General features: G+C 41.3%; 3 protein-coding genes across 8 annotated transcripts; 1 reads left to right on the forward strand and 2 right to left on the reverse strand.

Annotated features, from left to right (window-relative positions):
• Window positions 1–13,983: 13,983 nt before the first annotated feature.
• Window positions 13,984–17,723, forward strand: f9a (coagulation factor IXa). The gene is made up of 8 exons (XM_030062713.1): window positions 13,984–14,050; window positions 14,260–14,441; window positions 14,525–14,549; window positions 15,095–15,208; window positions 15,759–15,893; window positions 16,006–16,319; window positions 16,469–16,592; window positions 17,134–17,723. Exons 1-8 carry the CDS (start codon window positions 13,984–13,986, stop codon window positions 17,721–17,723), a joined length of 1,551 nt encoding a protein of 516 aa, XP_029918573.1.
• A 1,377-nt stretch (window positions 17,724–19,100) lies between these two features.
• On the reverse strand, window positions 19,101–46,517 carry mcf2a (MCF.2 cell line derived transforming sequence a). Its single transcript, XM_030062549.1, has 30 exons — window positions 46,403–46,517; window positions 40,214–40,282; window positions 39,877–39,991; window positions 39,360–39,450; window positions 37,595–37,714; window positions 37,216–37,332; window positions 35,915–36,064; window positions 35,626–35,741; window positions 34,972–35,086; window positions 34,775–34,894; window positions 34,122–34,313; window positions 33,502–33,693; window positions 32,328–32,499; window positions 30,880–30,956; window positions 30,594–30,679; window positions 30,378–30,444; window positions 30,089–30,204; window positions 29,478–29,547; window positions 29,269–29,361; window positions 28,861–28,953; window positions 28,333–28,458; window positions 27,655–27,876; window positions 26,386–26,478; window positions 26,012–26,090; window positions 25,339–25,402; window positions 23,278–23,378; window positions 22,711–22,823; window positions 21,888–22,000; window positions 21,550–21,653; window positions 19,101–21,168 (listed from the first exon to the last, which is right to left on the reverse strand). The coding sequence occupies exons 1-30, from the start codon at window positions 46,515–46,517 to the stop codon at window positions 21,128–21,130; spliced, it is 3,342 nt and encodes a 1,113-aa protein (XP_029918409.1). The 3' UTR covers window positions 19,101–21,127.
• Window positions 46,518–48,007: 1,490 nt separating this feature from the next.
• On the reverse strand, window positions 48,008–106,451 carry atp11c (ATPase phospholipid transporting 11C (ATP11C blood group)). 6 transcript variants are annotated; one of them, XM_030061746.1, is made up of 31 exons: window positions 105,926–106,451; window positions 86,283–86,402; window positions 83,904–83,993; window positions 73,045–73,125; window positions 71,047–71,154; window positions 69,879–70,007; window positions 69,204–69,292; window positions 68,411–68,461; window positions 67,900–67,964; window positions 67,709–67,790; window positions 67,461–67,611; window positions 66,542–66,739; window positions 65,844–66,014; window positions 64,711–64,919; window positions 64,451–64,522; window positions 64,255–64,328; window positions 64,042–64,145; window positions 63,664–63,845; window positions 62,428–62,694; window positions 62,122–62,299; window positions 61,869–61,971; window positions 61,618–61,763; window positions 60,987–61,046; window positions 59,780–59,907; window positions 58,882–59,017; window positions 58,725–58,790; window positions 58,411–58,514; window positions 57,280–57,436; window positions 54,942–55,047; window positions 51,202–51,233; window positions 48,008–50,894 (listed from the first exon to the last, which is right to left on the reverse strand). In XM_030061746.1, exons 1-29 carry the CDS (start codon window positions 105,950–105,952, stop codon window positions 54,946–54,948), a joined length of 3,450 nt encoding a protein of 1,149 aa, XP_029917606.1. In that variant the 5' UTR covers window positions 105,953–106,451; the 3' UTR covers window positions 48,008–50,894; window positions 51,202–51,233; window positions 54,942–54,945. The 6 variants fall into 6 exon arrangements, with proteins under 6 accessions (XP_029917606.1, XP_029917604.1, XP_029917607.1 ...); XM_030061744.1 differs by having other exon boundaries at window positions 54,942–55,050; XM_030061745.1 differs by having other exon boundaries at window positions 50,845–50,897; window positions 51,206–51,233; window positions 54,942–55,050.
• Between the last annotated feature and the right edge of the window lie 16,194 nt (window positions 106,452–122,645).

Raw genomic sequence — 122,645 nt, forward strand, 5'->3', positions numbered from 1 at the left:
CATGAGACCAAGTGGTAGAACCTGACTCCCGGTCCTGGGCCTCAGGAACTGTCACACTTGATTCAGCCTTATGGGATCACCCCTTCCCTCCCGTCACTAGTTGCATTACACCAGATTTATATTCTAAAACAAGTGGAAGGCAATTAGTGGAGTATAAAATAATACAGTTTCTGCTTTCTTAGTTAAAAGCAACAAGTGGATATCTGCAGATATCCACTAAGAAAGCAGACCAGTGATAAAATGCTGGCTACACACAGGAACATCAGCCAGGATCCCCCAGTTTCAAGTTGTATTTTTCACATCCAGGTTTATTGTTCACATACAGGTTTCTCTTGTTGAGGGCTCATTTTTTAGTGTTTGTTATCTTATAAAAAAAAAATGATTCTGAATTTGTGACCTTGTTTTTTACAGTGTATCTGACCACAAATCAGCTGTTGGGGATTTTTCCTGCTTGTTAAAAAAAAAAAAAAAAATCAAGGAGACAAGGTCACACAATATAAAGTCAATGAAGGGTATTGGAATGTTTTGCACCCTCAGGTGGGTGGGACTTTGGCCTATTTGTGCACTGTATCTAGCTTAAACTGACCACAGCATGCCTGAACTGACCAATCAGAATCAAGTGGTCAAGCCAGCCGTGTAATACAAGGTTTTTATTCGATAGCTGTGAATGAACATCAGCGCTGAATGTTAGTAACACATTAGAGTTTGCATTCTGTGCATAACAGACCCAACTACTTTTGTGCCATCTATTGTTGTAGATTAGCAGACTGGTGTTTGAATAATGGCTGTTACCTTTTGGAATAAAAATCCATTATTGTGCCCTTTTTGTGGGTCATGAGATTTGACAGCTCATTAGTATTCATGGGGAGTGAGAAGGTGCATGGTTATTATTCTATGATAGTGGCTATCTTAGCACCAACACACAGCTGAACAGACTGGGAATCAATAGGAGCTGACCACACTTGGGAGCTGGGGGTCAGTGAGGTTATATTGGCCCAGATCAGTCACAAAGGGTGTGGGGGATGGTGGATGTCAATGGCTGGATGTGTTCATGAGAGATGCTGTCATGCACTGATGCCCTCATTGTTACATATCCATATCACAAACACAATGCACTCATGCTCAAGCACAGAATGATGAGCACTAATACAAAGTTATAAGTCCTAGTGTACATGCCATTCTGATCAGCCAAGTGATCCTGTTCCAAGATGAGAGTTGGTGCAGGAGTTGATGAATAAAACAATAGTGAATGAGATATTTAAGTATTGTTTACTTTCTCCATGAAATCATACCTGAGGTCACAGCTATCAGTCTATAGGATCCTAATGTTATCCAGATATTTTATATTGTGCACTTTTAAGGGCTACAATTACTATTGTGCTGTGTGTGTGTGTGTGTGTGTGTGTGTGTGCGTGCGTGCGTGTGCGTGCATGCATGGTTGAGTTAGGATATGTTTTTAATTATGCAAACAAGCCCCCACATGTAAATCTATATTAAAGCATTTCCCAATGGAGTGCATATTTCTCTCTGGACTAATTAGTTCCTGTACATGAAACCTTATATGTTCAGGTGACTGAAGTAATAGTTTATTGACCAATTTGTCATTTGTGATGTAACTGTAGGATCTACTGTTTTGTTATCTACTACAGTACTGTAAAACTATTTTTAAAATACTCTGTTATTACCAATACCAGTACCAATCAGTGTCTTACACATTTGTACAGGCAGTTGACAAATTAAAGAAAAAAACAACATAATGCATCTTAGTAAGGTGTTGGGCAACCACAAGCTGCCAGTACTGCCTCAGTGCTCTTTAGCAAAATTCTCCAAGTCACTGGAATTGCGCTAGAGGGATGGAATGCTATTCTCCCAATAGATATACCCTCATTTGTTGTTTTGATGATGGTGGTGGAGAACGCTGTCTAACATGACAGTCCAAAATCTCCCATACTCCCACTGAATCAAGATCTGGCGAGAGCTATGTGATAGATCCCTATAATGATTCCTATAATGGAGCTGTTGCATGCTGGGATCCGAGTTATTCCTTAGGTTGGACATATCCAACGAACATGCATGTATGTTGGGGGATGGCAGCAAGGGAAAGAGAGTAAATGTCAATGGTTGGCGTTCCCACTGTGCCCATGGCCTGTAGCCCCCTTTGACCTTTTCAACAAGGCACCACTACAGTGCTACGTTCACCCCCAGTCTGTTTAAAGCAGTGCCCTGCAGCCTTTTTGGTACAGCACACCCAAGCCCCTGACTCAGTGTTAGTACACTCTGTCACCTCTGATGCCACATCACAGGCTGCGATGCCACAGTATAAAAGCTTTTACTTACTTGGTGAACAGAGGATGTTTGCTAGAAACTGAATCACCCAGGTTCAGAGTTATACTGCGTCTGACCGCCTGCATAGCCTACATACACATGCACACTTATACAGACACATACACACACATGCACGCATACCCAGCTTGAACTCAACTAAATATTGAAAACTGATCTATTTCTCAACTTGTGTCATACAGTACATACCATTTTGTTTTGCAATACCAGTTGTCACTCCAATATAGTTATCCATGAACTGAGTAGGGACAATCTACTCAGACATGAATATCTTGATATGAGCATAATGTGTTATATTAATCTTTTATGATTTATGATAATGAGCTTTTTATATAGAGAGAGGCTAGTGGGTTTTAATTATACATTTTCTGACTTATATAGCCATGCAAAAAGCTGAAATGATACTGCTTTGGTTATATTATTCTTCTTAAATATAACGATTTATATAATCATGAATAGGAAATACTCTCAAAGAAATTTGCAATTATAAACCTGTGATCTTGGACAGTTCACATAAGTGCTGGTGGTAAAGAACAGGAGAGAGATTTTTTTGTGCAGTCGAAAAGAAAATTGATTTTAATATCCCAGTATTAATGAAAACATTGTAATTATATTATTATATATGTATGTACATTTTACAAAATATATTACAAATCCTGAGGGCTGAACCTGTCTTCCAGCTAAGTGTCCTGGGACGGCTCTGCTTGCCAAGATGATGGAGAGATGGTATTCCAGGGAACAACAATTACCCAAGGCAGCAGGGTGATGCGTGGTGTGGAGTTTGCATGTTCTCCCTGGGTCTGTGTGGGTTTTTCGCTGAGTGCTACAGTTTCCTCCCACACTCCAAAAACACGCAAAATGTGTGGACTGCAGAATCCAAATTGCATACATATGCATGAGTGTGTCAGTTGTTGTTTGCCTATCTCTGTTAATACAGAGTGTCCAACATTTTCAGTCTTCCCCCATCACATCCCGGCCCTCTGTTACCTTACACTAAACTGTATGTGCACACTTGAAGCATCGGTCTGTCAATGTTTTCGCCATGATCTGACCTGATCTGACCTGATCTGGATCTGGATCTGGTTTTTATGCAAGCACCAGTCATTTCTATAAACCATGCATTTTTCCATGTAATATCAGTCCAAATTTGTATTAGTAGGCTAATGAATGGGCAATACTGGCTTTTTGACAAAATTTTTAATTTTGGATTCAGAAAGTAATGTTATCTGAAGCATCGCATACAGCAGTCACTTTGACTTTTTAAAGCATGGCTTTTATCAGTTTTTTTCCAAACAGACTCTTTGTATGATTCAAATATTAGAGCAGATTATGGCAAATGGCTAGGAGGTGTCGTAACCCCAATCCCTGGCTAAACAGCGCTTATTCACCATGCCGATCAATTCAAAATCAATTTCTCATCGTATGGGCAACAGCCACACACCTCATCAGTACGCATAGCTGAGTTATAAATCAGTTGGATAGGATAACACAAGGCAGCAGTGGACCAGCCGCGAAGGAGCTGCTAGATTTGCAACTTGGCTGGAGTAAAAATCACCCAAGGTGTTGATTGTGTGGGGAAACAGTATGGGTGCAGGGAGGGATCAGTCTTAAAATAATTTTCTGGGACAGGCAGAGAGGCGGTGGAGAGTGATTAATGCTCCAATATTGTGCTGGGGGTTTAGTCCTTTACCTTTGACTGTAGTTGTTAGCTTGAGTCTAGCTGTGGTAGGGGCTGATAAGGTAGCCAGGCCGGTTCTATAAAAGGAGCATTGATGACAATGGATGCAGGTGGCAATTCTGTGTGTGCTTATTGCATTTGGGGTGCATACTGCACAGTTTGAGTGGGATTTATCACAAAACACTGCACACATTCTCATTCGTCTCACACTCAAAATGTACCAGATATTACACCAATTAATGATTACATCTAGTGACATTTACTATACCAGTTTATTGTCAGTGTAGACATATTTGAACATACTTGGGATGCTGTACAATAGTCAAAGGGCAAAACAAAGCATCATGCAGAAGAAATCCGTTGCATAGATTTCAGAATTCATCTTAAAGCAAATCAAATAAATTAAGAGGGCTTAGAAATTTGACAAAGGAGTAGCAAGTAAGGGCATACAATATGTGTTTGTATGTGTGTATGTGTGTGTGTGTGTGTGTGTGTGTGTGAGTGTTTGTTGGCCATCATGACACTTATTATCAAAGACTTCTCTTAGGACAGTTGGACCTGCCTTTTCAGCCCTAAGCCTGCAGAGCTCAAGCTGACCTCAGCTCCAAAGGTCAGTGCACGGTCACTCAGTTATTTCTATACTGGAGGAGTCAGGGTCAAAGGTTGTGACATGACGTTGTATTTCTGTCACTTCAGCCTGTAACACACCGCATAATTGACTTGGCAGGTTCCTCAGATTGCATTTTCATATCTCTGATGTCACAGAGTCAGGGTAAATTTTAGCTGTGGGATAGATGATCTACAGGCAGTTGGTCACAGCAGCTGACACTCTCCCATTTACCTCTGGTGATGAAGTCTTCATCAGTCCACTGGCAGCTGAGTTATGGTCACCTGAGGCATATATTTTTCTGCAGATATTACTGGCTTAGTTAGATCTGTTATAAGAACACTCACTGCAGTGTTGAGATTTTGAGATGAGATTTTCAGTGTGACCTTAGTCATATAACCACCTTGACCTAGAAAATGAGAACAAAGGGGGTCTGTAAATCACTACATAACTGTGTTGCTACAGTAGTTGTTACATTAGGGACAATGATCAGTTTTTACATTTTCATAGTCTTTTCAAAACCTTTGACAGGAATATTTCACTGCAACACAGACCAGACAACAGATTGGCAAAGTCTGAATTGGTCTGCTACACTGAAGAAAACATATTACCCACCTCCTCTTCATCCTCTATGTCCAAGGCAGCTTTAAATCAGCTTGTTTTTGACATTCAGCAGGCAAACTGTGGGCTTTGCGGGCACTTCTGTCCAGGAGGGATGGGAGCTCCACTTTTCCTTAACGGTGGCTGAACATCCCCAAGCCGGCAGCATCTGTCAGTTCAGCTGCATCACAGCTCACAGCACCAGGAACAAGGGTTTGTAGCTCTTTATTAGCACCAACACACACTTGAACAGCTCTTTATTTATTTATTAGCGGCTTATGATAGTACTGTGTTTCTGGGTCACCCTTGACAGCAGTAAGTACATTTACTCAAGTACCACACTTTACTTGCATCAACCATAGGGAGCTTTCCTTTTTTTTCTGAATTTAGTATTAAAGCAACAGTTCTTCTTTTCTCTCCAATTCTTTCATGTGACACCTGCAGTTTATTGTTACTTTTAAGAAAACCATTTTGCATGGAAAACGTGCAACCAGTTCATAATAATTAGGATGACTTTTAGCGAGGGCCAGGTTACTTGTTAAGATATCAGACTAAGCATGACAGAAGTTCATTCAAAGCAGCTTACCTTGTCACTGAAAGTCTGCAGCTTCACCACATTTTCCAGTTGGAAGGTCAGAGACAAAATAATCCAAGTATTCCATCAAAAGCCATGTGAGAGTCAAATGTTTTTCTCATTAATTCTTTTACTTTTAAATAAACAGGAATATGAGTGGGAGACTTACAGTGCTCAGTAATGCTATTTATCCTTACAGTTTTTCGACAATGCCACATGGAATTTAAACATGCTCTGTCTTACATGCTTTCACTGGCTGGATTTCATCTGAATGGTGTCCAAAAGAGTCTGTTCAGTACCACTCGACTGAGACTGATGTTGAGAGCCTGTTAGAATTGTTGAAATGTCACAGAGTTTGGTTTGGTGGGGATGCATGTGGGCAAGCAGGGGAGTGGGTGCGAAACTTCAGGCTTTCAGATTACAGGAATGACTGTACTAATTAACAGCACTAGACTCTCAAATATCACATTAATGTCAATGACTATATCAAGGGGATGGAGTGTTGGAGGGGGGTAGTGCTTTGAGGCCTCCAGTGTTTCTTTTTAGAGCTCACATCATAGGAGATCCCTGTGGATATTACAGGCTCACACGACTGTGGAGTGAGAAGTGCGAAGTTGCAGAGGGCTGGTTTCAGTCTTCATGAAGGGAAAACATAATGTACCAGACATATTTCATAATTCAACCACCTCTTTATTTACCACAACATCACAGCTCCCCGCCCAAGGTTTAAATTCTGCTAAAACAGACTGATAATGTTAGCCATAGTGTCAGAGAGGAACATCCCCAAGCAGGCAGCCTGATAAAAATGTCCCATCCTTTCTTCACAGCGACCTCCCAACACCTGAGAAACATTAAATATCCTTGAGTCAATATTGCTCTGAACCTACTTGGTATTCTTCATGAGTTCATTTGCCTCTGGTTTACATATTCTCATGATCCCCCCCATGAAATAGCAATTTTTCACAGTGAGTGAACATAATGATAGCATCTTTCCATAATATCTATTTACTCTTGTTTGCAAGCAAATGGTGCAGTTTTCTAGTGGATGACATTTTCTTTCTGCATCTCTTGAGGACAATTATTTTGCTTGTACCTGATGAATAGATATGCTCTTTTCACTTCAGAGACACCACGTACATGCATGCATGCACAAACACACACACACACACACACACACACACACACACACGTGCGCGTGCACATAGTCTATGATGAATAGAGAAGCCTAACTCTGCTGTCTCAGTCTTCAGTTCCTGTAATGTGCAGTGACAGCACCTCATCATCCTCAGACTACCAGCGAGCTGATTATGCAATGACTGGCTCAGAGGGACAAAGGTGATCAAAAACTAACCTAGAAAGGCAGAGTGCTCACAATATATCACCTGAGGGATGTACAAATAACTTAATTTTTTTCTTCTTTGCTTGCTTGTAGCTGTATATAAACTGTATATAAGCAGCCACTGCTTTGATGATTAATTTGCCACCAAGGCATCTATCATTCCCTATAGAAATAAATTATGTGACTGCGGATAAGTGCATGATGATATCTATATGTATAGGATGTTTTTGTGTTATGTTTTGTTGTTGATATGATGGTTTGTGAACCATGTGGACTGAAAATTACGCTCTGGGAGCATAAATTTAGTGTGTGAACATTTTTACTTTCTCCTCAGAAACAGACCTATACCTGAGAATATTATTGTTTGCCAGGAGAACTTATAGTCTTGCTCAAAGAAATCATTGATCTAAATATACACTTCCATCACTGACCATCTGCTTCCAGATCTTCTCTGATCAGAAACATTGCATCACTCGATGTGAATGCAGGAACACACTGTTTACATTTGTTGTCAAATAAAAAGCAGAATCAACCCAAGAATCATTCATTTTCCAAGTGACAGACCCTAGACAGCTAGCTCAGTTTGATTATGATGTAATATAAGATAAAACAAATGCAGTCACGACAGTCACGACAGTCAGTGGCTGCGTGTCAGTGGCTCTTGTCCCAGAGGAACATTGTCATAGTCACTGAGACAGAGCCTTAGGAAGTTTACAGAGATGTGAGGTCAAAGTCAAGAAAGGGAAAACAAGTGAGAGATTATGAATATCCTCCCTCCTCAGGTTAAAGTTAGAGAGATAGCCACAACAGAGATCAGCCTCGACTGCCAGGCATCCACATCTCCAAGACATCCTCGAGAAAGGCAGCTGTGGCTCTAGGACCCCCCCAAGTGGCGACAACATACTTTGTCTGATTCTGCTGTATTATCTGGCATCATACACCACCTCAGGCTGTGGTTCACAAGATTAAACTACAGGTTAACTACTACAGTTATAGACTAGCATCCTAATAAATAAGACTTTTACCTGTCCATTAAAAAAGCCAATTGTGCTATTGAATTTGTTCTTTTCCTTTGCCTCTCTCTGAGATCTTCCCACTGAGTAAGGGTAGCACTGATATTTATTCTTGCACTGCTTGACACTCTTTCTATCAGCTTTAAGACTTTCAAAATACCTAATTCACTTTTTTCTGGATGGCTAAAAGCAAACCAAGGTAAACGTGATCCCTGTAGAGTTGTTTCAGCAAAGCTAAACCCCACTTGCTACCATCCGAAACAGTCTGAAAAATTCAGTATTATTATCTTCTCTATTTACCTGATAGCTAAAATCCATCACTTCCTGTGTACAGCAAACTAAGCTAATTCATGTAGCACAGATGGGTGGATTTTCTCTTGGTGAGCCCAAACCCAGAACCTTGTCCCCTTGGAGAGATGCACAGAGTCTGAATGTCCCCTCTTGGGACCCAGAAACAGAATTTTCCCACTGATCAACTTTTGAAAGTCTCAGAGTCAAAACAAAGTCAATACCCACCAAAATTTTGTGAGGCGGAGCTGCAACTAATTTCAGGATATTTTTTATCTTCAGTGATGCAGTGGTAATGTAATAGGCTACACAATAGGTTATTTTTTTTTTTCTATATAACTATTTATGACATAGAACTTAGATTAATTTAATACTTCCACTGCACTGTGCATTTTAACACAAACATCAGGTCAAAGTGTAACTTCACGCTTCAGACAGGTCATATCAATCATTACTACGATCTACTATAATTCACTAAAGTGCTGTTGACTGACAATAGTTCTGTAAATAATGAGCATTATAAATGTCATTAACGTAATTGTACTGACACATCCCAGTAAACACACAGAGAACTATCACAGAATACATACATTTGGTCTTAAAGCAGCTATAAATACTGTATGTTGCCATCATAGATTGTTCTAGCTGTCTTGATTCTAGATCTGGGAAATGGTTGCTCATGTGCACAAATGTGAATGGACCTCCTCAAAAGCACAAGGGAAATGTATGCAGTTCCTGCTTTAGGACATATTGTCCCTTATAGGCAAGGTAAGCAACCATTTCACAATGAAATTATGGATATATGTAGGTTACGTGAGTGTACATTCCCATATATCCCTCTATTATCATCAGAGGATCTGCTCAAACATGCCAATACTGATTGGAAAGCATTGTTCTTCTTATGGATTTTGGTCTTGTTTGAGCTCTACAAATGTTTGGTTCCACAGTAAAAAATGTAAACCCTCCACAAATACCACTGTGTCCCTGGTGAAAGACTTGCACTGTGAAAAGGCCACATAAAGTGTATGTTTGGAATCTATTCTGTAAAGGTTTCAGCATTCTGATCTCCCCCACAGGCCCAGGAGATAGTGTACAGTAACAATCAATAACACTGAGCAAGCATCAGAGTTTTTATTATCTCCCATGCCCTGGCTTGATCTCTTCTTGTAGTGACTAATCTAATTGTAGCTGACACAGATTCCCAGTTGTGTGGTGCTGCCAAAGTAAGAGGAGAGTGAGATGTCAAGGAAATCTACAGAAATCAATAGGCACAGTCACAGACTACTCTATTTTATCCATTCAACCATCCATGCATCCATGCTGTCCATCTTACAGTCTTGTTAGTATGCTCCACTCACCGCTCTTCACCTGAGTGCTGAGGTCAGGCACAATGTGCCAATATTGTTTTCTGTTAATACGGAAGCAAATCTGATCAGTGGCATTTATCTGTTAAACCAAGATAAGTGCCAGTGTGGATTGGCTTTGATGTCAAAGGAAAGGGGTGATGAGTGCATATATCATTGGGGTTATCAAGCCTTCAACCTCTCAAGGACACAGAGAGTCTAAGATTCAGAAATTTGATTCCTGAGCGATGACAACAGTGTTCAGTGTAGCATGTGAAGATTTGGGATGAAATTTGACCAGAATAACTGTGAAAATGTTTACTCCAGAACACAGTCATGAAAAGTTCTGTCACTCTTGATTACCAAGGATGCAAAATGAAATGGATGATGGCCTAAATTACAGCACAAAACCAAGTAACACAACAAAATAGTTTCATCACTGAAATATCTTTGGTCACCAAACAAAACGATGATCATGAAAATTAAGTCAACTATTGAACAAGTTCATTGCTCTGATATTCATCCAGGGAGACAGGGGGTGACAGAAAAGCTCTTATATTGAGCAGGCAGTGTTAATTACTCAAGTATAAATTATTCAGTGCTTTAATGGCTCAATGAAATATAAATGCCTCCGGTCAATAGTTGCCAACATCCGAGTAGACTTGGTTCTCCCTCGAGGGGGATTCCAATGCCAGGGAAGGGGTGCATCCATTGGCTCAGACCACAAAGTGACAAAGGAGTGGAACCACAGAACGTGATCTTCAGTTGGCATGCTGAATCAGCACAAGCTATAAATCACACTGAAGCATTGCGTCATCCTGGCTATTAACTGACTATATTATTAAAAGGCAGGGGGACATGAGGTAGAAAAATAATTGGCTAAATTTGAGTTAGGGTGGCTTCTTAATCATACAGATTCAAAACACTGAAACAAAATAATATATATATATATATATATATATATATATATATATATGTGTGTGTGTGTTTTGTAGAATTTTGTTTGCATCTTTAGAAGCAGCACATGTGTTCAATAATAAAATGTGATTTTGCATGAATATTTCTAAAAAGATAAACTCAAGGTCAGAAATCCAAAGGGTGAATCATACAAAAGCATACCTGATAAACTAGTTGTGTTTGTTATTAGTAGTGCCAAAACTAGGAGCCCCAAATAGCATCACGTATACAGGAAGAATTCATAAGGAATAAGGTATATCACAGGAGTATCAGATTCCAAAATTTGTCAGTTGAATCCAAATAGAGCAATACCCAGGGGGCCTCTGCTGTTGACACACACATACAAAGACGGATATCACAAGGAGAAAAATAATACATACAGATTATGGATTGATATGTATTTTAAGCAAACACTGAGCTGAATGGACACTCATAAAGGTGGAGGGCATATCCTCTTCTGTGCAGCCTGTATAACCTAAATTATGTATAATAGAGTGAAGATCAAGTTCCTCGCTGAAACAGACTTGAACTTGTAAATCCAAAAAGAAAGTTTTATGTGAAAGTTGTGAAATTAGACTCTACGAACTGTGAAAGTTCTAAGTCATTGTGAGGGCAAGAAAGGAAGACTCTCTAAGCCTATGTAATTTGATTCAATGAGGTGCTTCCCCAGTTTATATCAAGATGCCTTATTGCAGATTTCTATTCAAAAAAGTAATGGTCATTTATCTATAAATGTCCATTGATATAAATAGGTGTAAGCACAAGAACAAAACACTGCAATATACAGTGACATGGACAATAGCAATGAGATACAAAAAAGATGAGACAGAGAAAAGCATGATGCTGTGGAGAGAGAGGGGACAAGGCCCAGTGCCAACATCCACAGAGGCCAGGCCAGTGCCCATGTCCGCTGCCAGGTAGAAACACGGCATCAGAGATAGGACTGCAGCCAGCGCCAACAGGTGCTGCCAATGTATATCAAAGGACATTGGCAGTGTAATAAATAGATAACATTATTTGAATGGCACTTTATCCTGTGGTTTCTGATTTGAGCAAGGGAACTGATCTCCCAGAAAGGTACACTACAAAAAAAAAATCTCCATTTTAACAAGTCATTTCGTCTTGGAGTCAGCCTTCAATTCTGTGTCATTTGGTGGGTGCATCCGTTTATGAATCCATCGGCCCATCTGTCCACTGCAACCATTCAGCATATTACTTCAAGGCAACATATACTGAAATCTAATGTATAGATTGTAATGAAATTTCATCAGTACATTAAGGCTCCTCAAAGAATGAATGCTGCCCATTTTTTGACGTCATGACCTTTCCTCTTATGCCACCGTTAGGCCAAAATGTCAAAAAGACGGTGGTGTGCATTGACACAGTGACTCTTGGCTCTCTGACTCGGTGCTTATTGCAGGCACAGAGTGGACCTTGCCACACTCTACATCAACGGTGAATGTGTAAAGACGGTGTCCACCTTCAAATTCCTGGGAATGCACATCTCAGAGGACCTCTCCTGGTCTGCCAGCACATCAGCAGTGGTAAAAAAAAAAAAAAAAAAAAAAAGGCCCAACAGCGTCTGCACTTTCCAAGAGTCCTCTGTAAGAACAGACTGAAGAAGAAACTTCTGGTGGCCCTCTACTGCTCCACCACAGAAAATGTGCTGGCGTACTGCGTCACATTGTGGTACGCCAGCTGCTCAGTGAAACACAGGGGAGCTCTGCAGAGGGTCATAAAAACAGCTCAAAAAATCATTGACTGCTCTCTGCCCTCCCTGGAAGACATGGTCATGGTATCTCTGCAGAGCCAGGAAAATCATCCAAGACCATTCGAACCCCAGACACCAGCTGTTCAACCTGCTGCCCTCTGGGAGGCGCTACAGGTGCATCAAACGCCGGACAAACAGGTTTTAAGACAGTTTCTTTCCCTGGGACATCACAACTCTTAACTCTAAAAACACATACAAGCCATAGAGAATTACTATCATCTGCTGAGCACGTAAACCTTTATCTCTCAACATTTAAATGCAATATACTATATTCTTATACTATATGTTATAAGTGCAGAATCCATCCTTTTTATGCATATCCATCCATTTTATAGTATTTAATTTAGTTTTATATTTATTGAATGAGTACTTGTTGTCTGTCCTTAATTTTTCTCATTAATCGCTTTAATTGCACTGAACAGGAGTAGCACTCTTAATTTTGTTGTACTTGTCCAATGACAATAAAGGCTTTCTATTCTAGTCTATTCTATTTTCACTCAAGGTATCAATAAATGTGATTGGTGGATTGCCGTGATCTTTGCATTCATACTCCCCAAAAGAAGATTCTTCTTGAATGTGTGGTTTACCCTACGACTTTTCCTGTAGTGTCACCCTCAGGCAAAACATTTGATTTGTAGACAACATATTTTTAAATGTACTAGACAGATCCCCAAGTATTTTGTTGAACTACCTCATGCTTTCCAGGTAATTTCCTAACCCTAACCCAGTTTTGGTGTCATCATCACCTTTGCTGTAGTGTCACCCTTCAGGCAAAATGTCAAATTGTATAACTAGCAATCTATCAGACAGATTGTCATTATATTTGGTGAGCCCATCCATACTCCCAAGAGAATAATCCTTGTTAATATTGGCCACCTCATGTCCTTTCCCATAGTGCCACTTGTGCACCAAAATGTCAAATCTGAATGCAATGTCATTAAATCTGGTTAGCACATTACCATGGTCTTTGGTAAGTGCATTTGTACTCCCCCAAAGAAGGTTCTCTGCCCATCACTATTCTGTGTGCTTATTCAGTCATTTCTGCTTTGCTACCTGAAACAACCCCTGACAGTGTCGCACTTCCTAGACTACCAGTGTTCATACTGCGTTATACATTCTATCAATTAAGCTGAATAACTTTGAGGTTTAGGTATAGTATGCCATCTTGTGGTGAAGTGTCTACACTGCACGTCTTTATGTTTTCTTGGCCTTACCTCCACACTTTACTGTTTGTTTAGCTGCAGTTCACCTAGAATATCCTAGAATGACAAACTAAAGAAATTCCACTGTTTGATTTGTTCACGTGGGTGCTGTTGACACACCAACTTCAAAAAGACAAAATGTCATAGTATTTTTTCTGGACAAATAAACAGCTGATGCTGTGCATGTGTGATTCAGGGCAAACAGAGTGCTGTACTTTGGAGTGGTGGCTCAGTGTGTGTGGGCATGTTAGTATCAGAGTAGAGAGTAATGGCTTCAGTATTTCTGTGTATCCTGTGGTGTGTGCTGCTGTTGGACAGTCGGCCAGCCTCTGGAGGTATGATAAAGCTCTTCTTTATAATGCTCTTGCTTGATTTCTCGCAGGCTGAAATTTTCTTCTAGCTGTTGAGTCTCCTATCCAGTCCTGAATTTACAGTGTTGTCAATACACAAGGCAGGTTTCTTTACATATTGTTTATAACAATGATGAGAAATTTAAACAATTGTGCAGTGACTATATTTTCCCTTTGGCTTCCTCTAAATCCAGCTCCGGCCACAAGCCAAGTATTCCTGTCTGACCAGGCAGCAACTGGTGTGCTTCGGAGACACAAACGCTATAACACCGGGGTGTTTGAAGAGTTTCTGGAGGGTGATTTGAACAGAGAGTGCATTGAGGAAAAATGTGACCTGGAGGAAGCCAGGGAGATCTTTGAGAATGATGAGAGGACAGTGAGTGTTTACTTTAATATAAGCACATATTATAACCACTGCTGATTGCATTCATCAAAGGGTCTTTACTGTTTGCATTTCAGATGGAGTTCTGGGTGGGATATGTAGGTAAGATTGTGTTTAATAATTGACTTCTACAAAAACAAACAGAAAACAGGACAAATGACTCAGAGGCGACTGTGTCTGTGCTGTGCATGACACACATTTCTTACCATAAGTCAGGTGACCTATTTACCCCGTAGGCTATGAACTTGTGCACAACCTTATACCACTTATAAAGGTATTTCTGCTCATTCCTAAACTTATACTTAATAATAAACTAGGTGAGGCCTCCACTGCCAGGGTACTGACTCCACTGAAAGATAACTAACCTCACACTCAGGTGTCCAAGCTGACAGCATTACTGTTGTGTAAATCAGACCTATTTCTACAGACATGCTGTTATATGATGATGTTTCTCTTTCCACCATTATTTTTGCCGGTGTCCTCTTGTTGCTGGTGGCCCTGATTGTGTGGCACTTTCTAAACCTTGTTTTAGAAAAGCTATACAAACTATTTAGAAATGCTATACAATCAGCAATATTCAATTGCTGATTGTATATTGTTGTGTTGTGTTTAGATGATGATGTGTTTCTGTGTCTGGACTCCCTTAGATGGTGACCAGTGCAAATCAGGCCCATGTCAGAACCAAGGGACATGTAAAGACCACCTTGGCTCTTACACCTGCTTGTGTCTGCCTGGCTTCACTGGCAGGAACTGTGAGATTGGTAAGCAAAAGTCTTGTAATTCAATTTAAAAGTGTGATGAAAAGAAATCTGATGTTACATATCCCAAATCTGCTGAGAAGATCAGATCCAATAATATCTCAGTCTCAGGAGACTAAATGTCAGAAGGCTTTTTTCTCTTTTGCAAACTGAATCAGTGGCACACATCCAACACAAGTTGGGTCTTAGGTCCCAAAATTAGACTGTTTGCATTTTTGGATATTCTAAATAGAGCACTCAAAGTGCCCTCTCTGTGCTGACTAAATATATCAAAATCATAGTCAATTGGATTTCCAAGGGCAATACATACACAAGCAATTTGTCTTTGTAAATGGTGCTGTCACATTATAAGACAGTTACATAACACAGGTGTGACAAACTCAGAGGTCAAATATAACAGGACCTTACTTACAGTGAAGATAAGACAAATGCACTATATGACAGATGGCAAAACATGAACATACTGTCACCATGTTTGGGAAAGATATATGTCATTTTTACCTGTAATAAGATGATGGGTTTGCTGGGGTTGATGTTGGTGTGTTCTACTCAGTAACAGCTAGAAGGTGTGACTTCAACAATGGAGACTGCATGCACTTCTGTCAGTCGATGGGCAACTTTGGAGCAAAATGCTCCTGTGCGGATGGATATGTGCTGATGCCTGATGGGATGAATTGCCAGCCAGAAGGTATCAGATTTTCTCTATGAAGCCGCTCTTAAATATTGTAGTGATGACTCTTATTTCCACAGAGTTTTTCTAACAAGGATCAAATGCTACTCTGCATCTTTTACACTCCCAGCTGAATTCCCCTGTGGAAGAACTGTCCTGACAGTGATAAGTGCAATCTCCACCAGGTCTCTAGTCATAAACGAGACATCAAGCCTGCAAAACATCACCTCACTGAAAAACAGCGCTACCACTACTTCCCATCCCACAACTTCAGCCAGTACCACAGTGCCTGACTCTGCATTAAACCTGTCTCGAAGCAAGCTGCCCCTGTGGGTGCACAATGATGATCCCATCCCCACAGAGACAGTCACAGCTCAAGGCATTGAAACTCTCAAACGCATTGTTGGTGGCAAAGAGGTAGTTCCAGGAGAGATACCATGGCAGGTATAGTATGAATGCAGACACACTGTTGTTAAGTGCTGGGTAAGGTGGGCTTCTTACAGGAATGAGACAGCAATCATTGTGGGAAAGAAAGATAAGTTATGAAACTTCCTTGTGGCTGCTCACAGTATCCCTCTTCCTCTTCTGGCCAGGTGGCCTTAATAGCCCGTCCCAGTGGTCAATTGTTCTGTGGGGGCTCGATTCTCAGCGAGCTGTGGGTTATCACTGCTGCACACTGCCTGGTGGAGGGTCAGGGCTCCTTCTTCATCAGAGTTGGTAAGAAACAATACAGTTTTATTGCCAGTGGTTTAATGCTGTGTTTTGTTCTGTCTGGTCATCGTATCCACATTATTGGAAATTGTTTATCAGAAATGTCTGGTGTCTAAATAGTCATCCCTACGATAATGTAATAATATCAATATCGACGTATCTGGTCAAATATATTGTGATACTTTTGTCCATATTGCCCCAATTGGAGTTAGATTTTTTTTCTTGCATAATTTATTACATGTCACAGGGCAAAAATCCTTTGCCCTATACCTGGGGTGCCAGTTAGTGCAGTGTCACTGGAGTAGCATTTCACTGAAGGACACTTCAGCAGTTACGGCCATATAGGGGACTGAACCCAGGTTACTCAATTGGGCAGCTATCTCAGTAAGCGATAAGCAATTTTACTGCCCTAATATGCATTTACATACAGTTAAATGAGAGGTGTAGAAATTTTCGCTTGGTTGTGGTGCAGTTCTGCATCACAGGTTTCGTCACAGTGTAAATCTATAAAGTGGATCAATGATATCTGTGTCCTGTCCTTGTCCAGGGGAGCATAACATCTATAACAACGAGGGCAGTGAGCAGGATTATGAAGTGTTGGTGGAGCATGTACACCCCCGCTACGATGCCAGTGTGAGCATGTACAACCATGACGTCGCACTGCTGCGTCTCCAAAGTCCCATCAATTTCTCCACCACAGCGCGTCCCATTTGCTTAGGGCCTAAAGCCTTCACAGAGGCTCTCATGAAGGAGGCGTCTCCTGCTACTGTCAGCGGCTGGGGCCGAACACGTTTCCTGGGTTCCACAGCAACCGCGCTGCAGAAAGTTGAGGTCCCCTTCACGGATCGTACAGAGTGCAAGGACAGCAGCAGTGCCCGGATCACACGCTACATGTTTTGTGCAGGATATTATGATGAGGCCAAAGACTCCTGCCAGGGGGACAGCGGAGGCCCTCATGCCAACCGGTATCATGACACCTGGTTCCTGACGGGCATTGTGAGCTGGGGGGAGGAATGTGCAAAAGAAGGGAAATATGGTGTGTACACTCGGGTGTCTCACTACTACCGCTGGATACAGCACATTATAGGACTGACTGAACACAGACTTGCTGTTGATGTAGAAGAACCTGACCCTTGAAATACAAGACTTTAACTTTAAATGTTCAAAAAACAATCACTGTGTTGGGAATGTGTTGCATTTCAAATAAAATGTCTTCCTTGCTTGATGCTCTTTGACAGTCACAGTCTTACTAACGGTTTTAAAAAAAAAATTGGGCATTTCTGCTTTATTTGACAGTCACAGCAGAGAGACCTGAGAGTGGTACGCACTCTTACACAGTGAGCTACCTGACCCCTTTCTAGCAGTTATAGCTTTAATGGTAACTGGATGGTCAGTATGGGTCTGGTGGTTACTGAGATACATCACATCACATGCAGCAGCCAGTTTGTGGCTGTCAGTGTCCTTAGAAACCCCTATCTATTGATGGGGTGCAACCTCTAAATGCCACCACTCTCTGACCTCAGTCTTGGAACCCATCTGCTATTGCCTCTGGGGACAGTGAGTTTGTGTTTCCTAGTCTAATTTTTTCATTCTCTACTGCCTTTCCCTAATGTTAGCCATAACCAACTTAAGTTTTACCCTAACCTTAAGCCTAACCTTAACCAAAAAGCTCAACGTAAAAAAATTCTGTCGCTGTTTTAGCAAATACAAATCAGCTTCCAGTGTAGCTGCTGGCTGCCCACTTCTGTTTCTGTTGTGCATTTTTGTTTGCACTAACCTTAACCTCAGTGGGGTGGGCTTTTCTTCTACAGCCATAAATGGGCATTTCTTTATCTGCATGGGAGTTTTGTGCACTGAAGTGGGCGTGTATTGCACTGTTGCGGTGTGTTTTGTAGTAGCTGGCTACAGCTAGATCTACTTGTCTTTTAGCCTAAGACACAAGTCAAATGTTTCTCTACACAATACTTGATACCTCTGTTTACCTTCATAAAATCACTTGGACTTTGAACGGCAACCAAAATGCTAATATCAAAATCTTGTCCCTTGCCTAGAGAATCCTATTCTATTCTATTCTATTCTATTCTATTCTATTCTATTCTATTCTATTCTATTCTATGTTATACAAATAATGAGTATGAAAGATTATGTAACATCAGATTTATGTCCTTCCTCAGATGCACTGTATTAAATGACATCAAAACATATCACTCACATCTGCTGGGAAATTATTTGTTTTAAAAGTAATTATTGTATAAAAACAAAAAGGCAATCCACACCCAAGTCTCAAATAATGAGCAAATAGAAAAAGCCATAAAGAATATACACACCAAAACGGAAAAAAATCTTCAACTTCAGCTTTCCATTTGTGATTATCAAGAGAAACCTTAGTGTCCAGTCAAATATATCATCATGTTGAAATATTACATTAAATAGACATGTATAGAATAATTTCTTGCATGAAAAACAGATCTCATAATTATTGCAATAAATATTTTATTTATTTTCTTATTTTTCTACAGTACTGAGGCTGTACAAAAAGGAGCCAGTTAAGAACATTGACTGTCTAACAATGCAAACCCCTTCATTGCTCAGTTGCCATGCATTTTTTGCCTCAAGAAACATTCAGCAACAAGCATACTAGGCTTGTCAGGATACACAATATTTCAAGCAATTATTTTTTTTCTTTCCATGTGGGAAAATCTGTGCAAAATCTGCAGCATTTTGGATTGAAGTTACAAAGAAACCATCTAATCTTGTCATATAAACAAAATGAAAAAAAAAGGGGGTGTTTTTGTGCAGTCAAGCATAGCTCCTGTAAGTGTACAGAGACATAATTTCATTTGGGGCTGCACTGATACCCCACAATGTGAGGGAACAACTTGACAGCAAAATAAATAAATAAACAACATAGGAAGTGTGTAGTGCGGAGCAACCCCCGCTGCTTTTCCAAACTCATTTCCACATCAAACGCAGCATATCAAAGGCAGCCCTCCGACTGGGGCCTTGATTTGATGTGGTAAATTCATATAAGTCTGCAATCAATATTTAATTAAGCGGTCGACACAGTGGGTATATTTCATGTTTGCTGTATGATCCCTTTTCTTGGGGAACCCAAGATTAATTGTGCCGTAATAGAGAGAAGGAAACAATCTGCCTCTGTGATGGAGGGGCACAGAAAGCATAATATCTCTCTCTCTTTTACTTTGCCTCTTTCCCCTCTGTAATCTGTGACTGACAGTCGGTTCCCAGCAGACACAGAGTGAGATCATGAGGAAAATGACAGCGTTTGGTGCTGCGCTATGCACCTCCCATAACTCCGCAGCACTACCCACACTGAGGAATACAATCCTATCAATCTTCATCATCTCCACCTGTGTCTTAGATTACCATACCTGACATGTCAACTGCTGCCTGCATGCAGGGGGCATGTCTCGCCTGTCTTCACTACTAACGCATAACATATTCATAAATAAACAACAAATAACAGCATGACAAAGGGAAAATATACAGTATGAGATATAGCGCCAAGCAAAAAGCAACCTGCCATTCAATATTTTTGTTGTTTTGCTCTTTTGTCCTTCCACCTTACTAAAGTGCCTGTTGAACATTTGTGAGGTCAGGTAGAAGCAAGAACAGAGTATATTTGATGTTGCCTAGCAAACAGTACTTACAAGAGAGGAAATACTCCAAAAGCGAGACTAAAAAGGCATTATGGCACGGCACATTTTGGCATTTTAACTCCTAGAGAGTACAGAGGAAAGGTGCCTTAAGGAATGAAATGTAAGAAAAATACAATGAGCTAGTCAAAAAGAAAACATAAACCAATTACACAAACAAACATTGATGTACACGTTAAAAATGAATGAGACTGCATATGTACAAAATTCTCTGTTTTTAAGAAATGTTTTCAGGCAAATCCTGGATTAGCATCCATTCTACACACGCTCAGACAGACATACACCAACGTACCACCACACACTCACAAATACACACTTGGAGATACTTAAATCTCAACTATTAGCTGGATTGAGGAAGGACTGGAAAATGTTTCACTTTAGAGTCCATATGATGTGAAGTGCCCCACTCAAGCTGATAAAAAATTGTGTAGCTTCACATTTCCAACTGCATTTCTGTTGCAGGGGGAGTGCCAGGATGAGATATTTATCACCAACTGGAGAAATGGAAGACCAAGCAGAATCAGGGATGGGCTATTGATTATTCAAGAGGGCTAACAGTTCCTGTGCCTTTACGCTGGTGCCCCCTTTTGTCGCCTGTCTGTAATACCTTCAACAGCAACAGCGTCCATTCATGGAGACAGAAGAGCGGAGAAAAAAAAAAAAAAGCACTGGCCCAGGAGATTGTCAACAAAAAGCTGGGGAAAAATCAGTTCTGTAGTCTTCCATCTATTTATGTTGTTTTTTCCACTGACTGGACTGTGCCAACAGCAGCAGGGAGTGAAGAGTGGGTGGCTGATAGTGCATCAGTTATGAGACAGCTATGGCTCAGTCGGTTAATATTAGATTCACACTGTGCTTTCTTCTCTATGGAGAGCTGAGCTTCCTCGCCTTCAGATTCCCTGGGTCTATGAGAAAATATAAAGATGCTTAGAAAAAACCTGACTGAAGACATAATGTGCTCTAAACTACACTGTCATGTTGAATGTAGGGCTGAACAGTGTGGTAAAAAAAAAAAAAGTCTTATATTGTAACGTTTGGAAACGTTTGGAAAGATGTTATAATTGTGATATGATTCACGATTTTAGTGGGAAGCATCATTTATGGATTATAATTTTCATACAGTTTGTAGGCCACTGCATGCCTGTGGCACCACTATTTTGTCACACAGTTTACCTTGGGCAAAAAATTGCATCTCGATTTGCATATTGCACTTATCCATATTATGATTTTGCTAATATTTGAATTAATTGTTCAGCCATAATCAGAAGGCCATGTCTTTTTTATACCTCCTAGTCTTGAGGAGTGTCCTCGACTGCTGTCTCCTAGAATCAGCAGCAGGCTGGCCACTGGAATGAGGCCCTCCTGTCGCCGACTCAGATTTTTCACCAACCTGAAGGATGGGAAATAGTGGGGGGAAGGGTTAAGAATTGGGAAGAGGAGAGAAATGGGGCAAACCATCAGTGGATTATGACAAATTCCAGCATAGGTTGTAGTATGCAGTTTACTTTTCATTTTAGGCATTTAGATATGCAGAGGTTCAGTATCTCCCGCACTGTCAGTTGTGATGACTGAACTTGGGCTCTTCTCTTTAGGAAACAGCTTGACAGACAGGCCCAAAACTCACCAGAGTCCCCGGTTGTTTTCATGCTGCAGTTGGATGACATCTCCACATTTGATAGTGATGCTGTCCGGTCCGTTCTTAAGACAATCTGCCAAAGCCCTGTATCTGCCTGGAGACTGGCACATAGTGAGAACTGTCAAGCAAGTGACAAACGCTTCCAAAAACCCGCTGTTACTGCCACTCATGGAAAAAGACCAGTCCTGTAGAGCGGTGGTTGTTCATATTTGCACATACTAGCCTACAAGGATTGTCACTGTTTGATATTTACGTATAGATACATAGATACATACATACTCAACATACATAGATTGAGGTCCTAAAGTCCATTACCACAAACTCTTATGTTTCATCATTTATCAAAAACAAATGCATTTTTTAGACAAATATTTCTCTAACAACATTCCATTTTCACTAAAATGAATAAAAGAGGTATTATTATTGTATATTTTAATTGTATTTATTGAAAGTCAAAGTGAATTCTTGAATAAGCAGTATCAACTGGATTTTAAAAAAATGTATACGTTTTTGATGAATAATGAAAACAAAGTGCTCTTGGTGGTAAACACAGATGAAGCCCATTGTAGATAGAAACTTTTTTTTAATCACAGACAGACATTCACTTAATGCCACAACAGCAACACACACTTGAGAAACAAAAAGCACAATAACAAAATACTATCATGCAGGTATCAAGTGAGAGAATAAAATGCTGTATTACACACACGTGCGCACAAACAGAAAGCTTAAAGACAAAAAAAAATTCTCATCTACTCATCTAAGTATCTGCAGATTGTGTATGTTGAGTTAAAGTGTAACCTTGCCTCACCAGTTGCGCCACCACCTCCTCCTCAGTGTCAGAAAGGTGGGAGGTGTCCCGACCTCCAGGCCACTCCTCCAGCCCCTCGCAGATGTCTACTGAGTGAGGTGCTCCGGGCCAGCCTGGGGAGCACACACACAGACACACACGCACATAGACACACACAAGTCCATTACTTGGGCTGTTACAGCTATTGATAAATGCATTGTTTAAAACACTACCCCTGAAAAATACCATGTAGATACTTGGTAACTATATCAGCATTATAATGTCCCTTGTCACTTACTGGGCAATTAACAAGAATGTAGAATCAAAAGCTAATCTCAGTAGCTGGGCCTTTTTCCCCAAATTTCCTTGGTGCACCCAGAACTGCTTCAGGTCAATATACACCTGAACTGCTGAGGGAGAAGGAGTCAAATATCTACATCAGCTTGGGTTTAAGAACAGAAAAAGCAACAGCAACGTAAAGTCAAAAAAGATATGCATCCAATAATTTGCCCTCTTTCAGTACTTCAGTTACCAAATATCTACTTGAGTATCAAATGGTGAGAATGTGTGTGGATGAGTTTTACTCACTCCTGCGGTTGCGCCGATGTTGAGGGGAGTGGGACTGGGGGTCTGGACTGCTCCGCCCTGACTCAGTGTCCTCTGAACTCACTGACGCCCTCTGCTGCTTGCTGGGAAAACAATGCAACGCAACACATGGCTCACCACACACTGCAAAGAGTCACAAAACACATTCAGGATAGATGTTATCCTCAGCCACACAATCTAGGGTCAGCTATCACTTCTTGAATCCAATCCATACCTATAACAGGAGGGAACAATAAAGCTAGCCCCAGATAAGTGTCTGGGAATAACTCTGTCCTGCTGTATCTCACACAGTCATTGACCGTTCAGGCACCAGCCAGACAGCAGGGAGCAGCACAGAGCAACCATGTGCAAGCTTCACATAGAGAGGGTGGGAGGTAGGACTCAAAAACCACTGAGTTACATAGTGTTCACACAGGATAGGCATGTGTCAACACCAGGAAAGATCTGGCCTCGGTTCATCAAGATCCAATTTCATATTTTGTCAATAGAAGTTGAGCAAGAGTGCTTCTCTGAATTCAAGTTCTAGTTTGGTTAGATCTCAAAAAACGAGCCCCATCTTAAAAAGCAGTTCTCATGAAAAATCAAGAAAATTCATGGAAAACCAAAACTCATAACTCCTTTTTGTTTACTTTTGTATTACATGCAAATCAGAGATGTAGAGATGAGTGCTGTTACTTTCAAAACAATGTTAGAAATACCATGGAGGAGCTGCTGAGAGACGCAGGCCTCTTAATGCAGACTTGGTGACCAGCAAAGGGGGGAGTGGTTGAGTTATGAGCTAGAATGGAGGCTATAAAAGGATGACGGTCAGTATGCAAACACAGCAGCCCTGGGTTTTGGTCCCCAAGCCGGGCCGGGCGGGTCATGCCAAGGCGAGGCGAGGTGAGCCAGGCCGGGTCAGGCTGAGTTTACCACTGAGCGTTAGGGCGGGTCAGTGGCGCTGAGGGCGGTGGCGGGGGCGTGGCCGGGGCCGTTGCCGGGGGCTTCGGGGACGGGGGCTCCGGGAACGCAGACACAGAAACACATCAGCTGACAGCGAGACAAAGTCCAGCCCCGGCAGACAGCCCCTGGGAACCCCTCTGGACGGCCGCACGCCCCTGTAGGTAGGGGATGGGAGGAGTGGGGATAGGCAACCAAACACCAGCGGACAGAGTGGGGCCTGCGCCCTCTCTCACACACCATTACACACACAGCCCTGTACCAAGGCTCACTTAAGGCGTGAAGATTAGCTATGAAAACTCTACAGACTGTAGTGCTGTAACTGTGTGTATCTCAGTTAGAGCTTGAGATGGCAGCCCAGACCCGGTCAGGTTCAGACAAGAGAGGAATTTCAAGTATATGGGCTGGTTTGGGTCAGACACACTTGCAGAAATGTCAGTCCAATCAATGATGCCACAGTGAGGACATTGCCATTGACACTTGATGACAAATCCTCACTGTGACATCTCTAATTTGGCATGGCCAGAGGTGCAGCGGGTCTGAAAGTTTCAACCTTTAAAGGGCATTGCAGCAGAACTTTTCAGCCATACGGAGTGTATATGATTTATATTCTTTAAGTTAGTTATGTTAGTGTATGGCAAAGAAGGCCACTGAGCCAAGCTGAAACAATGCATGGTAGGCAAAGTTAACTAAGACAAAAAAAAAACATTGTCTTAAGGCATGGATTGATTAAAGAATTTCTTGAAGTTGTGTACAAACTTAATATTTGATAGGGTTTTTGGATACATCTGACTGATATAGCCTGATGTTAAATTTAGATTTTCAGTCCATTCATTTATTTTATTTTGAATGTGGATGGTGTTATGCAGAATACAGCAGCATACAGATACATTTCTATAACATGAATGTCAGATGTTATTGGGAATCTGACTAGCGATGATCAGGTCTGGTTGGGTTCAAATTATCAGGCCCAATTCAAGCTCTAATGTCAAAGTGCTTAGCTTTTGAATGTGTGTAGGCTTGAGCACTTATTCTATACCGCCATGCTCTGATTACAGTAAATATAAAAACACACTCTTTCCATGAGTAACCATAAGCACTGACCTCTCAGAGAGCGGTGGGGAAAGCTGCATGTGTTCAACCATTTGGCCATGGTGGTATACTTCATCTATAGGAGAAAAAAAAAAAAAAAAGGAAAGAGGAGAGAATGAGGAGTTTCACCTTCAGGGTAGCATTCCAGTCAATTCTAAACTCTGCAAGTCCCATCAGTCCATTTACTATTACAAATACTGACATACCTAAGCAGACCAAACTCTGATGAATATCATGATAGTATAATGTAAAACTACTCCACTGTTGAAAATATCAAGGTATGTGCAACACCCACTTTTAGCCTTTTCTAAAATCCTTCTTAATTAATTTCAGTGAACATCCCAAGGTTTCCAAAGATGCCATATATGCCTTATTAAATTCCAGGGAAATGTGTTCAAAATGATGCACAAGACATCTAGATATCCTGTCTGATGTAATGGTGCAGACATAACACAATGGCATCTTGGGTATGAATATTTCACTCCATATAAATGTGATGTAGCTTCAGTGAAATGTTGCAACCAGCAGATCCCGAATATGCATGTGATATTATGGGGGAAAAAAGTGTTTCTTTGGTTTTTTGTTTTGTTTTGTTTTGTTTTGTTTTTGTTTTTTTTTACTTTACATCAGGGGAAATTTAAGGTACAATCGGAGTTCAAGGAGTCACCATGAGACCTGCACAGACCTCTGAGCAGTTTCTGCTGGTTTGTGAGGATTCTGCGCAGTTCATTGAGCCAGGCCATCTTCACCTCCACTGTAGGGGCCTGGAAGAGGACAGAAGCAAGGATAACAATAAATCAAGTAAATAAGGTTTATGGATGCCATAAACCATTTTATGTAACAGACCATGACATGATATAGCCCAGTGTGAGCAAAACTAAAGTGGTGGCAAAATTACAGTAGCCTAGGCGAAATATACGATCAAAGTATTATAAAAAGGGTTTGACTTGCTTGAGCAACTGAGTGAAAATCTTGAATTTCTGGCAACGTAGTAAACGTGCTGTGAAAACTGGCAGTAAACGTCACAACACTTGAAAAATAAAGCATGAACATCTTTACCTGAACCACGTACACCTCCTCCCTGCCACTGTACCAGATCTCAAACTTTTTCACATCTCCCTTGACGTTCTCTGTAATCCCCACAGCAGTCATCTGCCAAGAGATGTACACTGTTTACAAACACACACACCCAGCATTAAGAGGACAAGATGCACACGCAGCACATCATACATCAAACTTACATCATGTAACACATCTGTTCTGTCACAGCGCAAATATTCACACACACCTCCGCTGTGTGACTGCTTCCTCCCCACTCTCTCAATAATAAATCAAGAGCAGCAGCAGCAGCAGCTGCCGGTGTGGCACCATCCGAGATGCCCTCCATGCATGGAGACATACAGCAAAACAAGTTTTAAAGGAATACTGCAAGTTTTTGAGACCAGTTGGGGAACTTAGCCGTGATGACACACACACACAAGTGATTCCTGTGCACCAGTAGATCATAGAGCATCATCAGACCTTTTGATTAAATCAAGTTATTACAGGTTTTAAATATATGGCCAGTATCCTCAAAAAAAAAAAGTACAAAAATTTAATTAAATTAGCGCAATACATCTAACATAGCTGCAGTTTATTTTTTAAACTAATCACACATTCATCCTCTGTACTGTGATTTTTAGCTGAACACAGCTCTTCCATCACCCACAATGTTCCTATATAAAAAACAGGAAAAAATCAAACTTTTGCAGGAAGCAAGACTTTTAGTTCAGAACAGCTGTTTTCTCATCATATGTCATGTAACTTTAACCTTTTAATCTCTTTCTTTCTTTCTGGGACTGAAGTCTTCAGCTCTTCAGTCCCACTTCTGGATCAGGCATTACAAGTACATGTACAAACGTTTATTTTTAATTCTTGCCAAGATCTCTTTCCAAAAATAACAAATATGTCATGATGAATTACAGAGAAATGTGCATAAAATGATGCACAACTCATCTAGTATTCTTTCCTCTTGATGTAATGGTGCAGTGTCTTAACTTTAAATAGTCTGCACTTTATAAAATGGTGCATCTTCAGTAAAGCATTGATATCAGGAGATGCTGGACTTTGTGCTATTGTTGTACTGTGTGGATTTGTTCTGTTTTTTTTTTTGTTTGTTTGTTTGTTTTTGTTTTTTGTTTTTTGTTGTTGTTGTTGTTGTTTGTTTTGTTCTAAAGCTGAAGGATAAAGATGACTGACATGCTAAACTACCAAAAACCTGATGTATTCCTTTAAGCCAAGTGCCTGTACAGTATACACACACACGCACACACTCACACACACACCAACCTTGAGACAGTGCTTGAAGCTGTAGGAGGGGGTCTTGTCACAGCCCTCTCCATGCTCCTCCCTGCGCTTGCAGAAGAGGAGGGCTCTCTCGTACAGGAAGAGGTGCCTCTGCATGGGCTTGAAGCGGGCTAGCTCCTTCATGCGCGTGGGACCTTTCTTATGGCTGATCCACACACTAAAAGAGCCCTGCATCAGCACACGGCCCAGCTCGCAAAGCTCTCCCTGGCAGAAATAAGAGAAAAATCAAACACTGGGTTTGAGGAACAGGTCATCTTAAATTCACTTGAAATATAATTTGGAACTGCTACCCACATAATCCAGATTAAGCATTTGCTTAATCTGGATTCAAGTATGTTCTGGATCAGGTATGTTCTTTACAACTTGTCTAAAAAGATATACAGTATTGCCAAAAAATTTTGCTATACAGGATAATTATACACACATTGAATAAGATGGATTATTTCACGGTTGATAAAAAAAAAAGAGCAGAGCTTGGAAACTAGGAGACAAATATTGTCTAATAAAGGTGTATGAACTGAAGGCGTAGTGCACAGGCTTTGCTCACACACACACACACACACACACACACACACACACACACACACACACACACACACACACACACACACACACACACACGCACACACACACACACACATCAATACAAATAAAGCCCACCTCATATCCTGTGATGGCTATCTGATGCATGGAGTCATTGACTGATTTGAGCAGGTCCAGCATGGCTGTTAGTGCCCCCTGTAGTTCAGAGGTCCGCTCACAACCTGCACTGTACTTTAGCAGCTCCTGAACATGTAAACACACACAAATATATGAACAGTCACGTGCATATGCACTATAAACCCAGGCTGACACTGGTTTGTACAGTACTATATTGATAAGACTCCTGCTAAACCATTATAATGACTCATTGGACAGAGAAGTGAATTTTGGAACCAGTTACCATATCAGACAACATACATAGTTTATGTTGTCCTTAGCAACTAATATATGAGTTTTTTTTAGTTTTGTACTGAGACTACTGGGTTTTAAGAAAAGGAATTTAAAACAAGTCTCAGTTCAGCTCAATGCCAGTCTCATGGAAAATAGAGTATGAAATCTCCCTTTTGGTTGACTCACATGCTTCACTCTGTCTATGTGTGAGTGTGTGCATGTGTGTGAATCTCACATGATTGTCCATTAACCCACCTTAAGCAGGAGCTGGTATTTAGTGAGGCGCTGGACTGGTTTCAACAAGTAGGAATCCAAGCCCAGTTTGTGCTCCAGATTCTTTTGACACTCCTGGACAAGAGAGACAAGTTAAATCCCAAAATAATATGAATCCAAATAACCTGAAATCCATCATCACTGCTTATCATTTTGACAAAAAGAGAATATTCCCAGAAATACTATATATTGGTTTGTTTGTAACTCTAATCCATCATACAGTATCTCTCTACTGCAGATGTTGTGAATGTTTTATTTTGTCAACCAAGGATGAGCAGAAGTATAGTATAAATATATAGTGTCTGTAGATGCCAATACATGAGTCCACAGGACAATGAAAGAACTAAACAAATATGATAACAGAGAGAGTATATCCCTGGCAAAACAGACCTGAAAGAAGGCACAGTCTGAAAATTGTCTCCACAGGGCCTCGGAGCGCAGCTTATTCTGACAGTAGCACTCATACATCTGGAAATTCTCTTTCTGGGGAAGAACAGACACAGCACACATGAATCTGTTCGGTGATATTCCCAATAAAAATGCCCAAACCATTAAAAAGAAAAAAGCTATCTGTCAAAAACCAAAATATATCATCTCACCCGTTCCAGGAAACAAGCTCCTACACCCTCAGGAGTCTCCAGACATCCTTCCAGGTCCTGGAGAAACACCCTGGACACCAAAACAAAACATAAAGTCAAAGGCCCAAAATCAGATCTCAAAAGCCAAATGGAACAGCTGAGTTCACAATTTAAACAAATAGGAAACAATAACTTTGTAATACTAGAGATAATAGTAGATACAGCAACTGTTTTGATATATTTGTGGCCTCACGGACATTTTAGATGGCATTTATGAAAAAAAGGAAGAAATCACACTTATTCTGAAAGCTATTTTATTTTGTGAACTTTTGAAATGAACTTTTCTTACTGAATCTGATGGGTGCAGGGTACACACACTGCCCTCTTAATGTTCCACGTATAATACTGAAGTGTTGGTTTTTAACTTAAATTCAAAATTCCTGATGTGTTTGTGCCTTGAATAGTTTTTTTTATGGCAAATGTTTCTTAATTCAAGGAAGACATACACCTTGTTCTTTCTATATCCATCACTGTGTGAAAATGTATGCATTTGTACATTCGTGCTTGCAGTTTTGTATTTTTATGCATGTCTGTGCTTGATGTGAGTCATTAATCACTGGAGTTTTCCTTGCCTGCTGTGAAAATTGTAGATCTCTGGCATGTTTCCAAAGAGGATGTCTCTCTTGCTGCGCAGGATGGGGGGCAGGAGACCTGCCAGAGCTGGGTTGTCCATCTCAGCCCTGTAACCCTGCAATATTCAGTGATGACAACATAATCTAAGATGTGTTAAGTGAGTGCAGTGGAAGATGTGGTAGCAGGAGTTATTAAGTTAGGGCAGCTGGAAGTTCTTCTGGGCACTATGGTTAGTATTGAGGATACACTCTTTTAGTGCCACGACATAAGGAAAATCTGTTTTCTCACCAGCAGCACCGACAGCAGCTCCTCCACATAGATCCTCTCAGTCTCTATGAGTTCCCTCATCACATGACTGTGACACAAACACACAAACGTACACACACACACACAAAGAATGAGAGATAACCAGAGGGCAGCATTAGCATTGAACAAAGAGAATGAAAAAGTAAAATCATCGAGAGCAATAATGGACAGATGGGTGAACGGGTGGCTCGTCCTCACCGCTTTAGGAGATCGGGGCTGTCCTCTCCCTCCAGGCTGTACGACACAAAACTCCTGCTCTCCTGGTAGTCGTGCATCACCTCTATCTGAACACACGACCACAGACAGATAGTACCAGTTTTCCCTTTGGATTTCGGGCAAATACCTGACAGCGCAATTACTCAGACACAGGAAATCCCACATAATACAATGATAATAAGATAATCACCATGTTTTCATTGTTGACGTAAGCATATTCTGTGTTAGCTGAAGTTGTGAGAGTTCAAGAAGTGATTTACAGCCTCACCTTTCTTGGGTTGGGGCTCTTCCGTGACGCCCTCTTCCCAGGCAGAGAAAGATCAAATGTGAACTTCAAACCATCACCTGCAAAAAGCCAAAACATCACCACGACATCATCAGATATAATGATCATGCTGGTGAGAGTGAGCCACATGCAGCATATTTCCATATGCTTTGATACTATCTTTCAACTACACGAGTCAGGGCATTTCTGATGTATACATTAAATCAAACAGAATTACATCTTTATGACCACATGCGAGATGGGAACTTGATCGCCACAAGGAGATTTACATGACCAGCTGGTGACCTACTCATTTATCAGGAAGTTTAAACATAATTAATCAGTTGTGATAGACACTTGATTTAATCATCAATAATAGGCTGCCTTCAGTAAAAGTACTTCCTGAAACCATTATACATAGATCTAAAGCACTGGCTGGCATGATTGTCAGTGTCCTTTTGATCCTGGCAACTGGATCCTCACATCACAGTCCAAGCTGTAGGGAGTGTATATGCCCTTGCATGTGTCGTATTCATCAGTGGTAGGCATGCATGCATGTGTGTGTGTCTACACGTGTGTGCTTGTATGCGCGCACTGTTTCAAATCAATCAAAGCGAGCATTGTTCCCTTTATCTCCGCTCTTAAATAGCGATTCTCCAGAGGCTTCAGGCAGCCCGGGGAGGGTTCATAATCACTCTCGCTCTGTCGTTCTCTCGTTATCACTTCCATTACTACAGTATGGCCTCAAATTATAGAACAGAGCCTCTTCATGGAGAACAAAACATTAAAGAATATTAATGGCATTAGGAAAAAGTCTGTTTAGCCTGTCATTTGCGTTTGGAAGCATGCACACACAATGGGAATACATTCAGAGGTGCAACAGACACATTATGTCCCACAAACTAATTGGGTACTATATGGCTAGCTTTTTGCAAGCCCCCCTATCCTGGGAGCTTGAGTGAGATGAAGGGTTCTTTAATGTATATGAACAACATATGGTTCTATTACAGTAATCATCCTAACGGAGTAGTCAGGTATATCCCAGTGGGATGATTATAGCAGCTACCTTTGTTCCGGCTTGCTTGTAAAGATGGCATGCTGAGCCCAAGGTCAATACAGTAACAATTTGGGCTAAATATGGTGAACCTGTGATGTGTAAATTTGACCATGTAGCTAGTGGGAGGCTGGAGGGAGTGTGAGCAAGGAAGGGGGTTTGCTGCTAAGCCAAAGGAGACCTCATACTGGGCCGTGAAAACAGGAGAAGCCTGGGTGGAGAGTTCCAGTTGCAGACTTATAAATAAAGACTAATGCAGGTCAATCTGCTGTTATACTGTAACAAAAAATATCATTTTCCAAGTGCAAGTGATTGAGGTGATGGAATATTTATTTTAGCACATATTTTCTTCGCAAGCGGTTAGTGCATGTGTGTGTGACTGAGTTTGTAGATGTACCATGTTTGGGGGAGAAGAGCGGGGACTTGGAGCGTGGAGGGTTCTCAGGCCTGGGGGCGACCAGTTGGACCGGACGGACGTGTTTATCAGCCAGCTTCCTCAAACACGCCTGTCGGTTCTGGATCATGTGCTGCACTGTTCCGTGCTTTTCAAACGTTTTCTCTATCTGAGCCTGACGGACAGGGGAGCGGGGAGGGAGACAGAGAAGATTACAGAGGGTGTTCATTTTTGATGCAAAAGCCAGTGTTCACTGATGTGTGAAGCAAAGCAGAACACACATACTTTCAGTGTACACTCTACAGATGACTCACCCACGCTTAGCTTTGACACAAATAATTATGTATTTAATGAATGAAAACCAGAAAATTAGCAGCTCCATGTTGTATCAGGTATTACATTACTGTGCAAATCTGTTTAATCGAATTTTTGTCACTGCTGTTTTGAAATTGTTGTTTTTAATCCATTTTAATTTGTTGTATTTATTCTGTAAATCACATTATGTCACAACATGCCATGTGTTATATAAATAAAGTTGCCTTGCCTATATCAGTTATCTGCGTTGAAGTTAATGAGTGGGCAGTAAAGTTATTTTCAAAAATGCTTCAACAATTCTATCTGTATCCCTCTCACCATGGTCTTACAAGGTTAGTGTTGCCTGAATCATGTGTTTTTGCATAATAATTGTATGATGATTACATGATATAGTATGAGCTCATCACTATAGACACTATGATTACATTAAAGGGGCCAACCTGTAATTGCAAAATAGCACTCTCCGTAGAAACAGTGCCAAATTATGGCTTTGTTTTGTGATTATTGCATCAAAGACATTTCTTCATGTCAGATTTCCCAACAAGCACTGACTGGCTTAAATGTAGATTGAGGTTGCAAATGGTTTGTGTTCACTGGAAGTGTTTAATACTGAAGTAACAGAGAGCAACAGATTTTACTCTGATGGGGTGACAGATTTCCAGACTGCTTATTTTCTACGTAAACACCAGTCTTCAAGAATTTATGTTAACTAAAAGCAAAATAAATCTCATATATGTATACAAACTGACAAATTGTAATGCATCAGTAAGTGTTACTATATTCTATAAATGGTGGATTAACTGTATGATGTTCTTTAAAGCTGAATCAGGCTGTGAGGTTTCTTGTGTTTTTGGTAACTGACCTGCAGCTGAGACGTGATGACAGCTTCATACTCCATGGTCAGAGTGTCAGGTCCTGAGCTCAGCATGGATGGAGCTTCCTCCAGGAACTTCTCAATTTCCCTCAGAGCAGCATGGGCGCCCTCCTTAGACTGGAACTTATCAACCAGCTGGTTGGCCAAGAGATACGCTCCATCATCACACCAGCTCTGGGCCTGAAGAACACAGGTATATCACAATACAGGGGGGGCGTATATTTGTGTATGTGTGTGTGTGTGTGTGTGTGTGTGTGTGTGTGTGTGTGTGTGTGTGTGTGTGTATACAGATCACAATCAGAACACCTTTATTGGCCAAGTGTGCTTACACAAAAAATATACAATGAATTTCACTGTGGTTTACAGAAGCCTCTACTTCTTACACATGCCACTCAAAACCAAAAAAAACAAACAAACAAAAAACAACAACAAAGGAATTAAATAGGAAAAAATAGAATACTGGAGCTAAGTATGCACAACAAGGTATATCATAGCTATATAGTGTTGTTATAGGTGAATCATTTATAACCAATACACAGCAGTTGCATATGGATTTACAATTGCACATTTATCTTGCACATCTGATTTGCATGCATAAGTGTCAGTACCTGTCCAAGACACAGCAGCAACTGGTGTGTATGCGTGAGATGTGTGTGTTTGGCCTTGAGAGCAGCAGTGAGTGTATCACAGTGGTAGCGAAGCTCATTGCAGCGCTGCACAATGAGAGCCATGGCGTAGTGGTGACTGGCTGCTAGCTGGTGTCCATGGAGGATGATGATCTGGGCACGGCCCATCACCTCCTGACAACGACAGCGAGGAAACAAACACAAAGGGAGGCATCAGTTTTATGGTAAATGGTTGGTCTGGTGGACAGTGAGACCTTCCAGTAACAGATTCAATGCAACAATACACTGAAACTTGAACCTTGGTGCAAGGTCAAATGTTTTTATGTCTAAACTAATACAACTGTGATGAGAACTGCACCGCCATCAGCTTTGACTCAAGAATTCAAAAAAAGTGAAAAAAAGTATATTAGACTAATATTTTAACATCAAGACAAATCAGACAGTGATTCACAGAATCACAGAAAAATGTATATAACTGAACTTTAACAACATTCCGATGATTGTCGCCATTGTCTGGCACTCACCAGGTGTATATGTCATTGTATGTCACAAACTTCACCCATTTGGTACTCACAGAAAGCCAACAAATTTGCAGCTACTTGCAGATAATTATGATCTACATGAGAACCACTGACCTCTGCATTTGATTCCAGATTCTCCAGGTCTTTGAGAGCCTGTTCGGTCTGAGCGAGCGTGTCTCCTGATGTCGACACCTCTCTCTCCTGAGCCAGCAGGTGCTTGAGACATAACTCCATCTAAGCAGTCAACACACACAATTAGATGTGTACACACACACATACGCACACATAAAACACGCACATAGAATCCTTACCTCCTGAAAGCTTTGCTCATATCTGAGCAGCTGGCGGTACTGATGCAGTTTCAGATGATGCTTCTCAAAGAAGCCGTCAAAGGCTGACTCCATGTCTCGGAGCTGGGCAAGAAGCCTAAAAAACAGAGGGAACAGCTAGCACCACTGCCAAAGAGCTCAGGCATGTCTGCCTCCTTAAATCCCAGAGGGATTTTTCTCTCTGCCCATAGCTTTGGGAGATAATTAACATTACCCACATTAATTTTACTCTGCCAAACAAAAACCTCAGATTCTCTAAAATCTTAAAGCAGCTGTCGATATTAAAAACAGATAGACCATATTAAAATCCTAATAACTGACATTCAGAAAGTTAATAAATGAGACCATATTAGGAGAACCTGAGGTTGTGCTGTATGCCCACAGTGAAATTATTGGTTACAGTATGATTGTTATTGCCAGAGGCTGTTAACAAAAGGCTACTCTAATTTAACTCAATCTGAAGAAGCATGTATAGTTAAGGTACATATTAATGTTCTAAGGTGTAATTTCCAGTAGCAAAATGAGACATTATTTAACATCTGATCTGATCTTAGCTGACAATATGCAATTTTGACTTCTTACATCAAAGTAGTGATACAGCATAAGAATGGGAAAGACAATGTTTATATGTCTTGCCTCTGTACAGTCTCCCAGTCCAGCTTAACATCCCAGTGGTGGTCATCCCCTTTCTCTGAGGTTTCAAGACTAGAGAGGATTTGGCGTCCCTCCTTGGACACTGACCTGATAGCATCCTGTCCAAGAGATGATTACGTTATATAAATGATGTCCAAAACATAAGTACAAAGTATTAGTTGTCATCTTTATTCCCAGAGAAGTCAAAGTACTGTGGAAGATGAGCTCCGAATGCCACGGAAAGCTAGACTGTTTGAGATTTAATTTGAGAATTCAGAATTTGAAACTGTACCTTGAGTCTTCTGTATTTCTCAGTGTGACACTTGAGGAGGTACTCAATGGCGCTGCCCTCATCAGGCAGCTCTGTTTCTGCCAGCTCAGTGCCAAAGGCCTGCAGCATCTGTGCAATGTCCTTCACTGTTACAGCAAAGCTTTCGATAGCCTGCAGGGGTACCAGAGAGCACACAAAGCAACATGACAATCACATCACCACTGCTGCAGAGACAGCATGCAGGATGCCGTGAAAGATTATTATGTAGCATGATGCATCACAAGGATGAAGTGTATGAGTCTAGAGAAGGGGTTTGTTCGGTGGTTTGAGGAAAGCCATTTGTTGTTCAACAGCAATAAGATGAGGGAGTGTCCAGCAGACTATTCTTTGCAGGGGCATTCAGGGAGGCAGGATCAATCAATAAACATGTGAAAAGTGTTGATTCTGTCATTACGATAGGCATTAACACCCCAGAGACATTAACAGAGGGGTGGATGAAGACGAAACTGAACTCAACACATTCCATCATCTACTATGGTGAGCTGATGAGGCTATGGAGTATCTTCAGACTCTCAGCACACAGCATCTTGATTTCTGTTTCTGTGTCACAAGCAAGTAAACTGGACAAATGCCCACCCTCACCCTCCATCAACTGCTTAAACTGTTTTTCTTTGTTCCCTGAACTCTCCTACACAAACCTAGATTGCACCGACTCTGATCTGTTTTTACATTAATTTTGAACAAATTTTCTGTATGAATGCTACCACTATCCACCGACTGTTTATGTTCTGATAGTGATGGTGATAACAAAAGACAACGCACATGTACTCATTATCGCTTTCCTGTATGTAAAGTATTTCCGTGTGGAGTTTTTCTTTGAATGAAAGGTTAGTGATCGGCATATCAAAATATGCACATTCTGCATATCTGATTTTCATTTGTAATTTGAATATGATGTAGTATATGACAAAGTGGACAGTCATGTCTACACACCTAGATGTACTGGTGTACTCATGTATTGCCCTCTGTTGGCCAGTTATTAGTGAATAAGACGATATTTTGCACATCCATACAGTATACATGCTATCACTTCAAAGATATTCTTATTATTCTCTTATTATTATACTTACAAATGACTTCAAATGTCAAAAACTGATCAATTCCTTCACTGAGATGGCAAATTCAACTATTTGGCCAGATATTCACTGCTTTTCTGTAAATATGATGCCACTTGGTTGTGTAGTTACATTTAAAAAAAGCAACTTTTGGTGCCTGCACATGTAAGAATTAATCAGAGTTGTTCAGAAAAGATTGTGGCCTACCGTTCGTAGGACGATCCAGTCACTGTGACAATAGTCCAGAGTGCCACCAAACTCAGATGTCAGCTGGTTCTCATCAATGTAGCGAAGCAGGTCTGTGACTGAACTCAGCATCACAACCTAAAGGTCCAGACAAACTCTGAGATCGCAACAATATTTCAAACCAGTGGCAATGTACAGTACTTATTGTCTAGCTGCTGCAGCTATTTTTCTTGTTGTTTCAACAGCTCAAACTGAACAAGAGGTTTTGTTTTTTCTTGGCTGTGTCCACCACGGAGCCTTTGCCTCATGGAGATCAGAACAGTTAAGGTGTGTAACAAGAATGAGGTATACCTTGTGGTGAGGTGGGACATGTTTGGTAACTGAGGAGGAGCTGCCTTACTGGCATCTTGAGCATGAAGTCCTCTTGGCTGAAGCGAAAGCCAATATCAGTAACAGTGCGCTGGAAGAAGCTGGTGGGTCGCAGCACCAAGACCAGGTGGAGGTTCCCCGGAAAAGAAGCCTGAACATTAATGGTGAGGGAGGATAAGACAATACCCCAATCTGATCTGCTTAAGCTTACTCTAGTGCAAAAAATAAATAAATAAAAACATGCACTTTTCCACTAGCTGACTCTGTGTTTGCACATCAGTGCCACATAATCTCTGGATCCATTCTGGGATGGGAGAAGGGGACGGCTGAGAAAAAGCACAGACAGCATTAACAAGCTATCATCCCAGATATCTGTCAAGGCACCTTGTGGGTCTGTCAGTCAAGAGATTACAGTCAGCCTAATGGTTCAAGGTTGACTCACTACAGGAGTTACACAGATGTGCAGCTGCAGGTCAACCCCAGGTCAATTGGTTAAACAACCTGACTGTGCAGGAATTTGTGCTCTTTTGCATACCATTCAAGTGGGACAGGCTACATCACAATACAGTGTGTCTACAGCCAAGCCCAGTTGTGATGAGGATGCATTAGTTGTCAGTAACCACTGTGGCTGCAGCACACTGAAGCCAAGTAAATAATTCGCCACTGTTTATATTTATCTGCTATCCCACTATTTAGTGTAAAAAAAAAAAAAAAAAAAAGCTGTCTAGACATCATTTCAGAGGACCTGGACAATTACGTCATACAGGTATAGGTAATGCAGCCTTCACCTCTGCGGCATGATTTAGCTGTATGATGACAGCATAGCAGGAAATACAATATAACATTACGAATGAATATCATGTAATAACATCAGTGCATTTGCATGTGACGCAACTTTTGATAATAATCTGCCCCGACTTCCCTGAAGCTAACGCAGGCTCATGCATTCACATTAAACATGCATTAAGATGTCACAGATCCACTTGAATGGGCTTCCTACGGGTCTGATATCCAGTCAATTGCATGACTAAGCGGAACTGGGCTCTGCACCGCAGTACTACGCCATGCAGCTGCTGCGAGGTGCAGCTGCCGCATTCACGCTGCCCGCCCAAAACTTAATCCTAACTCTTTAGATGGTAAACGTAGCTCGTTACCGGGCTTCTCCGTATCTTGGGCATTCCTCGCCGGTGAAAACTATCAGCCATGGTGTTGGATGCCATCTTTGTTAAATAACTAGTTCTCGCCCGCCCGCTGGTAAATCGGTGCCAAGGTATGCTGCTCCCTCCGGCTGCCTGACCACAGCCGCAGCGGTGATGCTGCTGCCACATAGAGTGAGGCTGGCAGCTCTGACTGCAATGTTTCCCTCCCGCCTATCCTCCTCACCCTCTCCTTTCCTCAGCGCCTCACGAAATCTAGCGTCATCAAGTCGGCAGTTTTTGCTTGGTCATACATTTACAGCAATATGCAATGGGACAAGTCTCAAGTCAGTACAGACGGACGTTTACGTGGAAAGCATCTATTGTGAGGATATACAGACCCGTGGAGACTTAAATTCTGTGCAAACATAATGCAGAGGGATTTTATGTTGCGGACAGCCAAACATTTAACCACCCAAAAGAATTTCTTAGATTTTCAGCACCATGGACAGTGACTCTTCGCCGTAGCATTCATTATTAGGAAGTGTACAGGATCTGTGCACTGGGACTGAACATTTACCAATGCACGTCTTAAACCGTAAAATAATAGTAACGAGGATATAATAAAGTTGCCTTTAAAGAAAGGTGATAGTTGCTCACCGCTATTCTGGCAAGTGCAGTTTTGATAGAGGCCCAGGTATCCAGTCTTCGGTCTAAAATGATGATAAATTTTACGCCTGGTTGCCTAGTTCTGGAAGAACAAATGAGGGAATTAAATCAATATAATGTAATATACTTGTGAATGTCAGACAAGAAAATGTGAACGTTAACAAGCCTACATCAGGTGGATTGGTCAAACTGTGTCTGCAATAACATATCATTTACAGATGTCTCACAACAGCTGCACATTAAAATATTATGTAAAAATGAATGCACCAATGCATGCATAGACCTGATCCAATAAAAAGTTTCCTAATCTCTTGGAAGCACTAACTCTGACTTCTACAGGGTTTACATATAGTATGCATAGAGGGCATCACTAGGTCATTTGACACAGTGATCTTAGGAGGGCAGCTGTGCTCAGAATACAAGCTTTGGGCTTCAGTTCACTGCATTGCAGACATGGAGAGGGAGAGAGGAGACAGACATGAATCTGAATAGGCTGAGGAGAACACACCGAGGAATGAGAGTGAGGTATGTTAAGACTTTGGCTAAAGCTTCCTCTGGAATGTCACTGAAAGCAGAGCATTCTGGGAGAGTGATGATGACACTTGAGTCTTCCCCACGGCCCCCTGGGAAGAGAGATGAACAATCATTTTTCTGTCTTGCATGACAAAGAGGTAGAATTCATCTGTGTCTAGTCTTCATGATAGCCAGAGATTTTAAAAGTAAAAAGTGTGGATTGATGTGGCATATGTGTTGCGCTATCAATAAAGTCTGAAGGAGATCATCCAAATGTGACTGAAAGTTACTGATATATACATCATCCACAGGAGAATGTGAAAAGTCCTCACCTGACAGGTACGCCACCTGTTTCTCTATGTAACCGCCCACCTCCTTCATGCTCACAGGGACAGTGACCTCTGGAAAGAGAGACAGACCTTACTTTTAATAAGAACCAAAGCTTGAAGGAAGTCGTATTTATTGCAGAAGTTACCATCAACAAATGATATAGAGTCCTGTTTGAACTTTTGCAGTTTGCTAGTATAGTGGGCTGATTTTTGCTTCATAATTAATATCAGTTGTAAGAGAGTTAATGTCATTCACCTCACAAATTCTATATAATTGACATTCCTCCCTCTTTTATTCATTGCCTGAAGTGTAATGATCTATAAAACCTGAAGTGACAGCAGCGTAGCCCTGCCTTGAGGAGCTGCACACCCACCTAAAAGTTTAATTTGCATGGTAAATGGACTGCATTTCTGTAGCACTTTTCTCATCTACCGACCACTCAGCGCTTTAAAATGTGCTTCACATTCACCCATTCACACACACACACACACATACACACACACACACACACACTCACAGCAGAGGCTACCATGCAAGGTGTGAAGCTGCCCACCAGGAGCAGTTTGAGGTTCAGTGTCTTGCTCTTGGACACTTCGACATGCTCTCTGGAGGAGCCAGGGATTGAACCAGGAGCACTCCGATTACCAGACAACTGGGCTGATGAGCTTTAACACAGAGTTCAACCACTTGATGGTTTGAATACCATTTCGAAGGCTTTCCCACACTGACAACAATATAGATCTGGGAGAAAAACACAATCCTTTGTCTTATAATATTTTTTTTTTTTGCTTGTGAATGGTCAATTTTAACAATATTTAACTCCAGAAGAAGAAAAAGGAGAAAAAGAAAGAGGAGGTATGAGAGTGCTTGTTGGATGTTAAAAAAGTGATGACAGTCTTAAAGATTTTTAGCATTCAAAGGAACTCACAACAAATGTAAAGTTAATAAAATTATTTTATTAAAAACATGAACAAGTCCTGTACTCTTACAAAGAGGGGACACAGACAAAAGACTGCTCCAGTGGGAAACCTATTGGATTTATGTGCTAAAGGTGACTCAGTATCTGGGCCTAAAGGCTGCAATGAACTATACTACATTTTTTTTGTAAGTGATACTGTCATACTATTGCTTAAACACTGCTTTATTATTGTTTCTCCTCATGAATGAAATTTTACTAACTGATCAATCTAAAATGGTGACAATAATGTGACCAATTTATCACACCCTATATATACACACAGGCGTGTTTGTTTGGCCTGGTTCCCAGATAATGTCCGTTTAACTGCAAGCGTAGGTCCCCAGCAGGCAGTTATTATGTTTTTAAATGTAACAGTGTCCTCTTTTTGATAAAGGCATTTTTAAGTTTACATTCCTCGTCAGTGCCTTATTAACAATATTTAAGATTGGGACAAAATATCAGCTATCAACAGTCAGTACAAAGGTATTTATGTTGTCCTTCAACTAATTCCTTACTGTATGTGTTTTATGAATATAATCAGTAGAGATCTAAATACTGCCTCCCTGTGGTAGATGTAAATGCTACAGCTAGTACAAGAAGACATGACTTTTTTTTTTTTTAACTATTGTTTGGGCTACAGGGTCAAAATAAACAATTCAGTTCAATTTAATTCAGTAAATTACTTCATCTTGAATTTGAGTGTATGAACCAGTCGCTCATGCCTGATATCATTATTATCTCACTGATTGCATTGAAAGCACACTGGGCATATGGAGGACTTGATGTTTACATCGGATGGTGTGAAAATCAAACTTGTGACCTCTCATCTATGCAACAGCCTTTATTTTTTATCATTGAATGACAACGACAAATGCAATGTCTTTTTAACCTAAGTTTTCCTTTATAAAATGACACACACAGTGTCATCTTTTAACCCACACATTGTATCATTTCATTTCCTCAAATGAGGAGAAATTCTAAAGGCCATTCAATAACAGTCATTAAGAAATACATGCACAGGAAAATTAAAGAGAGTCTTCTAGCATTAACTTGTTAAAACCATGGCTACATACTGATGTCGCTGCTCATGTTTGGTGGTTTATGTGGCAGATGAACAGGGCAGCTGATTCACACACAACTCACTGTCTCTTCATCCATAATGGATGGCGACATTAAAAATAAATAGGAGAGAGACAAAAACATAAAGAGAGAGAGCGAAATATATATATATGGAGGGAAAGCGAGAGAGAGATAGAGAGGGAGAGACAGAGGAGGAAGGAGGTGTCGTTTTTCATGCGGCGACTACAGGTAACAGAGTCCGTAGGGCTGTCGGAGAGCATGGAATAAGCTCCACTGCTGCCTGCTGAATATTTCATGTATGTCTGCTCCAGAGAGAGGTTGGACCAAGTTGGGCCAGAGGAGGACCGTGACAGGACTGTTCACACATAGCAGCAGGATAAAGTTACTGTCTCAAGTTTAACACAATACTGGGATGGTTGTGTAACAATCTACAGTATCTCCCTTGGCTCAAGGCCTCCAGAAAGCTTAGACACCTTGTAGACATATGGCCATGTTCATTTACTTTTTCCATTGCAGTATTTGGAATATACAGATGTGTTACTCTATGAATGGTAAACCAACCGAAATTATCGTCACTCGAGATCAAACAGTGCAACGCCTGGTGAGATGGAAAACAGCACATCAACCTTTATATACAGTATAAATGTTTGTTACTTTAATATACAAAATGAGCAGCCAGTAATGAAATACAGTGGCCACTGACTATACTGACTTCACTGAAGATTAATAATCAATCCAAAGATATGCAAATACAGACATGCACAATACACATACACACACCACAGCCTCCTTCTTCACTGCAGAACTCAACAGGGCCAGATCAAGGGAAGGGCTGTGTGCTGCAAACTGCAATGTTTTTAATATGCATGCCAGTTTGGAGTCCCACCGAGAAACCTCTCCTTCCTCCCCCATCTGACAACAAGCTCATCACATGATGGAGTGCTCCTCAGGACTCTGCCAAATAAAATACCTGCATTGTACTCCTTGAATCATGCCTCATTCCTAAGGCTGCACAAGTTGGAAAAACAATACAAAACAAAAAATAATATGGGAGTAAGGCATCGAAGACAGCTTCTCAAGGTGTTTTTGTGCAATATTAAGAGGGGGGAAAAATACAGTTTGATTTTCGTCAAGCATTATTCAACCCCTTTAAATGCCTTGTGCAATATTTCTCTTCTCAGTTGCTTCTTGGCCTTTGCAGGTGACATGGTAGGCTAAAGGGCGCTGGCGAAAGTCAAATAACTTCTGTTTGTTCTGTTCCTGCCTGGAGATAGGGTGTATTTATGCTGCAGACAGAGATTTGCTGCCAGTCAAACAGATTAAGACTCAGGTTGGTCTCTCCAGCCAGTATCTCCATTGACGCTGCTGTGTAGATAGCTTATCTCTGTTGACCAAACAGCAATAGGCATCCAAGGTTACTTAATCAAAAAGGACATGTATTAAATTGAACCTAAACAAGTCGAGGCTGTTTGAATAGGACGTATTCCTGAATGTCAATGAGTGCTTAATGCAGAGAGCAGATATTGGTCTTTGAATAGGAAGTGATTCAGGTGTGGTAAACCAACTCACCAGTCAATATTAGTGACAGTTCAGTCAACTAATGCCACACCCTTAGTCCTATAATAAATCTTCATTAAGCATATAGTAACACAACAACTATGATCACCTCCTACAGAGTTGAGCTTGTCCGTAGAGAATTTACATTCCCAGCAAGGTCATGTGTTAAGTCTTTGAGACACAAAAGAAGCAGGCACAAGCATGTAATCCCTTGTAGAGTAAAAAAAAAAAAAAAAAAAAAACCTTTTTACAAATACAAACATGTTCATAATACACAAAGGCCTGACCTTGCACTGCTTGTAGGTCAGTAGACATTCTTACTAAACAAGGCCTCCAGTGCTAAGGGGATTAGAGTGAGAGTGGTGGGTCGCTGTGTGTTCTGGTAGCAAAACACTGGAGGAAATTCCACATTACATCTGTCGGGCTGCATGGAAACTGGATTGGTTTATAAAGGCCTGGCTTGTGGGTGCCCCAGAGGCTCACTGTGCCTGCAGCACAGTGCCTGGGGTTTGATTCCAGCTCAGGCCCCTTGCTGCATGTCATCCCTTCTCTCTCTCTCTCTCCTGTCTTTTCTGTCTTTCTCCACTGTACCTGTCTAATAAAGCAGAAATGTCAAAAAATAAATAAATAAATAAATAAATAAATAAATAAAAAAGAGGCCTGGCTGTGAACTCTGTCACCCATGTGACATCCAGTCGTGTAAAGTTTCCAGCATCACCAATATTTTCTCAAAACTGTATTCATTTGTTTTTGTTTTTTTTGTTGTTTTTTTTCAAGTGTTTTCATTTTCATTTATTTATTTAATTTTTATTTTTGGGAATTATGTTTAGCATCTTATGCACAGCTTCTGATACATGACATACATGATGACTACATGGCTTTTAGAAAGCTCAAAATTTTGCATCTCTGTGGGCTTTTGGCCTTTCTAGTGTAAAGTACTTGATCCGGTTTGATGTCTTATGCTTGTCCTATAATTTTTTGGAAGATAAACGTATTTGGGGCATTAGTGGCATTTTTAGGGCAAGTGAACTGCCTACCATATGCTGCAGTTCATTTAGATAAATGATGTTTCTTCATGCTTTCCCAACTGGAATTCTAATTTATTATCTTGTAACTTTCCTATAAAAAGCTTTCATTTGATGTTATCTAATAAAGCCACGAGGCCTCTTGTCAAATGCATTGTGTGCCACCTATAAAACATCAGACTCAAAATCAGGCATTAAATGCACGCAGAAAACCTTCAAAAGCCTCACATAAGTCACATTCTTTAGACCAGAGGAAAGCTTGAGAGTTTAAAGGGGCTAACGACAATGACAATTTGCCACTGCATATTTTGTAGGTATAAAAATGAGAGGACTATAGGTGACTCATGTAAATGCTGATAGGCATTCATTTCTGAGTGATGGAGTCATTCATGGTAAAGCTACACACACACACACACACACACACACACACACACACACAAAGTAGACCAAGCTAAATCCGGGAAGCAAGACTCACATTTCACACACATCATTTGACCGAAGAAACTCCACCTGGTAAAAATAGAAACTCAGTTTGACCGATTCCCTGCTGTGCCTGTCACCTATACATCCCAGCCGGAGCAGAAGGGGCCCCACTGGGGACCCAAAGAGACAAGGGCCCATCAGTAAAACTATAAAAACAGCCTGCCAAGACCTCCTCGCAGCAATCACATTAGCCCCTGGAGGAAACCCCTCCATGGTGCTGATACACTGACAAAGATGCTCCAGTGTCTGTATGTGATCAAAAGTTTTAGTTCAGATGACACACCTGCCATTTGAAAACCATAAAAGCTACAAAGTTATTGCCATTGCATATAATTTAAGTAGCTGGTGGCCAAAATGATTGCACGATTACAGACTCTATCCTCTATTTTAGAGGGATTTTGAATGATAAATTTCAGGTAATAATAACATTTTGGAGAGGGATGTTCACATGTGGATAATATCAAATGTGCATCATCTAAACATCAGGAAATAGAGCAGAAAATCGGATGGTTTCATGATCATAACTCGTGCTTTCCTGTGCCAAATGCAAGTACAGTACAGGGATACAGAGTGTAATGGTGTATTTGATATTTAGAATGTCCATTAGCTTTCAATTTCCATACATTCCTGTGATACATTTGATTTGAGTCACAGAACCATACTGATTTAGAACAATGACATCTACATCATTATGGATAAATTATTATTCATCCGTGATGGCTTGAAATAGCTGACATAATCCCTGCAAGGTTAGAACAAAGCCCATTCCAGGGTAAAGCAGCAGGAGCTGGCCCATCAATAATACTGACTAAAACTGAAGCACTGTGTATGATTCCCTGGGCCCCTGATACAGTGTACCCTGGTAACACAAAGGTTATAAATGATCAGTGCAAATCAAATAGGACATAGGACCCAGCTGTACTGTACTGCACTGGTCCAACTACACATCAATTTCAGTTTCCTGAACTGTGCTGAGTGAGAACGTATGTCATGAAGTGATGCAGGAAAAGTGCAGAGCGGACAGAGGCAACTATTTAAAAGGCTACCAGAGGTGAAGTCAGGGCAGTGTCAGCGCCATTTGTACTCACGCTGCAGAGTGCTCTCCAGCTGGGAGCCAGCCTGCAGGAGGCTGTGGTAGCTCTCCGTCTCTCCCATGGACTTTTGCTCCGGCTCACTCTCCTCCTGCAGTGAGGCTGGGCCCATTCCCCTCCACAGGACCAGGCTGGGCTATCAGACAGTGTTGTGGGAGGGAGTGATGGCGGTCCAGGCCTCACATCCTCTTCACAGTCCTATAGTGCTCCATAGAGTGCCAATATAGAGAGGCTGAGGAGGGCAACAGTGAAACATACACCCAACTCCCTCTGCAGGTCCTAAGATCCAGCTGGGACAGTTCCCTGAGGCTGGTTCTGGATCTTCCTGAGTCACCTTGAGCTGCATAGAGTGCCTCCACACAGAGCAGCAGAGTACTGCACAGGCACAGCTACAGTACAGAGGAGGAAGAGCTGTCCACATAAGCAGAAATCAGTGTTTCACTGTCCTGTTGTTGCCCAGATTCCTGGTGCAAGATACTTTTACGCTCACACATTACCAATAAGTCTGCCGGCAGAGTATCCTGTTCTCAACAGCAGTCGGCTACTTCAAAACAAACAGGGTTCCATCTGGCCACTGCCGGCTGTCTCTCTCGCCCCTCCCCTCTCTCTCTCTCTGAGCTTTAATGCGTCAGCTCTGCACCGTGCAGGGCTCAAGAGTCTAGTCCTGACATGCTGCCAGCTCCCTATAAACTTCTCTCACTTCAGACTGTGTTCTTTTTCGCTTTTTTTCCTACTATTTTAGTGTTTTGTTGGCTGACTTACACTACAGTATAGTAACAGTACAGGTCTGTTCGGCTGTCTGAAACCCTTGCTCATGTTACTTATTTCTCCAGCTTCCTTACACACTCATTATGTACAACGCATGTGCACACAGAGGCATGCACATAAACATCTGAATGGACCTATTGTGGAGAGAATATGAAAATCTACAGCACTTGCAGCCAAGAAGCTTGTGAGACCACACAACAATCACATTGAAATAGAGAAACAAATATGAAAGGGTGTCATTGTGTACATACAGATAAGACAGAGCCTTTCTCAAGTCAACTCCCCACAAGTCAGCCCACAGCTACTTTGAATGTAGCAGCACTCATTGACACAGAAGGGCTATAGTAGAGAATAATTATGTGTACATGAACTGAATTTAAACCTCTCACAGTGCTATACACGGCTGTGGTTTCTGTGGTCAGGTCACACATGAATCAGGAGAGCAGGACTACTCCAGATCTGATCCATAGCTGATCCAGCTTAGCCTCTCAGCCATCTCATTACTGCACAGCATCTGCTTTGTGTGGACAAACACTCACACACACATTACCAAACATGCACATTCATCCCAGAACCTTCTAACCCAATGGATTTTATGTTCCCTTTCCTAAAACAAGATCATTCAGTTGCATAACAAATCAAAAGGCCATTTGTTTATCTTCAAAACACTCTGCTTTATTTCAGAAAATCTTCAGGTTTTGAACATACTTGTCTTTAAAGAGGTACATTCAGCTTGGAGGTTTGGAGTGCTGAGGCTGGAGACCCAAAGGGCCAGAGGTGGGAGGGTGTCCCTGCTGCACGGCGCAGGGCTGAGGTGCCTGATCCCAGCGCTCATTCAACCCCTCACAGACAGGGCCAGTCTCCATATCCACAGAGCCTCTCGTGCTTTTTTTTTTTTTTTTTTTTTTTGGACGTTTTGTTTTCTTACAAAAGTGGCTGGAAAAATGTTGCATTAAAAATACAATCCATTCTTTTATAGTTTTCATTTAGACAGGCAAAACATTAGAATCCAAGAATGATTTAAGCTTTGAAAATAGCATCTCTGATGTTATTTAAAGGTTTGTTTTCAACAAAGCAGGCAGCCCCTCTCAATGTGTCCTCCTCCATATCCCTGGCACAGTGCAGTCTGGAGGTGGCACGCTCATGCCACAGTGTAAAAGGACAGTTTAATCTCCTTCTCCTAACATCTGGCATCAATAACTGTTCAGAAAACAAACAATTTCAGAAAACAGAACAAAATGATGCTCAAATGGATGCCAGAAGAACCTTCTTCTTCCATAATTCAAGCACACACACACACACACATGAATGTTCATCACATTTTCACATCTCCATTTGGCATGAAAGTTTTGCATCTTTGACTGCATGTGCCAGGCAAGAGAAACTCAGTATTATGATAGTTAAAGTTACAGTCAATGTGGTCAAATACAATAAAGAGTACCACAGTAAGGATGGAGTTATGGTTTGAACACGTTTCAAAAAGTACAGAAAAAAAAATAACAATGAAATAATCATTGACAGATATGTTTGCTCTATTTTAAGCCTCCATAGCAGCTGATGATTGTTACACAAAAAGTCAAAGATTTGTGGCAAAAAGTCCTTCTGACAAAGTCGTATCACCTGGGATGGTGAAAGGAGTGGTTACCGTTGAGAAGTTAATTGGGGGGGCTGCCCATCTTTGCATGTATGACAAAGGCTATCAAATGGATTGGCACAGGCTTATCTCAGAGCTGGAGTAACACAGGCAAACATAACTGGCACAAAGCTGATCACTCTCCACAATAAAAAAGTTCCATGTCATAAAAATATAATATTTGTGAGTAAAATTACACTTAATAAATATGCCAAAGACATTACATGTTTGAAAAAAAAAAAAGACAGAAAAAAAAAAGAAATCTTTCGATACAATATCTAAAAGTGTTTCAAATCATGGCATGTATAAATGGAATGTATGAAGCGCTACACACTTGAAGTTAAAGGAAGGGACAGAAAAGGCGCAACAGCCCACTCACTCCATCCTGTTAGCCACCAGCTTAGAGAATCAGATGACCAAAACAGAAAGGTAGGGAGGTGGAAAGGAGAGCCTCACAGTGGCATTAACTATGGTGATGTGACAGAAAAAGGGCTGAAGTTGGTTTTGTTACCCCCCAAACCTCAGCCCAACTGAGATAAATAATGCAAACTACATAACAAATGGGTCATAAACAAAAATACCCAATTCAGGCTTTAGTGCATGTGTGCATTTACTTGTGTACAATGTGTGTGTGGTCATTCTGTGTGTACATGTGTATTATGGTCTATGTGATATGTGCATATGTGTGCTCAGGCATATGTCAATGTGCCTTTGTGACCGTGCATCCAAGGAACGAGCCACTTTCCTTTATAGTGCAGGTAATGTCTACCATACTACATCTACAAGGTTCAAGTAATCCTGTTGTTCACTAGACACAGGTATGTTTCTGGCTATTCTCATCCAGTACAGCTGTGCACATTTATGTAACACACGCACACACACATACACACACACAAACTCGTCACTTTGAGCTCACACTTGTTTGGACAGTATTGGGCGCTCTCTGTTTCAGACATGTTTTTGGCTTTGAGCAGAGGCTATCATACATCTCTAAGCTATATACAGTACAGCACATATATTAATTTTCTCATCTTTATTGGGATCTCTTTAAGTTATCACTGAGGTCGAAGATTCAGGTCATGCTCTAAGCAACGCTGGCAGACATTTTTCATTGCCAGAATATGATTAAGATCTCTAGTCTTTCACTCGGTCACAGACACTCAAACATACACACTTTTTGGGTTGAATGGCAAAATGGCTGTAATTAAATCCTCTGCCACCTCAGTTATGCAGAATGTAGTTCTTTTATAAAAACATAATTGGAAAAAAAAAAAAAATCAGTCACATTAACAGGCCAGAAAACAGATGACTAATTTAACAGTCTCTGATTTCACATACAGGAACTTTTCAATGTTATTAAACAATGTTTTGGACCTGTGGAGTGCAATACCTGTTTAAAACTGTAACAACCGTCCATAGTAGAATAACCTTTGAAAATGTAATAACTGTTGAAATTGGAACAGTGGGACCAACATGTCTTATAAACTTTTCAAAATATGAACATGACCATTAGTGGAATGTGGCATTCTTTTGAGCCTCCTTTCATGCACATCACCCATTCTAGGACAGTGAATCTTGCAACTGCATGTTGAACCACAGCAGTCGGTAGAGCTACTGACAAGGCAGCCGTGTATGCATTCATTTTTAAGCTAGTATTAAAAAACAACAACAGAAGGAAAAGAAAGAAAACTGCAGAAAATTCATGCCTCTCATCTGAGTAGTTAAGTTTAAAAAATGTGGTACAAATGTGCCTGTGCTGCATGGGCCAGTAATGCAGTGCACTGCTCTGCAGGCGTGCTGAGGAGGGGGCAGAGAAGGACGGAGCAGGGAGACACAGCACCAGCAAGACAAAAGACTGCTAGACCCCTTTTCACCCCCTCCCCTCAGTCAGTTGCTCTCTCTTTTTCTTCTGATCATTTTTGTTGCTCTTTTTCCTCCTCTTCAACTTAGATCAGGCAATATGGCGGGCTGTGGCCTGACTGGTATGGGATCCTGAAAGAGGCAGATACCAATGTTGTTGTCACTCCTTACTGCCCTTCACTCGCGCTCCTTCAGGTGCTTGTAGGACAGTGGTGTGACAGCTGCGATCTGGAGATGGGCAAAAACAGACAGACGGATGTTACTTCAGTGATTTCACGATGAGCTTCAAATCTGCGACGACCCAACAAGAGGAAGGACGGGACACCTTGATCACACAGGACATGTACAAAATAAACAGTGATTGGCCACATACCATCACATATAAAAGTCACTGAAAACAAACTGCACCCAACACCACATAGAAGCTGAAATCAGTCAAAGAGCGTTCGATTTCGCCCAAGTCTCTTAAGTCTATTAATTTGCTGAAGCTCAGCTGACGCACTGAATATGTTAGGTTTGTCTCCTCATTGTTTACCTGGATGTCTGTAGGAGGGAGTCCTCTGACAGCTATAGGGGAAATAGAGAAGCAGGTTAAACAGTGGAAGCTGTGAGCAACAAGCCTGGTTTTATTGCTAAGCCTTTATAAGTCTGCTGGCAGATCTCTATAGCTGCTTTTCCACTATCATGCCATTGTGAGCTAGGGCTATCTTCGAGCCACAATGTGTTAATGGCCCACAGCCTCAAGCCGCATGAACATAAACCTTTTGAGTTTCTACTATCCTGCCAATAGACCTGTAGTAAGGGTAGTTAGAGTATCATGCGATATAAAGTCTGCATGCCGGGCACCAGCGTCCTACTCCAGGAGATGTTCAGAAAAGCAATATAATGGAAACCAAAGTGGCTATTGGTCTGCTGTTGCTAATCATTGCTTGGTGGAGAGTGATAGAGGCTCAACGTTAACGGTGAAATTTTTTTTTTTGGGTGCATGGTGCACGACAGCAATCCAGTGTAAGCAAAAAATGCTGATAGCAGATGCAACTGTTATTAATAGCAACAATCAAACATAAGACTGAACTAGTGGGTAACTAATGCTGCCAACTGAAAAAGCTGCAAGCCTACCATCATAACATAAGACATGGTCTTATATCATCATTTTTTTTTAACAATGCATTTGGGATTCCTCAATGTGTGGGTGCAACAGATGGAACCTCCACAGTACCACCCAGATTTCTGCAACAGAAAAGGCTGTACGTAAATGTATGTATGTAAAAATTTATACATGTGAGCCTTTCTGCCAACATACTTCTTGGCACAAAGGGCAGAAGTCAGCTCTCTAAATACAGAAGTAAAGCTCAAAAATGTGAAAAGGTAGCGTATCCTAAATTGTCAAGTCAAAATACTCAGTTCACTTGTTTATTGTGAGGCAATATATACTCAAGGACAAAGTACATGCCCAGCTGTGCATATACTCTGACCTTGTGTACATACTGCCTCACCTAACATGTTAACCTTAAACGCTTTGATGAAGGCTCAGTGCTGAAACTCACAAGTGTTTTGTCTACTGTGATGTGAGCCAATAAACAGGTGAAATGTGAGTATTCTGTCCTCCTTGACTTGACAATTTGGGTTGTGCTATTTCACATTTTTTGAATACTGGATTTTGGTTTTAGCACTTCACTGAGAATCATTTTGTTCAAGTGCAATCTTCTCTTCCAACCCACTGAGTTAAAGCTCTCCATCTCCCTCTCTCTCATCTCCATTTCTCTGTTCCAGAGAAATGGACTAGTACTTTCACTAGTACTGTCAGTTGCTGTCTGTTTGTTGTGTTTTCAATTTTTCGTTAAAATAAGCTGCTGCAGTGGACATTTCTACTTATTAGCTGCACCTGTCTCCCCACCCAAAGCCAGGTAAGCCCTGCCTATGACCGCTGATCCGGTCTCAGACCATGGGTAGCCCTGCCCAGCCCATGGGCAATCTGTGGGCCATTAGCACCTGGGAACTGGCCCCAACATAGCCTGCCCACGGCGCAATCAAAGATCAGAATGAAAATGGAAATGCCACTTGTCTTAGCATGCACAAGCACGCCCACATTGGGCACAATAGTGGAAAAGTGGCTAATGACCCTGGTCAGATGTAAGGGGATATATGGTATTCAAATTTACACAGGGTGGACAAAACAACAGAAACACAGAACAATATTAGAATTTCAAGTGGTTTTAAGAGAGAGGCCTGCTTTTGGCTTCAGAACAGTTTTGGTTAGGCTTGGGATAATATCCAACGTTATATAATCTCATGATGTTTGATTAGATTTTTGCAATATTTTCTCCAGGATCAAAATCTCTCATTCTCATTGTCAGACCAAAGCAGAATGACTATACATGAGAACTCTTTGGTAATGAGCCTAGTTATTTTTATTTGTCATTCTGATAGGTGTTGGTTACGTTTAAATTCAACATTTGTATCACATTAGAATCAATTGAATTGTATCAAATTTAGAATAAAATTAAATAAAATTAAATTAAATAGATATTTTGAAATGATGGCTTCATTATAGGTTGGATGAATCTCCAGAAATATTACGATAATTTTGAATATTGTGATATTTGATTGAAACAATGTTGTGATATTAAACTTTGGATATTGCCGAGTTAGTTTCAGTACTCTTTGAATTGCAGTTGTTGCAGCCTTGAACTGTGTGTGATGGGATGCTGGACCATTCTTCAAAGAGCAAAGCCTCGAGCTTTTTGAGAGCTGATGAAGGCAGAAATCCTTTCTGAGTGAGGAGGCCATGGAAGGAATTTCAAGTCATTTTGATGTCTATGAAACCACTCTTGAATATGATGTGCATCTTCAAATATAGGTGAATCATGGGGGAATAGTGGTTCCTCTACAGTGTGCAACTGGTCATGTATAATGGCCTCATACTCAGCAGCTGTGCAACTATGCAGAGAATTCATTGGTCCTAATGACTATCACAAGGTGGCTGTCCATAGCATTACAGATCATCTACCATGTAGCTGGCAACAGAAACTGTACTATCATGACTAATTAGACTCTTACTTTCAGCCCTGTTCAATGTCCCAGATTTTGTGTTCTTTTGAGAGTTGAATGTATTTTTGTGGATTTGTACTGGACAGACACTTTTTGAAATGTAAAGAAACAGACACTGTAGTTTTATGTCCATTATGCCAAACAAATTTGTCAGTATTTTGTGTATGCAGGCATTTTCACATTATTCATTCTGCTATATTAACTTATTTTACAGTTTATTTCTAATTGGCTTTCAACTTGAAATGACTCTATTGTATCTCTGTCCTTACAGTTGCCAGAACCTGAGAGTGGAGCCTCCTCGTGGTGACAAATAAAAATTTCCAGGCACACGGGGCACCAAGCACAGCTCAAGCTGTTCTAGTTGTGATTTATCTACTTTAAAAATGAAAATCCTTTTTCATGTCGTGTTTCTGTTTTTTTTGTCTACACCCTGTGCATAATGCTGCAGCATTTGACCTCAGGTTACGGCAAAGACACACCATGCACTGAGCTAAGCCCAGCACTAACAAATGCATTAATTACCAAGAGAATAAACACAAGGCAACCAAGGACACGGGATTAGCACAGACATGCACACAAGATAACATATTCATCACCAAATGACGCAATAAGTACAACAATGCCACACTGAGCAATTCAAAAGCAGATTACCACATCTGTTGTTTCACGCTCCCAACAAGGAAACCCATACATACCCCACATACTCAGACACACACTTAACCCGCTCATACAAATAAATTCCTAAGCCAGAAATTAGGTTGATTCAAACTGTCAAAAACATTTATCACAGAATTTTTAAAAAGCACATGCAGGAGGGTACGAGCTGGGTATCTAGAGGGAGGCTGAAAGGAGCATGCGTCACTCTGCTGGCTTTCATGTTACATTAAAAAAAAATAAAACAAAAATAACAAAACCTGTAGATCGAAGATTACAGCATAAGTTGTACGCCTACAGATGCATTTGAATGTGAATTAAATGCACCATTTGACAAATTTACATGTAAAATGTCATAGACAAAACTCAAGTCTGCCATGAGAATAGTGCATCTCTTCAGCCAGCCAATAGCAGCTTACATGACACATGAGAACACAGGGGGGGTGACTGTCTGCCACAGGAGGATTTGGGCTCTTCATATTCTCTTGTTAAAGTTAGAAGGTGAGCCCGTGGCTTCTGGGGAGGAGTGTATCTTTGATTGGCTCAAACAGCCTGGAGGTGGGCTGGTACCTGTTTAAATGACAGTATTGGACTCATCTGAAAAGGTTCTCATGAGCAGGGGCCTGGCTGAAGACCGGGGAGACTGGGGGCCCCCCATGCTCGACTCAACAGGCTTCTTCTGGAAGGGTGAGGCAAGAGACACCAATGACATCACTACGCTGACAAACACGCACACACGCACACACATGCGCATACAGCCTCTCTCTCGCTCTCTCTTTCTCTGTCTCTCTCTCTCTCCCTCTCTCTTTTCTCACACACACACACACACACACGCACGGATATATATTCACTGAAAAATATTTGAACATTAGGGACAGACACATAGACAGTGATAATCAATCCACATGTATATGTGTGTTTTTTGAGACCTCTTCCTCACAACTTTCTGATGCCTCAGCAAGGCTAACAATGAGGATATCATCAAGCTGGTTGGACCTGAGAACATCAGTGGGTGCTCCTATTCATCAAAATTAACACAGGCCTACTTTCCTGTACATTTATTTAAAAAAAAAAAAAAAAAAAAACAACAACAAAAGGAAACACGAGTACATAACACGCCCGCACACACGCACAGACAAAATGCAGTGACCCTCAGGGGTTGCGGTGGAGGTCCAGGGTTTGGTTGTTGGCTTGAGCCTCATGCAGGTAAGTTTGGGTGCTTTGGGCGTGCTGCATTCACCTGATTGGACATGCGGAGGCAGCAGGCACTGGAGCAGTGCAGGCAGCTAGGAGGACACTGACTGACACAAACTGGGTGACAAGAACGGAAGACTGACTGTATGGTTCCAGCAGGGAAACCAGGTCCTCACTGCTCCACACTGCCAACCGACTAGCTCAGTGAACCCGCTGAGAGGAGTTGGGCACAAAACCACCCAATGACCAACATTCCTCCTGATTTAATAAACATTAATCTACAGAAACAGCAATCAGGCCAAGGCTTAAAGACTGGATCTTCCAACATTAGCAAGTCTGATTCATCTTCCAATTTGAAAAGTCTGGCCTGATTTGTCCTGGCAAGAGTGGGGATTGATTACAGCCTACAGGGCACCACCTCGGAGTTACTTAGGTGTGAAGGAGGGAGTTCAACAGTGAGAGTCACAGTGGGAGAGGAGGAGCATGACAGGTAGGAAACAAGTAAGAATGGCAGACATGGCAACAGAACGAGCAGAAAGGACTTAAGTGTAAGAGCTGACAGAAAGAAAAAGAGACCTCAGTCACTCCAGGAGAAGCTGTGAGTGCTAGCGGTCTGCGACAGCATGAAGATAGTAGATGTCCCCGAGGAAGGAAGGCGATGTTTCATCTTTAGTGCAGCAGGTCCAGGGAGGAAGAGAAGAAGAAATAAGAGGATCAGAGAGTAAGGAGAAAGTGTGAGTGCAAAAGTGAGAATACTAGTTAGGAAGACAGAGTTGGGAAGGAAGCCAACAGATAAAGGTGGGGTTTAAGTAAGTAATCAAGATAAAATCAGGGTAATAGACAGTTACATTATACTGCCTTTAGTTACAACCATGCTTCTTTAATTTATGGGCAGGAAAACCAATGGTATGGGTGGCTTTGTACACACCAATTTGTGAATGCTGATTAGCCTATATATGGTCCAAACCTGCAATATGACCCTTGTCAAATATTGAGTCAAAAGAAGCATAATACTTTCACCAAACAAACAAAACCTAGACACAAAGAACTGATTTAAAAAGTCATGGAATGCATTCAAACCCCCAAAAAGAAGGAAAAAACAAAAACACCAAAATCATCAAAACATTCCAACTGTTTGGAGGCAAACCATATTTGCCATGTGGGGAGTTAACTTGAACGAGAAAATATGTTAGGGAAAGCTGTATTCTAGAGGGATATCATATCAACAGTTTGCATGAGACTGTTGTGATGGAGATTAATGCCTGATTATATCGGTGGGCTGCATCAACAACAACCAGGTTCTTGTGAGGACAAATGGCCAACTCCAAGAACTAAATGCCAAGGACTGAATCAAAAAAATGATGACAGGATGCCAGCAGATATTTCAGTATGTCCTCGGGATGCAGGCCTGTAAACAGCTTGCCTCCATCAGAAAACATCACAACAAAGACATGTAACATTTCAGCTGTAGTGTAAGGTAATATATCATGGTTAATCAGGGAGGGATGGAGGAAGAGACGGGAGAGAGAGAGAGAGAGAGAGAGAGAGAGAGAGAGAGAGAGAGAGGGAGAGAGAGAGAGAGAGAGAGAGAGAGAGAGAGAGAGAGAGAGAGAGAGAGAGAGAGAGAAGAAAAAAGTGCAGTAGAGAGAGTCTGATGCCGAGTCCAGCCATGTGAGTGTCTGAGTGTCTGAGGGTATGAGTGTGTCAGTCCTACCTGTCTTGCATTGGGCCCGCGGGGCTTGCGGAACACCACTAGCAGGATGTCAGGCAGTAGGCTGAGCAGGATGAGCAAGATGATGACCAGCCAGGCTGACACAGAGCTCAGCATGTTGGCAAACACAAAATACAAACGCTGCTGCCTCAGGAAGGGCCTAGAAGAGAGTAAGGACTTTATCTTTACACTGGCTGGAAGAGAGCTGAATGGTGCAGAATAAAGGTGGCTACAGTGAAAAATAAAAAACAAAGATAAACTAAGATATTTATTATATCTGCAAAAAGACAGGTAAGATCTATTATGTGTTCACTGCCAGGAACTGTGGTGGTGAGCGATAACTCTTCTTATTTGAATCTTTTAAAATCAGTGGTACACTTTCATAACCCCTAGATGACCCTAATAATCTTAGAGAAACCATGACCTTTCCTCTATTATCACCATCAGGTCAAACATTCAGCAAAGAGGGATGTGTTTGACACTTTGCGTTATGGGGTAGTTAAGGAGAACTGGATAATGTCATTACTCGGGGGAAACATACTCAGTATAATCTGTCACTTTTTGGTCAAACTGTTTAACCCATTTATGAACACAGCCACCAAGACCCCGTTTACACCTGGTATTAACATGTGTCTCACATCAAGACTGTATCTAGATATAAGTTAAACAGACTACAGTTACACCTGCTATGAATATATGTCTCCAGTGTCAACACTGGCATCTGATTGTGATCCTATCATACTATTCTGCACATGACATCCTCAGTCTTTTTAAAGAGAAATGCCACCTGTATGTCCTTGTATTTCTGCCTATTTGTTGCATGTAGACTGCCGACGCATCTGCATTTACAATTATGTTAAATGTGGCCACAATACATCCCTTGTCGCCCTTTCTAGGTGGTCTGGGCCATCGAATCACAATCAACCATAAATATGTCTTGGGTGCATGTACACCTGTATTTTTATGTGGTCAAGTGCTATCTGACTACTGTGCCTTCTTGTGAGACGCATGTTAATACCAGGTGTAAAGGGGCAGAAAGTGTCACTGAGGATTAAGATTATTGAAATAATCTAAATTAGACATGCTGTCGTTCACCAACAGCAGGTCTAGTTTAGATTATCTCAGCCTTCTCACCATATGATGCCTCCCCAGAAGAAGCTGAAAAACACATAGAAGGCCAGGGAGCCCCAGATGACAAAGTGGTTGATCCAAGTCCAGTGCCTTGTATCCAGAGCGAGCTGGAGTGGAAAAGAGAAGCGTGATGAATTTCAGATGTCAAATGCCCAACACGGCTTGCCAAAATCAACGTCATGTAAGATTAATTGCACAATGAGAAAAACAAGAGACTGAGCCAAACATCATGGTCCTAAAACTGATTACTGAAGCAGCTGCTTTAATGACACAAGTCTGAAGAGAAAAGCTGAAAGAAAAACAACAGAGTAGTTTACCTTTAGCGTAACAGTGAAGACGAGGACAGTGAAGACTATCGTTCCATAGGACCAATTTCCAAACACCTTGATTTAAAAAAGACAAATGAGGAAATTTATTTTAGGGGGATCAGTTATGTTTAATCGGTTGGCTGCGGCATAGAAACAGAGGACTGACCTGGCCATTATCTTGCAATGCCGGGTTACTAAACAGGTATCGGACACCAAAGAAGAAGAGCAAGCCATGGAAAACCCCCAGTACAGTCCAGTAGAAGAAGGGTCGCCACCGCAACATGGCATTTTTGGCAATTTCCCTAAAAGAAATGATAAAGAAACAAACAAACAAACAAATAGACCATTAAGTCTAACCTCTTGGCATATAGTCTGTTACAAGACTAGGAAAACACCACTCCGTTTAAAAAATTCTTTAAGTTTTCCTAATGATCTAGAAGAGTCTGACTGTACAATATGTTGACGAACATATTGTTGATGAACAACTCTCTCAAAGCCAAAACTGGAACTAAGACACAAACTTTTAATGACATTGGATATTAAGTCTGGAGGTGCTCCATAAAAAATTTGGAAAGATGTTCAAGGTGACTGGGAGAGTAACTGAGCTAATATGGAGCTGAGCCATTCTTTACCCTCAGGACTGCTTTAGTGCTGTCACACTCCTGAACCGTGTGTGGTGGGATAAAGAGGTATTTGATACTAGATTACGAGTTTAAGTCTTAATTTCAGGCTGTGGGAGAGCATTATTAACGATCACAGAGGCTATTGTGTGTGAAGACATTCTGAAAAGGTCTGGTGTACTTTTAACCATGTAGCCCTTTCAATAAAGGCTTTTTAATGTGAGAGCCTATATCTGGAATTTTTGTGCCATTGTTCCTTCTGTGGGCACAATTTTCCTCCTTTTTTGTCACAGATATTGTTTGAATGGTCCTAGATCTACGGATTAATATAAACAAAGTATCAACTATGAGTGCTGTTCCTCTTTAAAGAAAGGGGACCGCATTGCAAAGGCATCTACAGGACTTGAAAACGAGCTACAAGCAAGGGAACTTCCCAGAAAGTACCTGTAGAGGGTAGCATTGTCCAACAGAACCTCAATGCAGATGTGCTGCTCCAAAAGGCTGTAGGCCAGGATGGGCATAGAGGTGAAGCAGATGTTGTACATCGTCAGATAGGCTGCATCGTAGAGGGGCTGGGGAGGATGGGAGCAGGAGGGTGTGAAGGAGGAGGAGTGGGGAAGGAGGAGGGATGGGGCAACCAGGGGTTAAAATTATGGATAGGACAAGACCCATACACACCATCATACTTGCACATACGGTCACACAAGCAGACATAGCCGTAAGCTACACAGCAAGAAGGCTCTCTGCTATGGGGCCACACGGACAAGAAAAGGCATTGATATATATACACACAAATGGGCCTTACAAGTAGGATCTGAACTAGGGGCCATGTGAGACATAACTGAAATGTATTCAACTGGTAACAGGTATGAGAGATTTTACCATGCCAAACGAATGAAAGATGAAACTTATTACTGTCATAGTGAAACAAGAGGCACTTGAGCTGCCTAATGTCCCATGTTAATCACCACAATATATTAAGCATAACCAGTTATGCTAATGAGATCATTAATTAAGCTAATTACTGCATTAATTACTAAATATTTCTGTGTCAACATATTTGTCTTCAAATAACAGATGTGTGATATGAATGTGAATTTTGTATCTTAAAACATTATGGTGTTATAATTGAAGTGACACTTTCCCTTATTAATATTCAAATTTATGAAGGTACGTGCTCCAAAATCTAATCAGATCATCTACTCTACACGGGAAACTTGTTACACAGGTTTGAAGTTTCTACAATGTTACTGTTCTTCAGTTATCGTATTCTCCAAAATCTGCCCACATACACACATACACACGCATAGACACCACCATGACAACAAAATGTCCCACATACCATGTGCCATGGTGGTGGGACACAACAAAAGGTGTGTAACTGTGTGTGTGTGTGTTTATCTTCGTGTGTCTATAGCGTTGACAGTGCTCAGTAGTCTAATTCAATAGAAACAAAAAAAATATATACAAATATATATATATATATATCAATAAGACTTCAGACATTCCAGGAGCAGAGAGGGAGGGTCAATCTGAAGGAAAGAGTTTGGCATTCGGGAGGAGGTGGAGGTGTGGATTCAAGGGGACACTGCTTCCTTTTATGTTCAGAGCATCTCTGAACCTCAGGGGAAGGGGCCCAGGACATACTCACTTGCTGTGAATAGCCACAGAAAAACTGGTACAAGAACTGGGGTAAGATGAAGCAAAGGTTCTGCAAGTAAACAGATAAAGAGAAAAGGCTCAGACTGGCACAATGCATTGTTAGGTTTTCTTCTTTGGTGGAGACATGTTTGAATTTGATATTATACTTAGAAAAATGCCATACATCAGTTAAACCAGAAAAAAAATTGCCTCTATGCTTTCCTGCTTCCTCAATGCACTTTTTGCACTCTATATATTCCCTCTTTGCACTGCCCTGTAGCACCTATGTCCTCTGGACCAGAACTGGAGGTCTGTGGTACTGGATGTCCTTGTTCTCTCCTTAATTGATCTTTGCTTGTTGGTGTATAAAAATCTCATATGGACACTGCTTTAGATAAAAGCATCTGCCAAAAGAGAACTGTAATTGTAATTGTAAAAGCTGTTTATTTTATAAGACGACCAACTGTTATATCTGTTAAAACACTAACCCACATAATAAGTTTGTTTAGGACAAAAACAGACTTTGCTGAAACCCAAAACAAGACCTTGGTCTGATAAATTACATGCAGTCAGTATGGAAAAAGATAGAAAACTGTCTTCTCCTAAACAGACAGCCTCTATAATTTACAGTTCTACAGTACCTTGTAAAAGAAATATTGCACCAAGTGAGCAATGCGAACATAGTAGAGATGCCCATGTGCCAGCAAGAGCTTCTTGAGGTGCTTGAGTTTGGGGATGGCGTAATCACTGTTCCTCACCGCCTGCCGGCCCTCTTTACCCTTAATACCTGGAACACCCAAGGACAGATTATTACACAATGCCTTGATTGAAAAGTTACCTTTACCTCCATTTGGAAAAACTCTTGAGTCAGCTCTGGCATGAAATTTCTTACCAATGCCAACATGAGCTTCCAAAATCATGCTGACATCGTTGGCTCCATCTCCGATGGAAAGGGTGATGGGGCCACCTTTAGAATTCTTCACCATTTTCACTATCTAAAGATGGAACAAGATAGGGAGAGTACTAAAACAATCTGAATTTGTTTTTGTAGTCACTCACTATGAAAATTCCCGACTTTCATCATATACATTAGAATAAATCATTAAAAATGAAATATGTTAGGCAGCTCAAGTCATACCACTGACCTGTGCCTTTTGTAGAGGTGCCATTCGGCAGCAGAGCACAGCAGTGCAGTTCTGACAAATCTGCAGGAACAGACTCTTGTAGCGACTAGAGTTGGAATCATGGGAGGAGTTGAGCACCATGGACAGAGTGGCTCCATCTATGATAAAACCATAGTCCTGGTTGGCTGTAGACCAGCTCCTAAAAAAGAAAAAATGAACTGAGGTTTTTATTGAGGTTTTGATTAAAATACTACGATCATAAAAGAACAAAGTATTGCAAAATATTTTAAATAAAGAGTGTGAAATGATAGCAGCCTGCATACTGACCTGGTAACACCTGCCTTGACTGGTGGTGCATCCTGTACAGCTTTCTTATGGTAATCAAGCAGGAGCTCGTGCAGTCGCTCTTCCCGTTTCCTCCCTCCATCCTCCAGGGTGCGCACTGTTAGCTCTAATAGCTCTGTGTTTCTCTGAAACAGCCTACATGCATAGCAGGTGGACTTGGCCGTCTCCATCTTGTCCCCTGTCAGCACCCATACCTTCATGCCTGCTCCCTGCAGAGCCTCCATGGTCTCTGCTGCCTCCTCCTGAAGCCTGAGGGATAGGGACAATCAAGTTAAAGGTTGTATGCCACCGAGAGCATAACCACCATATAGAAACAAGGCTATCGCCAAGAAGACTGGCAGCCACTGTTGGCTTCTATACTGCATTTTATATTGTGTGCCTACATTTTGCAGGACATTTGCTTTGTTGCACAAAGGGATACTGCTTTGCCACACAAAATGGAAAAAAGGCTATTATTTTTCCAACACACACAATGTTAGAGGATGGAGGGGAGATAGGTTGGTACCTCGTCTTTGCAAAAGGATAGTATTTCATTTATCTAATTTAAAGGTAAAAACACATCACAGATTAGGTTTAACCATACATTTTTTAAGTAGCTACTAGAAGAATCAGGTCAATCAGCACTCACATGAAACAAAGAAAATACATCAGGAACTCAGGTAAATATATAATTTAGGCTACAGAAAATTGCAATGCTCCATTATTACCAACAACAAGATGTTTTGAGCTTATTTATACTTATACATGGATATTTACACTTAAGGTGAGAGCAAAGGAGAAAGTGACTGCACCATTTGACCAACACAAAGGCTAGGGGAAGCTACACACAGCATACGTTGCTTACCTGAATGACAAATGTAAGAGCTGACCATTAGTCTGTGATTAGTTCACTAGAATAACATTATTACAAACTAACCAAATGAGTGTGAACATTCATTAGCTTGACATGCATGTGTGTTAGCCTGCTAACACCAGACCATGTGGTGCAACACAAAACAAAAAGGACAGACAGACCTGGCTATTTGGACACCTCAAAATCTCAGCAGCCATCACGTTAACTAAGATTATTTCATATTGTACCTTTAATTTTGAGAAACACTAGTACTAACAATACCACTGGTGTAACATAAAAGTGAGCACTTACTTGGACTATGCTAGTAAATGAACTGTTCACAATTAATTTAACAACAAAGAGAAGGTGAGTGAGTGAGCGCTCACCTATCTTCCACAGCCGTAGCTCCTATTAGGCTCATGCCTGTCTCCACCTGGTTGTAAACAGCCATGAGCTTCTCCTCTCTGTCCTGCAGGGCGAGCCTGGCTTCCCTCAGCCCTGCGTCTGCTTGTGCATACTCTTCTGCACTAAGCTGCTTGTAGGCCACACACAGTGTCCGGTAGCCTTCCTGCGCAAGGCAACACACATTACTCGATGTTACAATAGGAAACACTTGATGCATTTGTTTTAAAGTTAAAGCCTTCTCATAACTACATCTATCATGTAGAAGTGACATATGCAGATATAGTATAATGTACATGTAACCAGGAAAGCGGCAATAGAAACCACTGGAGTTAGAGAAGCAGGTGACTTGTTTGACGCACCGTAGCGTTACGTTCAACGTGCATGCGTATCCTGTCCACTTCCTCCGGTCTGACACGGGGGAAGATGGAAGAATCTGCCCCTTTACAGAAGAGCAGTGTATCACCTGTGGAAATGTATGCAAGCACATACACACAGACAGTGTGGTCAGGGCTGAAGACAACAGGCAGACAACAACGTCAATGCAATAAACCTGCCAGTAATCACATGCTCACCTGATTTGGATCTGACAATTACACTCATTCGTCTTCGCACTGGGTCAAAGTTCAACACATGAAGCAGCTCATACCTTTGGGAGGATATCAAGAATGAAAAATGTATATGATAAAAATTTACAGACTGAAAAAAGACAAACGTCAAAATAAATAAATAAAAGAAAATGTACTGTCTGTGTTGCTAGAATTGACTTACATTTCAACATCATTGTTCCTGTTCAGAATTTTCATGTTCTTGCTCTCCAGGCCCAGGAACGTGAAGCCATACCTGCAGGTGGAGACAAAGTGTCAAAAATGAGCCCATTTATGTATTCATATATCAATAAATGTTTAATAAATCATATTCAAGCTTTCTAACAAACTCAACCTATACCAGGCATGTATTTATATTTAACTGATTTGTCAACCTGGTAAGAAATGATATAATAATTGAATCATCAGGTCACATATCCGCACCTCATGGCACCCTTGACCAGAGCCACCTCATCAGGTGAAGACGCTATAAAACCTCTCTGCTCCTCTGGTCGAAGCACCTCTCCACCCAACCCCAAGCCATCCACCTGGTCCATCAGCCCATCCGCTTGACCCTGTCCCGGGCCTGGGGACTCTTTCACCTGCACCGTGTGGCACAGACACAGGGCCCGCAGAAACAGCTCCTCCTTCTCCTGATCATATAACACAATGTGAATAAGACTTAGGAAATATTTACTAACTAGAGGCTTACTGAGATTAAATTTTATTCATAATTGACTGGTTGGAATTTTGTTGTTTGTAACAATTTAATTCAATTTCAGTCTGTAACCCACGGTTCCTGTCAACGATTCCATTCAGTGCTTTAATCAGTATTTATCAAAGTGACATGAAATAATGTGATGTGATGTTGTGAAACTACAATAAAATTACACAAATAAAACTGATGTATCTCATGGTATTCTGTTAGATTACTAGAATGTTAGCTCTTGATGGTTTGGTTCAAAGCATTTCATAACAATTCAGGCTGAAGCCGGAGCAATACATTCTATTAATTTTTTAAGCACACCGGTGCAGTTGAATCAGCAGGAATTATAATCAATGCATCACTATAATGACTGAACTGTAACAATGCTATTAGTAACATTACTGAACTAAATTTTAGAAATAGCTTATTGTGAGAGACAGCAAACAAGAAAACTTTAAGGATGGCTCAAAAACAAAAACAGAAGGTTTAAAAATAATATGGCACTTGAAATTGGATAACTGAACTGAGGGCTTTCAGCCAGACACATGGCCATAAACAGTAGCTGAAAATACAAAAAAAATATTGATTTGCAACCATTTGTCTAAATTAGCCCCTTATCAGCATAGGTGTTGAAGTGCAAAAGCTTGTAAAGTGTTATCAGGTGGCTAGGTGTTCATGTCAACAAGCACAAACCCGAATTGCTCCCGTCCATGTCCAGTGCATATGTTGACATGTCAAGCACTGAGCAGAGTGCACGTGGGTGACCTCTGAAGGGTCTTTCTGAGCAACGAGCGATGTAATGGCCATATGTTGGTGTGCATGTGCGTGTGTGCGCGTTCAGCAACAGACGGAGGGACACCACACTACCCACCCTGCCAGCTTTCTGCTGCAGCTTGCTCACAGGCCCATCTGTGACACAGAATCCATCCAGCTCTGAGCCTGCATCCCGGTACTTGTACTGGAAGCCGTCGATGCAGCACTCGATGAACTCCATGTTGTTCTGAGTGAGAGTACCTGTCTTGTCGGTGAAGACATACTCCACCTGCAGGCGTTGCAATAAAAAAATACACCACACAATCTTCCAAAGCCATAAAAATACATTTACCCAATTAACAGACTCCAACAATAAGATTGAGCAATTACTCCCTGACAGAATTACACTACATAAATCAGTTTAATGAAGCATCAACTTTATTTAAGTAATTATCAGGCAAACCAAGTGTGACTGATGTATGACTGCAATGTTTGAGTTAGAAGAGCAGTAAAACAGGTGAAGTCAGACAGCACAGACAATCAGGCCTACAGTACAGCTCATACTTCAGTCATGGCTATTTTCTTCATTTAAACTGAGGTCATTTGATGGGTTAGCAACATAAACCCAAAAAACTAAAAATAAATGAATGAATAAAAGTGAACTCTTTTGTGCTCCCACTGACCTTGTATATCATGCTACTATTTCTATAAAATAGTTAGGGAATTACTTTCAGAATGAGAAAATATTTCTAATATACAGTATGCCATTAAGCCATTCCAACATTATTTAATTTGATCCTGTTCAGCCTCCCTTACCTGTCCCAGCTCCTCGTTGAGATCCGAAGTGTTGACCAAAGCCCCCTCCTGGATCTCAGGGTCAAAAAAGTCCTTATCCCAGGTGATGAAGAAGGAGCCCAGGAACTTCTGCATCTCCACCGTCACATACATGGACACTGGGATGATGAAGTTGAAGAGCACCATGAAGGACAGGAAGTCAGTGAACATCTTCAGGTACTGATGAAAAAAGGGGAAACACGGGAATAAATTTACATGTTAATGTTAAAATCTTTATTACCATAATCCCAAATAAAACAAGCTTGTTATTTTAAACACTCATGTCCCACCAGGGCTGTTGGTGACGCCAGAAGGAAGGTCATGGGGTCACCAAACTGCCAGGGGGGCAGGGCACGTTCAATCTGCCAACGGTAGGCACCATTTTGCTATGGGTTCTACAGGTTCTGGGTTGAATGACATTTTAACTCAAACCTACACCTCCTAAAACCGGGGTCAAACAGTGTGCAACAGGCTTTGAGGTACTTTTTCTCTCATTTGGTGTGTGTGTCTGAGGTTTCACCCAACTAGCAGCGACATGGACTTGTCGCTGTATCCTAACCTGCTGTATTAAAAAGGAAGCACATAAAATGGATCAAACTACACTGGTGTAACACAACTGAGTGTTCAACATACCACTGTTTCCATTTAAACATTGCTATGTTTTTCAGGGCTGAACGCAGCCCAGCTTTCATTCCCAAGCCAACATGATTCTGCTGTCAACAAATTTTATGCCGACCCACCAAATAAATTTGGAGATATGCCCCTCTGGACCTAAATGCTGACTGACCGACTGATGTGTAAGCCTCAGCTTCCCAGCAAGCCAAAAACTAGTTACACACTTACAACATGCTGTGTATTACTGTCAGTCACCAAGTCATTGTTTTAAATGTATTGCCCTCACCAGATTGGTGTCCTTCTCTCTTTGGGTCTTCTGGTTATACCAAGGCTCATCCTGTCCAGGCTCACTCTGCCACACATACTTGAGCGTAGTGCACACCAGGGCTTTGCTCACCAAGATGCATAGGTAAACCAGAAGGAAGGCATTGATGGATCTGAGAGAAAAAAAACAGATTGAAATTAGTCATTACCACAGGTTATAACATTTCTTTTTTTCCTCTTAAAAATACACATAAAACTTCCCTTACTTACTTTTCCACAGCAGACCGCTTCTGAGACTTGCCCTGGTAGTTGAGAGCCATTTTTGTCTCCATGCCGGTGTAAACTGCAACACCTGGAAAGAAGAGCACAAGAATGGGGATGAGGATTTAGATACCAATCGATCATCAAGACAAAAACTGATCACTCAGTTTGATAAGGACAAGTTATAATCTTTAACTCACCACAGATTTTCTGGGTGTTCTTCAAAGTAGCCCCTTTCAGGAGCAGGTTCTCTGGACCTAAAGACCTGAACAATCACATTAATGGAGTGAACACGTTAGTCACAGTGTTCTGCAGTCTCTGGGCTTACCTCTAAATGCTCCAACTGGCAACCTGGCAGCCAAGCTGGCATCAAGTCTAAAATAGCCACTGGCAATATATGACTGCAGTCTGGGACTACACTGGTCCCAATGTTCTTGAGAAGGACACAGTGACTTGTTTGTTATATGCCATTACAAAGCAGTCAATGAAAAATGCCTGTGAGAGGGTGCTTGGGAAGCACTGGCTGAAGCTGTGCCAGCCTGGTTTTATTTTAATGCTTGTTTGCAATGAGGGATCAATGCAATAATGATCTGATGGTAATGCAAAGGGAAACAAGTGAGTGCTTAAGCAACCATGCTTTGATTTTGTTCTTATTTAATGCGGGCTGAGGTGCCTATATGTAGGGGCTATCAGAAAGACAAATGGTCTCACCTCACTGCAGGCTCCTGATCTTTCTTGTATATGTGCATACGGCCAACAAACCTAGAAGAAAAACAATTCACTTAGCAAGCCAAGCAATTTGTACAAGCTTGTTATGCATATTACCTTCTACTTTGACAACAACACTCTGGATCTGAATTTGAGATAATAAAAACCAACAATGGAGGGGTGGGGGCAACATCTTTACTTTGTAAACCTATAAGTACTTATCATTGCGCTTGTAGAATCTATCACAACACCATCTGCCCATCACCAGGAACTCACAAGAGGGAGCACAGTTTAGGGAGCCAGCTAATTACTGGTAGTTAGCCAGCAGCATCCTGGCAATAATCCTGTCAGTTATATTGACTCTGAAAAGTCAGCATCTGGCACTAACACTTCTTTAGCACGTCTCAAACACCACTCTGATTTCTGACTAAATGGCAATGCCCCACTGTTTGCCCCTAGGGGGAGCCAAAGGTGTTCTCTTGATTGAGCGTAGATTTCCATAAATGAGTAAGGAATCTCGTCTGATTTGGTCAGACCCTAACTGGGTGACTGAACTTTCCCCTTATTTCCTGGTAAATCTCCTGGAAATATCAGGTCCACCAGCAGTTAAAGGTCACAAAGCTAACATAAATACAGCCTGGCTCAGGGACAGCTCTCTACTTTAGAATCAACATGTTACTATTAGAGTCAATTAGGACCTTTTCAATTGGCAGTTGAATTAAGCCTAAACCCAACAAAGCGGAGGCAATGCATGCTTGTAGTGTAAATCTGTTGGGGCCACGTGATGAGTGCCTACTTGTAGAGGTCAGGCTGCGGCTGCTCACACTCGATGGTGGCGTTGAGAGATTCCAGATCCTTCTCTGTGTCTGGCACTGTGTAGTGTGTCTAGACAAGTGGGAGAGGGAGAGATATAGACAGAGTGTCAGTGTGTGAGTGCTGCATGGCTCAGGTCAAGTTGTCACTTTAGCCTTCACTTCCCACTCATCCATAGAAAGCACAGGAAATCAGGAAGAAAGATATTATGACTCATGCATAGGCACAAACACACATGGCTGAGGGACTAGAGTAAGAAAAATGTCCCCTTGAAAACAAGGTTGGCAAATACATATTAACTGCTTTTGAAAAGAATGGTGGTAAATATATTCAAATCCCCATGTTAATTATAGGCCCTACACAAATAATATTCTGTATATTCCCTAAGCAGTGGCAGGCAACTACAGAGAGGGTGCAGTCACTGTTGAAATGAACAAAATATTAAATAGTATTCCTATTTTACTGCTCTCTTACCCTAATCCTAACGGTCTTAATATTTATAAATATCAAATTTCCACTTTGTAAGTGAAGTCAACAGTTTTGATTTTACCATTCAACAGTGAAGCCCAAAATAGGCCCAAAATACTGACAGACATTAAAACAAAACTGTTACCGAACCATACTGCATAATATATCTTTGAACAACAAAGAGGTTTACTTTATGGTTGGACTCTCCATCCAGACTGGCTGTGGTCACAAAGCAGGTGTCGTCATCCCGACTAGATTGCAGCAGAATCAAATCACAGGGAAAGGTCTCGTCTTCCTTCACCTCAACCACATCTCCAACCTGGTCAAAGGAGCAAAATCAACGTGGATCACAAAAATCTTCCAAAATTATTTGTGAGGACTTAGTTTGTTTTCAACTACCATTGCCAATTCAAGACCAAATCACAGCCAGGAAACAAACAGCTTAGCCAACACCAGGAATTATAAAGAATCAACGCTTAGTTACCAAGTGAGTGCCACAATTTTGAAAACAATACCAATAGTTATGCTAAGACAACTGTACATCAAAATGAGAATGCGTATTACAATTATATGTATTGACTAAGGTTACATGCATACAAGATACCAGATGACTGAGTATGGCATGAAATCAAATAATGGGTCTACATGTGTTGTGTTTATCTGATTATGTTAGTCCCATTACTTTACATGCTGCACATCAGCAATCTGATTCCCACCCGCAATGTTACAGCAGGACATTTCATACAGTTGTCATATAAAATTAGTATTTTGTTGGGATTGGTTGTTTTCTACTTGAAGGCTACAGGACAAGTGTAACTCAAGTGTTCTTACTCTACTGTAGCTCATATGTTCAAATACCGGAAACAAATAGAATTTCTGTTTATTTGTCAGTTTTCATACAAAGTTTATAAATAAAGGATTGTGAAAGGATTGCTGAATTTCTGTTTTTGATGTGGTATTGAATCAGGTATCAAGACTCACAGAATTTCACTGGAACTGGTATCAACTAGCAAAATTCTGGTCGCTGATATTGATAAACAATATCATGAAATCTCTAACCAACACTATCTCACTTGTCATGATGTGTCAAACTCCACCCATTTTAAAAACAGATAAATAGACAGTAGTCCATACTAGATCATCCACACCAAACAAACAACAACAACACACACCTGAACTTCACACCCTGGCCTCATCACACTTGGGTGGAACATCTCAGTTCAACAGACAGAGCACATTCTGCCGCATGCATACAGTCCAAACACAGTCATGCTGAGCTGCCAGCAGCTTCTGTCTGGCCCTCTCACGAATAGAATTATTCAGGAGATCTTGGCTAAGATGCAGCTGCTGAAAGGTACCTTGATCTTCTCGCTCTCTGTCCGTATTTTCTGTCCATTTTCTAGCACAGTCACCAGGTACTTATTCACCTCATTGTCTGCTTTGTGCCGCAGCCAGTCCTCATAGCCCTAGGAGGGAACACCAGAATCAGAAGTTATTTGTGAAGAATGATAACTATGCAAGCATTTTTTATCTTGGTGACATTGGTAAAAAGGACAACAACAAATGCATGAACATAAACACATACCGGAACACAATATGTTATGTCTATTTAACTGAATGTTTTTATGGCCTGCATGAGACGGCCATGAAGTTTTTTGTTTTGTTTTTTTTTAGGGAGTGTTGCTATCTTTTTGGGGGGTAAAGGTAAATACTACACATTAGAAACATGAAAGATAAACTAGATGATTCTAGTAGGTGTTATTTAAGTTAAACAGCCAGGTTTCCAGATTGTACTATAATAAATCTAAGTACTTTTTCCCACAGAGCTTGGGACACGTAAGCACTAGGATTTTCTTGGATTTCTCTCTATTCACCTTATTTACAAGAGAAACATGGATTTATTGTTTGTTTGTGCGAGACTTTCGGTCAGGCAACTGATTGATTTTTGGGAGTGCGGCCACAACATTGTCAAATAAGCTAATCAGCAGCAAAACGATCAAACAGAAATGTGGCACAAAAAATAAATAAATAAATAAACAGGTCCCACCAACTGTTTACTTTTGCATTCTAACATAAGGTAGATAGGCAAACATGACATGTTAAGTATAAAGTATAAAGTATAAGTATAAAGTGAGCAGGTTTAACATAATGTAGCAGGTAAGTATATAAAGATGTTTATACTAGTATATTGATGTTTAAACTAAGGTCTCAAACTCAATGTAAGACTTCTTATTTTATGAATTTTAAGGCCTAATAGTTAATAAAACTGAATTAATATTTTAAGCTGTTTTAAGGACCTGGACAAAACCTGGTTAACAGGACCTTACACTGAGTGCAAGGGGACAGTGAAAGATATATACAACAGATTTCACAAATCATATACACTTATACATTTATCATAGCATGCATTACAGCATAACGCACACAGTGGGTGCGATGGTTTCATGGTACACTGTACCATAGAAACGTTAGCCTGAGTACAGCAAAAAAAAAAAAAACAATTCCCGAGGCTACAGCAGTACAGGGTACAAAGCTTAGTGTAGACTTGACAAGTAGTTTTAGATAGTGATCAAGACAGAGAGAGCTGGTGCAGGGATGCAGAGGGAACCCAAAGCGCATGCCAAAGCAGAGCTGGTGCCAGAGAGAGAGCACGGTTACAGGGAGAGGTGATGGAAGAGAAGAGAAAAAGTTGGTGAGAGCGATGCAGAGACGATGCCAGGTGGATGGTAAGATGAAAGGGAGAGAGAGAGGAGAAACATTCCACGGATGGACAGTGGAACTATACGGTTCACCTCAGCCTGACTAATAGAGGCAGGCAGACTGCCCTGGTGTCCCACTTCAAAGCCTGGTTAAAGGCACTCCAGCACTATCAGTGTGTCCCATATATTTTTGGAAGGAAGTCCACCCATTATTGTGCATTTCAAAGCCCCAGCAGTAGGCTAACCAAAAAGCCAATCCTAAAACAATACATCTAAAGCTGGGGCACGGCTGCAGCAGAGTGAGAGAAAGACACCCCCCCTTGATAATTTGTCTCTATATAATAGTCTCTCTGTGTCTCTCTCTCTGTTTCTCTCTCTCTCTTCACATTCCCAGAGAGCACATTCCCTTTCCTCCCCAATCAGAATTCACCAGCAGAGCACTTTAATACAAAACCCAAGAGAGCATTAGTCACGTACTTTATACAAAACCCACAGCGAGGGAGTTATGAAGGCGGAGGGACTTATTATGTTATGGAGAGGGAAGAATGATGAAATGCTATGAAAGACAATATGCAGAAACGTGGTCATGGCAATAGCACAATCACAACAAAAATTACTTTTGTCAACATTCATCAGCTGCAGTGGGCAGAGTTTTACCTGCTTGATAGCTGTTACTGTGATCACAAAAAATAAAGGTAGGCCACTGGTGACTGGGCTGGTGGGGGTGTCCACTATCACCTGTGGGGACAAGAGACAACACAAATTGAGTTTTGAGAAGTACACTGTGAACTACAGCAAACAACACAACAACAACCTCTTTAAAGGAATAAAAAATAAAATACATAATCATCAAACTATGAAAATCCTAAGTTCTTTCTGTGCAGAGAGGCCCATCAGCTGACTTCTCTGGAGTCAAGGAAGCAGTTTTGCTGGGGATTAAAAGCTTCTTTTGCACTAAAGAGTGGAGTCGATCTAAGCCAACTTTTTATTCTTCCTATCTTGTATTCTCCTGTTTGTTTGATTGCACCTCCTACCCTCCACAAGGCTAATCAAACAAGTAATTAACAGTAGCTCATCAACACAGAACATCAATTTTGTGTCGTTCCTACATGTGAATCCATGTGAATCCAGGATTACTATACCAAATAACATCAGTAGGACGAAATGGCTAGCGCACTGCTTTTATATGGTGGACAGATCTGTGTCCTCTTTAGAAAGCAGTGGCATCAGTTCTATTACTACAAGCCTCCATAGGTTTTTAACAAGAGCTACAGCGATGTCAGCTGCTATGAAAACATTTGCTTACATATTGTTGCAGCATTACATAGACCAAGAGCTATTTCAGCTCCAGCAAGTCCGCTTTGTTGGACAGTTGGTCCTACCAGAATCATGACAATATGTTACCCTACAAGGGGAACGCCCACGTAGCCCTGCTGGTATGAATTACTGAAGAGGATACAGCCATCTAGAACTCAACTATATTAGTTATTGATTTTCAGGAATCATCAAATCTTAGTGGATAATGAACATAGTACTTGAGAAATGCTAATTAAGAAAATTCATATTTTTTATTGTGTATACCATCCCTTAAAACTGGAAAAACAGTGCACGGAGCAAATCACTATAAAGTCCTACTTCAGTACAGCCATGCATGGTCACAGGGTTCAGAGGGCGGGTATTTGTTTCTTAACTGCAGGGTGTAGCCTGTGTGTGTGTTTGTGTGTGTGTGTGTGTGTGTGAGGCCCTTCTACCGTTTCCTAGATCTGTTCATCGGTAAAAGAAAGCAGGGGAGACATTTTGTGTCTGGAAGGGAGGGAGGCAAGAGCACAATTTCTGGACCACAGAACTTCTAATCAAGTGGGGCAGGACAGAGTGCTAAATCTGCAGGCACGCCAGGGCTGCTGCGTTTGTGCCAAAGCACAGGAGCAGCTCCTCTCCTCCTGCTGAGAGGGCCAACACCAAGCAGGGCTGGTCTAGGCTCGCCTGCTGGAATTGCGGCTGAAGTAATCACGTGTGTGTGTGTGTGTGTGTGTGTGTGTGTGTGTGTGTGTGTGTCTAATGAGAGAGATTGGGACCAGTGGACCAGTGACCAGGTAATCCCAAACAACTGGCTCAGAAGCACCACCTGACCAGAGCTCCCAGCTAAAGCCCTAAGATGTACAAACAGCCTAGTATGTTTGTGTGTGTGTGTGTATGTGTCCCTTAAAGCCATCACAAGATGGATTTACCCAGGCATTCCCGATCCTGCAGCAGGCAGGCTGTTCTCCTACTGAGGCGACGTGTATTACACCGCGTACACTGACACACAAACACTTACACATCCGGCTTGTTGGTATTCTGACCAGGAGCGATACAAGCTGTCAGATAGACATCAGTTCAAGCAAGAGCATAAGACGTGTTTTAGTCTCTGGTGTTTTCCTCACCTGTGCTCTGACTGAGAATGAGACAAACCAACTGCTCGCTCAGTAATCAACATGCACAAACCAGCACACACCCAGACACACACACATTGCACATACACTGGCCCGTGTGCATGTCTCCGCATATGTCTATCCCTGGGCAAAAACACACACATACATACACAATTTCAAAGGGCTGTGCGCTACTAGCCTACCCGAGCTTTACTGTGATTACAAGTAACTGGGGGATAAATCAATTAGAAGGCAGAGATGGACTAGTGCACATCGAATCATTTGGAGGAATGCAGAATCAGGAGGAAGCGTAGACTCTGCATTATATCTGTAGTAGTAGGCTATTCCCGTCAGGATGCTGAGAAAGTAATAGCTCTGCTGCAGCAGCCCCAGGTGTACAGAGCCAGGGGTGAGTTTATAGAACGTTTCAATAGAAGTGTGTATACTGGGACGTTATGGGGCTCTATGTTAAAGACTCATTACACTGGGAAGAATCCCCTGGGCCATGTAGCTGGTGGATTATTGAATGTCTTCCAAGAAAGGCTTGTCTTTGCCCTCAGTTGGGCCCATCTGGACTCAAAAGAGCACATCCTCCCAGGCACAGATGTGATGAAGGTCAGAGGACTGTGATGGAACACTTAATTTTTCTAATATGTTGACAGCCGACATCCTATATTGAGATAACAGTCCTTCACTCTGGCTAATTATAGAAATTAAAAGAGCAATACCAGGAAATACTGAGGGCAGCTTGTTCCTCTGATGCAGCAGCCACATGGCCAAACCTCACATAGGGTGACCACAGTGGAGACAGGCTACTCTATAATGTCTACATGTTGGTTGACCGACTTACATCCATTTAATGACAATTTTGATGCCATCTCTTCATTAGGCAGCTATACAGACACCACTGATGGTTTGGCATCTTACATTTCAGAAATACCTTATTTTTCAATCTATGGCTGAATTAGTCAAAATATTATCAAAATCACAATACAGAAATGTTTAACTCAAAATCGCAATACAGTAATGTGCAATATCAAAATCACAGGAGCTACAATTTTTGGATTGATGTCAAATGTGTGTGCAACTGCAATATGATTTTTTACCATGTTGTTCGGTCCTCATATCTATCTGCAATAGTTCTAAAAAAAAAAAAAAAGCCACACATCACAAAATCATTTTAATTTTTTACAAAGAAATCAGACTTGATAAACAGGTTTGACAGACAAAATTTTACTGAGGGCATTCGTCCTATTTAGTATACACTGGTACGCCCTTTATGAATCCCTAGATACCTCATGGGTACTATTATTGGAAATACTGCAGCACCATACTCCAAAGAAATTAAGAAAACTAAAACATAAACAAAACCTTCAGCTTTTACACTTCTGTCGCTGTTATTTTCCCTCTACACTACTTGTTTTTTGTTTTTTTTCCATCGATTAATAAGAAAATGCCCCACTCCAAACCTCCAGGTAGCCATAACAATCTCCTCTCTGCTCTGCACCAACTCCACAGCCTAAAAATCATAGCACAGGAGTGAACTGTGTGCTGTAGATGTGCTGGTGTGATATCAGGCTGCTACACGTGCAAAGCTGAGCAGTGCAGAGCCCTACATCTGAGCTGGGAAGTATGTCAGAGTGAGCGACAGACAGCAGGTCTCTAAGGTCCCAGGGCAGCGCTGGGGGCCCACTCATCCTCCTTCTCTTCTTCCTCCCCTCTCTCGGCTTTTTTTCCCTTGCTCTCTCATCACCATCTCACTGCCTCTCTCTCACCCCTGCCCCACTCCCATTCGATCAGAATCCAGCAAAGACATGCAGGGCTATTTATAGGAGAGTGGTGCTTTTTTATCAGCCTGTGTCTATTTGTGGCACTCAGAAGTACAGAGGGCTTCCTGGCTGCTGACGTCAGCGTTGCAGCGCTGCAGAGAGATTGGGGGGAGTGGGAGAGAAAGAAAGGAGGGAAGAAAGACAGAGAAAAAAGGGAAAGAGACAGACAGTGACAAAGGGGGAGACAAAAGCGAGGGGAGGAGAGAGCTGGGGGACACATGATGTTTGGTTACCGTGGAAGCATCTGCATGAAGCCTCTGAGGGAAAGTGAAAAGGTTTATTTCTGTCTGTGTGATGCAAGTGCAGTGTGTGTGTGCAGAGAGTCTGAGTACCTGTATGTTTCTCTCTCTTTCTCTTTCTTTCTCTCTCTCTTTCTCCCTGTCTCTCTCTCTCTTTCTCACTCTCTCTATTTCTCTCTCTCTCACTGCCTGATATAATAGCGGGCTGTATGGGGAAAACTGAGTGGTTAGGATAAGGAGCCCCTCCAGAGAGGGTGGATTAGTGGAGAAATGCCAAGCACATGGCAGCTTGGGTAAACACCATCAGCAAACCCAGGACACCCACTGACTCATACTTCACACACACAACCAAATACACGCAATGTAACAACTCAGACATACTGCGCTTGTGAACGTTCTGTACCCACAATGTCTGTGCATGTGTGCACATTTGCATCACCCAATGAGTGATGCCAACAGACACGATACTTTACTCTCACATACGCACACTGCACAGCTCACACTCATATTCGCACACATATCCATGAATTGTGTGCATTAGAGTAAAACCACACACACTGGGGGAAAAAAGGTTACAGAGTACAGCTGTGAGATATGACATTAAATCCCTATCAGAATACAGAGTTTCCTCTGTATCTAGTCAGCAATCATGTTCCACCACAGCAAGGAAATGACCACTGCTGAAAATAAAATGTGAAATGAAAATAAACATCGTAAGTTAGTCTTACGATTAATTAGTTAAAATGTGTAGTTCAAATATTATAGAAGTGATGATTTTATTTAAAATGTATGTGTATAGATAGCAAGACAGACAGACAGACAGATAGATATTTGCACTAGAAACCTGAAACATAATGTAGACCCAAACAGTAACAGATATGGGACAAAATAAGAATTATCAACCAATGCACTACAACTGCATAAAATTACAGGGGAAAGACTGAAAAAGAGCGTCTCATTTACCTTTATAACAATAAAGCAATAATTTATTTATGTTTTAACCTCATGCACAACTATTTCAAAATTGATTAAATCGCTTGATTACCTCTGCCAGGGAAGTGGCGGAGGTTATATAATTGCCGTGTCTGTCAGTGAGCAAGATATCTTAAAAGCATCTTAACAGATATGCATGAAACTTTGTAGAAAGGCTGGTCCTGAACCAAGGAAGAGATGATTAAATTTTCACGCTAATCAGCCAAAAGATACAGCAAGGACAAACAGAAACGCAACTATGACCAGGTTGCAATTCGCCTCGGCACCATATTTGGTTAACTGATGTCATGCGGGGACTAGACATGGAAGTGTCATATACTCCAATGTTAAAACTCTGCTATAAAAATACAATTTAAGTAGTACTGAATAAAATGACAGGTCACACTTTCATCATTTCAGTTGTTGGTAAAAGACTCCAAATGTGTTTAATTATCGCGGTTTTCATGTTATAAAAATAAAATGAATGGAGGAGAACCACTGCTCTGCTGAGTGCACCATCTGTCTCAGATCAGTCTAGTTGCTGCAAACGTAACGCAACTAGTGTAGGTGGTTCAACTGACTTTAATGTGCGTATCAGATCTGACCAGTTGATGGAACAGAGACGTTACACACAGATCTGCCTCCTTGGTTGAGGTCCGAGCTCTACTAAGCGCATTTTCTAGTTCTAATTTTTTTTTTTTTTTAAATTGACGCAAAAAATAATGGCTGAATTGGAAAATCGAGAATTTGACTAATTAAGTTAGAACATGGGGAAACAAAGCTGCTGAGTACTCTGTCAGAAAAGCCCCAGCTCACTCATCTACACAGAACATCCATGCCCAGAAACACATGCATGGATCACCAGTCACGCCATCAAAACAAGAAATATCTAGAAACCTAAATACCACAACTTAATTAACAAACTTAATTACCACAACTCGAAAAAAAGCTGATTTACTAGCTTAATCTACTAGCGACTAAATTTTCCATGGGCAAACAATGTTTTTGTCCCACAAATGTTAATCGCCACAGTTGCAAACACACATTTTATACCAACACTGAGCCACCAAGCATCACTAAATACAGAAGGAGAGTGTGGCATTTCCTTTGCATTTAGCAAACTTAATCAATTCCACATGTTACACAAATAATAACATTTGGCCTTGGTATCTCATTTTAGTTGTGATATTCACCAGGAAAAAAAATATTTTTTGTCGCACTCCAATCAGCCACTGCAGTCACCAAGCTTAGCAAGACTGTAACACCAGCAGAGCGAGCATCACTCAATATGAGGTGAGAGAGAATCGTGTGACTAACTGATGGACTGGCTGACCTGAATTTGGCTTCCAGTAAAACACATCTTATGCTGTGAGAAAAATAATTTGCTTGCTTACACAAGTTTATAATCTCTTCTATTATTCATTTTACATTATACAATTTCACACCTCTTCTTCTATTTATGTATTTGGCTTTTCTCCGCAATCTGCAGACGAGGGAATATGTAGTCAGTTGTCGTTTCAGGTACCACTAAGGGACTCAAGGGATCACCAATATCCTCAAGTTTCTTTAAATTAAAGTTCTTCTTTAATTTCTTTAATTTATAGCCACAACTAGTAGTAGTGGTTCTAATGAAAGAAACACACATCAGACTGCACTGGAAAGATGCATTTACCAAACATACCAACTGGTTGGTAAAATATTTGTGGAGCTGGTTTCAGTTAATCTTCAGTATGCCTGCCAGTTTTATTAAAGAGTCAACTGTAAATAAAGGAGGAAACAAGGAAGAGAAGAAAAATAAGTGCTGCCATCGATCTGCTATTGGATTGAGGATGATGGAATTACTTGATGACAGCACCACACAGATATTGCCGAGTTTAGCACAGCACTGGGCCTTGGGGAGCAGTCGCTCAGTGAGCTCATTCAGTCAGAATGCTACCAGAGACAGAAAGCCCCACTTGAGTGGGCCAAAACACCAGCACCTGTTTACACTGGAGAGAATGCTTGGCTCTTTAGTTTAGGTTACGGCTGGAGATGGAGAGGTTAGTTTCCATCTCCACAGATCAGAGAAATGGAGACAGAAAAGGGGGCAACGGAAGAACAAGAACAGATGTAAGTAAACAACTCTGCTCTCCTCTTCCATTCACCCATCGACAACATCCAGATCCCAGAGCAGAGCAGAAGAGACGAGAGGAGAGATCATCTAACGGTATGGAGCAGGGGAATAAGGATGCATGCCTTGTTTTTCATCAGCCTTATTAGCCAACTCACAGATTCCACTAACAGGGATACAACACAAACAAACACAGAAAGATACAGAGAGATAGAGAGAATCCCGAGGCCACCATGTAAAGACAGACCGGCATGATGGAAATCACTATTTATAATGATGATCACTATGCCATTACTTCAAGCAGCAAGAACCTTTGAGATTTAAACCCCACCTAATGTCAAAGTGGGCAGAGAGAACATCCTCTATCGACAAACTTCACATTTGATGATGATGTAAGGAGTATAAATTTAAGTTTAAAAGGTAAGGGCAGTGTTCACACTGTGCATTGTTGTTTTTTTGTTTGTTTGTTTGTTTGTTTTCTCAGCAGCACCAATCTGTTTTTGAGTGAAGAAAGCACTGCTGAGACTGTTTTTTGAGCTGATATTATTAAAAAAAAAAAGTTGCAGCTGATGTTGACACACTACTGTAATGGAGTTCTTTATCCAACAGTGATGGGTTGGCTAATAACAAGTGGCTGACAAAATTACAGGCCATTTTTCCGAAAAATTGAACTTTGTTTCAACAAAATAAAAACAAACAAACAAACAAAAAAAAAAAAAACAGAAAAAAAAACACTCACATACCTCTGCCAACACTATGCAATTGTCAAGATACAGTACAGGCCAAAAGTTTGGACACACCTTCTCATTCAATGCGTTTTCTTTATTTTCATGACTATTTACATTGTAGATTCTCACTGAAGGAATCAGAACTATGAATGAACACATGTGGAGTTATGTACTTAACAAAAAAAGGTGAAATAACTGAAAACATGTTTTATATTCTAGTTTCTTCAAAATAGCCACCCTTTGCTCTGATTACTGCTTTGCACACTCTTGGCATTCTCTGGATGAGCTTCAAGAGTTAGTCACCTGAAATGGTTTTCACTTCACAGGTGTACCTTATCAGGGTTAATTAGTGGAATTTCTTGCTTTATCAATGGGGTTGGGACCATCAGTTGTGTTGTGCAGAAGTCAGGTTACTACACAGCTGACAGCCCTATTGGACAACTGTTAAAATTCATATTATGGCAAGAACCAATCAGCTAACTAAAGAAAAACGAGTGGCCATCATTACTTTAAGAAATGAAGGTCAGTCAGTCCGGAAAATTGCAAAAACTTTAAATGTGTCCCCAAGTGGAGTCGCAAAAACCATCAAGCGCTACAACTAAACTGGCACACATGAGGACCGACCCAGGAAAGGAAGACCAAGAGTCACCTCTGCTTCTGAGGACAAGTTCATCCGAGTTACCAGCCTCAGAAATCGCAAGTTAACAGCAGCTCAGATCAGAGACCAGATAAATGCCACACAGAGTTCTAGCAGCAGACCCATCTCTAGAACAACTGTTAAGAGGAGACTGCGCCAATCAGGCCTTCATGGTCAAATAGCTGCTAGGAAACCACTGCTAAGGAGAGGCAACAAGCAGAAGAGATTTGTTTGGGCCAAGAAACACAAGGAATGGACATTAGACCAGTGGAAATCTGTGCTTTGGTCTGATGAGTCCAAATTTGAGATCTTTGGTTCCAACCGCCGTGTCTTTGTGAGACGCAGAAAAGGTGAACGGATGGATTCCACATGCCTGGTTCCCACTGTGAAGCATGGAGGAGGAGGTGTGATGGTGTGGGGGTGTTTTGCTGGTGACACTGTTGGGGATTTATTCAAAATTGAAGGCACACTGAACCAGCATGGCTACCACAGCATCCTGCAGCGACATGCCATCCCATCCGGTTTGCGTTTAGTTGGACGATCATATATTTTTCAACAGGACAATGACCCCAAACACACCTCCAGGCTGTGTAAGGGCTATCTGACCAAGAAGGAGAGTGATGGAGTGCTGCGGCAGATGACCTGGCCTCCACAGTCACCGGACCTGAACCCAATCGAGATGGTTTGGGGTGAGCTGGACCACAGAGTGAAGGCAAAGGGGCCAACAAGTGCTAAACACCTCTGGGAACTCCTTCAAGACTGTTGGAAAACCATTTCAGGTGACTACCTCTTGAAGCTCATCGAGAGAATGCCAAGAGTGTGCAAAGCAGTAATCAGAGCAAAGGGTGGCTATTTTGAAGAAACTAGAATAAAAACATGTTTTCAGTTATTTCACCTTTTTTTGTTAAGTACATAACTCCACATGTGTTCATTCATAGTTTTGATTCCTTCAGTTAGAATCTACAATGTAAATAGTCATGAAAATAAAGAAAACACATTGAATGAGAAGGTGTGTCCAAACTTTTGGTCTGTACTGTATGTCAGTTCCACATATTGGATGTTCACTGGACATTAATCATGAAATCAGCATCATAATCATCATCAAAAAAGCTGGGAGCTTTTGGTCATCTGCTGGCAAGAGCCACTTCCCATAGGATTTCATGTAACTATAGAACGTGGCAGCTGAGACACGGCCTAAAAGAGTAAAGCCGACTACCTGCTTGCATAAAAACCAACAGCAGTGAGTGACCGATTATCTTAGCTTAAACTGTCATATGTGTGCATTATATAGGTTGCTAACTTGAATGTTTTAGCTAGAGCACTGGCTGTCCAGATGTGCTCCACTGAGCAAATATATGTTTATTGAAGCCCCAGTGGTGGAGCACATGCTGATAACACTGTGTGGCATAAAAGAGAACATTCTAGCTGGATTTATGTTTTCTATAAAAAATTATCTATGCTAGTACAACTTCATGTGTCCAAATGACTAGGTCATTACAGAACTGTTTCAGGTCATTACAATGTTTTTCTTTTTTAGTGGTAAAAGAATGATGGGAAGTTTAAGGCAGTACTCCCACCCAGAATGAAAACAATAATTTCATGCCTGCTATATAAATATAAAACATACCCCAAACTCTCAAACACAGAGTTCATGCATGCACTCGCTGTTTCACACCTGCCATAGCCACATGCAAATATCAAATTCACACCTACACACACACTAACAAGCACACACACACATCTGATCTGACAGTCACACTTACAGATCCAGAAACACACACCAAAGCTATTTTCACACATGAACTCCACACAAAATGCAGAAGATCAGGTCCAGACTATAAGCAGAGTTGGTCTTTCACACATGTAACACACCCAAAGAGACTGTCTGTGTTAGATGTCTTCAAACCTAAAATACTCCACATTGTTTAGACGAGGGGTGGCACCTGGGATTTTGGGGACACTGCATTGTATAAAAGTGAAGTTGCTGAATATTTTTGTAGTGTCCATTTTCAGTGTTGCACTTCGTAGAGGGTCCCTGCACACTCACAGCCAGCTGTACATAGAGATCAATGTTAATTGTCCAGCTCAGAGGACAGCTCGCTTTGGTGAAAATTAGGTTGCAGCTCATTTGTCTACTTCACTATGGTAGGAAAGACACACTGTCTGTGTTAAAACAACGCTTCACTGATGAGCTATTGATCAGGGAAGTTTGAATCTGTTCAGATATTTACAGCTTCACCGAAATGCACCAGGGTAATGCACCAGAGGACAGGAGGTAGGACACACACTCCCTCGCTGTGAATGCTCCACATCTGTACCTGGTCTATTCACACATGGCTTTTGCACACTTAGTAGTTGGGAGCTGGAAAGATAAAGTGCGAAACAACTATTGGAGACATTTGTGTTTACATATTCAGCTCCTCCAGCTTATGTCTGCGTAACTTGCAGTGTCTCACAGTCACACACACACACACACACACACACACACACACACACACACACACACCAGACACCCTTAAATTAATTATGGCAATCTTTGACAATATCTTATCTCCACTTGTGGTGGTTCACTCACAAGGACCATCCTTACCTGCACCAGGAAGATGATAAGGAAGTAGAAATTGGCAATTCTCCTAAACTGTTCGAACAGATTCTTTGGCAGAAAGTTCCACACTGTATACTGTGGGGGAGACAAAAAAGAGAAGGAAGCAATTAACTGACAGAGAAAAGGAACCAAAAGGATCAACTACAGTGTGTGGAGGGTTTCTTTCATGCTACTCATCGCTGTGTAATTTTCCCATTCTGGCATGATGGTTTTTCACCTTATTTGAAGAAAAGGAGGTTGTAGAAAGGCACTGCAAAGGGAGAGGGATCATATGCAGTCAATATTCACTGTCTCTTGCATATGTGTAGTCTCCTTCGGGAAGGGGAGTAGAGAAGGGAGGCCAACTTCAATAGCTTGGTACCTCTCTGATCTGCTGATGGCCCAGGGAGCTGGCCCTTGGGGGCCCACAGGTATTCCATTGATTTGGATTAACGACTTATCTCCCTAATTTGGCCAGCACTGAATGGAGAGCCGATTATGTTATCAAGTTGGCAACAGATCTGTTAAAATGTTTGTTTTTTTTTTGTTGTTGTTGTTTTTTCTGTTCTTATGAGCAGTCATGACTGCTGATACTATAGCAGCTGAGGCGACACTTTTATCTACCAAAATCCCGGAGAGAAGGCGAAAAAATGCCCTGATGGTAAGTTTATGCCACACAGCAAACAGGGCAAACAACACAAGCAAAAACAAATGTACAGACACACAGACACACACACACACACACAGAGCACTAAGGCATTGGTTATCAAGAGGAGTATCTGCATGGGGAGAATGTTGAAATGCAGCCGTAGCAGAATGGCCCACCTCATTTTGCTGGAAAGAAAAAAGAGTGAGAATAATGAGAAAAGGGGGGTAGCAATGAGAGTAACTGTGTATGAGTGTGATGGTGTAGCTGTGAGTAGAGGCAGAGAGGGGAGGTGGAGATTGGTCGTTGGAGAGCGCAAAAGGAGCAGGATGATGGAGGGCAGCGGCATGGAGGAGCATAAACACTACAGCCGGGGTAATTAAAGACTGTTTACACTGACACACTGGCAGGAGCCAATTGATTGGCCTGTCCTCGCTGGGACCCTCTGCACCACTATAAATCCCACTGCCTTCCTCCTCTCACACTGTTTCATCCTCCCCATCACCTTCACCCCTCATATCCATAACCCAGCCAGCCGGCACCTGCCCAGGCCTGCAGCCCTCTGCTGACATGGGACTAAAGGGAGAGATTTAGGGGAGGGGGGCAGCTATCAGTGCCAGGGGGGAAAGATTGAATCGCCCACCCTGCCAGTACATTAATAGAAGCTATGTATTTCACTGCCAAAGACAGTGCTCTCCTGACAGACAAATAATGGCTTTCCATTGGGAGGGAAGACAAGCATGTGGAGAGGCAGTGGGAGGAGGAATAAAGAAAGGAGATGGTGTGTATTTAGGACCGTGTAGAGTTCAATTTGCATTTAAAGAGTTGGATAAGATGGAACAAACTGGGGATGGCTCTATACAAAAATTTGGTTGATCATTTGTTGGGTGCTATTTCGAAAATATATCAGTATTTAGTTGCATGACGTGACAGAAACTCATGATATTTACATTTACATGTCATTTACCATAGTTATGTTTCATAGCATGCTTCTGAAATTTTAGGGAAAATTACTGGTGGCGCGGCACTTCATTGAGTTTCTGATGCAACCTGAACCCTGTCAGTTTGGGCTTAGGCGGGCGTCTTCCTCTGCTACAGTCACGCTACCAGTGTGTGGGCCTGTGTGTGTGTGTGTGTGTGTGTGTGTGTGTGTTTGTGTCAGTTCAGAAGTGAAAAGAATGCTGACAAGGTCAAGAAAAAGCTTGACTCAGGGGAGACTTTGGTCAAGCAAGTGTTGGGGAAGTCAGAGTTTTGTGGATAGTCCTACAGACTTTCCAAAGGATGTATTTATGCATAAAATGTGTAATGTTGCTAAAGAAAGATGGCTGTAAAACAGGAACATTAACACAGTTGTGTTTCAGTAGAATAACACAGTCCAAGCTGATTTTTCTATGGGAAAATGGACATATCAATCTGGTGTTAGAATTACAAAATACAACTAAGAATTGGGCTTGAGCCAGTGTCATTATTTTGGGATATTTGCATGTTTGTTTGGCGTGCACTCTGCAACAGTCTAGTGTTTTTATGAATCTTATTAATTTAGAGCAAATATTTTAATATGTGTTCATTAAATTCAGTGATTATCTGAATATTAAAAGAGGTATACGAGATGGGAAATATAAGAAAGTAGGCTAAGGCAAATGAAAATTATACATAGAGCAGCTGAGAGAGAAATATTGGCAAACTTCACAATGGTATCTGATGAGAATTTAGGACCAGTAAATGTATGTGTTTCTTACCTTTGAGGACACAATCCTGTTATCACAGAACTTGGGTGGGATAAAAGCCTCAGTGGCAGGGCATGGCCGGTGACCAACATAGATAGTCCTACTGTCAACCCGTCTCTCATCACCACCAAGCTGGAGGATTGAAAAAGAGGAGAGAGGGATAGGTAGACAGACAAAGAGAGAGGAAAAAGATGAGGTCTTGGACCTATTCAAAACAGAAGGATTTGAGGTCTACATCAGCTTGGAGGCATCCTAATTTCATGAACAAACATAATATAACAGCAACAGAGGAAAGGTACATCACATCAAAAACCAAATAAATACATTAAAAAAAAGTATAGCTTTAAGCTAAATTAACATTTGTCCCACCATGTGAGGCATAGGGGCGCAGGGTAAATCAAAGAAAACAATGGAGCTGTTTTCATTGGTGCATTGTTATTTCAGGTGCAGCAAATCTGCTCTAATCATGAAGGATTTGTTGTGGCCTTTAAAATGTTCTGGTTTAATGAGGCCTAAATTCTGCCCACAGGTCAAGAATTAAACTATAAGAATTTCCAGTGAGGTGCAGAAAATTAGACAGACTCAAAAAGCGCTCCACTGGAAAACAAGCCAATGTGTTATAGAGGGGACAAAACAAAATATGACAAGGTTCAGTGGGCAAAAATGGTGAATTAGAAGGGACTACATCTTCATTTCTTCTCTCTCAGGTGGGCAGTCATTCACGATTCGCCAGTAATAAATTTGTGTTGCCAGGGAGGATAATGCTGAGCTTAAATTTACGGGTACGGTTATCCTCTCTTCACACTAATGGCAGGATGATAAACATTTGCATGCGCATATACACATTCAAACAAAGATCTAATTGTGTATCCGACACACGAAGGACGTCAGAGACTGGGGCAGCAGGCACAGGCACATACTGGTCTCCACTTGCCATGAAGCGGCCTGGACATTCCTCTGCCTTAAAAGATGAATATGGATAATCACAGAGCAAGGGGTTAGAAGCCAGGTCCTAGTTACGCCTTGGTTTGGGTTGATCTCCTTTCCTAATTCTCAAAACACATCGTACAGATGACAGCCCACAAAGAGAGGTGAGGAAACACAGACAATAATTCTGAGTCATTCATTGTGATGGGAGGCTTAACATTAAAGTTCACTGAACTCATTTCCCCCACTACTAACAAAAACACGGAAACACCCACCAATCTCTGTCATGGCGAAAGCACTGTTTCTCTGAGAAAACTGAGCCAGCACTAAACCTTCAGCAGCCTCAGTTTCCTCCTGACATCATCCCTCCTACACAACAGTCCTGGGGCTTTGGCTGGACAACCACGGGGTGAGACCATCATCATGATAACAACACAGCTAATATCCTTGATGGGTCAGAACTGCTACTTTCAGCTTCCCTTCCAATCTTATAGCCTACCACCTCTTGTGTGAAAGTAGACAGATAAGGGGAGCTATAACCTGCCTCCAGTCCTTTTAAGGGTACACCAGCGCTTGAAGTGCAAGTGTGTAAGCATCTCAGTGGTCAAGAGCACAGTAATGTAATTATAGCTGCACCCTTAAAGTCAACATGCTGAGTTATCTATAACAGAATCTCACTCAGTTGAGAGATTCAAGCAGTTGTTTCAATTTAAACAAAAAAATGTAAATTATCAAATGTTTAACGAATAAAGAAGCAAGTTTTAACAGCTTTGTTCAGCAAAAAACAAACAGAGCGTGTGTGCTGTCTCGTTACTATGTTTCATTATTCTGACAAAGGCACCATAGTAACAATACACTCTGTGTTGCCAAATTGGCACACAGGCCAATTTGAGTTGCAGGTAAAATTGCGAGCAATCAAGATCTGCAGCTGTATTAACAAATTTTTGAGATTTCAAAGGCTTATAATTATGATCATCATGAACACTACGGGTGTAATGATTCACTCAGTTCACCATTTGATTCAGGATACAAGCTTCATGATTCGATATACTCAAGATATTTCAAACAAAATTTGAATTAAATAAAAAATATGATTGAAAAGTATTCCTTTTTTAATTCTGGGACATAATTAATGCAAAAAAATGTTTTGTGTTCTTGTCTTCATAACATTAAAATTGTTTATTTAGAGGCCTGCTGTAGAGAACTGTACACTTGATTGTAAAACAAGATGTGCTGTAGCAGTTTTACTACATTTAAAAAAAAGTGTTATCTTAAATCACATGACTACTGACTACATGCCTACTTTTTCATTTCTAAAACTGATCTATAATATTTTATAGCTCTACAATATTATTTTTATTATAGATCAGTGTTTCGAAAAGCTGAGTCAAGATCCCGCTGAATACTGCAAAACTTAATTTAAAAGTTGAGTCAATCACATCAAAACATTATGTGTCAGGCTGTTTAACTATTTTAATGTTTTAATCTATTTTTACCCCCGCTTGTTGACAGAATATATCAGCCTCTGACACTTTTTACAGGGTTTTTCTCCTGCTGAGCAGAGGATGGCTCTCCCCCGTTCTGCCTGCAGACAAAAAAGGCGCCTCCTTCACCTGTTTCACCTGTTCTATGTTGCTTGTTAAACTGTTTGCAGGAGACATTCAAAATAGAGACTCTGTACTCCCCAAATACTGATTATGGCTTGTATCCATTAGTACAACTTACAGTGTATACTGTGTTGCCATTTGTTAGTTTTGTTAAAGACCTATGACGATGCACACTGCCAAATTTTTGCATCGTGCATTATTGCATTACAGTGCATTATTACACGCCAAATCCTTACAACTTATTATGATTGTTTTAACTATCATTAACATGGTCTATCAACACTAAAACTAAGGTTGGGCAATAAATTAATATTGTGAAATGACTTTTCAGATATTGTAATGTTGTTACATTAAGTATTGTCTTTTTCTGGTTTTAAAGGATGCTTCACAGTAGAAAGACAGAGAAAAGTAAAAGCTAAGATTAAAAAAAAAAAAAAAAACTAATAAAATTTAAAAACAAAAAAATATATTGCTGCTGTTTTGGTCTTTCAAGCCACTGGGAATCATGTGTGGGAGTTTTTCCTCTTTTGTTTTTGCCCATATGTACTGGCCATTTCTTTCAGCCTTATCAGCGTGGGCACAGAAGGTTTTTTTTCCAATTTTGTACAGTAAAAGAATGCAATTATCAAAACTTACTAGCCTGTTCTAGCTGGTTTATTATGTCTGCACCTGCTTAGTCAGTCTATCCACATTCCTGATGACTGTTTATCAAAAATCTGTTGTGTGTAAATACTTTGTGAAAGTCCCAAAGTGATCCCTTTAGTATTATCACAACATTAATATTGGAGTTTTCTGTCAAAAATGTTCTAATATTCAGTTTTGTCTATGTTGCTCAGCCATAACTGAAACTTGCGCCAAAGCATTTTCTGAATGACCAAAAGTCTAATTAAAAACAAATAAACCAATTTTTTAAAAATGAATTGTCGAATTGTTGTACTGAACGGCCTAATCTGATTTGAATGAAATATTTCTGAGTCAGGTACAGTCCTAGTAAATATTACTATGCTTAAATGAAACCTATGATATATAATATTTACACACCGATAGACCAGGTATGTCACATGGCCATTAGAACAACCCATTACACACACAGTGCTACAGTTACACTTGCTGTGCACTTTCACAAAATAGGCTATTATTATAAAGTCTGTCAATCAGTGATCAGATCGGTCACTGGCCAACTACTCTGATCAAGCTTTTTAAAAATTTATGCACACTTTCAGTTCCTCTCTCCTCCACCAGTCAACACCACCCTGCTCAAGTGACAGCCCCAAAGTACCAGCTCTTAAATGTAGTTGTATTCAAAGCTTAAGTAAGAGTTGTGCAACGATTACTGTGGCTGTAAATAATTAAAGCTACATAGCCAGGGGATCTGTTGGATCAGATACACAGGCTAATGTCGTGCAGGCCGTGGGACAAAACCCTGCTAGGTCTCAATGGATGGCTGATCCTGGACCAGTGCCAGATCGCTTGAATAAAGGCTACCTGGAGAGTGATCCATCTACAGCTTGTTTCTAGTGACAGGTTAGATCAAAGAACAGCCTCAAACATTTGGGAATCAAATTAATGAATACAGGGCACAAAAACATAGCCTACGTAACTCAAAGTTACGCAATCATGTGCCTCTGCGTAATCGTCTAATAACACAAACTGAAGACCAAAGTCCTTGTCTCAGTGAAATTCTGTCAGTTTCGTGTCTTCTGTCGAGTTCAGGCCGAGGAAGGGGAGCCAACAGGCAGCTTAGGTTACATAATGCTCCGTTATGCGTGAGCAGCAGTGTTCACACCTCAGTGTGACTGTCAAACCAACCATCCCCTTCCCACTCAACACAAACACTCTCCTCCGGCAGGACCATCCGGACGGGCCTGCCTGCCAGAAGATGAAGGCAGGGAGAGAAAAAAAGAGGAAGTACAACAGGATCCAAGGACATAAGCACATCCAGGTTTTCCATAATAAAAAAAAGGAAAAAAAAAAGGAAAAAAAAAAAAAAACAGGCACGCCAAGGAGCCAGAAGCCCAGAGCACGCCCACAGACAACCCTTTTTCATTTCTCTCAGATAGTTACCCTTAATCTACGCACTTTGAAAATGCATTCTAAATTTAATGGCAGACTTTCAGATTTGCAATAATGCAGACAATACATCCAAAATAACTGAAATAACATTAAGAAAAAATGAGGGAACAGAAAAAGCAATCATTATTTCAAAAGCCAACTCAGACAAAGCCAATTTCCCAGTACAAATAAGGAACAATTTACAAAACAAATTAGCCTTGAGTTATAGGATCCACAAAGGGCTTTGGCTTGGACTTCTGGGTGAGATGCCAGACAGTCAATAGCTTTAGAGAACTAGCATACACCAGTGCCAATCTTTCACCTGTGTCCATCTCTTTGGGAGTTATAATGCCTGAGAGCTTTGTTAAAGCAACTCAGCCTCAAGGACGCAGCCATACTAGGTAAACACTGGTTTTCATAGAGCCTGGGCCTGGTATTTTTACTCAGCAAACACAAAACCTACCACATAAGCAATCTCTGTTCCTTTGAAACAATTCACAAAAGAAACGCAAGCACTTTGGCACATATAACTCATGCTGAGAATGAGATTCTATATTAAAAGAGGAAGTGGTCCATGCCCCAGGGTGCTCAAGATAAGAGCAGAACTATTGAATGGTCATTGATTTAGTGGAGAATTCACTGTAAAATATAATGAGGGTCAAACCATGGGGCCAATTCATTTTTGAGCAGATACGTGATCGCAATGCTCATCTTCAAAACAGTGAGCTCAAGGCCAGAAAAGAAATGCTAATGTAAGGAAGAAGTTAAACTAATTGCATTATCTTTGCCTCATTGTCAAAGGGCATATGAAGCAATTTAAAGCCAATGATGTTGGAGAGTTAAGCAAAAGTGGCCTCCAGTCGAGTGCCAGTATGTCAATACCAAACTGTGGATTTGTGCTAGATGAAAATGCATTAGCTACAACATGCGGATGGGGATCAATAAAGCAAACATCCAATGCCCAATTGAGCAGAGATGCAATTGCTCAGTCGGAAATAAACGGTGCATTAGAGAATTGACTGAGCTTGAAACTTTACATTAGATTATGCTCTAAATGAAATTATACACACATTGTGAAATGAGCACAGGCTGGGACAGCAGGAAAAGGCACTCCATTGAGAGCAGAGGAAATGTAAGGCAGCATTCAGCCAGTGCCAAACTCTCAATGATGACTTTGGTCTGATGACATTGCGTCCTGTCACACCATCTCACTATTCAGCAACCTGTCCCATTTTGTCACAATCTCAACACTGGCTGAATTGATCTATAACAAACAAATAGTTGAACAGCCATACTCAGCTTCATGACCAACGCCTTTATCTTCCACGAATGTTCCCTAAGCTAGAATTTTTGATTTATCAATAACAGGCACAAAAAAATAGGGTCTTGTGTAAATAATGATGTGAAATTATTTGGCAACAGTTTTGATTTCATTGGGATTCTAATCTGAATTCAGAAAAAATGAATAATAATGATAATAATACTAATTTTGCTTTGTATGAACTCTTCCAAACAAGGGGCCCTATCTTGCGCCAGACTCCCTAAACCCGCTATTTGCGGATTTAGGATTTAGGAAGAGGCGTTCCCCCGTAAAAGTTGCTATCTTGTGCACCTCCCGCTATCCGCAAAACACCTCCGCTACCCGCTATATTATGGATAGGCGTGTTTTGGGCGTTACGCCAGTTAAACCAATCAGTGTGCCAGGTGCCATTGCCTTTAAGGGCAGGATGCGCTATCCTAAATCCTAAATCCTAAACCCGCGATGGAGAGAGGGAGGTAGCTTTTCTCAGGGGTTCTACTGAGGCTACAGCAAGGTGGCTATATACATATTATATATTATATTATAGGCGAGTTAATTCGGGAGATGGAGCCACATGTGTCCAAGTGGACGTGTCACAAGGTTGTACTGATTGAGTAAAATCCCCGGGTCACACACCACACACAAGAGGCAGAGGTGGAACTATGTGTAAACTAATTTATTGACAAGGTAGATTGGGCAAATAAAATATTAAAAATAAAAATATAGCACAGCTGCTGGCTTATGATAAAACAATAAAACGTGCTGGCGTAAGTGTCCAATTAAAACAGTCTTTCCTCTAAACAGTCTATATGAGTAATATACTCAGTCCATTCCGGCGGCGTCCCGGTATCAGTCCGACCGTGTGTGTGGCGAGGCTCCGTCGGGGTGCGCACTGAAGCCGCCTGGGCGCGCTCTCGTAACAGCCCAAACTTTAGGGATAGCGGATAGCGGGTGGTCAGGACCACCCGCTATCCGCTTTCCCTAAAGTGTGTGCGCAAGATAGCAACTTTAGGGATAGCGCATGAAACACACCCACGACGCACCTCCAGGCGCAAATGATGCAGTCGGCATAACGGAGAGCGGGTAGCGGGTGGCGCAAGATACCGTTTAGGGATAGCGGAAGTTCCTAAATCCGCAATTTGCGGGTAGCGGGTCGTGGCAGCGGATAGCGGGTGGCACAAGATAGAGCCCAAGGTGTGAATGTAGTCAGGTTTGTATTATGATTACAATCTTGATACATCTAGCTATAATGCATAGCCTACACCAGCAATGTAAAGAGAGGGGGAGAAAAACAAATAGAGATTTGAATAATTTGATATTAATGGAGCCACAGGAGATGCATGACAGCTTTTTAGGGAAAAACTGCAAACACACAACAATGTGAGTGCATCAAACCAGAAATCAACTTCACTTTGAAATAACCAAAATGTAACCATTGCCACTGGGTCTTTCCCATCCCACCAACTCCAACATTTGCACCAGTGTCTACAAATATCACCTGAGTAAATGAACCAGTTATATCTTCACACATAAATGTGAGGATATAATTGTAACATGATAATATGTTTTGCTTTCACACATTGTCGGCCCTTACATTCAGCAGTCCAGGTGATCATTTTGAAACAAGAAAAAATATTTTATTGCAATAAACAAAGTGGGATAGGGTAAAGAGTGTTATCTTCTGATTCCACAATTTGCCATTTTGAGTGTCCTTGTCCCTAGACAGAATTACTAAAGATAGCTTAGAGCAGTGTTTTTAAAGACTTGGCCAGGACCTACAGGTGAGTGGGCTGGTAAATTATTCAGGAGAAATGGTATCCAAAGCTACTGCCTATATTATGTTGTGACATCTTTGCCGAGTGCCTGCAAAGAAAGCTGGGCCAGCTAAAACATGATACACCAGTTGATTAGGATCCTTCTAAGGGGATTGCTGAATTGTCTTGCCCAGTAGCATGTCATATGAGCTTGGGGCCCGTTATGTCCTGTATTCAAAATGGAGGTTTGCAAAAAAATTACTCAAAACCACTGGCCAAAAGTAAAAACCACTGACATTACAATGAATCTAATTTGATGGACATGATCTTAAAGCACTTTAAAGTACCAGTACCATGTAGTCTCACCCCAGTGTGAACAGGAAAATATGCATCAGCAAAGTGTGAAAAACAGTACAGTGACACCCCTATATCTCCCTTTTTTCCCTTCCAGTTGACAGTCAGATGAAGCACTGCCTTTCTCAGAAGTTCATCACAGTTTAGAAATTTCTCAGTGCCAATTTAAAATACAATAAATGCATGTAGGCTAGGCTAGGCTTACTCCTTGAGCTGTGCAGGTGAGTACGGCACTGCAGCCACACTGCAACACAACCTGTCAAACATGACCTAACTATGAGCACAGCTGAACATCACTGCTGCAGCTTAGTGCAATGTAAACACCACTGACTCAACAGTACATGAGATGCAGAAGTTTTAACAGGTAGATAGGTATTGTACTATTTTGAATTTTATCTATTTCTAATTGCTCTTAATCCTGCCTCTGGTGTTTCCTCATTGTAAATTGATGAGATTTATCAGCGTTTCCTCCTTGTTTGTTTGTTTTTTTTTTTTTGTCTTTGGCAGGCGAGTGGGGGTTACTGTTTAAAGCACTTTGTGTTGCATGTATTTGTATGAAAAGTGGTATATAAATAAAGTCTGACTCATTGACTGACTGATTAATGATGACTGATGTTAATGACAGAAAAACATCGTTTAAAGGCCACCAAATTGACCAATACTGCTTCAGCCTGGATGAGGACTGTCAGCTGTGACAAAATGAATGCAGGTTATAGTGGTCAATAAGGAACAGAGCTTAATCTCCAATAAATAAAAATCAATATGGGTGTTCCTGATAATTGTCTGCAAGATTGCAAATCAGTATTGCCATTCTATTATGGCCTGTCTCAGGGATAATAATTTTTATTTGTGCTGGCCATTACAACTGCTCGGGACGCCAAAGTGAGTTTTGGTTGTGACGCTGCATCTCCAGTTATAAGGGTGCTAAGGATTAAGTGAAGCATGGATGAGGCAGTGTAAATGTATCTCAAAGATGGTGCTCATAGATGTTTCTTTGATGTCACTGACAAGTGACTTCATTTGACAAGTACCTCTGAGCAAACTCCAAAGAACAGTGATATTATGATTTATAGGCGAGTGGCTGCAGGTGCTTCAGTGACACAGTATTATTTTCCCTGACACAAATAAATTCTGTGACCAAACAAGCAGCGCATTGTCGATGCTGAGAGTTTTTCTTACAGCAGTGCTGAAGCAGATTGAAAAAATTAAGCCCTAAAGAATAAGGTAGGTTAGGCTTTGTTCTGAGCAGGGTCTGTTCTTTTGGTTTTGTAACTTCAGCACAAGGGACAAAAAAACAAAAAAAAAACAAAGCTCATTCAGTGCAGAATGCATGAGCTGTGTCATTAAGCCTCAAAAAAATCCACTTAGAAAATCTACTTAGACACATTTAATGAGGTGTGAGGGAGCTGTGTGCAGAGAGACCTATGCTTGTAGTTCTTTATGCTCTGCACGTGCCCCTAATAACAGTTGCACCAGACTTCACAGAGAGCAAGAAGACACACTCGTTACAAAGCCAAGGCTATATTCCCATTTGACCTTATCATGTGTTTCAAACGCTTCTCTGGGCAAAAAGAGCTGTATTAAGTATACTTCCTCATTCAGATGCACTGAAGTGGAAAGAGTAAGCCGCATGTGTGCATGCATGTGTTTGTGTGCCAGGCTAACCTCACACTCCCTTATCAATATTTAACTACTTGACTACATCCTGCTCAAACTGTGTCTTCTACACTATCAGATTATATGAAGTCCCTCCTAGCATCGCAGGTAATCACAGGTCAACCTTACCTGCCATTTAATGTACTGTGTAAGCTCTGGATGGGCAGTTTTTCCTCTCGTCACAAAAAGGATAACCCATACAAAGGAAAACCCCCGGAGGACAGAAGCAGTAGGGAAAAAACACAAGTAAAATAGGCAGGCAAATATCAAACGGAGGGGAAATCCAATGAGTCGACACATCTACAAGAGAGGGCTGCGGTGAAAAATTGCTAATAGTATTCTGAGAGCCATGGAATGAATAAATGAAAGAATATAAGCTACAGCAAAGGCCTTAACTCTTGGAAACTGCTTCGGGAAATGATGACAAGGATAGAAACAGCCCAACTGCAACATAAAGTTGTTATTAGTGCGACAGAGCTGAGTGATAAATGTTTCAACGTAAGGGGTAAGGCACACACACTGAGTCAATGCTGTCCGTCAATGCGGTACTCTACATCTCTCTTTCGCTCTTGCTTTTTCTCACTCTCTCTGGCCCATCTGCCAGTCCTTCTCCAGCTTGCTAGCTCTCTCTTTGAGGCTGTTCCCAGCCTCTACACTGGTATTAACATCCATCCTGAGAAATCCGAATACAAGCTGACACCTCTAAGTACAGGTGTAAACAGCAGCAATGCGTACTCAGTGTTTCCTGAGTGATCGGATCTCAGGACGCATTCGGAGGTGGTCTGGGACGCTTGTGTCCACATCGCAGTAGAGCTGTAAACAGACATTCTTATTATAAATCTCTCACTTTTGATTTTACATTCAACTGTTCTTTTTCTGTCTGCAATACGCAGACAGAAAAAGCTGCAGACAAGGTGGGTTTGCACAAACTACACTATGTCCTTTACAGACAAGATAGATAACACAGAGATTATCATCACTAACATCAAGCTGACATATTTTGTAATTACTGTGACTTTTAAAAAAGTATTCACTCCCTCGAGTTTTTGCACTCACACACTCTTGCACTACAAAATTAGTTCAAAATGTATTTTTATCAGAGTGGGTATAAAATCTGCACAAAGTGCTTTTTCTTATCAAAGTGGAATGGATATTCAGTGGATATTCTTATGAACAAATATGAAATTCAAATTATAGAAAAAGCTAGCAAGTAAAATTGATTACATTTATCCCCCTGAACCAAACTGTCTCACTAGAAAACATTTTATAAAATAAGTATTTTATAACATATTATTCATGCTTCATTTTTAGGTTAGAATGAGACAAATGAACACATTGCTTTTCAAAATGGCTTTGGTTTCGCTTTAGTCACTAGGTCTCATACCAACTTGCTTCAGACATCTTAAACAGATTTTGGGCTGTAGGGTGTGCCACAGAATTTTGGAGAAATGTGTCACTAATGAATGGTAATTGATTCCAGACTTCAGAAAACATCAACCATCACGGCCCCATTTTGGCAACTTTTATAAAAGCCAAAATAAACTGGAAGCATCATTTCACAATCCTGATGTGATGCCTGTATGAAATATACTGCAGGACAATTATTAATCAAAAGCACAGGCGCATGCAGTTCCACACTTCTACAGGTAACACTATCATATCATATTTTCTTCTGAGTAGCATAGATGATGTTCCATCGCCTGTTTTATCATTAGCTTCTTCTATTTTGAGACCACTTAATAACTACCCCCCAAAAAAGTACCCATATTTTGAATACATCTGAACTACTGCGTGCCAGTACCTAACCTGCTTAGTTTGATATTACTGTATTAGTTATGTGCATTATTTTGCTTCAAGATGACTGAATTGCTACCACCTAACCCACCTGAAAAACTATGAGAACATGAAGAAAACTTCAGCTGAAAAAGGAGAAGCTTGCTCAGTGAAGCATGCTCAGTTGGCTTCCCCTTGCTGCAGGTAAAAAAAAAAATATCCGGGCAATTAAAACATCCTTCATGGTTGAAAACACTGACATCTGAAACTTCCCCTGTACTTCTAGCTCAACACTATGGAAATTACAAAATACTGCTTTCACAACTAGGATCAAAGTTGACAAAGTGGGTACAACCAGTGTGAATGCCATTGGGCAAGAAAGAAAAAAAAATGTTGAAATATAGGCTACTGTTGCTCATTGCTGTTGCCAAAATGTTGCCCATGTATCACAGCTTAAAAGCTGACTTTGATAGTTAGGGTTTGGAGACTACGCCATAGAATGTGGCGAAAACACATTACAATTCAGTTAACAAACATACTATTACTCAAAATCACATTACTGAAGGAAATCAGAAAAAAAGCATTGTCCAGACCTAATTAATGAAAAGTAAGCCATTACCCCATAGTGAAACTATAACAGGAGTTACCTCCATCTTGAGTTCACCCACAATGGCCTATGGCATAGTATAAACACCCCATATCAGAGGCTCCCCTCTCCTCTGACCGCCGTTTGCACACTGTGATGAGCAGCCCCACAGTGTGACAATAGTCCAACTTGAATTGAGGGCTGATCCTAAGGAGCTGTTGTGGAAAGGCAAAGGCTCATTGTTCTAGTAGCATCCCTGCAGCTGTATAAGACACAGAGCGTACTGTACCATGGGCTGGTACTGGCCTACATTACGCTGAGTCCCTCGACACTGGGGAGGAGGGAAAAACTCATCTAGACCTCGCGTTGGGAACTATCTGCTGCCTCAATCATCTGGTCTACTCAAATAAGCTACTGGCAGATGTTGCTGCTGACTAGCAACATTGTTCTAAAACCAAAGACTATCCTGTGAAAGGATAAAGGTGGCCACAAGATAGAGTGCTTACATAATTTTCTGTCTGTGTAAGATGTGGATATAAATGAATGGCATCGCACAAATCTTTGACGGCAAAAATCCAAAAGGAGTGCGGACAAAGTCTAACTTAGGCGTTGCCTCAAATCAGAGTACAGGATGGAAATGAATGAGGGACATGAAAATGTTTACCGTCTCTGAAGAAGAAAGGCCCGCAGACATAAAAACAGGAAATGTGTAAGCACTTAACACAATGCTGACCAAGGTCTGTGGGCAACACTGTTTGAGGAAAAAAACTTCACACAGATCAAATAAAACACAAAAATGCAGGCTAGCCATCACAGAACTGGGTACAAGTTTTATATTCAACAGAAACGTCATTCTGTTGGTGGTTTATGGTTTCTAAGCATTCATTTACAGAGGCTTTCTTTTTAGTTTCACAAGCATGTTACTTCACCTCCCCCAGCTTGATGTTAAGTGCACAGACCTATGGTCCTGTAGGCCAGTCGGCTCACTAAGCACTGGAGAGAATGACATGAATGAATTATTTTCTAGAGGTCTTAGGGAGAAAATCTCCACACTTCATATTTAAAGAGCAGGAAAAGTGAGCATATTCCAAGCTGCACCAGAGTTACACTTTAATCTATAATTAAAGAGAATTTAAAGTAGTGTGGCCATAAATGGGGTATGGTTTTCCCAGCCAAGTGCACACACTCTGAATGACAGGAGGGGGGTTTGTGTTTGTGAGGGTTTGTGGGGGTCGGGCTGATTGGACCACCTTATGGCACCAGATCCAGTTACCTAGACGAGGGTGTTTGATGAATTTGCTGTCTGCATATTCTCGATTGCATGTAGTATATGGGCTAAAACTAAACTGCTCAACAGCATGATGGCTTTCATCCCACCACCATGTCTGGCAGTGAGATCCATCCAATAGTGAGGAATAAGCATTTGCATCCTAATGCTGACGAGCTTTAAAAATCTCCATCTCAGCTGCAGCCCTTCTGATGACATTATCTTTTATAATGCACCAAGCTACATTGACTGTAATTGCTATTCAATTAATTATCTTCAGACACTGCATAGGAGGGGAACAAGCCTAATGACTAAAATAAATGTGGCTCCTTCCTTTCCCTGTGCTCAGGCTATGCATGGTTTGGGTAGTTCCTCACCATGTCTTTCCACCCAGCCAATCGTGACCACATTTAAAAGACTCATTTTTCTCCCAGTGGTTGAGTGATACTGCCTGCCTATCTGGGAGTTTCTGTGAAGGGAATCATTGTAGCTGTTGTTTAACCTGTATGTGAAACCTGTGTGTGTAGGGTGGGGTGGGGTGGGGGGTGGGTGTAGGGCCTTCAGAGCATTCCTGTGTGTCACCAAGCTCTTGTTAAATCTTCATATGTAGGGTGCAGTTCCTCTTCTGTGTGTCAGCAAGTATCATGTCATGGGGCAAAAAGTGACAATGGGGGAAAAAAGGGGATGATGAAACACTGGAGATGCGGGCTTCTCTCCTTCCTCCCTCTCTGTTCATTCGCTCTCTCCTGGCTAAGACACAGACGGAGACAAACATAGACAAAAAAAAATCCCCCACACATCTCAGCATTCTCTTCACATCTCACTGCGAACGCTCTCTGGGTAATGCTAGAGGTGGAGCATGCCATGGAGAATCTTGGGATGAGCCTTTATAAATATATGGATGACGAGAATGCATTTTAAGTGCCGCTATCCTGGCTAGGATACGTGGGTCAGGGGAGGAGGAGCGATGTGAGGAGAATTCAAAATAAATGAAGCCACCTGAATTATTTAGAGGTACAAACTGAGAATTCAACCCAGCTTTTAGAAGGAAATGGAAAATTGCCACAAAAAGGCATAGTGCAGCCGTGGTTCCCTTATATCCCACCGCACCCCTACCCCACCCACCAAACCATAAACCACTACAGTCGGCCTGACACAATCTGTCCATTAGGTGAGCCCAGTGAGAAAGGAGAGGGAGAGAGAGGTGCAAAGAGGTTACAGGTACACCCCCATGTTTCACTCCTGTTTCCTTGGCTTGAGTCACGCAGGGCTTTCCAGGCTCCTCCAGCCTATCCCATTACCCAGCTAGCACATAGCCAGCCATTTATCCCTTTACACTGCCTGCCCCTACTGCTAAATATATTTATTATCCTGCTGTGTGGTGCAGATGAGCTCCACTGGTTGGATTTTCATTACTGGACAGAGAGCAGGAGGCCGAGCAGAGAGAGGGGGAAGAGAGAGAAATCAGAGTAAGCAGTTCTGTCCGCCAGCCAGTTCGTGGTGCAAGACTAATGGCGGCAAAACGGAGCACAGTTCTAATCAATACCCAGTTCTCCTGATGAAACAGGCCTGATAAATCAAATGGCACCAAAGGCCTTGTATGGTCTGTAGCCTCCAAATGCACTCTTAACCCTAGCTGCTCAGCTTAGGGTCTTGCTATGGGACCCTCAGTCTAAAAGTCATCACCTGTTAAGAGGCCCTCATGATTTTTCCAACAGGTGCTGACTAGTTACTGTGGGAACTAAACTACAACTTGGGAATGAGGGCACTGAATACCAACTGAAGTGTGTGATAACAAGACTAATCTGAATGTGCAACAAAGAGGCTATCTGGAGAATTCTGAGGCAGATATCTCAGCAAGGCCAAAAAAACAACAGTGAGAGAGACATGAGTTGAGTTTTAAAATTGCCAAGTGGTAATATGCATCACAGCAGAATCATCATCCAAATGATACTTACAGGGACGATTCACATTTATCAGCATATAGAGAAGTTCCTCTTCTACTGCTGAACAAAACGTAAGCTTCCCCAGAGAAGACTGATATCGTCTTAAAATATTTAACTTAATATTGTGGTGTTCACACTTAAAAAATGTTTGCACAAAAATATCTACATGTGCATACGTTCAACCTATCTGCCCGTCAAATGCATCTAATGTAGATCATTGTAAGTGAGTGTGTTTATGTGCAAATACACATTTCCCACAGACAACACGACCCGAGAAGCAGGTTTGCTGTGCCCTGGGGTTCTGAAACTTTGTTTTACATGCATGCCTGGACAGGCCTGATACAAAACAATGTCCCCTACCAGGCAAGGGCCTGATTATTAGTGCTTAGGTCACAGGCGAACACGGGCAGCACAGCTGAGACAGGCAGACTCCAGTGCAGTCAGTGTGTCAACCTGTAGCAAGATGGGCAAACTGGAGGAGGACAGAGGGGAGGGAGGAGTGCAGTAGCTGAATCAGGGAAGGCAGAGCAGGGGGGCAGGAAGACCAGAGTGCTGCTGCATCCTGGGCGGTGGCAGCAGTGGAAAATACCTAAGGCTTCACTCCGAACTCAACACCCCAAGACTTGGCAGACCTTAACACACAATGAAATTTGAATGTTAGTGAACAATGACATGCAAACAGAGCTCACCAAACTGCCAGGTGGTGAGCTCAACCGCCCTGCATTTAGAGCCCCTTCAGCAGAGCTACTTAAAACAGCTCCAATCAGGTCATATTTTGTAAAACTAAATCACTTTTGCATCAAAATTGAGTATGCTATTTAGATTAACTGAGTATGACTAAATATTGTGTAACAGCAATGGAGTGTTCATGAATCAGGAGCCAAATCAAAGGAAATTGGTGTTCAGGCGAGAATCTCACTTCATCTTATAATTGCTTTGAGTGCATTTTCACTTTGTAAATAGCCATGCTACTGACAAAAAATGCACATAAGTATTTTTGAGTGCACTTCAGCATGTCTAAAATAATCCTACAGAAGGTGCAATTAAAACGTCAGCCTATGTCTAGGCACATGATGCTGCACTTTATCCGTAAGTCAAGAAGAAAGCTCAGTTTCATATATTTGAACAGACAACAGAAATCACAATGAAATAGGAAACACTTCAACTACAGCTACATGCGCCATTTCTAAACCTTCAATTTTACACCTAACAACAATCTATCAAATCAGTCTCTGCGTGGTCATTTCAGCAGCCTTAATACACAGATTAAGAGCACCTGTAGAGCTGTCACTCTGTAACTGGGTGGCAGAGGACTGGACCATGTGACGAGAGATTATGTGTGTGCATTTCACTATTAAGCCTAAAGAGAATTCTGCTTTGCTAACATAGTCAAAACCTAAAGCAGCCTTTTAAACATGTGTCCACCTAGCTAGCGAATAGGAGTGGCCTACTCGTTACAAAGATACTAAGGAGCTGCCTGAGCAATGGTGCTTTCATGTGTCTATGCTGTTCTCCCCACATCCAAGGCAGGGGCTCCCACAATGAATACTATCGCATTTCCGCCAGGCTCCACCTCTCACAGATCACGCTGCTGCCTTCAAGGGCTTGAAAGAACATCAAAGGCAACTGTGTGATTTTGCATTCCTGTCAGAGCATTACAACCTCTGGAGCCCCCCCGCCCCCACCCCCCACCCACTACCCCATGATGAGAAGCCCAGCCCCACTCATTCCCACAGCCATTTCCAAAGACACACTCAGGGTTTAGCAGCACAGTGCATCATAGTGGGTGAGTCAAGTGAGACTCATGCAGCCTCTTCAGTGCCTTTGGTATGAGCAGTCTCCCCCTCTCTCTCTCTCTCTTCATGATGCACATACCTCCCGTGGGCTAAGGGAGGGTGGTGTGAATTAGGAGGCAGAAAGCCAGAGCGTGCGATAACGGCACAATGTGCATCAATGACAGTATGGCTGGCTGCTCCGCACAAAATATTATTTACAGCTCACACCGGAGAGAAATTACAGCAGCAAACCGCTCCAGAAGCAGGAAAATCCGCTGACCTGGCAACGCTTAGAGAGAGGCCAGGAGGAGGGTCAGGCAGTATAATTATTATATTGCTTCTCCTTATTCACTGTCGGTATCTATACTGCTCACGTAGACCTGAGGGATTCTACCCACTAGTGACAACAGGTTACTGGTGCATGGGAGGAAGATAAAAAGGTAGTAAAGATGGTTTGGCCTTTATAAACTTGGGCTTGCGACTGCCCCTGTGGATAGTCACTACATTATCAACAAGCCTTCTCATGATTAAATAACTATGAGAGGGGCAATGAAACCAGTGGCTAAACTTTAACAGGATGAGCAGTGAATTGGTGACTCATGAAATATAATGTCAAGGCAGTCAGCCTTGGAGAAATACCAACTTCTTAGTTCGAGCAAATTTCGCTGTTGGGTACAATGTGGAGTACATGAGGAAAATAACTGCAGCACAATAAAGACCAACTATTTTGTCGGAGCTGTGCAAAAACTATTTTGTCAGAGCTGTGCAAAAACTATTTTGTCAGAACTGTGCAAGAAAAATTTGATACTGCAATATTTTTCTCAAGAACGTATTGATTGTTTACAGTTGCCTATATCTATATGCGTATCATTTTTGCTCATCATTTTCATATGATGTAGGGCTGGGCAGTATTGATATTTTGATATCATGATGTAGCCTAAGTCTACATATCGTCTGCGATCATGGATATCGTAATATTGCAATATGGCATAAGTGTTATCTTTTATTGGTTCAAAAAGCTGCATTACAGTAAAGAGATGCAATTTTCTCAACTTATTACTGTTCCAGCTGTTCTGTTGTTTGCCTCTGCCTGCTTGACTATCATATCCACATTAGTAATGACTGTTTATCAAAAACATCATTGTGTACATATTTTGTACAAGCACTTGTAGACAGTGGCTACAATATCATCACAAAAGACTACTGATACTGGGGTATTCACTCAAAAATATCATTATGTTTGACTGAGTCCATATTGCCCACTGTGACATCTACATTTTAGTGCACTGTGTTAAAGGCAGACTATGCAGTATCAAATGTGAGCGGGCATCACTTTGTTTAGTAATGATAAGTATGAGGCTGAGGAAGGATATAACCCCTAAGTTTTACACAAAGACCAATAACCCAATGAATTAATGTTACACTTCTTAAAGTTAACGTTTTCACGTCAAATGCACACAAAAACATAAACAATGGTTTGAAATGTACTTATATTCTGGGTTATGGTGGGGTAAAAGAGATGCCCTGTGCTTCTTAGGCATTTATGAGTGGCAATCATCAATCATTACCATGTCATAGGAAGGTGGGGTTGAAACTGCATGGTCTTGCCTTTGAAGACAGGTGTATTGTGTGAATTTTCTTTGAAGAGAATGGGATGGCAATTTTAAGTTGTTGTCAGCCACTTTGTTTATCTGTTGTATATTTCATCAGTCTACCCAGGTGTTACGCAATAGGCTGTATTTTAAGCTCTATTTATAGATTTCCAGTCAGTGTTGTGAAGTATTGGAATCTAATGTGATTGGAAAAAGAAAATTGTTAACACGTGTGCTGTGGTATGTTTTGTGATGTTCTTTCCAAAAGCCCAGCCCTATATTTTGCACAGGAAAAAAAAAATGACAGCATCTGTATAGGGCTAAAGAGGTAAAGAAGCAAAGGCTTAAACATACATAGAAAATGCAAGACATATGCCATTTAGTGGATGTCTCCTGCATCTCATAATACCATAGTGTATTTTTTTAGCATTCGTGGCCCCAGTGAGAACAGCCCCCGCTCCTGGCGACATCAGTGCCATGCTCTGCCAATTGAGCAGTCGGATCAAAGCTGATACAGGTGGGCGATCAGCGCTATCTCCATTGTGCATTTGATCGTACAAAATCACCGACGAGGTGAGATTACAGCGAGAAAAATAAACACTGCCTTCCCACAGCCCCCGTGTTTGGACTCGGGGTGTAGTTTGAGGACTCTGTAAGTCAGCTACCGAGCTAGCATTAAATCTGTCGTGCCTTCATCATGGCTGGCAAGAACTTAGGTTAGTTACCTACTCCTCAAAGGTAGCTAGCTTGCTGGCAGCAGCTATGAGGGGGTTTTCGTGTTGTCAGGCAGTGTGAAGTAACAGTTTGTGGTAGTTTATTTAGCAAACAGTACAGGCACTGCAAAGGAGAACACTGGCAGTGCAAGCTGAGTGCACAGCATTTCAGACAGATTCACACAGCCTTTAACAGCTAGCTGGGGTAGCCGGATGTCACAAGCTAGCCCTTCGTGTGTGTGTGTGTGTGCGTTTGTGTGTTTGTGTGTGTGTGTGTGTGTGTGTGTGTGTGTGTGTGTGTGTGTGTGTGCGCGTGTGTGCGTGTGTGTGGTGTTGCTGCCTGGCACACATACCAAGCGGTTCAGTCTTCTACGTAGCATCTTCCAGTTGCCGATCCTCTGATTTCTCAATACTGGCGAACTCTTCTGTTTCAAAAGCCACCTACAGGCTGCGTTTCAGCGTCTCCGGGGAATAACTTTGCATGTATATTAGTTAACTTGCTAGCTCCTTGGCTATCTATTTTCTACTCTAGCGTTAGTTCTAGCTATATGGAATGCCGCAGCGACGCTACATCGTTCCCATTTTGTTTGGTTTCGGTCTCTTCGCACCATTCGCATTCTCTCCCCGCTGAATATTTTTCGCGTTGCAGTGGACGTTAGTCGCGCTTCCCTGTGCTCAAGGCTGAAACAGTCCGTGACATTTTGTACTATGCCTGTTGCTGAGACTCGTAAAAATCATTTGTCACATGCGAGTCACTCTACCTACCCGGCCGCTCAGAAAAAAAAAAAAAAAAAACTGCGACTGATACACTAAAAAAGTAACTTCTATTTCCAATCCCTGCACACAGGTCGCTCCCCTCCCTGTCAAACAATTTCCACTCTAGCAACCACCAACCCAAGAACGTTCCCACGTTCACAAGCTCCACCCGATGAAGGTGCGGTGAGTTTGGCTCACGGTGCATGATGGGTAATGTGGTCTTAATTGGAACTACAACCTTTCCACTCTGACTGCACTTAAAGGGGAAAAAATAGATTTACTAGATGCTTCATACAAAACTACCCTATGGATACACTGCAGAGGAGGGGCATGTTTCACACTGGCAGCTGGATTTTAGATGGCGCACTGTTTGGTGTAACCCATAGATCTAGGGTAGTGCTATAATAAACTTTAGCAGAATCCTGTAAAAATATCAGTATGATCTCTACGTAGGATCTAAAGTATAAAAAGTATATCTCCAGCAGGCTATAGGTGAAAAATTATACAGAAAATTCAACCCTGTCCTATTAATAATTTAGGAGATTAAAACATGCCCTTTGATACAGTGAATATAAACTTAAAGTCTCTATAGGACATTGCTAGAAATATAAATATGGGCTGTGAACAATCATTTCCCCTTTGCTCCAATAACCCTGATGATCAGCACATCCAATATGATTTTATGCACAAAACTTAACCACCTAAGAAAATTCAGTGAGTGATACCTCCTTGAAAAACCTCTTTCATATTTCATTTGTAACATGAATTTCTTATGTCTGTCTGCTGCCCACTTCTGAGAGAAGGTGATTTACAAATGAGCAGAAACTGTATAAGAAACGACACCTGTAATCTTCATTCTGAATGATTTTACCTGACATGGTGCTTCCAGGTTTAGTAGTAGCAAGCCTCGCAGACAATATTTATTAACATTTCTTCATATTATTTATATGGATAGCTTGAAAAAAAAAAGATCTATCATCTTGAATCTATGGCACTATCTTCATTCCCATCACTTTATTTATATAACATTTTGGTTCCAGTAAGAATTCTGGCAGCTGCATCTTGTAGAAGAATGAGGTGAAAGAAAGACTTAAGACAAAGGCAGGAATGCATGGAGTTGCAGCCGTCTAAGCTGGATAACATAACAGTCTGGATTTTTTTTTTCCACACCACCAAACGATAAACATTTACTAATTCTCAAAATATTCCTCACACACAAGAGACAAGATTGCACCGCTTTCATAATGTGTTCTTCAAAGATGAAATTTGCATTGAAAAATAAATGACATGCATTTCTCGCTGCTGGTTTTATACAGGCAGAAAGAGTGTGTAATTCATGCAGCTGGGTGGGCTGAAAAGGTCAAATTCATCTGGATTTGTATTCATGAAATTGTAAAACACTGCAATTGTATGAGTGTTGAAACTGTTAACATTGTTAGGTTTTTCCAGATAAATATAAGTGTGTCATTGACATAACAGGGAAATTTTATGATATAGCCTATTAGCGGAAAGTATGTATCATAAATGAGAACATACTGTTAGAAAGGAAAAAAGCTGAAACAGTGAAGAACTGTCCCTACAACCACCCACATTCTCAAGTAATGAAATGGCATGATGTACGTTATCAAAAGCCTGAGATCTGAAATGATTAAAATGCGTTATCTGAAAGCACTACAATGCAAAATATGTTCCTGTCACCTGTCACTAGAATAATGTCACTGGTCACTTTGCGGGAAGCAGTCTCTATTCTATGAATGTTTCAAATACCAGACAGGAAGTTTTTCATATAGTAGGTGCTATTTTGAGTCATGAGTGGTGTTGGTTTGGCTGAAACAAGTTTTTCTGAAACACGGTTTAAACATAGCAGTTTGAACAAGAAATCGCAAAATGTACAAAACGCTGTGAGTCATGCATGGTGTTAGAATAGTGCTACAAACTGGACATGGAAATCTGAGCCATGTGGGTCTAAAGAGCTTATTTGTATATACAGTGTGTGTGATGATGCATGTGGTCTCAGCAGCCATTTGAATCTGGCAAAACCGGTTTTGCATTTTTACCTTACTGATCTATCATGACCCCCAGCCTTTTACTGCATGTGGTGAGATGCAGCCAGTCTGACTACCAAGACAGGTGGAGTGCTGCAGGGCAGGCAGAGAATGTTTGATGTGTATGCATTATCATATGAGTTATGATGCATATAGTTTCTTCAGCTGCATCACTGTAAGGAACTCTGTTTATTTAATTTGTTGCTTTGTGCACAGTGGCAGCTAATAGTGCAAAACCTTACCAAGGGCACAGTGTAGTACCTGAGAAGGATTCTTTTGGCTTGTACAGTTTCTTTTCTTTTTCTTTTTTCCCAGAAGTAATCCAACAAATCAGAAAAACAAGAGGGCAAAAAGTTTTAATTCCTTAAAATGTTAGCACAGTTGAAACACATGAAAGATTGTATACAGTCCTAATGTGTTATTCATTCTGATTTTTTTTAATCTTTTTTTTTGTTTGTTTGTTTTTTTTACTGGCATTTACTGGCATTATAGAGAAGAGCCAGTAGTTTGAGTTCATTGGCTAACGTGTTCTTTATTCTGATTTTTAGCATTTTATTGAGATTTTTATTTTTCTTGTTATCTTTTTCATCGTTATTATTTTTTGTAGACATTATAGAGAAGAACCAATAGTTTGAGTTCATTGGCTATCTTGTTCCAAAGGCAAATGTTTTGACTGCTAAACGAGCAGACTGTAAAAGCTAGTTTGGTCTGTTGAAGTTCAGGTTTAATCTGAAGTATTTATCTGAAGAATTTATTGACAGTTATTGACAGTTACCAAGTTGACCATCTAACTTGAAAAAATCATAATCGGAAAAATCTATACCTTCATATTTACTGTAATTCACTTAGTAAAGACATTAAACCAGGAGGTCTTTGTCCACTTTATCTACATGATGAAAAAGATGGGCCAGAGACAGTTGATCATATACTCATCTTGAAAGTTTCCTTTCTGAAACACACAGTTTCCTCTGTTAATCATCTGAGATTTTGACTGGCCTGGCCACCTTTTTATTCTCATACTCGTACTTGTTCTCTATTCATTGCACTTGATGAATCCAACATCATGAGAATGTTCTGTTAAATTAATGTATTGTCTGATCAAGATGACTGAAAGACCACAGCTAGCTCAAAAAGTTAAAGCTGCATTCAAAGACACACCTGGGTCTGGACCTGGTTCCAGACTCTATGGTGCTACCACTTTTATTATAACATCATCATTGTATTAAAGCATCAAAATTTTATTTTTCCCCAGCAGTCTACTCTCAGATGCAAGTAAGATCATGGCATTCAAAGGACATAATGACAAAGGAAATAATGAGTAATATCAACTGAATGTCAGTTCTAGGGAATTTCTGTGTAAGAGAGTGATTGTGAAAGTCCTCAGCAGCCTACACTGATTTCCCATCTTATGTTCCATCAGAAAAAGTGTTCCATCGATGCTTTTATGTTCATTTTCTGCCTATTTACATGCGAGGCACTTGGTGCTTGTAATTTCTGTATTGTAAAGCACTTTGAGCTGCATTTATTGTATGAAAGGTGCTAAACTTATTATTATTATTATTATTATTATTATTATTATTATTATTATTATTATTATTATTATTATCATTCGTCTTAGTAGTATTAAAAGCTAATAGGGACACACATGGGGATTTGTCACACCACATAACCACCCACTGAACAGGCACATGGCTGTAAGTTGGGCTCTATCTCCACCATGTGGCAATTAGGTAAAATTACATGTGTGGATTTGACGCACATATTTTATTTTTTTTTTATTACAATTCTATAAAATACAAATTTATTCTATTTTATGTCATATTTTGCTGAACCCTAATGGATAAATTTGTTATTTTTGCCCATAGCCTACATCTCTACATAGAGGTCAACCGCTGGGTCAGCCACAGAACAGCACCTCGAAGCTTTTGGGAATCCAGCATCTTGCTCAAGGACACTTCAGCAGGATGGATGGCTGCTGTCTACAAGGCTGAACCGATTACCAATTTGAAGGACATTATGGCAGTTTTCATTAAACAGCATCCTAAAGGTAGATTATACAATTTAGACATGCTATCAACTCAAAACTGATTCCTACAACTTCCAAAGCAACTGAAACATCACAACTGATATAAGCTCCCACTGATGAAATAGGAGTCCTGTATCTAACAATAAACTCCAAATTTCCCCTCAACAGTTACTTCATTGATCACTCATGATACAGGGCTAAGGTGAAAGGTTGAAGGGCTGGTGCAGCAGGATGGCTTACATTGTTGACATGGTGACATTGTTTCCCCCGACCGGATGGACTGGATTTGATCTTCCGTGAGACTCCCTGGGCAAAGTATCTGGGAGCAAATGTTTATTCTTGACCTCCTCAAGGGCCACAACACTAGCTGGGTGACCCTAAGGCCCAAACAAGAGGTCAGAAAAGAACATTTCACCTGTGGTGGATAAACAAAATACATCTGTAATACCCAATGGGGAAAAAAATAACAACTACAAAACAATCATATAAAATCAACCTGCTATTTCACCACGTGTCTTCTCATATATGTGCAAATGTTAATAGAAAACACCCTTATTTTGTAAGTCTTGTTAATGCAGCTCGCACTCTCAAGCTGCAGACAGACTCAGATTCCAGCTGGCGGTGCTGTAGGTCCATTTCTGTCCACATGGTGGCAGCCAAATGACGCGGACACGGCGTTAGAAACTTGTTGCACTGGAGGGAAGGAAAGTGGAGCAGAGCAGCAGAAGTGCTGACCGGTTAGTCTCAGGCTGAACAGTTTTCAGTGCGGAATACTGTCATATAGCCTGATACATGTGATGTATTCATGGGATGTTTGTGTGATTTTATTTGCGGCATTTAATCAAAACTTTCGCTTATTTTTTTAAGGATGGATTACTATCATCTTTGTAACCTTCCCTTTATGCTGTGAAAGACTCGTTTCAAGACATTTTATTCAAAATTTTTATTTTAACTGTAGGACAATTAAAACATTGTTTGGACACAGAGAGCGACTGTAACATAAAACACAGCAGAAAATATAGAATAAGACGGCACATGCATACTGATGGAGTATGAATGAAACGGCAAAGAAGAGTTGAGATCAAACTAAGCATGCATGATGGCTGGCTGTATTCAAATACTGTCAGCTGTTGTGTTAGCGGTAGTAAAAAAAAAAAAAAATAGAACTTTAAGGCAATCCTCTGGGAATCATAATTTTTTTAAAAATTAAATAGCACCACAGATTATTTATTTGTTTGTTGTTGTGTTTGAATGCAATTTTTTTTACTCTTTGGACGATACATATTTATGTATTTAGTCATTTTAAAATTCTGCTGAACTGTGTCCTTCAAAAAAAAAAAAAAAAAGAAAAGAACTTAAAATAAAAAAATGTTATGAATTTTGGCATTTACTTTATTGTAAAAGTAATATAAAGGAAAAACTTTTTTTTAACAAGTTAGATGTTTGTTAAAATTCTGCTCCTATTTCAACTAATTTCATCAGACAGCTGGATGTGATATCCACAGCGCTGTGCTTCCTCTGCGTCGTGGTCCTGAGTGAAGTGTACAGTAGTGGCCGAGGCCTTGCTCCCAGAGTTTAGAGGGCATTCCTTCACTGGTTCTTCCCCCATGTGTTTCATTCGTAGTTGTGAATTTAAACTGACAGCCCCCGTGGAGGAGTTGGGAGACTTCCCCAGCCATCTGTCCTAGAGCAGCCCCCCCTCCTCCTTCCCTCCACACATCCCTCATTCCCACACTGGGCCTTTGTCAGCAGTTCCTGTCCCTGGACTAGGCGTGGCGTGCGCAGAGGCTGGGGCGACCGTGGGTGCTTTCAGAGGCACCTGCAGATGGGACAAAGGGCCAAGGGTGCTGGGGCTGAAGACAGATTGATGCTTTGTGCGTTGAGGCTGGAGAGAGAGAGAGAGAGGGAGAGAGAGAGAGAGAGAGAGAGGGAGAGAGGGAGAGAGAGAGAGAGAGAGAGGGTGGCGGGGGATAGTTAGCTGAGAAGTTTTCGGGGACAGGATTTTCAGGGGAACGAGGGTGGTTGCGGTGGAGGGAGGGAAGAGAGGGGTTTGGGGGAGGTTGGAGGGGGTGGTGGTGGTGGAGGAGGGAGGGGGGGGGGTCTGTCACTCCAGTCTGTGTGAGTCCAAGCTTTGGAGGACCCGGAGAGATTGACAGCTTTTGTGGACTGCATCTCTGCACAATGGTGGTGCTTTAATGGGCGGTAAAGCTAGAGCAGAGCTTTGGGGAAGGTTTGAGGGGAGGTGGTGGTGGTTGGTAGTGGTTGTGATGGTGGCGGTGGTGTGTGTGTGTGGTGGGGGGGTGGAGGGTCGGGGGGGTTGATGGTGGTGTGAGGAGGCTAAGGGATGGGGGGCCAAGGGCTTTACTGCTTTGCTTGGTGGGGACCAATTCATGGGTATTCAGTCCAAGGCTCGTTATTCACTGAATGCATCCAGTGGAGGAATGCAGCAGCATCAATTAGAATGTGTTAGCAGATAGCAAGGCAGGGAAGAAAAACCTTTCTCTCCCTTTTGCTCGCAGGACAACACAGTCCCACTATAGGAGGTGTCAGAGCCACAAAGCCTTTTTTGTGGGTCTCTCTCCATTACATTACCAGTGCAATATGTAAGGTGGGGACTCTTTTGATTTAAATTAAGTGGAAAAAACACTAAATCCTATTTTTATTCAGCAGGGATAATGGTGTTATACTCTATAAAGGTCTTTAACTACTTATCTGTGGCTTAAAATCTTCCCCAGCTCCCTTTTCACTCCACCTCAGTGTCTTACTCTCATTGGGGGCATTATATTTATTCAATGGTGGAGGGTCAAAGACAGACTGTTAAACAGAGTTGCTTGTAGCCTTAACTGCCGCATCACTTCTAATTGTGTATCAGTGGGTCAGTGGTTTGTTGTGTTGTCCCCCTGTAAGAAAGGAAGAGCGGATATGAATTTAAACAGTATCTTGTAAGCCATTGTTTGTAGTGGGCTCAGGCCACCACTTCAGACTCAGAGGGCCTTTCAGAAAAAGAGTTTTTTTTCTATAACTTTCAAGACAGTGATATAAAAGAAACGGAAGGAGTGGAAAACACTTTGATGGTGATCACATGTCGGGGTTGACACACCATTCTGTTTTGTGTATGTAGAGGGGCCAGCCGCACATGCCCTTTGAACTAATTAGGCTTCACTTAATTGAATGCTTTTTCAGGTCACACACAGCAAATATATTTTGTGTCTGAAAACAATTCAAACAAAAATAGCTTATTTCCATCACCAAAATCCATTTGAAAAAAATACTTTTTATAGATTTTATAGTAAAAAATATCCATTGATTTTTCAGTTCATGTTAGTTGTGAGAATGTTAAGTTAGAACACAGGCTATGACGCTTCCAGGAAAAAAAAAAAAATAGATATTCTGCACTGAAAAACTTGAGCAAAATGATTCTTAAGTTTCATATCATGCACTCAGTATCCATTTTGCCACCAATTTCCTTGCTTTTAACACAAGATGATACAGATGGCATGTGTGCTCAGATGGAATTGGGAATTTTTGTTCTCCTTAGGTTTAATGAGAACTAACTGGCAGGAACCTCTTGTAGAAAGGTGTACATTTCAATATGAGCAATTATGCTTCATTTGAAGCCAAATGAGCCAAATTTGCATCCTCTGAAAAGGGAACCAGAGTTAAACTGTATGAAAAGTGCAGTAAATTGGGGCAAACATCGTAACATGCAGAAATGCATCTCCGCTGTAATTGTGTAATTGTAGAAGAGCTCTAAATGCACAGCCCAATTAAACTTGCTTCTTCTGCAAGGCAAAGAATTGGCAGGTTATTATGCAGGAAAGTATCAGCACATTTAAATAGCTGCCTCCTTCATGGGTGGGGATAGAGGGTGGGATCATTTGCAGCAAAATGGAATATCTGATCAAATATGGACAGATGTCTTCATACACGTGGAGCGGGTATGAATTGGATTGGAAGAGGCAAGATAGATGGATGGCCTCCTCTAAGAGATAGAGCTTCCTGCCCTGAGTACTGAGAGGGCATAAGAGGAAGAGGGTGAGAGAGGGGGAAGGTTAGGCTCTCAGTGGGGGGAGACATTTCCCTGAAACACCAGTTGATGGGTTTCTCCCACAAAGGGTGGAGTGGCGCAGTCTGCAGTGCTGCAGAACAGCCTGGTCTCTGTCTGGATTAGGCCCTGCAGCACACAAAGGGGAGCTCAAGTAAATGGTTCATGAATGTTGATTAATTGATGCCATTTTTTGCAGTGTGCCATGGAGATTTAGAGGGAAGGGGCACATAAGGAGGGTGTGTTTAAGCGGGGAGAACGCTGGTCTGAGCCCAGGATGTGTTTTGTGAGTGCATGTTTGTGTTGTTGTTGTTGTTTTTGCCCATATATACTCATCTTAAATTGTTTCTACTCACCCTAAATCTGACACAAGTTCGATATATAAATGTGTGGCAATTCCTTAAAATGTATCTCCAAAAAATAACATATGTTGGCATGTTCTACACTCTTTGAGAAATCAAACTGGCACATAGTGACTACCTCCGGTCTCTCTTTGACTCCCGATGGTGTTGTCAGATGTTTCCTGGCTGGCACGGGGGCTAGTTCAGGTGGCAGAGCCTCAGAGGAGGTTCCCACGATGGGGCTTAGGGGTACAGGTGTCCTGGGAGAATGAGGGTGGCCCGGGGCTTGGAGGGGCGAAGCACTGGCCCATAGCCCGCCTCAATGGAGGGATCCCAGGGGCCAACTCAATAGCCTGGGTTCCACTTGATGGAGAGAGAAAGGACCGTTTCAGCCGCTGCCCAGCAGGAAAGATCTGGTTGTGGAAGACCTCTTTCAGGACTCACTGTTTGTCTGAAGGCTGTCACAGCAGATGAGTACTCAGCAAACAGCGTGAACAAGGATTTGAACCAGAAAACCAACAGAGCCTTGACAATATTGTGATTGGGCCTTGTCTCTTTAGTGGGGTCTGAAAGCCGAATTGAGAGCAGTAACAAGTGCACATTCAGAGTAGGACGTGGATGCCTTTGGGTTGTGTTTTATGGTTTTAACGCCTGTATGTGGTGGATAAAGCAAAATCATGTTAATCTCCCTTTTATCTCATCCAAGAGTAGAATGGATGCAAACCTGTGGCACTTTAATGGGTCTAAACAAAGTCTTATAAAGTCATTGTTCAACCTTGTAATGTCAAACGTGAATAAGACCTCCGCTGTCTTTTGTCCAGAGACATAAGTTCAAGTTCAACCATTTTTTTCTTAGATATATGCATGGCAACAGGATATATAGAGGTGTATTGATGTCATTACAACTTTTTTAGACTTCCATTCACAAATTAGTGAGTTGAATCGAATGTTCTTGCATAAATAAACCTGTGGATGCAACCATGTAGATGGCACTTTGCTGTGGTTTACTCTTATTGATCAGGAAAGTTCTGTCCTGCAGCTTTCCAGCCCCTTCCTATGCTCCCACATGGTTTAAATCTCATCAGTCTGTCATTGAGGTTGCAGATGAGACTGAGCTCTCTGGTCTCAATCTCATCTACACCTTCATGCACAGCTGCTTTGAGAGTTATTGTTCACCCTCACCTATCCTATACAAACATGCACACACATATAAATATGCACGCATCGAGACAAGCATGCACACATTCAAGTCTGCTGCTTGCTCATTTGTGACTCCCATGCCCACACACAGACTCACACACACGCACCTTCGCTTTGTCACCTGGTTTCTATTCAGTAAAGGGATTAGACGTAAAGCCACAGTTCATTCCATTGAAGAACAGGAGAGACGAGGGGAACAGATCTAGATTACTGATGCCACACATGGTGCAATAACTAAAAGAACTTTTACTATCCCCTTGTAATTCCGAGGACGAATAACATTTTCACTTATAACATTACAAAATAAGTTATGGTTTCCTTCATCCTGTATTGTTTGGCTGTAAAATTGTCTTGGCTAAATGAGACCAGTGTGTTTTCACACCAACTGGTCGGATGATATCAGTCCATTGGCCACTGACAAATAGAATGAAGAGTGGGAATCGGTGAAAGCAGATTACACATAAAACAAACCGATTATATGCTTCAATTTTGTTTCCCTTCTGACTTTGTATACATTTATTGACCTATTTATCCATTTGATGGTGAATGAGAGAGGCATACAAAGAGCAATGTTGTCTTTTGGAGGAGTTGGGCTAACTTTGAAGGTTTGTGAAGAGAGAGGCTTGTGATGGAATGGGCCGGGAAGGACTGTGACTTCTCCATTGAGAGTGGAGGGGCACGCTGGATTAGCTTGATTTGCCTGTGAATGGGTGCTTTCCATTATTCTTGTTAGGGAGCTGTCACATCGAATTGAGAAAGTGAAAACCTCCTTTTATCAACCTTTTCCAAGTGAAACTGAACAGGCAATCAATAACTGAATTCAGGCCCTGGGGAAAGTCAAGCAGAATGATATGGGGCTGTTATAAAGGGGGTATTTGTCAAATTGCTAATGGGAAAATGCGGATAACTGATGTAATTTTGGCTCCAGTATGCTGTTGAGTGTAACAGCAAACTGAAAATAAAGCAATGAAGTCATCGCTGCACAAATGAAATTGCCGTTTAAGGTCTGTTAATTTAAAGTAATAGAATTGTCTCAGTAGTTGTAATAACAACAACCACGTCAATAGCAATGTTACAACAATAGTAAATTAATTGAAAATAACAATAATTACAACAGCAGCAATAAATTATTTAATAATGACAACAATTATAACAGCAACAATAATAATGATAATAATATCACCATTAGAAATAGAATCGAGGGGGAAAATATGAACAAGTATTTCAGATTCTTATGGTGAAATACTGACTTTTCCCTCCACATAATTTAGTTTTCCTTCCAACACATACAAATGCATTTAATAAAATCTATTCAGAGTATTAAATATTTTCTGTAACTATGCCAGTAACATATTGTAGAAAACTACAACAATAAGATTTTGCTTCAATTGATTTTTTAAAAAATTTCTTTCTAACTCATTTTGAATTCAACAACTTTAAATATGAATGTAAAGCCTTCTGAGCTGTCACATCACAATTTATCATTTCTTTGGCATAACTGAGAATATATCTATGATACTATCAGTTGTCATCATGCTGTCAGTTTAAATGGTTCATCATAGCAAACCACTGTTGCAATACCAAACAATTGGGAGTGTCTCACTTTTTATTATACGAATGACACCATATTGTTTTGGAGTTTCATTATATTGACCTTATTGTGCTATTGTGCCTGTTCTGACACCATGATAATGCCTGAATACAGAGGGAATTATGCTCTGTATAAATAGATCCCATAGTCAAGGATCGCTTCAATTATCCCTCTACACATTGACAACATGGACAGAATAAAAACTAAAGCCTTAGTACAAGCTGGTCTCAAGACGTTCCTCAAACATTGTTTTGGCTATTGTTAGAGGGGCAGGGGAACATCATCAAGATCAGGCACTCACTCAAAAGAAATACATTCATTTAAAAAATTTAGCCTTGTTATACCTTTAAAATATTCTTACAAAACAATAGCAGACTTGCAGGTTACTTGTAAAATTGAGAAAGATTTGATTTGCCTTTTTAAAAACTCTATCCCAAACAAAATTAAATTACAAACAGACTTTATATGTATATGTTCACATCTAATGAAATAAAATCAATTTGAGCTTTCATTCATATACTTAAGTTATGTTGCAAATATTTAAGAAAAACTGTTAAAAGAGACTTTGCATGATATGAAATTGCACATATTACTACAATGAAAACCGTTTCGCACAACCGAGCCATTCATCAACGAATTTTCTCATATTGCTGCTCCCAATTTTTACGCTGGATGGAGAAAATGAATCGGATCATTTGGCCTCATCAATCAATTTGGTAATTGATGTCTTAATTGATGACAGCATTATACAGTAAATTGAGCACCTCCATTGTTACTTGTCATTGTTCAGAGCACTCAGATACACTGCCCAGCAACCAGCCCAAAGCTTTTTGGGTGAATAAGGACAAAACACTGAATTTTGTTGCCCCTTACAACTCTGTTAGTCATACCACAAAGAAGTTTCCTAAATATTGATAAACCCTTATAAAGGCAAAGGTCACACTGAAAAGCATTTCCTTTTTTAAGTCTTATGCAATTGCAAACTATTTGTAATTAAAAAGCAATTCAAACACATTTATATCATGATTTTCTGGAGTGCTCCATCCCTGCCAATGAGGCTATATGAGGTTTTCATCAGTGTAATTGTCATCCATCCATCTTCTCTGCACAGTGAGTCGATAACAGCCTATGAAAAATGACTCATGGCTGTAATGAGTGTCTCACCTCAGAGCGGTAACCAGGTTCACGGCCCACCATGGAGCAGCAATTCCCCATTTATTCCACCCCAATGTCTTTTCTCCACCTCATATACCCTTTTACCTTCAGATTTTCACAAAACAAATCCTGCTTTCTCTGTACAACCAGTTCTGATGTTAGTTCAACACTTAAGGCCATGGGCTATAGGCGAGTTTGGCTGTCAGAGGCCACAGAGGGTTGCTCCTCACAGTCTCCGATCTCCTCTTGGATAGGTGTAGGGTAGCGGCTGGGGCAGGGGGGCCTGGGGGGGAAGAATCCTTAATTGAGTTACAGAATACTTTAATTACGGTTGTTTCCCACATTCCTGTTCTGAGCAGAGGACGCCTCACACACAATATGAGCCACCAAGGAAAAAAGAAAAAAAAAAGAGAAAAAAACGGCCAGTTCCAACCCCGGAGCGCAGCTGCGAGGCAATTATCATCAAGCACCCCCGCATCTGTGTACAAACAATCCCACAGCTGCTGGCATTGATACTGTATATGCAGAGGAAAGCAGAGAAAGCCCAGGTTGATCCCTGGGCACCAGTATCGCCTCCAAGAGGACTGCCATGCCCTATTTATCTGGGAGGTATTTGTGACACCTATGAACACTAAACCTACTTACAATTTCAAATGAACTGTCACATAGGCTACTGGTTACCGCAGAGTGCCCCCTTTGTTGACACAGAGTGTTGTATAAATGTTTGCATCATTATGCAAAAGCCTGGAAATGCTTTGAGACGGCTAGGTGCCGACTGTAGCATGTTGTATAGCCATCTAAAGTGTCAACCCCCACCTGCCCTAAATATACTGTTCACACAATTGTAATTTGACACATCCTTAAGACATTCGTTAGCAGTGAAGGACATATCCATCACAATAAAAGCATAGAAGCAAATCCTCCAAAAACACCTTCAATGTGTAGAAAAAAAAAACAATATTACATCTTCACTCTTTAGCTCCAGGGTGGTTTTATTTTCACCTGCGACTTTGCAAATGAATTAAAATAAAGCTGATCATTACTGAACAAAAACGTATGTGTCTGTTTATGTTTGTAAGCTGTGTGGGCATATGTGTGTGGGTAGGGTGGTAGGGGGTAAATCTGTGCGAGCAAGAATGTGAGTGAGTGGGCCTATTTGTGAAAGTGGCATGACTGAGAGGGCCAGTGCGAGAGAGAGAGAGAAAGAGAGTGAGAGAGAGACGGTAGGCGAGTGAAGCTTTATGACACGGAGGGGACAGGATCAGGGCAGGGACAGAGAGGATCTGGTGGAGGTGGAGGTGGTGTGGGAGAGGGGCAGCCCTGGCTGTCAGCTCTGAGTGCTGCTGCAAGACCCAGCGGGAGCCCAGCTTGGCCCCCAGGATGCCTCGTCACCACGGCGAGGCCCTGGAATGCACCGACACACAATGGGCTCCCGGGGCTCAGAGGGCACTCCGATTTGATAACCACATTAAAGTCCCAGCAACATCTGTTGGGGTGCAGGAGAAAGGCCCACTGGCAGGCTTTAACCCCCCGAAACTGGGATCATTAACCCCCAGCCCTGTGAGAGAAGGGGGACAACAGCCCTCTATTTGTCAGCCGCCCTGTGCAGGGGCTGTGGGAGCTAATATTTTACCAAAAACAGCGTGAGAAGAGAAGCGACTGTGGGCACCATGGAGAGTTTCTTCTTCACAGTTTACACCCATGCATTACCAAGAAAAATAGTGTGTTTTGTGGTTTATGGGCCTCACAAAATAACACGAGCATGGCCTTCAATGTTCCAAATGGATCCAAGAGTCTCACTGATTTAGATGATATAATTAATTACATTTAATTAAATCAAGTAAAAGATATAAATATCAGTTGTTTGTTTACATGTGCATAATTTAATATCATGCGAGGAAATTAATTATTAAAATAAAAATGGTCTTTCAATTCAACCATGAGGCTTCAACACCAGTTCAGCCGATGTCAAAGAAGGAGTTGGAATGGCCACCAACTTAATGCCATATGCAATGCATTAATGAACACAAAAACAGTGTGTTTTTTATTTCCCCCTCTGATTTGTTAATATGTGGTTAGATGTGCGGGGGCGGAGTTGATCGAGGATAGAGAAATAACAGGTGTCCAGTCACAAAGACAAGTCTCAGGCTCTAGGATGCTCTGGTGCTTCATGGGTCAGCGCCAAGCCTCATCTACCTCCACAGGTTTCAAAGCGAAGGCCACCTCTCTCTGATGAATAATTATGGAAACAAAAGCCCAGAGGGGTGAGAGGGTGGGGGGATGTGGTGGGTGCAGAGGGCCTAATGCAACTAGGCCAGATGCATAGAGGAGAGCTGAGGTTTTTGCCCCTGCGCTTCATAGAAAACATCATCCTAAATGTATTCCCTGGAGATGAGGGCCTGCAGGAGGTGCCCCCAATGCACAGGGTCCTCAAGTGCCTCCACACAAGTAATCCCATTCACTGGAGCTCATTACATGGGCAATTAAGTGCGGGGGTAGGGAGGCGGGATGGGGGTGGGGGGCAGAGCACGGTGAAGATGTGTGTGCGTACATTTGGGGGGGGAGAAGTAACGGAGGCCGATCACTGGGGTCCACTCACATATTAAGGACCCGCACCCCCAAACAATCCAATTCGCCTCACCCAGCATGGCCCTCACTCGCCTAGCCAACCCCTCCCTGCTCCTTCACCTGGGCCGGGTCTCTGTGGACACCTGCCTCTCCTAATGAAGATCTATGGCTTCATTTCCATTTCTGGAGTCATATCAGAGACTGCCGAGCACAAAACAGGCCTGTTTCCTCTGAGGCCTGGAGAGCCGGATAGAATGACGCGGCTAAGTGCTCTGGCAGAGCAGGGCAGCTGCGGAGCCTGAAAATAGGATTTGGTTGGGGGTTCTGAAGTGGGGGGCTCGGATGGAGAGGACCTGATGTTTGGATTGGCCACAATGGCAGCCGTGTGCTACCTCAGCAGCTCCTCGGCACTAATGAGGCTTTCTGCAGAGACGGAGGAGGAAGAGAGAGGGTATGAGGAGGTGGAGAAGAGGAGAATAGAGGAGGAGTGAACCACTACACACCTACCTCACACACCACTCTCACCTCCTCAGCTGATAACAGCCACGCTAACTCTTGAAGATACATGCCAGAGACACAGATATACACAGGTGTGAACACTCACAAAATCACCATTATTACTTAATATATCCACTTTAAATTATCCAACCTGTATTCACGGAGAAATACACCTATTTGTCAATCTGTCTGTTAAAGACCTAGTCCTGTGTTGTGGGCATGAAATTCATTATAATGCAGAGTTTGGTTAATGGTGATAACTTCCATTTTACATCAAGAATACTTGGATGAGGTGAGGATAATTCTGTTTGCTACTTTATTGTAGTTTATTACATACAGACATGAAAGCATTTCTTAAGCAGAAGATTACTCGGGGGAATGTCAAATCATGTCTTTATCAGATCAAAAACCATTAATCGCTTGATTATGGATTTTCACAATCTTAAAAATAGGATTTATCCTTGTAGCATTGACCCCATATCCCGCCACCCCTACCCCCCCAGGTGCTATGAGCATGTGTGTCTTTCAATACAGTGGTCCTGGCTGTGCTTGTTAACATGTTCTAGCTCACTGACTCCTCTCAGCACCCGGGGGAAGGGCCTCAGAGCCGGCCCAGGTGAGGAAGAGGAAGCGAGAGGGAAAACAAACACGGCAACACTTCAGCCATATCACAGCTGCCTGCTCTCATGGCAGAAATTAAAGAACCAGCTATAAATCATTTACTCAGTTAACAAACATGAAAATTATTATGACTATCTTATTGTGTTATAAAGGTATATAGGGATCTACATCACAGGCCACATGTAAAAACAAACATCTCATTTTGCATGATTCTAGAAAAAAATGCT

This window comes from Myripristis murdjan, chromosome 10 (genome assembly GCF_902150065.1).
Source record: "Myripristis murdjan chromosome 10, fMyrMur1.1, whole genome shotgun sequence".
NCBI classification, from domain to species: domain Eukaryota; kingdom Metazoa; phylum Chordata; class Actinopteri; order Holocentriformes; family Holocentridae; genus Myripristis; species Myripristis murdjan.

Coding starts and splice junctions, on each gene's coding strand:
- mcf2a (XM_030062549.1), bottom strand. CDS start 46,517: ATGGGCCCAGCCTCACTGCAGGAGGAGAGTGAGCCGGAGCAAAAGTCC. Junction 37,715..39,359: donor CTGCACTTGCCAGAATAGCG/GTGAGCAACTAT, acceptor ATTAATGTTCAG/GCTTCTTTTCCGGGGAACCT. Junction 22,824..23,277: donor ACATCGGCGCAACCGCAGGA/GTGAGTAAAACT, acceptor TGTGCTCCCCAG/GCTGGCCCGGAGCACCTCAC.
- atp11c (XM_030061744.1), bottom strand. CDS start 105,952: ATGCTACGTAGAAGACTGAACCGCTTG. Junction 64,920..65,843: donor TGCAGCAGAAAGCTGGCAGG/GTGGGTAGTGTG, acceptor TTATATGATCAG/GAGAAGGAGGAGCTGTTTCT. Junction 64,523..64,710: donor CTGGTCAAGGGTGCCATGAG/GTGCGGATATGT, acceptor CTCCACCTGCAG/GTATGGCTTCACGTTCCTGG.
- f9a (XM_030062713.1), top strand. CDS start 13,984: ATGGCTTCAGTATTTCTGTGTATCCTGTGGTGTGTGCTGCTGTTGGAC. Junction 14,442..14,524: donor TTGAGAATGATGAGAGGACA/GTGAGTGTTTAC, acceptor TTTGCATTTCAG/ATGGAGTTCTGGGTGGGATA. Junction 15,894..16,005: donor GATGAATTGCCAGCCAGAAG/GTATCAGATTTT, acceptor TTACACTCCCAG/CTGAATTCCCCTGTGGAAGA.